General features: G+C 38.9%; 1 protein-coding gene, 6 non-coding genes and 1 pseudogene across 7 annotated transcripts; 4 read left to right on the top strand and 4 right to left on the bottom strand.

The window, feature by feature from the left end:
• Positions 1–15882: 15882 nt before the first annotated feature.
• On the top strand, positions 15883–119011 carry LOC141320326 (uncharacterized). Its single transcript, XM_073833300.1, has 6 exons — positions 15883–15967; positions 16545–16782; positions 16864–17088; positions 100452–101020; positions 118530–118587; positions 118939–119011. Exons 1-6 carry the CDS (start codon positions 15883–15885, stop codon positions 119009–119011), a joined length of 1248 nt encoding a protein of 415 aa, XP_073689401.1.
• Positions 34332–34472, bottom strand: LOC141284002 (U4 spliceosomal RNA). The gene has a single exon (XR_012338348.1). It is a non-coding gene; the product is annotated as a U4 spliceosomal RNA (small nuclear RNA).
• Positions 35532–35671, bottom strand: LOC141285967 (U4 spliceosomal RNA). The gene has a single exon (XR_012339095.1). It is a non-coding gene; the product is annotated as a U4 spliceosomal RNA (small nuclear RNA).
• LOC141348656 (small nucleolar RNA U3) lies at positions 41438–41615 on the bottom strand (annotated as a pseudogene).
• trnaw-cca (transfer RNA tryptophan (anticodon CCA)) lies at positions 42286–42357 on the top strand. Its single transcript has one exon. It is a non-coding gene; the product is annotated as a tRNA-Trp (tRNA).
• Positions 42875–42961, bottom strand: trnay-gua (transfer RNA tyrosine (anticodon GUA)). The gene is given in 2 exon segments: positions 42875–42910; positions 42925–42961. It is a non-coding gene; the product is annotated as a tRNA-Tyr (tRNA).
• On the top strand, positions 44143–44214 carry trnaw-cca (transfer RNA tryptophan (anticodon CCA)). The gene has a single exon. It is a non-coding gene; the product is annotated as a tRNA-Trp (tRNA).
• trnaw-cca (transfer RNA tryptophan (anticodon CCA)) lies at positions 45384–45455 on the top strand. Its single transcript has one exon. It is a non-coding gene; the product is annotated as a tRNA-Trp (tRNA).
• Positions 119012–137373: the final 18362 nt, after the last annotated feature.

Below are 137373 nucleotides of genomic sequence, written 5' to 3'. Positions count from 1 at the left end.
GTCCTGAGATTCCTGTCTGCCCGGTACTGGTCACGGAGCTCATGCATGGACTGTTCCCACCCACCCTCCCTGCTGCTCCAGTCCCGCCACCTCTGTCTCCTGACAGTCCCTCTGCTCACCCACATCCCACCTTCGGTGCTGAGGACTTGCCGTGGGACTGCCAGTCTCCATCGGTGTCCAGACTGAAGGATCCCTCACCATCACCTCCAGTCTCAGAGTCCTGGACTCCACCTCGGCCCTCCGACCCTGCAGCTCCACCCCGGCTCTGTACTCCCTCGTCTCCGTTGTCGGCCGTCGGCCCACCAGCTCCTCCGGGCTCCATCTTCTCTCCGGCTCCGCCCCGTTCAGTCGTCGCCCCACCTTCGCCTCTGGACTCTACTCCTCCGGCTGCGCCTCGTCACTCCGTCCTGCCGGCTCTGTGGACCTCCTCCCTCCCGTGGGCACAGCCTCGATCCTCTGTCACTCCGGCTCCGCTGCGTACCTCCGGACCTCCATCTCCGCCGGGGTCTCCAGAGCCTTGGGTTCCGCCTTGGTCCTCCGGATCCTCTGTGTCGCCCAGGACCATCGACTCTCCAGTTTCGCCTCGGGCTCCACCGGCTCCACCTCCGTCGGTCGGCCCCAGGCAGGAGCCAACCCTTCCTGCACCATGGCTTCTCCCTCCGTCGGCTCCACCTCAGTTCGTGGTTCCAGTACCCCTACATGGACCTGGCCCTCCATCCCTCCCCCTGTTCCGCCTCCGCTCCACCACCCTCCAGGTTGTATTATGTGGTTAGAGCGTCTGGAAGCCGCTCCTTGGGGAGGGGCTCTGTCATGTATCTGGTCTATCCTGTCTTCATGTACTCTTGCACCACAGTTCATGGACTTCATTCCCCACAAGCCACTGCTCTAATCACTGCATTCACCTGCTCTCACTTTACTGATTACTGCTCACAGCTGCACCTCATCACACTGTCTGCATTTAAGCCACTCACACACACAGCCACCTTGCGAAGTCTTACCGTTCCCTATGGTCGTAATTCCGAGCGTTTTCCCTTGTGTTGGTTTCTCTGTGTATGACTCTGGACTGTGTACCCCGTTGACGATTCCTGCTACCTGCCATTGCGACCATTGCCTGTGTATCGAACTGTTTCCTGGATTTCCTACGTTGTTCCTGTTTTACGGTGATTATTCCTGCCTGTTGACTATTCTCAATAAATGCTGCAAATGGATCCGCACGTCTCTGATCCTCCTTGTGACAGCAGGATATTGGAGAAAGTTGTTTTATTAACAATACATTTACACAAACCCACTGTTTGCTAGTGTATCAGATCTGAACAGTCTGATTATGTGTGGCAAGTTTGACATCAATTAACAAATATTTATATATAAAACCAACGTGATCTCATGATAATTCGTATTTATTTTACGTAAAATGTGGTTCTACAAAATGTACATTTACTTAGGTTTTTCCAGACACTAAAACGTACAATACTGACGTATTTACAGCATCTAAACGTACAAATACATACGTATTTTTAGCATTTTAATGTACAATACTAACATATTGACGACACCTAAAAACAAATCCTTATGAATACTGAAATCGCAGCACTAATTTAAGCATTATTGCTGTTTTTAGTTGTCTTACAAATTGCCTTGTGTATTCAACTGCATTATTAAATAATTTAATAGTTTACTTAATGAAATTATAACATTAACTTACATTTTCTAACATGCTGTGACTAACACTAGAACCATAAAATACACCGAACACACATCTTAATTACAAAATTAAACTATTTGATATGGGCGCTGTAATCCAGATTTTCAGAATTCATGCGATTGCGAGGACAAGACCCAAATTCAAGCCTTTATCTGACGATCTTGATCTTCATTTTCATCCAAAGCAGCGAGTCCAGCAGCAACAGCCATAAAACCGCGCTCAAATGCATTTTACAATTTCAAATACAGACGCACTAGGAAACTACAGGATTTACGGCAGGAAAAACGAACGCTCATTGGCTCTTGCCAGCATTCGCCACAGATTACGACATGCCGTGTTTCTGGTGAGATGTGTTTGAACGATGCGCGGGCGCCTAGACGGAGAGGATCAGGATAATAATCTGGGGCCTCATGTACAAAGACATGCCCTCCCTGCCTCCTCCCCCGTATAAATATGGTAATGACTCCACTTTGGCAAAACCAAACGAAAAAGCAAGCAAGAGAAACTTCACAGAATGTGAATTGAAGGTGCTCCTATCGGAGGTAGACCGGAGAAAAACTGTTATTTGCAAGTTTGTAAAAAAATAAATAGAAAAAAATAGAGTGGGAGAGTTTAGCTGACGCGGTTAACGCGGTGGGGTCTGAACATCACACTGTGAACGAATTAAAAAAGAAATGGTCCGATGTAAAGGTGCAGGTAAGAGGAGAACAGCGGTGACTTACATTTCAGCACATCAGTCAGAGTCATAGAGCGGAAGCAGATGAACGTCTTTGTCTTGTAACGGTAAAATTGTTGTTTGAATAAGTGCAATGTTGTCTTAAAGTAGGCCTATATAAAGGTTCATATAATGCATCGCCACACGGTGTGCTGTTGACATAATGTGATTTAGTTTGACACAAAGCAACCGAGTGATCCTTGTCAGCTAGGTAAAATATATTATAAGAAATGTCTATTTTGATTTTATGGCTATCTGCTGAATTTGCTGATGCTTGTAAATTACATGATGTAATTTATTAACATTTCATCATATTATATAGCCTATATAGCCATTGAGGGACATCCCAGTGGATCACAGTGTTGTTTTAATTAGTTTACATAAGATATATATATATATATATATATATATATTAGGGCTGTCAAAAATAACGCGTTAACGGCGTTAATTATTTTGTTGTTGTTAATTACGTCAAATTTTTTAACGCATTTAAGGCATGCGCAGTGTGACGAGTTATTTGTCAGGATTGGGGAGCTAGAGGCGAGATGGAGCAAGGTGAGCCTATGGACGGATTCAAATATAAAAAGAATGATGATGGTACAGTTAACAAGTACAAGCCTGGGCGACAGCCCCTCTGCAACTGGAGTGTTAGCCAAGCTTAGGCCCGGTTCTACTGGGGTAGACGGTGCTATATAGCCTACCCTCAAACGAAAGCAAAGCAATTGAAGATCTGACAAACAATCCAAAGTTGTTCATCTCCTGACTAAGTGTAGACGCGATGTAAATAAAATATTCATTGTGTAGTTTAGAAAGCTTTATTGATTATAACGGAACGTTGTGAGATCTCTATGAACTAGATTTGTGACGCTTTTAGTGATAATAAAGGGAGCGCGCTTTGCACTTTCCATGCCATAATCCATTCAGAATTTGTATGAAACTTTCGTTTTTCTTATGTTTTGGGAATTACATCTGTACATCGTACAATTACGTTCATTCTCGAAAGAGCGGTGACTGACACAGTGACAGAGTGGAGAGTGGAAGATACATAAAGCCGCTTTGCAGGTCATCGAGGCACAAGCTCAATCATTTGCATTTTTTCAGTGGAAGCAATTTCAAATTATCCGTAATTTTTGCTCACAAAGGAAAAAGTAATACACCAAAAAACGTTGCAGTGTTTTTATAAAATAAAGAAAACAAAAATGATGCGCTTTCTGTCGTCTCGTTCTTAAACAGGAGTGCTTAACAAAAATAAAGCTAAATGCATGCCTCACAGACATGATAAACATATCGATAGAAAGCTTTAAATTATTACTTAACGAAATAAAACAAATCGAAAACAAAAACTTGTTTAATATGTAATCCTTAACGATACATTTCTCTCTCAAGGCGCGTCCAAAAATTAGATTGCAGGATCTTTGCGACATTGACTCACGTTGACTCACATTGAATACACTTTATTAATAAATAATTCAGATATGTCCTTACTCTTTCCCCGACACATTTATTATTTATTTTTGCCGGTATTTTGTGGCAAGTTTCAGCCTACAGTGTGCGATTGAACGTGGATCTCTTCCAGCCATCCGAGCTGTTATCAAAAGTAAAAGCGAAAGTCTTGTGCTGTTTCCACCAGCGCAACATAATTGATGGATGTCTAGAATATAAAAAATAAGCAGTAGTCTAAAACAGGCTCGATGTGGGCCCTGACATAATATGAAAATATGAAAATTATGTATCTGTGTCCTGTTATTTATAATTTGGTATGCATTGCAGACAAAAAAAATGGTTAGGATTCAGGTGCGTTGCAAATAGTGATTAATCATGATTAATCCACTGAAAAGTCTGATTAATCTGATTAAAAATTGTAATCATTTGACAGCCCTAATATATATATATATATATATATATATATATATATATATATATATATATATATATATATACATAAGATATTAACATACCCTCTATATGCATATATTATCTGTATAAAAGTTATTAATACTAATTAAATATAATATAAGAATATTATTATGTTATTTTTTTGGTGGTGGTGGGGGGGGTGCCCTTTTTTCAGTTTCAGCACATGCCCTTCAAAAGGTCTGTGCACGGCCCTGCCCTTCGGATTCGGCCATTGACAATGTCCTCTAATAAGGCCAACACTGCCATTGCCATAGACTAAGGGTTTTATACATTTGCAAATTCTTTTATATGTTCTAAATCACATAATTGGTAGAAAAAATATTGTGTCAATTAACCCATTTTATCAATTATAAATTAATAGCAATGTTTTTCACATGTGTTGGTGCGATACTTTGTAGTGTGCAATTTTAACATAATTGCCTCTAGAAGTCGCCAACGGAAATAAAACAAACACACGCACAAGAAATACACGTACGCCAGACATGAAGTTGGCGCAGATCAACGCACATTCTCACGTTCATTTCATCGTTAGTAAATCCAAACGTAAGCGTGAAATCTGGCGTACGCAAAGTTTTTGTGCGTACGCAGCGTTGATACATGAGGCCCCTGGAGTTTACATATAAAACTTTGTGCATTCTAAAATTAATTTATTTGAAATCCTGAATGTCAAATTTGGTCAAAACAAGTTCAGTATCTTCCTCTAGGGTGCGGTAAACTGCACAATATTTGTCATGTTTTACAAGCTTTTCTCAAAGGTTTCATTTCAATGACTTTTGTTGTGCTATAGATCTGTAAATAAAACATATATCTAAATGTTCTTTTATGAACCAGTAATAAGACACACCCCTTAAATTTGAAATTTATGTTTTATACATTTCACAAGTGAAGCAATTAGATGAAATAATTGTGCTTTTTGCTCTGCGTTTTGCACTTGCAGATGGTCCCTATCCTGCACTATTACATTATAAGCTCTATCAGTTACAATTCCTTAAGGCCGATTAAAACAAATAAAACATACTGTGTGTTCTCTTCTACATTTGCAAACAGTTAGAACATAATGTTTCTTGTCATTGTGCTCAATCGTTAAAGAACTATTGAAGATTTCCGAGGCTGAATCTTTGACAAATGTCAAACGTCAAACATCGAACCAACTTTATATCAGTCACTTGCATTGATGCATGTGTGTACATGTGTCAAAAGCAAATGCTTCCAAGCTTATTTGAACTATGGCATGCATATGTGCAGCTTTTTTTTTTTACAGCTTTTTTTGTAATCTATACATAAAATGCATTCTACATGTTTCTGTTGCATTCATATTTGAATGCACACATTTATTTGTGTATCTTATGTGGATATGCAAATTATATTCTTGTATCTGTTATGTGCATATGTGAATTATTTTTGTGCATGTAATATCAGCATGCATTTCTGAATTGCAATGTGGATTTATAAATTTGTTTTGTTTTGCAGTCTGGACAGTGAGGAAGAGTGGCAGCCAGATTTGCCATGCACCAGCAGCAAGGAGGTTGTTTCCCCACCTCATACCTCCAAGTCCCCCACATCCTCTGTTGGTGATTCTGTGAGGCCACAAAGAGCTGGAACTGCCAGCAAGCAAACCAGAGGGAGGTCTCATGTACAGATCTGGCCATTTAAAATGCGCGCGGGAAATAAAGTGGTCTCGCGTGACGTCGGTGTATTCCAAGGGAACACGGAAAATACATTGACGTAGGAAAGACATGATCAGTAGGGGGCAGTCATGTAAAGCACTGAACTGAAGCGGCAGCAAACATCGCTCTAAGCTAAATTTGTAGCTTGTTTGTACGGTGACCTGGAGGGGACATCTTCTTCGGACATTATTCGTTTATATTCCTTAATTTTCCTATCATTTCGATCTCTTTTAACATTCAGAATCTAAATGATAAATGCTGACATGCCATTAAAGCTTTGATTAAGCTATATGGCTGGGATTTTTACTGGAATGCAGTTAATAGGTTGAATATAACATATATAATATTCATTTTATTTCGTCTAATTAATAGATAACCTATAGTGTTTCATTGACGAGTGAATCATTAGTTCCATTTGTAAATAGTTTATGGTCACACACGGGCATAAATATAATCAAAAAGTCAAAACTTTATTGGCATAATTGTCGTTTACAATATTTGCAAAATAAATGGCAAATAGCATATATACATAAAGTTATTTAGATTAAGCGATTCACAATAAATAAAACATTCAGAATGTTTTGTAAAGAGATCAAAATAAAGGTGAAAATAACGAATATAAACGAATAATACAAATATTATGGGAAAAAAGAAGGTCAGTTAATGGACAAGACTCTGGGATGCATAAAATGTTTCTTGTGAGGCTATTAAATTCTAAGTACTTTATGTAATGTTTATTCATGATAAACTTGTGAATGCTGTCTACATTGCGCACAGACATCATTAGCATGTACAGCATTGCCTATATAATTATTTAATATTGTATTAATTTCTACAGATATGATAATCATATCTATAGGAAGCTTTAAATTATTACTTAACGAAATAAAACAAATTGTAAACAAAAACTCGTTTATGTAATCCGTAAAGATAAATTTCTCTCTCAAGGCGCGTCCAAAAAGGTATTGTACTCGAGGAGCGGATATAATATTCTTGATACTTCAAAGTTCCATGTTCTGTTCTATAAATTCTGAGAATTAAAAAAATCAGGCTCTCATGAAATCTTTGAAATCAATCTTTGTATATATGGCTATAGTTTATTCAGTTATTCAGTATTGTTGTTTTCCCTGTTTTATTCGTTTAATATTCAGAAAACAAGTGCCATTTTTTTTTCACAACATTTTTTAAAAGAAAGAATTCAACCCCCCAAAATTTTGTTTGCCTATGTCACAATATGAGATACTGATACTGATTTTTGTTGCCAAATTGGTTTGGAAGCGTTGTTGAATAAACAAGTAAACTGAACTTTTTTGCCTGTATGACCACTATTTTATTGACCACTGAGAAAGCATTGATTTGGTATGATGATGGTTCATACCATGTAGAAAAATTACATTTTGAAAAATAGCTTAGATGTAGTAAACTACTTTTGCCGTGTTACTGTAGCTTAGCTTAGCTAAGGAATGGGGAAACCACTACAACACTGTTAGGGGCCGTTCACATGTCGCGCCTAAAAACGCGTGGAAAACGCTAGGCGCGCCGCTTTCTTCCTGATCAACAAAGCGCTCGGGCGCTTGCGCTCCGGAAGCGTCTGCCGTTTCTAAGCAACCATCAGCTGCGCTCTAGCTCCAAGCCTATGCGTCTCCATGCATTGTTTCTTCTATTAGCGTCAAAATAATGGGGGCTTGACAAATCATAAAGTTCAGGAAATCCCTGGACCACAATGATGAGCTGCTCCTCCATGTTTCTGCTGAGGTTTCAATGTAACGGAAAAACGTGAGGAAGCTGATTGGTTAGTTCATGTCACATGACCTGCGGTGCGCTTGCGACATTCTGAAAAGTTGAGATGTTTTTAAATCGATGCGGCGCGGAAAAGTTTTCAATTATTAACTCAATACATCCTTGGTAAATAAAAGTATTAATTTCTTTAAAAAAAAAAAAAAAAAATTACTGACCCCAAACTTTTGAATGGTAGTGTGTATATATATATATATATATATATATACACACACAGTTGCAATCAAAATTATTCAACCCCCTTGACCTGCAAGACATTTTGCTACAGAGAACAACATTTTGTGAAACAAATTAAACAAAGGCATCAGTATACTATCAAAGAAAGTTTACTTATAATAAAAAAATCAAATTGGCTCTAAACATTCATGTTCAAAATTATTCCTCCCCTGAAAAAGCTTTCAGATCACTGATAATCTTTGGTTTTTTTGCCACTGCTTGCATCAAATTCAACCATGTATTTTCAATGAGAATTACATCTGGAAACTGAACAGGCCACTTAAAACATTCTATGACTGATCCCTGAACCAAGCGTAAGTAGATTTGAATGTATAATTTGGGATGATTGTCCTGCAGGAAAGTCCATTGATTATAAGCTTCAGACATTGCACAAAAGGCATCACAATGTTTGCCAAAATGGTGTGATACTTTAATAAATCCATGATATCCTTTGTATGGTCATGTTTTCCACTTCCTGCTACAGTAGAACAACCCTCTATAACAGGACATGTTTGATGATGGAGATGGTGTTCTTCTGCTTATAAGATTTGTCAGACATACTTCTGATCCATACATCCAAAAAAGTTCCAGTTTGGTCACATCACTCCATAAAACATCCTTCCAGAACTCCACAGATCTTTAACTAAATGAATTTTAGCATGTTCAAGTCAGCCTTTTGTTCTTCGTGGTCAAGAATGGTATTAAGCAAGATTCCTCAACATGAAGACCATACTTGTCTAGTGTCCTTCTTATACACAGCATTGAAATATTTGTCCTCCTTTCGTCTGGTCATCTTGCAAGTCTTTGGCTGTACATTGCAAGTGATCTGATCAAACATTTTATGATATTGTGCTTTTTTGTTCAACACTCTCAAAGGTTTTCTGGTTCAACACACTTTAATCTAAGGAATACAACTGCCAGCTGTGTCTCTAGGAACTTGTAATGTCTTAGAAATCTTCATGTAGTTTTAAGATAACAAACTATTTCTTCTCTATTGATTTTATGTGAGCTCTCTGTTGACTTTACCATATTTGCTACTCACCTTCAGCACATGTATGGGCTTAAGGTATACTATGTGTAACACCCCAAGCTAATTCCATTTTTAATACGTTTGTAAAGGCTTAATTATGTTTTAAGACAATTTTGTTCCTGACAATAAAAATAACTGTCTTAAAAAAGCAATGTTGAAAAGGGGTTGAATAATTCTGACATAGCTGTGTTATTAAAAATCCTATAACTCAAAAACATTACATTATATATTGACATTATCACTTTTAATATGCCAGAAAACTGTTGTAGATGCAATTTAGTCCTGAATCTTCAGAAAGAGCAAAAATCATTTGTAAAGTACTGCAGTCTCTTGGGGGGGGAAATTATTTTGAGTGAAACTGTATAGGCTATATAATGTGTGTGTAGCTGTGGCCATCATTCGTGTGTGAATTGTCGTAATCATTATCTACACTTTCTTGCTAAATACTTTTCTTTTCCCACGTGAGTCAGTCATGTTCTTTAACCAATCAGATGTGACCTCGCCATTTCAACCAATCATAACACGCCAGGAGCGCAGCCTAAATCCTGTTTACATGAAATAAACCTGCTCCAGAGCAGGTTTAAGCTTGCGCACCTGTTGCTATGACAGCAAGTCAAGGATGAGCTTCGAAGAACCAAACAATCCAAGATCATGCCAAATCGTCAACAATTAAATCCAGCTAACTGAGTTTGTCAGGACAGATAAGGACCCAAGAGCAGATGAGGCAGAGAAACAAATTTATTAGCCGGTTCACTGGCAAAAGGCAAGAGCAAAAAATGACTAGTCCGAAGACAGAAAAAACTCAGTTCCAAAATGTCCAAAAAAACCCAAAACCACGTCCAGACAGAGCGCTCAGCCTCCGAGAGCGCCAGGCGAGAAGAAGGGCAACGAATCCGAATCAGCAGCCAGGAGAATAGTCGAACGGAGAAGGGTCGAGAGAGGTGCAGACAGAGATGATAACGGTAGCCAGAAACAGCGTCGAATTCCAGAGCACGGGTCAGATCCACTGAGACAATCCGAGAAGAACGAGCACTGAAGATAAAGCAAACGTTACACCAACTGGGCAGAGGAAAATCTAGATAAACTTGAGACAGACGAAGGTGAGCTCGCAAACTCTCAAAACACACTGACAACGAACAATAAAAACAGCCAGAAGAAATAGACAGCCTAATCAAAAAGGTAAGACGAAGCAGGTGCGCTAAACAAGCAGCGCGCTGATTGCAGACGGCAATCAGCTGGCGCCGAAACAAAAATGGGAAAGCTCCAAAAGAAAAGAGAGGGAGAGAGGGAAACCCAAACGAATAACAAAGGATAAAAATGAGACGAAACGAATAAAATGAGTAGACACAATAAAAATAGAAAAATCCCCCAGAAAACGGACAGATCATACCCGAGTCCTGACAGTACCCCCTCCCCCAGGAGCGCCCCCTGGCGCTCCAGAGGAGGAAGGGTCGCGTTGGAGGTACTCATTGATGAGCGATCGGTCCAGGATGTCCCGGGCCGGAACCCAACATCTCTCCTCCGGACCGTACCCTTCCCAGTCCACTAGGTACTGATGTCCCCGGCCACGACGTCTGGAGTCTAAGATTCTCCTGACCTTGAAGGCAGGAGAACCATCAACCATAATAGGAGGGGTGGGAACAACAGGGGGAGACACAATAGGGGAATGGGGAGAACGCAAGACAGGTTTAATTTTAGACACATGAAAGACAGGGTGCACACGACGAAGGGAACTGGGCAACCGAAGACGGACCGTCACCGGGTTGACAACCTTGGTAATTTGATAAGGGCCGACAAATTTGGGAGCCAACTTTCGAGATGGGGCCCGGAGTGGCAAATCTTTTGTGGAGAGCCAAACCCGCTGACCACAGACATAAGGGGGAGTCAACCTGCGGTGACGGTCCACGGCAGTTTTGGTACGTCCCCTCGTCCGGATAAGCGCCTCCCTGGCCCTCCTCCAGGTACGACGACATCGTTGAACAAAAGCCTGAACTGAGGGGACAGCTGCCTTGGCGCCCTGGGAAGGAAACAAAGGAGGTTGATAACCCAGACAGCACATGAACGGGGACATACCTGTCGACGACACCGGTAAGGAGTTGTGGGCTTATTCTGCCCAAGTCAGTTGCTGACTCCAGGATGAGGGGTTGTGGGACGCCAGGCAGCGAAGCATCCGTCCAAGATCCTGGTTGGCGCGCTCGGTCTGGCCGTTGGTCTGAGGATGAAAACCTGATGACAGACTAGCGGAGGCACCAATCTGCCGACAGAATTCTCTCCAGAAGTGGGAAACGAACTGGGGCCCCCTGTCAGAGACCACATCCTCCGGAAGCCCGTGGATCCGGAAGACATGGTCAATGACCACCCGGGCCGTTTCTTTAGCCGAGGGAAGCTTGGTGAGGGGAATGAAGTGAACCGCTTTGGAAAAGCGATCCACCACGGTGAGGACCACAGTATTACCACTGGATGGAGGGAGTCCGACAACGAAATCCAGGGCAATATGGGACCAGGGACGGGAAGGGACTGGGAGTGGCATTAACAGACCAGCGGAAGGAGAATTAGAGGATTTGTTTTGAGCACAGACCAAGCAAGCCCCCACGAACCGGCGAATGTCCTCCACCATGGCGGGCCACCAAAATCGCTGGCGAATGGCAGCCAACGACCTCCTCACGCCTGGATGGCACATGACTGTGGACGAGTGACCCCACTGGAGAACGGCGGCGCGGACCGACTCGGGCACGAAGAGCAGACCCGCTGGACATCCTGTGGGCACCCCGACTCCCCGCTGCGCCTCCTTGACACGCTCCTCGATCCCCCAGGTAAGCTCCCCCCCACCACACACCCTGAAGGAATTATGGTGTCGGTGGGGGGTTCGCCTGGAGGACCGAAAACCCGCGACAAGGCGTCTGGTTTGACGTTCTTAGAGCCTGGTCGGTAAGACAGGGTGAAGTCGAAGCGCCCAAAAAACAAAGCCCAGCGAGCCTGCCTCGCATTGAGCCGGCGGGCAGACCGGATATATTCGAGATTCTTATGGTCAGTCCACACCAGGAAAGGAAGGGCCGTTCCCTCTAGCCAGTGACGCCACTCCCCCAAAGCCAGTCGAACAGCCAACAACTCCCGGTCACCGATGTCGTAGTTTCGTTCTGCGGGAGACAAACGGTGTGAATAGAAAGCACAAGGATGTAATTTGTTATCTTGAGGGGATACCTGGGAGAGCACGGCCCCAACGCCCACCTCTGACGCATCGACCTCCACCACAAATTGACGAGAGGGGTCAGGAGTTACTAAAATGGGGGCTGAAGTGAACCTGTGTTTAAGTTCATCAAACGCCGCTTGGGCGGCGGCTGACCAACAAAATTTGATCTTGGTGGAGGTCAATGCCGTCAAAGTGGCCGACACCTGTCCGAAGTTCCTGATGAACCGCCGATAAAAATTGGCGAAACCCAGGAACCGTTGTAAGGCTTTTCGGGAGTCAGGTGTCGGCCAGTCGGAGACGGCTCTCACCTTAGCAGGGTCCATGCGAATCCCCTCCACCGAAATAATGTGTCCCAAGAACGAAACAGACTTAACGTGGAACTCGCACTTCTCCGCCTTGACAAACAGCTGATTCTCTAGCAGCCGTTGAAGCACTTGCCGAACATGCTGGACATGATCCTGACGAGAGGGAGAAAAAATTAAAATATCATCTAAGCAGACAAAAACAAACCTATCGATCATGTCCCTCAGCACGTCGTTGACAAGTGCTTGGAAGACCGCTGGGGCATTGGAAAGGCCAAAGGGGAGAACACGATATTCAAAATGCCCCCGGGGGGTGTTAAAAGCGGTCTTCCATTCGTCTCCTTCCCTTATCCGAACTAGATGGTAAGCGTTGCGAAGGTCCAACTTTGTGAAAAACTCTGCTCCCTGCAAGAGGTCGAAGGCCGAGGACATCAACGGCAGGGGGTACCGCTTCTTAACAGTGATGTCATTCAACCCTCGATAGTCAATACAGGGACGCAGAGAGCCATCTTTCTTTTTCACAAAGAAGAACCCCGCTCCAGCCGGAGAAGAGTAAGGACGAATAATACCGGCGGCCAGAGAATCATTTAAATACTTCTCCATAGCCTCCCGCTCAGGCGCGGAGAGGGAGTAAAGCCGACCGCGAGGCGGGGAAGTACCAGGAAGGAGGTCGATGGCACAGTCATACGGTCGATGGGGTGGGAGAGAGACGGCCCGGGACCTGCTAAACACCGCCCGCAGATCATGGTAACAGGAAGGAACTCGGGAGAGATCAGTCTCCTCCTGTAGGGACACAGAAACAGAAACAGGAGAGGGAGCAGCCACAAGACAGTGTGTATGACAATATAAACTCCAAGAATTAATTGAACTGTCTGCCCAGTTAATGAACGGCCCATGGCGAATAAGCCAGGGGTGACCCAGAACTATAGGGGCAGACGGGGACCTGCACACTAAAAACCTGAGCTCCTCCCGATGATTCCCCGAGGTAAGGAGACTCACCGAGTCCGTGATGTGTGAGAGCCTCATGAGAGGCCGACCGTCAAACCCATGAGCAACGATTGGTGAGGGAAGGGGTTGGAAGAGAATTCCCCGGACACGCGCCCACTCCTCATCTACGAAGTTGCCCTCTGCTCCCGAATCAATGAGAGCTGAAGCCTTAAAAGAAGAATGTTTAGTGATTATGGTCACAGGCAGCATGGTACGTGACACATGAGTGGAGGAAACGGCCGTACCACCCATATTAACCCTTTGTAGAGGACGAGACTGTTTAACAGGGCAGGACTGAACATGATGACCTTGAGCTCCGCAGTACAGGCAAAGACCCTCCAGCAGGCGGCGCTGTTTTTCCTTGGCTGTTAGGCGCAAACGGTCAACCTGCATGGGTTCGCATTCTTCTGAGCTTGGGGCAAGAGGAGTAGAAGCGAGAGGCTCGGTGCGCATCAGAGCACGACGGCGCAGCTCTCTCCTGGCATCCAATCGAAGGGCAAGGCTAATTAAATCGTCTAGACGATCCGGGACCTCGCGAGCGTACAGTTCATCTTTGAAGGTGTCGTTAAGTCCTTCAAAAAACGTGCAATCAGCGCCTCAGCATTCCAGCCACAAGTAGCGGCCAGGGTACGAAACTCCACTGAATAATCTGCCACAGATCGTCTGCCTTGTTGAATGGACGCCAACAGCCTGGATGCCTCCTTGCCAAAAACAGATTGATCAAAAGTCTTAATCATCTCCCCTTTAAAACTTTCAAAATCAAAACAGCACCTGTCCTGCGAGTCCCAAACAGCGGTGCCCCATTCGCGCGCTCTGCCAGAAAGCAAAGAAATGACGAACGCCACTCTTGAAGTCTCCGATGCGTAGGTTCGAGGCTGAAGAGAAAAAACAACCTCGCACTGAATGAGGAACGATTTACAACTTTTAGGCTCACCGGCATACGTGGGAGGATTATTCACTCGCGGCTCAGGTGACAGTGAAGGCGGGCAGACCGTCGAGGGCGCTGAGGCGAAACCAGTAAGCGCGAGTCGATCAAGGCGTTCCACCAACCCCACGAACTGAGCCGACAAGTTGTCCACTGAACGGCGAGTGGATGACAGTTCCTGTTCGTGACGGCCCAACATCGCTCCCTGAAGTTCCAGAGCAGACTGCAAAGACAATTCCTCCGCTGGGTCCATTGTTGGTCAGTGTGTGGTGTCAGGACAGATAAGGACCCACGAGCAGATGAGGCAGAGAAACAATTTTATTAGCCGGTTCACTGGCAAAAGGCAAGAGCAAAAAATGACTAGTCCGAAGACAGAAAAAACTCAGTTCCAAAATGTCCAAAAAAAACCAAAACCACGTCCAGACAGAGCGCTCAGCCTCCGAGAGCGCCAGGCGAGAAGAAGGGCAACGAATCCGAATCAGCAGGCAGGAGAATAGTCGAACGGAGAAGGGTCGAGAGAGGTGCAGACAGAGATGATAACGGTAGCCAGAAACAGCGTCGAATTCCAGAGCACGGGTCAGATCCACTGAGACAATCCGAGAAGAACGAGCACTGAAGATAAAGCAAACGTTACACCAACTGGGCAGAGGAAAATCTAGATAAACTTGAGACAGACGAAGGTGAGCTCGCAAACTCTCAAAACACACTGACAACGAACAATAAAAACAGCCAGAAGAAATAGACAGCCTAATCAAAAAGGTAAGACGAAGCAGGTGCGCTAAACAAGCAGCGCGCTGATTGCAGACGGCAATCAGCTGGCGCCGAAACAAAAATGGGAAAGCTCCAAAAGAAAAGAGAGGGAGAGAGGGAAACCCAAACGAATAATAAAGGATAAAAATGAGACGAAACGAATAAAATGAGTAGACACAATAAAAATAGAAAAATCCCCCAGAAAACGGACAGATCATACCCGAGTCCTGACAGAGTTAGCGACGTACGAAGAACGAGCCCCTGCTGCTCAAAACACTGTAAATACATCGAGAACAAACTCAAACATGAGAAATTACAACTTTGACAAACAATTGAAAATGTTTTTGTTGTAATGACAACCTTTAAATACAATAGCTATTTTTAAAAGTTTGTAATCGATTAAATGTAATATACGTATCATTAAATGTTAATCAAAACGGAATAGTAGGTTAAAAGGTTTGAGTGTTTGTTAAATCAAATCATTTAAATACATTAACTATTACTCTGATTCCCTTACTAGTGCACTAACTACTGAACTAGAGCTGATTGAGATGAACACAGAGATTTAATTTTGTTCTTTTTTTATATTTCTGTTAATTACTCTCATCTTAAACAGGGCGTTTCCAAAACAGAGAAAAACTCCTGGTGGAGCAACTGAGATCCATGTGACACACTATTATAAAGATGGCGTTTATTAAAGAGGAGAGTGAAGACATGAAGATTGAAGAAACATTCAGAGTCAAACATGAAGATACTGACGAACAAACAGGTTGGTTTTCATTCTCAAACCTGAACTATCCTATGCACTGTCCTGTACATTTGCTGAATTAATTTCCCTTTGGTGGGTGTTTTTCTTCTCTGTTGCCCTCCTGCAGCTTTTTGAAAGGATTTTAGCTTCATTTATTCTTATAGTTCTCTTAGTGCTCTGATTTAAAAACAGCATTTAAAGAATTGTGTCTATTTAAATGTTAATGTTCACTGCAAGGAATGAGTAACATGTTTATATGAAATGGATAAATAAAAGTGGTGTGCATATGGTCTTGCTCTGATGTAATGATGACGTATGCGAAATAAAGTCAGGCGACAGTTTACTGAATGTTAGTCGTCGAGAAGAGACTTAGTCAACTGAAATTTTATTATTTGGTCAGTCACAGAAAAAATGGTCTATGCCAATATTAACATAGAATATCTTTGTTTTCTGTTTTGTTCTGTGTCCTCCATGTGCCTTTTTTATACTGGACTTAATAAATTTCATATACTTTGTTTAACTCATTTAACTGCAATTTGATGTGTTTTGTGATTCGTGTGTTTAAACTGGGGTTAACTATTTGTCTTTTTCATCTTAGACCTGATGGCACTGAAAGAGGAAAGTGAAGTACTGAATGAAATGGAAGAGAAAGATCATGATTTCATAAATGGAGAAAAGTCTTTTAGTTGTTCACAGACTGAAACGACTTCCTCAAGAAAAATGACTCGAAAGACAGGAAGAAGTTCTTTCATCTGTCAACAGTGTGGAAAGCATTTTAGTCTTAGAGCAAGTCTTAAAAGACATGTTAGAATTCACACTGGAGAGAATCCCTACACATGCCTTGAGTGTGGACAGAGTTTCCATCAAAAACAACTCTTTGAAGACCATATGAGAATTCACACTAAGCAACCCTACACATGCCCTCAGTGCGGAAAGAGGTTTAATTATAAAGTACGCTTTGAAGAACACTTAAGACTTCACACTGGAGAGAAGCCTTTTACCTGCCAACAATGTGGAAGAAGTTTCAACCAAAAAGGAACCCTTAACAGACACATGAGCCTTCACTCTGGAGAGAAGTCATTTATATGTGGTCACTGTGGAAAGAGCTTCAGAAATAAAGCAGCACTTCAATACCACATGAGGTTTCACACATGAGAAAACTGTATTTTTATGTTATTAGTGTAAAAGGTGTAATTGTGTTAAAGTGTCCCTATTATGCCATTTGAAAGGTAGTTAATATTGTTGTATTAGTCTCTTAAAACAGGTTTACATGTATGCAAGTTCAAAAAACACTTTAGTTTTCTCCAAAATTAGATTTAATTTTACCCCGTTTCTAAATGATTTGTAAACGACTCGTTTGAAGCAGTTAGAAGAATCAGTCTCTCTAAACCCCTCCTTTCCGTGGGCCCTCACTGCTGTGGTCAGATGGTGCAATCCTTTTAGATTGGTCAACCGCTACAGCGCAAAAACGAAACGCCCATTGCCATAACTGAATGACAGCTGCAGAGACCTGTTAATGCATAGAAAAGATAGCCTCGATTTTACCCTATCAATTCGAGCCGGAGTCTGATGATGAAACGGTTGAAGTGGCACATAGACAAGAAACTGTTTCGCAAGCACGACTGGAGCAGGACGTGTGACGGGGATGAATGAGAGTGGAAGCAAATGCAGAGTGAACACAAATATTTATTGAAGACAAATATAGTGAACACAAACTCCGTGGTGATGATGGTGTCTCTCGGCTGGGTGGCGCAGAGGCTTGATGGCTGGTGATGACGTGGCGTGAATCTCCCGTGATGAATACAAATCCAGTGACGATCAACGGCGAAATAAACAATCCAACGGGAACAAGACCAAGACAAACCAACAAGACAGTCCAACAATCCGGATCAACTATCAGACAGGGAAGGAGAGAATGAGGTGAGTATATGTAGCTGAGGGTAATGCGTGACACCTGGAGCGGGGACTGATTAGCAGCTGAATCGAATGAGCATGACAAACCACATGAAGACACCAAATCACGAGACCTGAGAATGCAGCTGATCCATGCACCGTGACAGTACCCCCTCTCCTAGGAACGTCCCCTGACGTTCCCAGCCTCCTGTACCTGTTGATTGAATTCATCAATAAGTGAGTGATCCAGTATGTCTCTAGCAGGTACCCAACTTCTCTCCTCCGGACCGTAACCTTCCCAGTCCACCAAGTACTGGAATCCGCGTCCCCTCCGCCTAGAGTCCAGAATACGGTTGACCGAATAGGTTGGTTCCCCGTCTACGAGCCGCGGCGGTGGGGGAACCGGGGCAGGCGGATTTATGCGAGCAAAAAATACGGGTTTAATTTTAGATACATGGAACACGGGATGAATCCTCCTGTACGCTGGAGGGAGGTTGAGGCGGACTGCCACCGGACTAATGATTTTGGTGACAGAAAACGGGCCAATAAATTTGGGAGCAAGTTTATTCGAAACGGATCGGAGAGGAATGTTCTTGGTAGAAAGCCACACTTTGGAACCGACGACGTATACGGGAGGCCTCGACCGGTGGCGATCAGCTTTGGCCTTGGTGCGCGCTCCCACCTGGACCAGAGTCTCACGGGCTCTGGACCATGTGCGACGGCACCTCTGGACGAAGGCGTGAGCGGAGGAGACCGCGACTTCGGATTCCAGACTGGGAAAAATTGGTGGCTGGTACCCTACACTACATTCAAATGGTGAAAGGCCCGTGGCAGACACTGGTAAGGCATTGTGTGCGTACTCCACCATCGACAGCTGCTGACACCAGGAGGAAGGATTTCGAGCGACCATACATCGTAGTGTTCTCTCCAAATCTTGGTTGGCTCTCTCAGTTTGCCCATTGCTTTGAGGATGGAACCCCGAAGAGAGACTAACAGTGGCCCCCAGAAGTTTACAAAACTCTCGCCAAAATTTGGACACAAACTGGGGTCCTCTGTCAGAGACCACGTCTGTCGGGAGGCCATGTAACCGAAAGACGTGATCAATGACTGCTACCGCTGTCTCCTTGGCTGAAGGTAATTTGGGCAAGGGGATGAAATGAACCGCCTTCGAGAACCGGTCCACCACGGTCAAAACTACCGTGTTACCCTGAGAGGGTGGGAGGGCGGTAACAAAATCTAGCGCGATGTGGGACCAGGGTCTCGAAGGGATTGGCAGCGGTTGTAGGAGCCCATCTGGAGGTCTGTTAGAAGTCTTACCAGTGGCACAAACTGAGCAAGCCAAAACAAAATTGCGAACATCACGAGCCATGAGTGGCCACCAAAATCTTTGCTTGACCAAATGTAAGGTGCGACTTACCCCTGGATGACATGCTACATTGGAACAATGACCCCATTGGATAACTTCGGACCGAAGACTTTCTGGCACAAACAAACGGTTAGGTGGGCAACCGGCCGGAGGCGTTACCCCATGTAAGGCTGTCTTAACCTTCGATTCGACCTCCCAACTGAGAGTAGAAACAATAAGTGTCTCGGAAAAAATACTCTCGGGAGTGGACGGGCGATCGGAATGGTCAAAAATTCGAGATAAAGAATCGGGTTTGACATTTTTGGAACCCGGGCGGTACGAAAGAGTAAAATCAAAACGTCCGAAAAAAAGTGCCCACCTAGCCTGCCTAGAGTTTAGTCTTTTGGCAGTTCTGATGTATTCTAGGTTCTTATGATCGGTCCAAACCATAAAGGGTACCCCCGATCCCTCCAACCAATGACGCCATTCCTCCAATGCTAGCTTGACTGCCAACAGCTCTCTGTTACCAATATCGTAATTTGACTCTGCTGACGACAAACGATGAGAGAAAAACGCGCAGGGATGCATCTTGTCGTCCGAGGGTGAGCGCTGTGAAAGCACCGCACCTACCCCCACCTCTGACGCGTCGACCTCTACCACGAACTGACGTGACGGATCAGGGGTAACAAGAATGGGGGCCGAAACAAAGCGGCGTTTGAGGTTGGCAAACGCAGCTTCCGCTGCGTCTGACCACCTGAACGCCGTTCTGGGAGAGGTCAAAGCAGTCAGAGGCGCGGCTAGTTGGCTGTAATTGCGAATAAAACGCCGGTAAAAATTGGCGAACCCCAGAAACCTTTGTAGGACCTTACGGGAATCTGGACTTGGCCAATCTACCACAGCCTTGATCTTCTCGGGATCCATGCGCATACCCTCAGCCGACACGATGTACCCTAGAAAAGGAACAGACTGTGCATGAAAGTCGCATTTCTCCGCCTTGACAAAAAGCCCATTCTCTAGCAGCCTCTGAAGCACTCGTCTGACGTGTTGAACATGTTCCTGGAGAGAAGAAGAAAAAAATCAATATGTCGTCCAGGTAGACATATATGAACTGATCGACCATATCTCTCAACACATCATTAACGAGTGCCTGAAAGACACCTGGGGAGTTGGACAAGCCGAAGGGCATGACCAAGTACTCAAAGTGCCCCCTGGGGGTATTAAAGGCGGTCTTCCATTCATCTCCCCTCCTGATGCGAACCAAATGATAAGCGTTTCTTAAGTCCAATTTAGTGAAGATCGATGCTCCCTGCAACCTCTCGAAGGCTGAAGATATCAACGGCAAAGGATAAGTATTCTTTACCGTGATATTATTCAGCCCTCGGTAATCAATACAAGGTCGCAGAGATCCATCTTTCTTCCCCACAAAAAAGAACCCCGCCCCCGCTGGAGAAGAGGAGGGTCGAATGAACCCGGCTGCTAGAGAATCAGAAATGTATTTCTCCATAGCCTCTCTCTCAGGAATAGAAAGTGAGTATAACTTGCCCTTAGGCGGAGACGTACCTGGCAGTAATTCTATAGCACAGTCATAGGGACGATGAGGAGGGAGAGAAGCAGCCCAAGACTTACTGAACACTTCCTTCAGGTCGAGGTACTCCGCAGGCACGTTACACAGATCCGCCGTCTTCTCCTGCAACACAGACTCAGATACAGACGGACAGGCAGACACAAGACAAGACTCATGACATTTAATGCTCCACTCAGACACCGATTTCAGCTGCCAATCAATCCGGGGGTTGTGTTTGATGAGCCAGGGATGACCTAAGACAACGGGTGCGTGAGGTGAGTCCAGGATGTAGAAGGAGATGCTCTCACGGTGGTTACCTGATACCGTGAGAGTGATGGGTTCCGTGATGGTGGTGATGGTGGGAAGCGTCTGACCATTGAGTGCGTGGACTGCTATAGAACTGGTGAGGGGGAGGAGGGGAACATGATTCTGATGAGCAAATGAAAAGTCCATGAAATTACCTTCAGCCCCTGAATCCAGTAGTGCAGTGCAGTGCAGGTCCAGACGTTGCCATCTAAGCCTGACCGGGAGGAGTGTGGAGGTAGATCTGGACGAGGACTTGATAGCGGAGATCCCACCCGACAGTAGCCCCAGATGGTTCAGGATGGGCGGGCGGCATGGGTGGTGGGGTTGGAGTGGGAAGTTGCCAGTGTTGCGTCCGCTGGGCAAGCTCGGACACCTGCGCCACAAGAGCTCGGATCGCTGTACCAGTATCCGCCGAGCTCTTCTCCTGGGTTTCCAGCCGAGAGATGCAGGAACGCAAAGCTTCGTCGGCTGTGAGTGGGGTGGAGTCTGCTGCTTCCATGATGTGGTCTGATAGTTCTGTGACGGGGATGAATGAGAGTGGAAGCAAATGCAGAGTGAACACAAATATTTATTGAAGACAAATATAGTGAACACAAACTCCGTGGTGATGATGGTGTCTCTCGGCTGGGTGGCGCAGAGGCTTGATGGCTGGTGATGACGTGGCGTGAATCTCCCGTGATGAATACAAATCCAGTGACGATCAACGGCGAAATAAACAATCCAACGGGAACAAGACCAAGACAAACCAACAAGACAGTCCAACAATCCGGATCAACTATCAGACAGGGAAGGAGAGAATGAGGTGAGTATATGTAGCTGAGGGTAATGCGTGACACCTGGAGCGGGGACTGATTAGCAGCTGAATCGAATGAGCATGACAAACCACATGAAGACACCAAATCACGAGACCTGAGAATGCAGCTGATCCATGCACCGTGACAGGACGTTTCTCAGTGGGTGTCATATGTTACCTGTTAAAAGTGCTTGCTATTTGCTTTTGTAAGCGAACCGGGCACACCTCAATGTTGTGAACTTCAACACTGTACAATCCATAACACTGCGTTAAGCCATCGTTTAGCATTATCATTACTTAAACTAATAAGGCAGACAGACAGTCAAGCTGCATCAATCACAATTTTTAGACTAAATTGCACTCACAGCTGAACAACAGAACTACAGAAACGCAAGTTAGCCGGTTACCAAGATATGTGCAGGGTTGTTACACACCATAACGTACACAAAGACGTATTTTGAACGATCGCTAGAAAATACAATCATCAATTATTAATCATACTTACAGGTAGAAGTTCAGAGGAGCAAGCCGGTCCAAATAAACTGGGCACTGATCCATTTTTTAAAACCAAGCGTTTGGTGAATCCCGCGTTGATTGGAAGATTGGAAAAGCAGTCATCAGTAAAATGACGTGAACACAACACAAGATTGGAATTGTACTGCTGAGGTGTTGTTGAAAAAATTAAGGTTAACCACTCATTCTTTGTAGATCCATCTTTCGGAAGGGCATATAAAAGAAATTTACTCACAGCGCAGGATACAGCGTCTTCTTGACATGATGTAATCCATGTGAAAATTGTACTGTTTGTGAGCAAGTTGTTCGCGACATAGAACGTGGGCGGACATTTTGCAAATTTGTTAGTTCGTGACGTGTGGCCGTAACAGAAAAAGATTTCGAATTGCTGACGACTCGTTTAGGCGAATGTGAGCCGACTCTTTTTTTTGATAGACAAAAACTTCATTTATAGTGCACTGTCGGCATCAGAACTTTGCACATAGTTTATGTTCACATACAGCTACATGACACACTACATGAAATATCATATTTGAAAAGGCATAATAGGGGCACTTTAACATAAACAACATATGCCAAGAGTTTGTGGGGCCCAGTGATACCAGGAAAAACACAATTGGTACTTTTGTTTAGTGTCCATTCATTAATGTAAGTTTGCTTTAAATTGCATTTTTTTTTACATAGAGCAGTTACTGTAAATTGATTATTTAATAATTGATTTGTTACAAAACATTGCTTATTTTATATATCTTTTTCACAATAACATGTTGATGGCTTGACTATAAACAAACAATGCAATAAATAGTTTTGAAGAAAAGTCTGAGAACCTAATAAATACCTGAAAATAATGGCGCAATAATGGCGCAGTCTCCATGCTACCATAAAAATGATAGAAGCAAAGTTTTTCACTGTCGGGACATATCTTTATAAGTACAAATTGACTGTATTATTTGTGTCCCCTTCAAAAATTGCTCATGAGAAATTTTATATTTATTGTATAAAATAAATGTACAATAAATTTTACTGTTAAATGAAATTTACACCCATGGCAATAACATTCAGTATCTGTACATGGTGGTATAATTTGTACGTAAAAATAATTATGATGATTATTCTACTACTTGGCTCTGCAGTGAAATTAAGGTGGTGACAATATATGTGAAGTACTGGATATGTCTAATGACTCTGTCTCTTTTACTTTTTCGGGATGGACTATGAAGAAAATTAAGTTCTAGATGGCCTGCTTGATGTTGAGCTTGAGATTTTAAAAACTCTGCATAAAGGCTAGCTGAAAATATGGATAAATATGGCGAGCCATTGCAGTTAACCACATTATGGCTAATGTCCTACAGGTAGTGCAACAGATTGATGTGTTAGCGGAAGTCAAAGGGAAATTTGCTGATGTGTCAAAGTCAGTATTCATTGCTTCCTCTCTGCGAGATGCGTTGAGGTGTCGAATGTGCAAAAACATTCCCAATTCTGTGCTTATCACTGCATGCTGTGGGCAAGTGGCAGAGTGTGGCCCTTGTATCCATTTCTATCTAGAAGATAAAGACAGCTGCCTTTTTATGCAAAACTAATATGTTTGCAGGCAAACTGGTGTTTTTAAGAAGCTTTAGTGAGGTACTGGCAAAACTGACAAATGAAGCGACTTAAATGAGGTCTGGCTGACAGTGTTTGGCTCAAAAGTAAGAAATATTGTTTTACTTGACATTTTTACATGTATTGTAACACTTTGTTGTATTTTGTTAGAAGGGCAAAGTGTTTAGTGGTTAATATGACATCTGGGGCCCGTTTCAGAAAGGAGGTTAAGTAAAAACTCAGAGTATGTTAACCCTGAAATGAGAGAAACTCTGGGTTTTCTGTTCCAAAATGGCAGGTTTGTCAAACTTGAGAAAGCAGGGTAAATCAAGCCTGTTTCTGAAAGAGAGGTAAGTTTTACTCAGAGTCAGTTACCGTGGTGACTTACTCTGTAAACTTAACCTGGTCAGGAGCAGATTTTCTGACCGTGACTACTTTCTTGAAAAACTTCAAGTGGCCAGAACTCTGACCAGGGAGGTGAACGCAGTGTGGGTCAGTGTGTATACACTATAGTGACGATAAGGATTGAATACAACTTCATGTCTTAAATGCTCGAACTATCCCTTTAACTTTCGACACTTGAACGTAGTTGCTTCATCAACAATGCAATGTCACCATTGTCCTAACAAAATAGCTCAGAGGCACACGTTTGAGTTCACGCACATGCAAGATTAGCAACACATGCAATGTTCTATCTATCGGCTAGAACAGAAAACCGCTGACGTTAGGCATACTGAAATAGTCAAGCACTTCAAGAAATATAATTACTTTGACCCGCGATAGGCGATGCTGAACGGCTAACATTCCAATGCAGACCGGTAGCATGATCATGTTGTCAGACTGATAAAAAGCTATTTATGTAATACACCACACCATAAAAGTATAAATAAATGCTTAAGTTACCTGCTGAACAAAAAGTCAGCCATGTCAGCATCGGTTTTAAGTCCAAGGTTTCTCTGAAGCTTCCACCAATGGGCAATGGTGGACCCTATATTGATTCGGCTTTGAGTCCGGCGTTTTTCACATTTTTTTTTTTTTTAAATCTCTGCTCTTTCCTCAATTGACTTTCTCTTTCTTCCAACCTTGACGTTTGGGGCAAACAGGGGCCGCTTGCTGCTGTCTGTTTGTTGGTTTTTCTCCATTGCTGAGTTGATGCTGCCTAATTTCGCGCGAAATTTCATGTCGCAGGAGGGGGCGGGGTGGAGACGCGAGTGGAGCAGGGGATTGGACTCCTCCTCTTCCTGTTCTTCCACACTCTGGAGGGTGGTGATGGGGGAAGACAAGAATATACATTTATACTTGGATATACTTACATTCTATAGGTTACTGGACACAAAAATGTAAAGATGTGATTGTAAAGATTGTTTGATGTCTACAAACATAACATTACCTCTATAGGCCTCTCTGTATCAGCAGAAATGGTGTCATCATCCCCTACATCCTGAGAAGATGAGCATTTGGTTGAGCACACTTTATAATATTACTTAGCCTACTCAATACACCAGAAAGTAGGACACTTAGAACTGCCTGCGGTTTGGTTAAGACAGGAGGCTCCAAAAGGCAGATATTGCCATCAGAATCTATTGAGACCAATGCAAAAAACAAAGTAAATAAGTAAATTGTATACGTGTGTGTGTGTGTGTGTTGCCATGTTGAGAAGGTTGTACAGGATCACCCCTTCATTTTTGTGTATGTAATATATGCATTGTATTGGATCTACTGATTTTTATTTGACAAAAATAAAAAAAAATTCTCTGAATTACAGTTTTTCCCATTCATTCCCATGGGTGCCCATTTTTGTCCACGAATACGGGATTAAGGAGTTTTTTTTTTTCACCCACTTAACATTGTAGAATCGAGTCTTTTTTTTTTTTGCGTGTTCAGGTGGCAAACTTAGGAAAAGTAACTAAGTCTTGTACCACTCAGATCAAGGGAAGTATTTTTAAAAAATTAATTAAAATTATTTTGCCCACATTTGTCCAGCTTACGGTATTAGGGTTAAAGTCACAACAACTCAGAAGTACTTTAAATTGATCAGATCCAGAGTATCACCGAGAAGCAGCTGAACTTGTGTTGTAAGAAGAGCTCCCTCTGCATTATAACTTTACACAGAGCACATGGATCACAGTAATGAGACTAACATGTCTGCGATTCAAATCATATGAGTTGTGCATATAATATGGGATGTCCTGAATAAGAACTGATCATTGTTTTTTTTTCTACTTTTTAAAAATAGGGGTCTATATACCCCGTTAAAATGTAATCATGTCCTCTAAAGTCTAATAATGTCCCATTTCTCAGAAAAGAACCGTCAAGTACACCAATAAATAAAACGGATATTAAAGCAGAAATGCAAATAAATAAGTAAGTAAAAATTCACGAGCATTTTGTAGTATTATCTCTCAGTCTGGGCGTCTAAATGAAAAGCGCTCTGCAAGCGCGTTCTCTCTGTGTTGTTTCTGAAACTACCGTAATCACTGTAATATGCGCGCACACTTAAAATCAATCGCGGCTGGCTTGACCGTGTTTTTCTGAACTGCGGCTGGCTTTACCGCAGTGTGTATTTGCATGAGACGCTGCTTTAAAATTTTTTATAAAAAATACGGGACGCGAAATTTCATTCTCAAATACGGGACGATTCCGTATTTTAAGGGACGGGTGGCAACCCTACTGTCAACCCGTCCCATGGGTAGGGCTTAAAGCAGGCTTAGAGATTTCTTCTGTCAGTTTTGACCAGTGATGGGAATAACGGCGCTATAAATAAACGGCGTTACTAACGGCGATACTTTTTTCAGTAACGAGTAATCAGACGAATTACTGTTTCCCCCGTTACAACGCCGTTACCGTTACTGACAATAAAATGCGCGTTACTAGAACTGAGAACACTGAAGCGGTTTTCATGCGAGCAGCATCTCTCTCAGCCATAGGACCTCTCTTTCTCTGAGGTGTGTGTGTTTGTGTGTGTTCGGGGCGGGACACATAACCAGTGATGATGATTGGTGTGTCTGTAAACGTGGTGTAACTGAGAACGCGATGATTGGCTTAGATTGAGTAAATTTCCATTGTTTGCCAATCAGAGGCAAGGTAGTGCGGGTGAAGCAAACGCACACTGAAGCACGCGCACGGTCAGTCGCACACACCAACATCCAGGACTCACAACAATGGCAAGTCCAACAAGTTCAAAGGTAGTTTTTGCAAACTGGAAGTATAAGCACTCGCTGAGGTGAAAAGCAAAAATGTTTTTGTAACGTGCAACTTTTGCCCAGGAAAAAAAAGAGTCCCTCGCGTCGGTGACAAGTAATTCTAATCTACTGAAGCACCTCACATCGTCATATGCCGACACAAAATTAATTTAATAATAATAATAATTATTATTATTATTTGTTTGTTTTTGGTACATTTCTTCAGAAGCATAATTTATATTTAGACTTATTTGTTGACGAGTTGTGGTCTGTGCAATAAATATTTAAAGTTCTAAACCATCTATTGTGCTTTATTGTTCCTCTATAGTAATGATAATATTTATAATAATATGTTGAATTTAATAGTTGTCTCTCACGTTGTCCCACAACAACATTAGTGTAGATTAGTGTACAATGTTTTATATTTATTGTATAGTTATATTAAATTAGATTTTTTTAAAGTAACGCAATAGTTACTTTGCCTGGTAATTAGTTACTTTTATAATGATGTAACTCAGTTACTAACTCAGTTACTATTTGTGAGAAGTAACTAGTAACTATAACTAATTACTTTTTTAAAGGTATGTGCCCAACACTGGTTTTGACCCAATCTGTTTTTGGGAAGCGCAGTTTGACCCAGCAGTGCGGGCCAACAACATGTTCTGTTCCCCTTCAGTCGAATCACTTCGACGTTACATGGGAATTCGCTTAGAATCCAATCATATCTGAGCCTTATACAAAAGGCCAATGAAAATTGGCGAGTGGCATTTGCATGATGCGCCACGCCCCGTACATACGGGTATAAATAGCGACGTCATGCGCCAGTCAGACAGCTTCTTCGCTTCAGATCCGTCTGATGTTGAGCCTGCTATTTCTCTCTACGAGACTTCTACAGCAAAACAACAAAGAGTTCTTCCAAAAAAGAGTTCCTGCTCTCTCTCCTGACGTGCTGCCGAGACTAAAAGAGCTTTCTGTTTGGCAGCCGTCAGCGATCTCCTGCGGGCTGCCGTTTTCACGGCCATTACAGCCGCACTGCATTCCAGCGAGAAAGTCCCGTTGAGTGCACAGCCGCCCCGCGGCTTTTTCCCTGGGCAGACCGGGAGCTAAAAGAGCAATTTCTCGCGGCCGTAAGACGTTCTTTTCAGAATGGCTTTTCGGCCGTGCACTTCAGGATGCGGTAGTTTCCTCCCTCCTGCGGACGGACATGATCACTGCCTCACGTGTTTGGGGAGTGAGCACGCTGAGGCAGCGTTCATGGATGGTGAATGCATTCATTGCGAATGCATGACCATGAGCACGCTGAAGTCCCGGCGCTCGTTCGCGAGGCGGCTCCCCCCGTCTTCCTCTCGCGGTCCGTCGTTAAGCCGTCAATGCTTTTAGGCCACCGCGGCGAGACGCGGGGGGGACTTAACTGTCACCGTGCAGAACGCACCGCCGGCCCAGAAAGCCCTGCGGTCTTCTGTCACACAGCGTGGTCCCGTCGAGTTCCCGGAGCAGTACGCTTCCCCGCCCAGCGGGCTGAGCGTCTCCTTCGGTGCTCCTGCGGAGGATGAGATGTCGACCGCAGCATCAGAGGGAGAGTCGGTTGGCGAGGCGAACGCTTCGGCGGCGCGGCCCCCTCCAGAGGTGGCCGCTCCGTCTGAGGTGGACGTCGAGCTATCGACTATGCTCCTCCGGGCCGCCAGGGGGATCGGTTTGGAGGTGCCCAAGGCGCCCCCGGCCGATCCTTCTAGGCTGGATGATTGGTTCCTGGGGAGGGCCCCCGCGGCTCCACCTCGCCCCCCCTCGGTCCCATTCTTCCCGGAGGTGCACGAGGAGCTGACGAGATCCTGGCGGGCCCCCTTCTCATCACGGCCCCGCCCCAGCTCCTCTCCCCTCACCACCCTCGATGGCGGGGCGGCCAGGGGGTATGCAGCGATTCCCCGGGTCGAGCGCGCTGTGGCGGTGCACTTGTGCCCACGCGGCGCTGCCACCTGGAGGGATCGTCCGCATCTCCCGTCCAGGGCGTGCGAGCGCTCGTCCGCCCTTGCGGGCCGCGTTTACCACGCCGCTGGACAGGCCGCCACCGCCCTGCATGCTATGGCGATCCTCCAAATGTATCAGGCCCAGGCCCTGAAACAGCTGCACGAGGGTGGTCCCGACCAGGGGGTTATGGAAGAACTCCGCGCCGCCACCGACTTCGCCCTACGGGCAACGAAGGTCACGGCGCGTATCCTTGGTCAGGTGATGTCCACAGCCGTGGTCCAGGAGCGACACCTATGGCTCACTCTGGCCCAGATGGCAGACGTCGACAAGGCTCGCTTTCTTGACGCTCCTATCTCCCAGAGTGGCCTATTCGGCGACACTGTCGAGGACTTTGCCCAGCAGTTCTCGGCAGTCCAGAAGCAGAGGGAGGCCATTCAACACATCTTGCCCCGCCGCGAGTCTAAACCCATCCCGCCGCCGGTGGCTCAGCCTCCCCCCGCTCGTCGCCGAGGGCGCCCCCCCCGGCCCCCACCAAACCTGCTCCGTCGCCTGCTGAACCCAAGAAGGAGACGGCCCGACGTCGAGCCGGCCGCGGGGGCGCGGCGCCGCCCGCCTCTCAGGGACCTGCAAAGAACACCCGCAAAAGAGCCGCTCCCGCTGGAGGGCCGGGGGTTGTTGTGCACTTTAACGCTGCCCACAACTTCAATAAAAGAGCAATTTCCTTCACCTCCGGGGCCTCGGCCCCGTGTTCCCGTTCCGGGCGGCACCAGGATGCCCTCTCGGAGCCGGACTCGGAGCTGTCTTTCGCCAGCGCGGGAACCTGGGAGGAAGGTAGGCCCTGCTCAGAGCAGCTTGTCTCCCCTTCCTGTTCCCCCCCTAGGCTGCCCCACCACGGTCACGTCGGTCAACGTTCCCTTGACACCCCTGTCGAGGCGCTTGGGGGCCTGGCTTCAGCTCCCCAGCCCCTCGCGGTGGTTGATACGGACGGTACGTCTCGGCTATGCGATTCAGTTCGCCAAAGCTCCGCCCAGGTACAGAGGTGTCCTTCACACTCGTGTCCACTCAGACACCCACGCCGCTGTCCTGCGTGCAGAGGTCGCAGTCCTACTGGCGAAGGATGCGATCGAGCTTGTCCCTCCAGCCGAGATGAGGTCAGGGTTTTACAGTCCCTACTTCATCGTGCCCAAAAAGAGTGGTGGGTTAAGACCCATCCTGGATCTCAGAGTCCTGAATCGGTCCCTTCTCAGGCTGCCGTTCAAGATGCTCACGACGAAGCGCATGCTCACATGCATTCGTCCCCAGGATTGGTTTGCAGCCATCGACCTGAAGGACGCGTACTTCCATGTCTCGATTCTTCCTCGCCACAGGCCCTTTCTTCGGTTTGCGTTCGAGGGTCGAGCATACCAGTACAAAGTTCTCCCATTCGGCCTGTCCCTCTCTCCTCACGTTTTCACCAAGGTTGCGGAAGCGGCCCTGGCCCCTCTTTGGCTGTCAGGTTTCCGCATCCTCAACTATCTCGACGACTGGCTTCTGATAGCCCACTCTCGAGAGGTGCTATGCGACCAGAGGGACCTGGTGCTTCAGCACCTCAGCCGCCTGGGCCTTCAGGTCAACCGAGAAAAGAGCAAACTCTCCCCAGTGCAGAGGATCTCTTTTCTCGGTGTGGAGCTGGACTCGGTCTCCATGACAGCCCGTCTCACCAACGAGCGCGCTCAGTCGGTGCTGAGATGTCTAGATTTATTCAGGCACAAGACAGCGGTTCCTCTAAAAACTTTTCAGAGGCTCCTGGGGCATATGGCAGCTGCGGCCGCGGTAACGCCGCTGGGCTTGCTTCATATGAGACCGCTTCAGCACTGGCTACACGACCGAGTCCCGAGACGGGCATGGCACCGTGGCACACTCCGGATTGGCGTTTCCCCGCAGTGTCGCCGCCTATTCAGCCCGTGGTCAGACCCTGCCTTTCTCCAGGCCGGAGTACCCCTGGGGCAGGTGTCCAGGCACATCGTGGTTTACACGGATGCCTCCACCACGGGTTGGGGTGCTGTGTGCAACGGGCAAGCAGCTTCGGGCTCCTGGACAGGACCTCGACTGCAGTGGCACATCAATTGCCTCGAGTTGCTGGCTGTGCTTCTGGCCCTTCGTCGCTTCCGACCGACGTTGCGTCAGAAGCACGTACTTGTGCGTACCGACAGCACTGCGACTGTGGCTTATATCAACCGCCAGGGCGGCCTCCGCTCTCGTCGCATGTCACAACTCGCCCGCCGTCTGCTCCTCTGGAGTCAAACGTGGCTGAAATCGCTACGTGCCATTCACATTCCGGGGGAACTCAACCGTGCAGCCGATCAGCTCTCACGGCAGTCCACCCTCCCTGGAGAATGGCGACTCCACCCCGAGACAGTCCAGCTGATTTGGAGGCATTTCGGGGAGGCCCAGATAGATCTGTTTGCCTCCCCCGAATCCTCCCACTGCCAGCAGTTCTTCTCCCTCAATGAGGCATCCCTCAGCAGGGACGCTCTGGCCCACAGCTGGCCTCCGGGGCCCAAGTACGCCTTTCCCCCAGTGAGCCTCCTTGCACAGACCCTGTGCAAGATCAGGGAGGACGAGGAGCAGGTTCTCCTGGTCGCCCCATACTGGCCTGCCAGGACCTGGTTCCCAGAACTCAATTCCCTCGCGGCAGCCCCTCCCTGGAAAATCCCCTTGAGGAAGGACCTTCTTTCTCAGGGGATGGGCACTATCTGGCACCCACGTCCCGATCTATGGAACTTGCACGTCTGGCTCCTGGACGGGACGCTTCAGACCTCGCCGGCCTTCCACAGGCCGTGGTAGAAACCATCACTCAGTCTCGAGCCCCCTCTACAAGGCAGGCGTACGCACTGAGGTGGGGTCTATTCGTTGACTGGTGTTCCTCACGAGAACAGGACCCACAGAGATGCACGATTGCAGTAGTGCTTTCCTTCCTGCAAGAGAAGTTGGAGCGCAGGCTGTCCCCTTCGATTCTCAAAGTGTATGTTGCCGCTATTGCCGCACATCACGATGCAGTGGATGGATCATCCCTAGGGAAGCACCCTCTGGTCGTGAGATTCCTCAGAGGCGCTAGGAGGATCAATCCTCCCAGACCGCGCCTCGTTCCCTCTTGGGACCTCTCCGTCGCCTTCCAGGGCCTGCGGGGACCTCCCTTCGAGCCCCTCGCCTCAGTTGAGCTTAAGTTTCTGTCATTGAAGACAGCGCTCCTGACTGCGTTGGCCTCCATCAAGAGGGTGGGGGATCTGCAAGCTTCTCTGTCGACGAAGCGTGCCTGGAGTTCGGGCCCGGCGATTCTCACGTCATCCTGAGACCCCGGCCCGGCTATGTGCCCAAGGTTCCCACCACGCCTTTCCGCGATCAGGTGGTGAACCTGCAAGCTCTGCCCTTGGAGGAGGCAGACCCAGCTATAGCATCGTTGTGTCCAGTCCGTGCTCTGCGCACTTACGTAGACTGCACTCGGCACTTCAGACGCTCTGAGCAGCTCTTTGTCTGCTTCGGAGGTCAGCAGAAAGGGAATGCTGTCTCCAAACAGAGGTTGGCGCATTGGGTGGTAGAAGCCATCTCCCTGTCTTACTTGTATCAGGGAGAGCCTTGCCCCTTAGGCTTGCATGCCCACTCCACACGGAGTGTTGCATCTTCCTACGCGTTGGCACATGGCGCCTCATTAGCGGACATCTGCAGAGCTGCCGGCTGGGCGACACCTTTGCCAGGTTTTACAACCTTCGCTTAGAGGCCGTGTCCTCCCGAGTTCTGACAGGTGACCGGGAGGACGGCTAGTGTCGGCTTGCTGCGCCATTCCCACGTGGATCCGTGCGCTATCTCCCAGCTTGTTCCCTCCGGCGAACCTGGGTCCTCCATGCCCCACAGTCCGGGCTAGACGCAGAGTAGCTCTTGACTGTGCTCCTGCCGGGTCTCCTTCGCCCCGCAGGTTGTGGCTATTTTTCTCTATATTTTTCCAGGGGTCAACCAGAAGGCCTCTGTTTCCCTCGTATATCCCTAAAACCCCCTTATGGATATATTGAATTTCTTATTTTCACATGGACAGAATTCATGTCTCCGCCCCCCCAACCCCTGCTTCAGTTTCTGGCATCCCTGGGGACCCCCCTTCTCGGGCCCCAGGGCGTTGGGAAGGTTACGTTAACGTCCGCCTGTTGACACGTCCGCCTGCCGGCACGTGGTCGTTGCGTAACGCGGCGCAGGGACGTGGCTTGTTCCATAGGGTCAGTTCCCATGTAACGTCGAAGTGATTCGACTGAAGGGGAACGTCTAGGTTACGTAGGTAACCCTCGTTCCCTGAAGGAGGGAACGGAGACGTTACATCCCCTGCCACGTCCCTGTCGTCGCGCTGACGCCGGCTCAACCCGGCTCCTCAGCGAAGAACCTGTCTGACTGGCGCATGACGTCGCTATTTATACCCGTATGTACGGGGCGTGGCGCATCATGCAAATGCCACTCGCCAATTTTCATTGGCCTTTTGTATAAGGCTCAGATATGATTGGATTCTAAGCGAATTCCCATGTAACGTCTCCGTTCCCTCCTTCAGGGAACGAGGGTTACCTACGTAACCTAGACGTTTTGCCGCGTGAAGGCGGTTCAATGCTTTGGACAGCGTATGGTTGAGTTGTGATTTTCCACCAATTTGGGGCACCTTTCTTATGGAAATCAAGGATGATTTCATGGGAAATGGCAAACTGGTGTAGCGTTTGGCTAATAAGCTAAAGCTACTAAGGATGTACCGGTGCCCCGTCCTCCGAGCAGAATCCACATTCGGCCGTAATCGGAGGTTACTACTAACGTTCGATTGTGTCTCATAGGGAGTTTGGCGCAGGGCCTCAATGGAAAACAGGCCCTCGGCAGCTGAAACAAAAGACGAAGAATGCATCCACATGCACATGAATCAGGAGTGTTAAATAAAGAAACCCCGCAAGATGACGAGGTGGTCCAGTGGTTAAGGCGGTGGAAGGCTAATACATTGTGCTCGACACGCATTGGAAGCTTTAGCGCCACTGAGAGCCCACCGGACCAGACAGGACCAACCTGTTTACGATGGGTAACGGTGATCTGTAATTGCGCTGCAGTTTAACGATACCTGTCTTGAGAACATATTGACAAAACAACAAGCCTTCTGGCTCTGGCGCTCTATCATCAGTAGACAGCTTTTTGGCGAGGAAAAAAAACCCTAAACGAAACAAGGCTATATTTCTCAACAAAACTCTAAGCCTCCAGAGAGGCTAGCAAAAATTGCCAAAGCTAACTGTATTTCAAGTCATCCTGGCGGGGTATTGGGTAAAGTTTTCAACCAGCAATGATCGCGCCTCGGATAAACCTCATAGGCTACAATATTGCCTCTGCGAAAGAATGCCAGCAACGGTCGTGACCTTTTCGTGCACCTACGTGAATGTGAACCGACAAGGTGGCAGCAAGCTTTAAACATGACGCACAAACAGTCTCCTGGCACGGGTTGCTGCACCGTGTTTCCACGGAACAGATTAGAGGTGTGTAAAAGACGGCTCATTCACTATTCCCTCTGTGCTCAAAACAGCCTGCTGAAAGCACGGCAGCAGCAGCTGAAAAGGTCCGCAGCATGGCCTGTCTCGGTCAGCAAGGGGACGGGGTGGCCGAGTGGTTAAAGCGATGGACTGCTAATCCATTGTGCTCTGTGCAATGGTTGGAATCCCATTCTTGTCGTTCGGTTCCTTTAGCACTGGACCTTAATCCAGGTCCTGGGGACCCCATGCTAAACTTTTTGTGTGTCCTCCTTATCTAACACACTCAGTTCAGTTCTTAGAGTTCTCTACTAATGAACTGATGATCTGAATCAGGAGTGCTAAATAGAAAATGCCACGTAAAATGACAAGGTGGCCGAGTGGTTAAGGCGATGGACTGCTAATCCATTGTGCTCTGCACGCGTGGGTTAGAATCCCATCCTCGTCGTTCGGCTACTTTAGCAGTAGTCCTGGGGACCCCACTCTGCACTTTTTGAGTGTCCTCCTTATCTGACACACTCAGTTCAGTTCACTGAGTGCTCTACTAATGAGCTGATGGTCTGAATCGGGAGTGTTAAATAAAAGGACCACGGAAAGTGACGAGGTGGTCGAGTGGTTAAGGCGATGCAAGGCTAATCCGTTGTGCTCGGCACATCTTGGTTTGTGTGGGTTTGAATCCCATCCTCTTCATTTGATGATTTAGCACCATTGAGAGCCCACCGGAACAGACAGGCCCAACCTGTTTACGATGGGTAGCGGTGAGCTGTAATTGTGCTGTAGTTTAACGATACCTGCAGCGAAGTCTTGAGAACATATTGACAAAACAACAAATCTTCTGGCTCCGGCACGCTATGATCTGTAGACACCTCTTTGACGAGGACCAACAACCAGCCACTCCAACAAAACGAAGCAAAACTATCTTTTTCAAGAAGCGTCCAGAGAGACCGGCAAAAACTGTCGAAGCTGACTGTATTTCAAATCATCCCGATGGGATATCGGGGAAAGTTTTCAACCATCAATGATCACACCTCAGATAAACCACACAAGCTACAACATTGCCTCTGCGATAGAATACTGGTGACGGTCGTGACCTTTTCGTGCACCTACGTGGATGTGAACCGACAAGGTGGTAGCAAGCTGGATGAGCCCCAGAGACAGATCATCAGTGAAGACCTCTTCACCTAGACGGCCATCGACGCAAGACTGTGAAAACCAGATCCTCTCCAATCTGACACTGTGACAACATGGAACTTTTGCATCTACATTAATATTAGTCTGTTTGTTCTTATTCTGAGGTCACCGTAGCCGCCAGATCCATTCTGTATTCCGATCAGATGGTCACTGCAGTCCCCCGGATCCAGTCCGTACCAAGAGCAGATGGTGGATCAGCACCTTCAGCCGAATGTCAGCGGATACCATGTCAACTAGATGAGCCCCAGAGACAGATCATCAGTAAAGAATGAATCCACATGCCACAGCAAACTCGAGCTGGTGAAAATGTTCATCAAACACCCGCCGCTGACTTCTTTTAAAACAAGCCAGCTTATTGAAGGTGCACAGGATAAACGCCCTGAGAAAGCTGTGCCTCGCAACCCTAAGAACGGCATAGGCGTTAGTGGACACCTGACGTGCGTGCAAAACACCGGCATTTCACACGTCCCTGGGTGGGCTCGAACCACCAACCTTTCGGTTAACAGCCGAACGCGCTAAAGAAAGAGAGCCAACAGAGGCGCCCAACGTGGGGCTCGAACCCACGAACCTGAGATTAAGAGTCTCACGCTCTACCGTCTGAGCTAGTCGGGCTGGTTATAGTTTCTTTTACCGGGTCGGAGGCAGTTTTCATCGGCTCCCAAATGACACAGGTGAAACGGAGGCTCTCGCGTTGTGCGAGACTGTCGAGCCGTCCCGTGGGTAGGGCTTAGAGCACGCTTAGAGTTTTCTTCTGTCAGTTTTGACCCAATCTGTTTTTGGGAAACCCAGCAGTGCAGGCCAACAACATGTTCTGTCATGCCGCGTGAAGGCGGTTCAATGCATTGGATAGCGTATGGTTGAGATGTGATTTTCCACCAATTTGGGGAACCTTTCTTATGGTAATCAAGGATAAATCTATATAAGGATAAGGATAAATCTTCTATTTTTCGGTGGTCTTTTGAGAACACTAGATTTATATGTCAATTCCAACATAACACCGACTGTTACGCAATTAATTAATTAATAGTTAATAGTTACGCCTCCAACATTTGCATCGCCCAATCATCGGTAACGTCAGTACATCAGTAAAACAAGGCAAGCCACTGAAGGGACACGGTTAGCTTAATGCTAGCACTAGCCTGTTACATTGCAGTACAAAAGATATCACTTACCACATAAACAGAGAGATGACTGTGCTGATGATGGTGAATGATGGAGAAATAACTGCGCTGATGATGGCGAATGATTTACAGATCAAGAGTATCACCGAGATATCTAGATATCACTAGATATCACTAGATATCACTCTATAGAGACTGTGTCTGTTCCCCGAGCAAAAAAATACAAAAAACGCCTGAATCAAATCAAGACTAACAATTTAATTGATGTTCAACAAATAAAAAATATATATAATACAGAGAAACAATTGATAAAGCTTGGCTTATTGAATATCAGGTCCCTTTCTACGAAAGCACTTTTTGTAAATGATTTGATCACTGATCATAACCTAGATGTGCTCTGTTTGACAGAAACCTGGCTAAAACCAGACGATTACATTATTTTAAACGAGTCCACCCCCCAAGATTACTGTTATAAACATGAACCGCGTCTAAAAGGTAAAGGAGGAGGTGTTTCTACTATTTATAGCAGTATTCTCAATGTCTCTCAGAGAACGGGCTTCAATTATAACTCGTTTGAAGTTATGGTGCTTCATATAGCATTATCCAGAGAAACAAGTACTAATGATAAATCCCCTGTGACGTTTGTGCTAGCTACTGTATACAGGCCACCAGGGCACCATACAGACTTTATTAAAGAATTTGCTGATTTTCTATCCGAATTAGTGCTGGCCGCAGATAAAGTCTTAATAGTGGGTGATTTTAACATCCATGTTGATAATGAAAAAGATGCATTAGGAACAGCATTTATAGATATTTTGAACTCGATTGGGGTTAGACAACACGTGTCAGGTCCTACTCATTGCCGAAATCATACTCTAGATTTAATACTGTCACATGGAATTGATGTTAATGGCGTTGAAATTCTGCAGCAAAGCGATGATATCTCAGATCATTATCTAGTCTCTTGTATAATCCAGATAGCTAAAACTGTTAATTCAATTCCTTGCTACAAATACGGTAGAACCATCACTTCTACTACAAAAGACTGCTTTGTAAGTAATCTTCCTGACTTATCTGAATTCCTCAGCATATCCAATAGCTCAGAAAAACTTGATGATGTAATAGAAACTATGGACTCTCTCTTTTCTAGCACTTTAGATACAGTTGCTCCAGTGCGCCTAAAAAAGATTAAGAAAAACAGTGTAACACCGTGGTATAACGATCATACCCGCGCCCTAAAGAGAAAAGCACGAAAAATGGAACGCAGCTGGAGGAAAACAAAACTAGAGGTTTTTCGTACTGCTTGGCGTGAATGTAATTTATCTTATAGGAAAGCATTAAAAACTGCCAGATCGGATTACTTTTCATCTCTCTTAGAAGAAAACAAACATAACCCTAGGTATTTGTTCAATACTGTGGTTAAATTAACTAAAAATATAGCAGCAACAGGTTTAGACATTTCCCAAAAGCACAGCAGTAATGACTTTATGACGTACTTTACCTCCAAGATAGACACTATTAGAGATAAAATTGTAACCATACAGCCGCCCGCTACAGTATCGCATCAGATAGTGCGTTGTAGATCTCCTGAGGAACAATTCCATTCATTCTCTATTATAGGAGAGGAGGAATTGTATAAACTTGTTAAATCATCTAAACCCACAACATGTATGTTAGACCCTATTCCATCTAAGCTACTAAAGGAGGTACTTCCAGAAGTCGTAGATCCTCTTCTGAATATTATTAATTCGTCACTATCATTAGGATATGTCCCCAAAACCTTCAAAATAGCTGTTATTAAGCCACTCATTAAAAAACCACAACTTGACCCCTATGAATTAATTAACTACAGAACAATTTTGAATCTCCCTTTTCTGTCAAAGATACTAGAAAAGGTAGTATCCTCACAATTATGCTCCTTCTTAGAGAAAAATGGTATCTGCGAGGATTTCCAGTCAGGTTTTAGACCATATCATAGTACTGAGACTGCTCTAATTAGAGTAACAAATGACCTGCTATTGTCAAGCGATCGTGGTTGCATCTCTCTATTAGTGCTACTGGATCTTAGTGCTGCATTTGATACTATTGACCACAACATTCTTTTAAATAGACTTGAAAATTATGTAGGCATTAGTGGTAGTGCACTGGCATGGTTCAACTCGTACTTGTCTGACCGTCATCAGTTTGTGGCAATAAATGAAGAGGTATCATTTAGATCGCAAGAGCAGTATGGAGTACCTCAAGGCTCAGTGCTAGGGCCATTACTTTTTACGCTTTACATGTTACCCTTGGGAGATATCATCAGGAAACATGGTGTTAGCTTTCATTGTTACGCTGATGATACTCAGCTCTATATTTCTTCGCAGCCCGGCAAAACATATCCATTCGAAAAACTAACAGAATGCATAGCTGATATTAAAAACTGGATGGCGAATAACTTCTTACTGTTAAATTCTGAAAAAACAGAGGTATTAATTATTGGACCTAAAACCTCCACAAGTAATGACCTAAAACACAGTCTAATACTAGATGGCTGCTCTGTAAATTCGTCATCATCAGTTAGGAACCTAGGCGTCCTATTCGATAGCAATCTCTCCTTTGAAAGCCACATTTCTAGCATCTGCAAAACCGCATTTTTCCATCTTAAAAATATATCGAAATTACGACCTATGCTATCAATGTCAAATGCTGAAACATTAATTCATGCGTTCATGACCTCAAGGATAGATTATTGTAATGCTTTATTGGGTGGTTGTTCTGCACGCTTAATAAACAAACTCCAGCTGGTCCAAAATGCAGCAGCTAGAGTTCTTACTAGAACCAGAAAGTATGACCATATTAGCCCGGTTCTGTCAGCACTGCATTGGCTCCCTATTAAACATCGTATAGATTTTAAAATCTTGCTAATTACTTATAAAGCCCTCAATGGTTTAGCTCCTCAGTACTTGAACGAGCTCCTATCGTATTATAGTCCTTCACGTCCGCTGCGTTCTCAAAATTCTGGCAATTTGATAATACCTAGAATATCAAAATCAACTGCCGGCAGCAGATCATTTTCTTATCTAGCGCCTAAACTCTGGAACAATCTACCTAACACTGTTCGGGAGGCAGACACACTCTGTCAGTTTAAATCTAGATTAAAGACACATCTCTTTAACCTGGCTTACACATAAAATCATTAACACATTTCTATAATTCAAATCCGTTAAAGGATTGTTAGGCTGCATTAATTAGGTCAACCGGAACCGAAAACACCTCCCATAACACCTGATGCACTCGTTGCATCGTAAAAAGAATGGCATCTACGCTAATATTAGTCTGTTTCATTCTTATTCCGAGGTCACCGTAGCCACCAGACCCAGCCTGTATCCGGATCAGATGGTCACTCCAGTCCCCCGGATCCAGTCCGTACCCAGCTTAGATCGTGGATCACCACCTAGAGATGACTTCAATAGCTGTGGATGTCAACCAGATGAGCTCCAGAGACGGATCATCAATAAAGACCTCGCCAACCTTGACGGCCATCGGCGCTACACCACAGGATCCTGATGAGTTCTCTACAATCAGACATTGGTACAAACTGTTGTTTGGTCTGGCCAGAGGAGAACTGGTCCCCCGACTGAGCCTGGTTTCTCCCAAGGTTTTTTTCTCCATTTCTGTCACCTGTGGAGTTTTGGTTCCTTGCCGCTGTCGCCTCTGGCTTGCTTAGTTGGGGACATTTTCCAGCGATATCGTATACTATTTGAACTGAACTGACGATGATATCACTGAATTCATTGATGAACTGCCTTTAACTGAAAATTGATTGTTACAATAATGCGTTACTTACACACTATTGTGCTGTTTAAATACTGTGCAGTTGCTTTGACACAATCTGTATTGTAAAAGGCGCTATATAAATAAAGGTGACTTGACCGAGAAGCAGCTGAACTTGTGTGGTAAGAAGAGCTCCCTCTGCATTATAACTTTACACAGAGCACATGGATCACAGTAATGAGACTAAAATGTCTGCGATTCAAAACGGCAGATTCAACAAACCACATATTAAAAGCGGCTAGAGCTCCTAATTAAATATATATTTTTTATCAATGTGCCAGCTATAGAGATGAGCAGCTCTATGAAACAGCCAATCGGAGCAGAGCTCATTAATATTCATGAAGCTTCCAAAAAAGGCAATAACAGAGCATTTCATTCTAGGAACAAATCCTAGGGTTGCAAATGGTCCTGTAAAACCGTTTCTGGAGATTGTTTGCCCTTTCCTATGCCATATACCTTCTATGTAGACATCAAAAAACAAATTAAAATATTCTGTCAATGCATTTTATGGCAACTTTAAGTTGATAGAACCAGCTGACATCTTATCCTGACATTCTGAATCTCAAGGATGGTGACACCCACCAACAAAAATGTAAAATAAAATAAAAAGATTAAAAAAAGTAGTTTCATCAGATATACACCAATTATGAGCTAAACAGTCAATCGCAACTACTCACAAGGTTTTTGATCTGATATTTACAATTTTCAAAGACCACTCTGATCATACTCTCTTCTTCTATGCTGCATAAATGCCACACAGAACGTTCATCAATGGTGTGGACCATACGAAATAAACCATTACTCCACACCCGATTCACGCTGGAATCTGACGTGGAGATAAGTACTTGGCTGAATCCAGATCTCTTCTTGACATCCATAGTATAGTCTACAGCCCTTTACGTGACTGATTTGCAAATTGAATCAAAGCAATTAAGCAAGGAACGCGACAGAGTGCGCCTGACCCCGGATCGGGAGGTTGCGTGTTCCAATTATGTTGAGGTCAAGCGAACTGTTCTTGACTTTATGAGTGTAAAGGTTTGTGGTGTCTTGGGGTACAACGGTAGCTTGGCTAAATCCAGATCAGACGGTTGCATGTTCCAATCACATCAGTTGATCTCTTCTTGACATCCATAGTATAAAGTCTACAGCCCTTTACCGTGACTGATTTGCAAATTGAATCAAAGCAATTAAGCAAGGAACGCCGTCTTGTTTTCTCGACCTCGTGGCCGCGACAGAGTGCGCCTGACCCCGGATCGGGAGGTTGCGTGTTCCAATTATGTTGAGGTCAAGCGAACTGTTCTTGACTTTGTGAGTGTAAAGACTAGCGGATTTGCATAGTTTATCAAAGTGCTTTAGCATGAAACACTAAATAATTTTTCCGCTATCTTGTAGTGCAACGGTAGAGTGTCTGGCTCCAAATCACCTTGAGGTCAGACGATCTGTTTTTGATCTCCTGAGTATAAAGTCCAACATCAAGAGTGTTCCTTGAGCACCGTATATTTACTGAGTTGCATTCTGTGTCAAGGGCGTTAAGCAAAATACATCACCTCTGGGTTCAGGACCTCGTGGCGCAACGATAGCGCGTTTGACTCCAGATCAGAAGGTTGCGTGTTCAAATCACGTCGGGGTCACGTGATTTCTTGTTGACTTCTAATGTGAAAAGAAGTCCTGTCGTTGTGTGCTGCAGTGGTTTCCAATCCCACCGCTCTGTATGTCTCCCTTATTAAACACACCTGATTAAGATCATTAGCTAGTTAGGAGAGAGCTCCATGAGCTCATCTTGGTGTGTCAGAAAAAGGAGACAGACAAAAATGCAGGGCCGCGTCTTCCAGAGTCATCGTAAGCCTAAGTTGATTGCAACTCTATTGGTTTCAATGCGTCTACGTTGTATGAAGGATTGCAACGCTTTTGGGAAACACAGCCCAGAGCAGGGGGTCCCCAGGATCAGGATTGAAAATCACCAGTGTACTGTGATAGATTTGTATCTTGACCTGTTATTTTTATTAAGCCTGAGATCTCATGTAATAACCATTCCTGTCATTGTGTACTGTGACAGATCTGCCTCTTGACGTGTTGCTTTTGCATATCTTGCCCTGCAATCTCTGAAGAATTCGTGGAAACATCTACGTGCCGAATTCAAAAGCCAGCTCCTTCGAGCCGGAATCGAACCAGCGACCTAAGGATAGCCAATGTATCATCTACAGTCCTCCGCTCTACCAGCTGAGCTATCAAAGGCAGGGTGACAAAAGGTGGCTTAAGCAGGAAACACCAGATAGGTTTGTGGTGTCTTGGGGTACAGTGTTGCCAGATTGGAAATGTCCAAGTATCGTACCAGAAGCTCAAAATTATCGTATTTGGGAGAAAATTATCATATTTAAGTCAAACGTTCAAAATAAAGATCGGCTATTTATCTAGATGTTACAGCTATTCTCCTTTTCAGCACTCATTTTCTATACCTTATTGTAATGATAAAAACTAATTATCTTACCCGAGTCAAACGTTCAAAATACAGCTATTTATCTAGATGTTACAGCTATTTATCCTTTTCAGCACTCAATTTCTATACTTTATTTTTAAACTAACAACCTCAGTTTTGAAACAACTGACCTAAGTGCGACAGGAACGTTAACCTGTGCTCGTGAGAGAGAGCCATTCTCCATGATGATTGGTTGAGAAGACGTAAGATTGGATGCGTAACACCACGTTCACGTCTCCTCACAATCATGAAGGTAGACGTAGGATCCACACAACTACATCTTTGAGAATAGAAGCTCTATAATTACAACGACCATGGTGTCACAAAATTCAGAAATTATCGTACATTGTGGTATTATTGATCGTACATCGTACAGAGGTCAAAATTATGGTCCAAATACGATAATTATTGTACGTCTGGCAACACTGTTGGGGTACAACGGTAGCTTGGCTGAATCCAGATCAGACGGTTGCATGTTCCAATCACATCAGTTGATCTCTTCTTGACATCCATAGTATAAAGTCTACAGCCCTTTACCGTGACTGATTTGCAAATTGAATCCAAGCAATTAAGCAAGGAACGCCGACTTGTTTTCTCGACCTCGTGGCCGCGACAGAGTGCGCCTGACCCCGGATCGGGAGGTTGCGTGTTCCAATTATGTTGAGGTCAAGCGAACTGTTCTTGACTTTGTGAGTGTAAAGACTAGCGGATTTGCATAGTTTATCAAAGTGCTTTAGCATGAAACACTAAATAATTTTTCCGCTATCTTGTAGTGCAACGGTAGAGTGTCTGGCTCCAAATCACCTTGAGGTCAGACGATCTGTTTTTGATCTCCTGAGTATAAAGTCCAACATCAAGAGTGTTCCTTGAGCACCGTATATTTACTGAGTTGCATTCTGTGTCAAGGGGGTTAAGCAAAATACATCACCTCTGGGTTCAGGACCTCGTGGCGCAACGGTAGCGCGTCTGACTCCAGATCAGAAGGTTGCGTGTTCAAATCACGTCGGGGTCACGTGATTTCTTGTTGACTTCTAATGTGAAAAGAAGTCCTGTCGTTGTGTGCTGCAGTGGTTTCCAATCCCACCGCTCTGTATGTCTCCCTTACTAAACACACCTGATTAAGATCATTAGCTAGTTAGGAGAGAGCTCCATGAGCTCATCTGGGTGTGTCAGAAAAAGGAGACAGACAAAAATGCAGGGCCGCGTCTTCCAGAGTCATCGTAAGCCTAAGTTGATTGCAACTCTATTGGTTTCAATGCGTCTACGTTGTATGAAGGATTGCAACGCTTTTGGGAAACACAGCCCAGAGCAGGGGGTCCCCAGGATCAGGATTGAAAATCACCAGTGTACTGTGATAGATTTGTATCTTGACCTGTTATTTTTATTAAGCCTGAGATCTCATGTAATAACCATTCCTGTCTTTGTGTACTGTGACAGATCTGCCTCTTGACGTGTTACTTTTGCATATCTTGCCCTGCAATCTCTGAAGAAATCGTGGAAACATCTACGTGCCGAATTCAAAAGCCAGCTCCTTCGAGCCGGAATCGAACTAGCGACCTAAGGATAGCCAATGTATCATCTAGAGTCCTCCGCTCTACCAGCTGAGCTATCGAAGGCAGGATGACAAAAGGTGGCTTAAGCAGGAAACACCAGATAGGTTTGTGGTGTCTTGGGGTACAACGGTAGCGTGGCTGAATCCAGATCAGACGGTTGCATGTTCCAATCACATCAGTTGATCTCTTCTTGACATCCATAGTATAAAGTCTACAGCCCTTTACCGTGACTGATTTGCAAATTGAATCCAAGCAATTAAGCAAGGAACGCCGACTTGTTTTCTCGACCTCGTGGCCGCGACAGAGTGCGCCTGACCCCGGATCGGGAGGTTGCGTGTTCCAATTATGTTGAGGTCAAGCGAACTGTTCTTGACTTTGTGAGTGTAAAGACTAGCGGAATTGCATAGTTTATCAAAGTGCTTTAGCATGAAACACTAAATAATTTTTCCGCTATCTTGTAGTGCAACGGTAGAGTGTCTGGCTCCAAATCACCTTGAGGTCAGACGATCTGTTTTTGATCTCCTGAGTATAAAGTCCAACATCAAGAGTGTTCCTTGAGCACCGTATATTTACTGATTTGCATTCTGTGTCAAGGGGGTTAAGCAAAATACATCACCTCTGAGCTCAGGACTTCGTGGCGCAATGGTAGCGCGTCTGACTCCAGATCAGAAGGTTGCGTGTTCAAATCACGTCGGGGTCACGTGATTTCTTGTTGACTTCTAATGTGAAAAGAGGTCCTGTCGTTGTGTGCTGCAGTGGTTTCCAATCCCACCGCTCTGTATGTCTCCCTTATTAAACACACCTGATTCAGATCATTAGCTCGTTAGGAGAGAGCTCCATGAACTCATCTGGTTGTGTCAGAAAAAGGAGACAGACAAAATATGCAGGGCCGCGTTTTCCAGAGTTATCGTAACCCTAAGTTGATTGTAACTCTATTGGTTTCAATGCGTCTACGTTGTATTAAGGATTGCAATGCTTTTGGGAAACACAGCCCAGAGCAGGGGGTCACCTGCGGTGATGCACTTAAAAAAAAAAGCCCCTTAATTAATAGCGTTTTCATTGTGTTAGAATGACCATAAAACTGATATGACAGCTTGGATATGTTTTGTTTTTTAAAAATATTTATTCATTAGATTCATTTACATAATAATTGTCATGAAATACTTAAAAGTAAAGCACACAAATGTTCACTCTAAAAAAGTTAATGTCGGTCAAAATGTCTGGTATGATCAAGTTTACCAGACAAAATTTCATATAATTTTGGTGTTTATTATGCACTGTAACATGCATGCAAATTTTTGAGCTACATATATAGGCTAATAGGCTAGTTGACACTAGTTGATAAAATGTGTTGTTGTTATTATCATTATTATTATTTTGGTCAAACATTGGGAAATAAATTTGCGATATTATGTTTAATCGATAAGCAAGGAGGAGATATATTTTGCTGAGTATGCTATTGTCCTGGAATCATGGCTGGTTTTGTCCTGTCTAAAACCGCCAGTAGGTGGGAGCCCAACCCTGTCATAAATGAAAGATTAATTTAAAACACAGATTCATAAAATGTCGCCTTTTTTTTTTTTTTTTTTTTTACTGGATAAATTTTTGAGCCCTCGATTTTACCGGAAATACTATGTGTAGACTGCGTGCTGAGTTTTTAACTAAACCGTCCAGTCCAGTAGAAGGCGGAATATCGTCTTTTACGTTGAATACCCATTTACGAAATGGAAGCACTAGCCGTAGTCAATGCAGTGAGAAGAAAAGTTTTATCAATCAAACGCAATTTTCATCGTGGAAACTGTAATTCTTATCATTTGAGTGTGATTGACTCATTGCTTAACAATGTCCAAAGAATCGGTCAAGATAACCCAGAGAAAAACAGTGAACTCCTTGAAAGCCTAAGGATACTACAGACAGCCATGACTTCGAGGCATCAGCAAGCGCCTTCCACCGCTGCTCCGCTCATACGAACAGGTTTATTATTGATATACTATATAGTGCACAACTTGTTTTAAAGAATACGCATGGATTTCTAAAGTAATACTTTACTGTAGAACCTAGAAGATAAATTAATTTATGTATAATGGAGAGTAATACATCCAGTGGTCGAAATGGCTACAATTCCAGGGGCGTCGTAGTTGGGTGAAAAGGGGGACTAAATTACCAGGGCCCCAAGTGGGGGGAGGGCCCCTGAGGAGTGAAATTTTATTTTCCTTTAAATATAATTTTAAGATCACAATAAATGTTGTTAACTAATGTAAATCAGTGATGCGCGGGTCAATGTATAAACAACCCTAATCCGACCGACGTTTTCAACTAACGCAACTCGGACCGCAAAAAAAAAAAAAAAAAGAAAGAAAGAAAGAAACTATTGTACCCGACCCGCTTCCTGTCTAATATTTGTGACTGACACTAGCGATTATATGCGGCTATATGCGGTGGAGATGCGTTCACTGTCAAACATCATTTGGCATTAATTAGGTAATTTTGTCAAAATAAATGTTCTTGATTACAAGAAAAATACAGATTGTTCTTGTTGTGATTTATTTTGTCTTTCCTTTATGTCAGTGATTCTACGCGATTAAATATGATCAAGAATTATTTTATTTCGATCTACAGTGTAATAAGAGTTTAGAAAAAGATTAGCCTATAGCCATAAATAATATATATATATATAGGCCTATATATATATATAGACTACAAGCTTATTCCTTTTTTCTTAACTTTTAACTTCTTTTCAAAATTATCAAGAATATTAAATCAACTTAATAGGCTAGGTTAACGAATTTTCTTATACAAACATAATGAATGCAATTCAAAACAAAGTTTTTATAGATAAATTCAGGAATTATGAATATGACAAAATAATATTATTTTATATATATTAATTGTATAGCTATAATAGTTGTATCAAATGAATAAGGAAATTATAGTGCCTTGAATTTATTAAGTAATGTTTAATTTCGTTCGTTTCGCTCTCTGGAAATGTAAAGAAAAAATACAGTTTTTACTTGGAATTCGTTTTTAATCCCTGGTTTTAAACAAGCATATACATGAGATCATTTATATGTTATTGCTTGAATAAACGTTTAAAATAGTGCTAGAAATTTTATAATTAAGGAAATTAAACAGACCTAGGCATTTGAAAAGACATAGTGAAATGTGTCTAATAATTCCAAAAAGAAAGAGAAGCATTGGACGTAATCAAAATATTCGAGACATTTATTAGGAATACCATTTTCCAAAAGTCGTATTCAAATAAAATATATTCTAGATAAGCTTTACCGAATGATTGTTGTTAAAATGGGAAGAGACTTTTAATTAGCATAAAATGTGTTTCTGGATTAATTCACCAAACATATTGATATAAAAATCAAGATGTAAATAAACAGTTTTAGAACATTTAGCCTTATTTCTGAATATGTAGATCTAAACACAAAACATGTTACATATACAGGTCCTTATCCAAAAATTAGCATATTGTGATAAAGTTCATTATTTTCTGTAATGTAATAATAATTCATTACATTTATATAGCGCTTTTCTAGACACTCAAAGTGTACTGATAAACATTAGACTTTCATATATTTTAGATTCATTACACACAACTGAAGTAGTTCAAGCCTTTTATTGTTTTAATATTGATGATTTTGGGCATACAGCTCATAAAAACCCAAAATTCCTATCTCAAAAAATTAGCATATCATGAAAAGGTTCTCTAAACAAGCTATTAACCTAATCATCTGAATCAACTAATTAACTCTAAACACCTGCAAAAGATTCCTGAGGCTTTTAAAAACTCCCAGCCTGGTTCATTACTCAAAACCGCAATCATGGGTAAGACATCCGACCTGACTGCTGCCCAGAAGGCCATCATTGACACCCTCAAGCAAGAGGGTTAGACAGAGAAAGAAATTTCTGAACGAATAGGCTGTTCCCATAGTGCTGTATCAAGGCACCTCATTGGGAAGTCTGTGGGAAGGAAAAAGTGTGGCAGAAAACGCTGCACAACGAGAAGAGGTGACCGGACTCTGAGGAAGATTGTGGAGAAGGACCGATTCCAGACCTTGGGGGACCTGCGGAAGCAGTGGACTGAGTCTGGAGTAGAAACATCCAGAGCCACCGTGTACAGGCGTGTGCAGGAAATGGGCTACAGGTGCCGCATTCCCCAGGTCAAGCCACTTTTGAACCAGAAACAGCGGCAGAAGCGCCTGACCTGGGCTACAGAGAATCAGCACTGGACTGTTGCTCAAATTTTGCATGTCACTCGGAAATCAAGGTGCCAGAGTCTGGAGGAAGACTGGGGAGAGGGAAATGCCAAAATGCCTGAAGTCCAGTGTCAAGTACCCACAGTCAGTGATGGTCTGGGGTGCCATGTCAGCTGCTGGTGTTGGTCCATTGTGTTTTATCAAGGGCAGGGTTAATGCAGCTAGCTATCAGGAGATTTTGGAGCACTTCATGCTTCCATCTGCTGAAAAGCTTTATGGAGATGAAGATTTCATTTTTCAGCACGACCTGGCACCTGCTCACAGTGCCAAAACCACTGGTAAATGGTTTACTGACCATGGTATTACTGTGCTCAATTGGCCTGCCAACTCTCCTGACCTGAACCCTATAGAGAATCTGTGGGATATTGTGAAGAGAAAGTTGAGAGACGCAAGACCCAACACTCTGGATGAGCTTAAGGCCGCTATCGAAGCATCCTGGGCCTCCATAACACCTCAGCAGTGCCACAGGCTGATTGCCTCCATGCCACGCCGCATTGAAGCAGTCATTTCTGCAAAAGGATTCCCGACCAAGTATTGAGTGCATAACTGAACATAATTATTTGAAGGTTGACTTTTTTTGTATTAAAACACTTTTCTTTTATTGGTCGGATGAAATATGCAAATTTTTTGAGATAGGAATTTTGGGTTTTCATGAGCTGTATGCCCAAAATCATCAATATTAAAACAATAAAAGGCTTGAACTACTTCAGTTGTGTGTAATGAATCTAAAATATATGAAAGTCTAATGTTTATCAGTACATTACAGAAAATAATGAACTTTATCACAATATGCTAATTTTTGGAAAAGGACCTGTAGTTATATTTTAATAAAAATCAGTAATTTGCCATCTTTACGTGAAATATTTAGCATTTTTCCTGGTATCTTCAACTCAAGACGTGAAACAACACATCAGACAAACTTTATTTCAAGGTTAGTCTTTTTCTTTAAAAAAACAAAACAAAAAAACAATTACTTTAACACACACATTTAATAAATATATACAAACTATATATTGTCCAAATACTTTCAAACCTTTTAATTAAAAAAAATCTAGTACTTGTTTAATTCTCCATAAGCTGAGCAACAGCTGCGCTAAATTAAAGTGTTTGAATTTAGCTATTATATATAATATATAATATATTATTGATTTATTCATATAGTTTACAAGTGTTTTAATGCATTTTGTCTCTTTAAAGATGTTCCTCTGTTTCGAACAAAGTCCCTGATGTTCTGAGGCGTTCGACTATGCAAGATACGTCTCTCTGCTTTTTTGCAGGAATGACATTCCTTCAGTGTGACGAGATGGCCCTTCAGTATATGGGTTTTGAAGTGCCTGAATACTGCTTGCTCCTCCAGTTTGGTCCAAGGCCTTTTTACAAAGCCTGTCCTGATACACGCTGAAAAGAACCAAACAAAAACAAGATCAAATGTCGAAAAAAAGATATGAGAATATGAAAAATGTCATTATAGACTTCTTATCTGGATCTAGCCAATTATGGGTTTTGAAAAATAAACAAAATTGTTTAGTGTCATTTCAAACGGTTAAAACTTTCACTTTCACTACATACCAGAAGTGTCATCTTGCTCAGGCTCATCTTCACACGAGTCTTCACTGTCACTACTGTTGTTCATTTCTGCAAATTCTACATGAGGGAGACAAATGCCATAAAATATGAAATCAGAGGCTGAATTTTATTTTGGAAAATGGGTGAACTTACCCCCATTTTTTTTAGGGTATGTCTAAAAACTCCCAACTCATTTTCTTCTCCAACATCGCTGTTTCCCCCCATTTTTTTGTAAAGGGAGTTTGATCTTCTTTGCATGTTCACTTTGTAAACAATGGGTCTGTACTTTTGTAGCAGTGTAGGGTGATTTTGAAGTTGGAGGAGAAAATAAGATGGGAATTTTTCGACATCATGAGTGCACAGTGCACGGCAGAGATAGACAAGACGAACATTTGATGTTAAAAAGTACATAAATGTTAATTTTTTTAGGAAATGACAGATCCTTCTTTCTCAGCTGGGATTGTTTAGAGTCATTTGAAGCTGCATTTGAAATGCATTTTGGACACACACAGACACCATTGAAGACCACTATATGGAGATAATTCCTGAAATGTTTTCCTCAAAAAACATAATTTCTTCACGACTAAAGAAAGAAAGACATGAACATCTTGGATGACAACTGGGTGAGTAAATTATCTGTAAATATTTGTTCTGGAAGTGAACTACTCCTTTAAATATTATAAAAATGTAAATACCTTGGATTTCATCGAGAGATCATCCTTGAAGTTCTGTAATGTTGCCTCTTTCTAATGCTAGAAGCATTGTGGAAAGTTTTGCGGTTGGAAGGGTTGCAGCTGGCAGTCTATAAAACTTTCGATGAACTCTTATATCATGCCCCAAATAATCAGCAAGCTGGTCCATTTGATTATTTTTCAGATTTAGTATCTGTGATGTTGTCGCCACTTGTTTTCGTAGTTGAGTTGACCTCAGGTATTCGGGATGCCTGGCTCCAGATTCCTGTGCAAACTTTCGAATACAGTCATGACCTCTGAAAAATGACAGACTTTTTGGTACTGCAAACAAGAATCCATTGTCATCAAAGACCTTGCAATCTTTTCTCTTTTCTACAAGCAGCTGGAGTGCTTTTACAAGATCTGATGTCAACAAAACAGCAACTTTTCTGTCTTTTTTCCCCTTGAATTCAACCCTACTTAAGTAGGAACATAGTCGTTTTTCAAAGTTTGACAGTCCGAATTCAGGAAGAACTGGTGAGGCATCCCTTTCAAGAAAATGTTTCAACTGCATTTTGGAAACTTCTCCAGGCTGTCGTCGATTGAAAAGAATGACTCTAGTGAGAGTGACTCTGGCAAGGTCAGAATAGTTCTGAATTGTAGAAGATTTTTCTAGGTTTTTGTAGGCTGAATCCGAAGCACTTTCAAGATGTTTAATCAACTTTTGCATGTCTTTGGTCAGCGGCAGATTCACTTTCTTCTTGTATTTCTTTTCTTTTGCAGACATCCTTGCAGTGCAAGACACACACTCTGTCCACTTTGCCCGGTACAGTGTTTGGAATTGTTCTGTACAGTCGCTGAGCTCCTTATTTCCAGCAATGATTGCATTGCCCCGGATGATGGAGCTGACTTGCAGTAAGTGCCGTCCGATCTTTAATGCTAAACTTGGTGCTCTAAATGTCTTTTCATCCTTGCTAAATCCTGCTAGCTCTTTTGCAGCTTGAACAGCAGCCATAAAATTCTCTGGCTTTATGGCATCCTCCAAGGTGGTAATGGAAGTGTTCTTTTGAATGCTTATCAAAAATCTGCCAAGGTCACAAATGTTTTGGCGTATATATCCATGCCTTGATAAGTCACGTCCATGTTTATTGTAGAGAGATTGGGCAAACTGTAAAAGACATGGGTCATGTTGAACCACACTTACAATTTCATCATCTCTCATTCTTCTGATGAGTTTTAAGACGTCATCCGATACGGTACCTGAAAATGCAGCCTTGGCCACTGCAGCAAGACCCAGTACTCTCTTTGTGCACTGATCATTTTCGTGACGTTCTCTTTTGGCTGAGCATGTTTTCATGTGCCTCCAGAGTTCCTCACGAACAAACATCCCATGGCAATAAAGACAGTACTCATACTTGTTGGAGTCCTGTTTTACAGAAAAACGTTTTACTTTCAGGACACCCGTTCCTTTCTTCAGGACATCGTTGTTGTGCATGAAGTTGCCTTTGTTTCGCAATGCCTGGAGCAATTCCTTTCTTTTTCTGGAGTGAGCTGGGAAACTGAGTGCTTGTGCAATTTCCGCGTCTTCATTTTCATGCACTTTAAAATGGCGAGCTATTTTGTTTTGTGCTTTTCCACAAACAAAACAAAAATTTTGACCACCTTTGGATACAGTGGTTATGTCATGCGAAAACGAGACTGAATCACTTGGTGTATCCCTTGCTTCAGTAACACTATTGGGGCTTGAGTCGTTCGAAGAGGACAGATTCTGAATAAATGAATCTTCTGGTGTACCATTTAGGCTGGATGAATCCAGAGAGCTCTCTGTAATGTTGTCTGAGTTCAAGTCAGATCCTGATTCAGGCACAAACTCTTCACCTGACATCAATTCTTCTTTACTGCTTTCAGGTAAGTCCTGTAAAAAATAAATTGCAGGCAGCATTATTAGTTTAATCTTTTACTATTAGTGACGGACTGTGTACATGTGCGAGTACTTTTCAGAAATTTAGTTTAGAATTTTTTTAAATATTCCACAGGTAGGTGCCTAAATAATTTTACATTTTTCTCCTGAAAAAATATCCTGGATTCTACCAATCAAAATAATGACCGTTTATGCTGAAGTCTTGAAAGCACTAATCTGTCATGTCTGTCTAATCCAGGGGTGCTCAACCCTGTTCCTGGAGATCTACCTTCCTGCAGAGTTTAGTTCCAACCCTGATCAAACACACCAGTCTGTAATTATCAGATTCTCCTTCAGATCCTAATTATTTGGTTCAGGTGTGTTTGATCAGGGTTGGAGCTGAACTCTGCAGGAAAATCCTATTAGTTTTACTTATGAACATTTTAACATTTACTTCAGAGAAGTCATTAAATGTCCAGCTAATTAGACAAATAGTAAAAATAGCTCACTAAAAGTTAATTATGTTAATTTACGCATATTGTATGAACAAATGTCAAAGAGATATATTTTTTAAAAGCTACATTATGCGCAATTTAAAATTTAGAAATTTAAAAAATTTGAAAATTGGTTTTGTTTGAGTTTAATAAATCTGGGCCCGTATTCACAAAACATTTTATCTTAGAACTAAGAGTTCTCCTAAACAGCAGTGAAAGTTTTTAGCTAAGAGTTTTCTCTTAAACCCTATTTACAAAGCTACTGAGACAAACATTTACTAAGGAATAGAGAGAAATCTTAAGCTAAGAGTAAGTATCGGGATTGACCTCGTTACTATGAATGATGTCAGCATGCTTATTAACTATGCGCACAGTGATTGGCTGATAGGGGAGGGGTTTCTGTCAGAGATATATTCATAGAAACATTGTATTGTCATATTCAAATAAAAGTGAAAAAAAGGTAGCCATATTCAAATAAAGATTTTAAAATGCAGGTTAAGTTTCACTAATTAAACAAGTATATGTTCAGATAATTGTCAGCGTCTTACAATTAGAGGACATACATATAAACAACCTTTTAATAAACAGAGTAGAAAAATCATGGCTGATAATAATACATGCAAACGTAAAAGAAAACCAAACTGGATGCAAGAACAGCTTTTTGTCCAACTTGCTAATGAAAACAAGGATATAATCAAAGGAAAATTTGTAGTTGAGATAACCTCCTAAACCAAAAAAAAAAAAGATGCGTGGGAAAACAAATGTGTGCAAATAAATGCAGCATGTTTCTAAACATGTGGGCAACAGCCTTTCCAGCCCTGCTGGAAAAATAAAACAACAACAACAACAACAACAAAAAAAAAAAAACAAAAAAAAAAAAACAATAGAAACCATCACAGAATTTAAAGTGTTTTTACTGGGTGAAATAGGATTTGTACTGGTTTTAATTAGGGTTGGGTACCGAAACCCATGTGACTGGTATGTACCGGACCGAAACAGAACGCGAATTTCGGTGCCCCATTTCGATGCCACTTAAGTGCCTGAACTGTCGATTGAAATATTTGTTTTCTGGTGCTATGATACGAATGTAGAAGCATTAATTCATCTACATGCATGATCGCTAGTTAAATATAAATACTGCATTCATGGGGTGTCAGAATGATCGGAAAAAATATTTCCTGAATGAGAAAACTCACATGAATGTCGGAAAGCTTTGATGATACAAATCCAAGACATCTTTGTAGTTACTATCCAGTTTCACATTTCGAACTAAAAGCACAAATCACCAGGAAATGAAACCATCCAAGAAGCGTGTGAATGTAGCAACTATAGTTACACTTGCTCTGACTGCAGCAGGTGGTTTTGCTGTTAGCTTAGCTAGCTACATTAAACACCGTTAACTTACAGATCTGGCCATTAAAAATGCGTCTATTTTCACGCGGCAGCCTGCAATTCGGCACGCGTGGGCACGCGTCCTACCGCAGTGGCTTTTTTTGATTTTTTTACAACGTTGTTGCACTTCATATAATATCCACCAGGTGGCGCAAGGAACAACATTCTGTAGCCAAACACCATGGCCAGCTCTAGGGGGCGTTGGTCACAAATACCAGTACAATAGTTCAATGATTCCTCTTTCCTGAAATTATGGTTCAAACCAATAGCAAAAAGATAGCCTATTCATAAGCAGGTGCAGTTGTATTGTTATTTTGTTTTCTTTCTTTGTTTTCCTGACGAACATTTATTAGACTGCATCGGAAATAGAAATGTTAATTTCGGTTATTTTATTTTTCCAACCGACAACTGACGTAAACCGCTAAATTCGTTTTCAGGGATTAATTATACACAAGCAAGAAGCAGCATAAACATCAGAACCTCACGCGCAGAGCTTATGCACAGAGAAAAACCCAATAAACCTATATATAATAATAAATAAAATAGGCCCACATAAGAAATATATGTTTTAGTCACGTGACGCTTGGAGGCTAGATGGCTGCTTAAAGTGGAGCTCCGTGCCGCTTTAATACAATTATCCTGATAAGTTATTATTATACGGTCAACTCTAATAGTTATTTGCATCCTGATTGTTACCGATTCAGTAAAATGTCGAAGCAGTCGAAAAGCACGAATTTAGGAGATATTAAGAGGCATTTGAGATCGCAAGTTTGTGAGCTTCCTCCGGATGGCGAGACTGTCGCCCCGCAGCTGGGTTCAGAGAATGAAATGTCACAAGACATATCCAACATTTACACAATGTTGAAGAAAATCTCAGATGATATGGGAGGCATCGAGGATATTCGCCAAACTACAACGTCTGTGGAGAACAAATTATCCGCGTTGATTGCGCGAATCGATGATGTCGAAAAACGTGTGGAGTTTCTTGAGGAAACGGAGAAAGAGTGGCAAAGGAATCCGCCTGCAAGCAAATGTGAACTTGATCAGTTACAAGACAAAGTAGAGGATATGGAGAATCGAAATCGACGAAATAATCTCCGCTTTATAGGGGTTTCGGAGGGAAAGGAAGGCGGAAATATGATGAAGTACATGGGGGATCTGATCTCTTCAGTTTTTGACACATCGGGACGGCACACGGAAATAGAACGAGCTCACAGAGTTTTCGGCCCAAGACCCAATCCTGAGGACAGACCTAGACCTATACTGGTGAGATTTCTGAGATCAGGGGATCGTGATGCGGTTTTGCGTGCTGTGCGGGAGAAGGGGGAGATCCAGTACGAGGGGAATCGGATACTGATTTTCCCGGACTTTGCAAGAGCGACACAACTTAAGCGAGAGAAGTTCAGAGAATGCCGAAGAGCCCTTCATGCTCGAGGGGTGAAATTTGCGATGATGTATCCAGCGACCCTAAGGATCGAGACTAGCGAGGGATATAAACGCTTCGTTTGCCCAAAAGAAGCCTTGAAGTATATCACTGAAATGGGACAGTAACGGGACTGATCCTTAATGTGATATCAGATGTTATATAGTAGTCTTGATTTCATTAATATGTTTTGAACCTTTATAAAGGGTATTTTGTTCTGAGGTCATACATTTGGACCGGAGATTGATCATTTTGCGGCGATGGTGGGAAACTGGTGGGCCTTTCACCTGCACGCGAGTCATGGACCGTCAAGTTTTTGTTGTTGAAAGGGCATTTCTTTATAATGACTTGACAATTTTGCGCTCTGTTCTTGTTCAAGCGCAGTTCATTTCGTTAAAATTGGGGTTGGGATGTCAGTCGCAAGTTTGTGCATGTACGATTATAATTGCTACTTTTTATATATATTATTTGAAAGCTAGTAGTGCATCTATCTAGAGTACTGCGTCTCACCACATGGAATGTAAAGGGGTTAGGACATCCAATTAAAAGAAAGAAGGTTATGTCAAAACTAAGGGTGGAGAAATATGATGTAGTGTTTCTTCAAGAAACTCATCTCTTACAGAAGGAAGCAGAGAAGTTACTGGGGGGTTGGGTCGGGAAGGTATTTTATAATGAGGGTACAAGTAATAGTAGGGGGGTGATTACATTGGTTAATAAGCAGTTACAATTTAAATGTATAAAGCAAATTAAAGACAAAGAAGGGAGAATTCTTATTATACTGGCAGAGGTGCATGGGCAGAACATATTATTTGCCAATGTTTATGCACCAAATATCGATGATTATACTTTTTTCGTTAATTTAGAGGGCATGTTACTTGCAAATGGGCAGTGTGACATTATTTTAGGTGGGGATTTGAATCTGGTGCTTGATCCAGTGCTTGATCGGAGCCATTTATCAAAGAGTAAAATGCCCAAGGCTTATGTGAAATTACAAAATATCTGTAAAACCTTTGGGTTAGTAGATATTTGGAGGATTCTGAATCCAGATGGAAGAGAGTATACATTCTATTCTGCTCCACATAAGCTATATTCTAGAATTGATTATTTTTTGGTAACAAAGTCTCTCGTTTCTTGTTCTACTTGTTCTATTGGCACCATTATAATATCAGATCATGCTTGGGTTAGTATGGAAATTAGCCCACGTCAGGTTAGTCAACGCTGTTACAGATGGAGATTTAATTCTTCACTTTTGCAAAAACCAGAGTTTAAGGAGGCATTAAAACTCAAATCAAAATTTACGAAGAGACAAATTTGGCAACTGCGCCCTCTGCAGGAATTGCTTGGGAGGCTTTGAAGGCAGTGTTAAGGGGATTTATTATTCAGTATGCTTCTTACTCTAAAAAATGTAATAATAGAGACCTGGCTAATTTGGAAAGGAAAATTAAAGAGAGTGAATTGGAGATGATGAAAAAAACCACACCTGAAGGCCTGAGATATTTAACTCAGTTAAAATATAAGTACAATGATATATTATCAAAGAAGGTGGAGTTTGGGTTATTTAGGGCAAGACAGAAATATTTTGAATCTGGTGACAAAGCAGGCAAGTTTCTTGCAAATTATTTATTTATTTAAATATTCTTTTTATTATGGTTTTTGCAAACACAAAAAACAAACAGTAACAGACAAACAGACCCTTCACATAACAAACATCTGTGCAATGTGTAAAATGAAGCACAAAAATAAGACAAAAAGGAGAATGACGGTATACAAGACTAACATATCCAACAAAGAGTAATTACAATAATTGTGAATATTATAAATAAATAAAAAATATTGCTACCAATCTAAAATAATTGTGTACATCACTAATCCTTGTAGCTCAACAGAAAAGAAAAAACGGATTCCCACATTTTGTCAAATTTTTCAGAGTTCCCAGAGATGGTGTATCTGATTCTTTCCAGGTGCAAAGTAGAAGTAAGTCCAGTTAACCAGTCAGAAAAGAGAGGCCTTACATTTTTCTTCCACAAAAGCAGAACAACTTTCTTAGCTACAACCATGCCATATTGGACAGGTAACCGTACCTTCGGATTAAGAGATTCAAGCAAATCTGACCAACCAAAAATTGCTATCATTGGGTCGGGGAGTAGAACACAGTTATAGACCTTGGCAAAGAACTCGAATATTTCAAGCCAAAAATTCTGAATTTCTACACAAAACCAGAAAAGATGTGCCAGAGTACCCTCTGCAACTTTACATTTATCACATATGGGGGAGACGGAAGAATAGAATTTGCTAAGCTTAGTTTTAGAATAGTGAAGTCTGTGTAGTACCTTGTATTGAATAAGTTGATGTCTTGAATTTATAGAACATGAATAAACAGATAAGAGGCATTTATCCCAATCATTTTCAGTAACCTGAATGCCTAGGTCTTCTTCCCAAGCAGCTTTCAAATGAAGGGAAGAAAAGTTTGTTTCATCTTTAAAAGCATTAACAAATAAAGAGATTAGACCCCTAGCATCAGGAGAATTTGAAAACAAATCAAACATTTTGCATTCTAAGGAGAAAACCTCAAAATTTGAGATATTTATACGAACATAATGCCTGACCTGAAGATATCTGAAAAAATGAGAAGAAGGAAGGTTGAATCTCTCGCTGAGCTGGGAAAAGGAGGCAAAAGACTTATCAATGTATAGATTTTTAACACTGAGAATTCCTTTGCTTTGCCATTCCTTAAAAACTTTATCTGTAAGAGAGGGTTTAAATGCATGATTGTAACAAATAGGAGTAAGTGGGGAAGTATTTGGTAACTTGTATACCCTTCTAATTTGGTACCATGTTTTGATAGAGTTGTTCAGAATTAAATTATATTTTGGAACCTCTTTATTAGGCAGAGGGGCTGCAAAAAGCAAAGCAGAAAGGGAAGAGTGAAAGGCACTTTGTTCTATCGCTAACCAAGAGGGAGTGTCTGCTTGAACCATGCCAGGAAAAGAATCTCGCCAATACATTAAAACTCTGCAATTTGCCGCCCAGTAATAATGACGAAAATCAGGCAAACCTAGACCCCCCAAATTCTTAGGTTTATGCAAATGAGTCTTGGATATACGAGCACTTTTATAACCCCAAATGAAAGGCATAATAATGGATTCAAGCGATTTAAAGAATGATTTAGGTAGAAAAACAGGTACATTTTGAAAAAGATATAAGAATCTCGGAAGGCTAACCATTTTAACTGCATTGATGCGGCCAATCATTGATATTGGGAGTGATCTCCATCTTTCTATGTCCTGCTTCAAGTTATCGAGTAACGTGAGAAAATTCAATTTAACTAAATCCTTTGGATTCTTAGGGACAACCACACCGAGATATTTAATCATATCCAAAGCCAATTTAAATGGCATACTCTGCATAAAATCTGGATCTATATTGTTGCTGATGGGCATGAATTCGCTTTTTTGCCAATTAACAGAATAACCTGAAAAGTTGCTAAATGTGTTTAATAAATCCAGCAGCAGGGGAACAGAGTGCTCTGGATCTGAGAGGTATAAAAGAACGTCATCAGCATAAAGAGATATTATATGATCTACCTGACCTATCTTTAAAGACGGGATCTGCGGATGGTGTCTAATAGCAATTGCCAAAGGTTCTATGGCAATAGCAAACAACAGGGGTGAAAGTGGACACCCCTGTCGTGTGCCCCTATGCAACTCAAATTGTGGTGATCTATCAAGATTAGTTAAAACAGATGCACACGGATGATGATACAACATACTGACCCAGGAAGAAAACCGATCTCCTAAATTAAATTCTTTAATAGTAGTTAAGATATAATTCCATTCCACTTGATCAAAAGCTTTTTCCGCATCTAATGCTATAATTGCCAATTTAGAGTGAGATTTTTGTTTCGAATAGATAATATTTAGAAGACGTCTAACATTGAAAAAGGAGAATCTATTAGGGACAAAGCCAACCTGATCGGGGTGAATAATAGTTGAAATGCATTTGTTTAATCTAGTTGCCAAAATTTTGGTGAACACTTTTAAATCAGTATTAAGAAGAGCAATTGGGCGAAAAGAGGACACGTTCGTCTCATCCTTGCCTCTCTTAAGAAGTAAAGAAATATTGGCGAAGTAGAGAGAAGGAGGAAATTTCTGCTCACAAAACGAATGATTGAACATCCGTAACATAAGAGGTGCAATCTTACCAGCATATTTCTTATAGAATTCGATACAAAAGCCGTCAGGGCCAGGAGCCTTCCCATTAGGAAACGCATTAAATGCATCCAGTATCTCTTGAATAGTAATGTCGGCATTTAACATTTCCTGGTCAGCATCGCTTAATTTTGGAAGGGGGAGAGAATGAAGAAAGTCTGCAATAGCCTCCAAAGATACAGAAGTCTTGGATTTGTACAAATCTGCATAAAATTCCATAAAGCGTTTATTAATTTCCTTTGGATTAGTCAAAATTTTACCATCTTTATCAGCAATATGATGAATTGATCTGCTAGCATACGAACCCCTTAATTGCTGAGCTAATAGTTTATCTGGTTTATCCCCAATCTCGAAATGTCTCTGTTTAATTTTTAACAACATCTTATTCACCTGATCCGAAGTAATCTTATTGTATTCATACCTAAGTGACATAATATCATTTAAGACAGAGGAGTCTGCGGTATCCCTATATAATTTTTCCAACTGGGTAAGATGTGCATCTATCTCCGCTAAGCGTTTTTGTCTGATTTTCTTTGCAGCTGACTCATAGGAAATTATATGTCCCCTCATTACTACTTTAAAAGTTTCCCATAACACAGAGTCAGAAACATCAGCTTTATCATTGGTCTCAATAAACTCTGTCAAAGAATCTGAAATATGCTGGCAGAATTTTGCATCGGAAAGGAGGTAAGTATTAAATCTCCAATTATAACTTGGCTTTGCCCAACCAAAATCAAAAGATACTGTAACAGCAGAATGATCAGAGATCAGTATGTTGTAATATTTAGATGTAGAGACATTAGGTAGTAATTTAGAATCTATAAAAAAATAATCTATTCTTGAATACGATTTGTGGACATGAGAAAAGAAAGAGTACTCCTTGTCAACAGGATGGTGTAACCTCCAGATATCCACAATATTCAATGACTCTGTGAGATGTTTAATAACCGATGTACAGTTAAGAGAAGAATCTGAGCGAACAGGAAATTTATCCAAAGCCGGATCCAATATGCAGTTAAAGTCGCCACCAACCATAAAGTGAGTATCTGTAAAAGAAGGTAATAAACTAAATACCTTACGAAAAAAAGACGGATCGTCATAATTAGGGGCATAGATATTTAAAAAAGTAAAATGTTTGGAAGCAATTAACCCAGTGACAAGAACATAACGACCGTTAGGGTCTGTTAATGTAGAAATATGTTTAAACGGGACTGATTTACGAAACAAAATTGCAACACCTCTGGCCCTACACGAAAACGTGGATTGAAAGACCTGAGAAATCCAGTTACATTTCAAGCGTTTCTGATCACCATGTTTAATGTGGGTCTCTTGTAAAAAAATTATGTCAGCTGAAATGGAGTGCAAATATGAAAACACTTTAGCTCGCTTCACCTGACTATTCAGGCCGCGAACATTCCAGCTGGCTAAAGTAATACCGCCTCCTTGTGAGGAAGCTATACTATGTGCCATTTTACAACAAACACAAATTCAACTACAATAACATAATGGCACAGATAAAAAGAAGGGTAAACAAAAAGCAACAACAGTAAACACAAACTACGTCCCCCCACCCCATCCCAGCCGCTTTCCCAAACCAAGCGGTATAAAACCCCCATTTATACCGTGGAGCCAAAAAGTGAGATAAAGAGCAGCATAAAAACAATAAACGAAGCAACCAAAAAAAAGAGGAAAATACCTAAGGCTGAAATGCACCTCAAATCCCTTTAAACATTAATTATAACGGAAAAAAAAAAACACAAGTTGGTCAAAAGAGTAAATGAATATATACAATAAATGCTCTGTCACACATTATGCTCATAACTAGATACAGATGAAAAATTAACAAGCATGTAGATCAAACTGATCAACATCAACTGTGAGAAAACATTCAGATAGGTCCCGCAGGTGGTAAAGAACAGAACACTTAAAAGTCATGACATCTTGCCCAACCTTTTACCTGCGAACACACCGTAGTTATGCAGACTAAGAAGAGTTGTCCTCAACTGTGATAGAGTCAACAAAAGCTTGTGCCTTCTCAGCGGAATCAAAAACATGTTTAGATGAGTTGTGAGTCACGAGAAGACGGGCAGGGAAGAGCAACCCGTAACGAACGTTAGCCTCCTTGAGCCTTTTCCTTACGCCGTTGAAAGCTTGGCGCTGCTTCAGAACCTCGGAGGTGAAGTCGGGAAAGATGAGAATGCGCGCTCCGTTATACATCAGGGGAGAAGACAGCCGCGCAAGACGTAGAATCTTCTCTTTGTCCGGATAGTGATGCAGCTTGGCCACCATCGTCCGAGGACGGGATCGTGCGTTACCAACCGGACCCGTGCGATGGGCTCGGTCAATCTTCAGAGGTTTCGAAAAGTTACTGGCGCCAAGGAGTTGCACAAGGAAGTCAGCAACAAACTGAGTCGGGCGGCCCTCCTCCAGTTTTTCAGGAAGACCAATTATCTTAATATTTTGCCGCCGCGAGCGCCCTTCAAGATCATCTAATTTAGATGTCAGTGATTTGCATGTATCGAACCAGTCACGACAATGTGCCTCAAGTTCAGAAATGCGGCCCTCATAATCTGCACTAGCCTTTTCCAGTTCCGTAACTCGTGAAGTAACTTCCGACAGTGTCGCCAACGTCTGAGACAACGTAGATTCCAAAGAATCGAATTTTTCATTCATGGAGCCGTTCATTGATTTGATAGCTTCCATAACGTCAGCGAGATTAACAGGGTCTGTAGAGTTAGCAACGGCCTGTGCGTCGTCTGACTGACCGACGCCTTGTTCACCTGCATCCTCTGCTGATTTGTCTCCTTTCTTTGCTTTGGACTTAGTCATGCCGTTTGCGATGGTAATGAGCAAACTTTAACAGTGAAATTATTGGTAAAAATGAAGAATTATCAAGGGAAATGAGGAGCACGAAAAAACACGTCTACTCCATATGGAACTCACTAGCGCCCCCCGTTTCTTGCAAATTATATTAAACAAAGAGAAATGTCGTCTCTAATTCCCTCTATTAAGTCAGCTGAAGGAATAATTGTAACCAAGTTAGAGGACATAAATGAAGTTTTTAGGAAATTTTATATAGATTTATACACATCTACTTGTGATGCAGGGGATAATGATATAAGGGATTTTTTGGACTCATTAAATTTACCCAAGCTGACAGAAGAACAGAAAAGTGGACTTGACTCCCCCATTACAATTGAAGAAATTTTAGAAGTAATCAGGTCCTTACCCTCTTCTAAGTCTCCGGGGCCAGATGGATTTACTGCAGAGTTTTTTAAATGCTATGCAGTTGAGGTATCTCCACTGCTGCTAAATTTATATAATGAGGCAATGGAGAAAGAAGAACTACCATCTACATTGACGCAGGCATTAATTACTCTTATACTTAAAAAAGACAAGGACCCAGCTGATTGTAAGAGTTATCGCCCAATCTCTTTAATGCCGGTAGATGTTAAAATACTTTCTAAAATTTTGGCAAACAGGCTGGTCAAGGTTGTTACTAGTTTAGTGCACGGGGATCAGGTGGGCTTCATACATGGTAGAAATGGGGCAGATAATATCCGGAGACTTATTAATATTATGTGGTCAATGGCTGATTCCGATGGTCCAGTGGCAGCAATCTCACTGGATGCGGAAAAAGCTTTTGACTGTGTTGAATGGGAGTATTTGTTTGAGACATTAAAAGTTTTTGGGTTTGGGAATGTTTTTCTAAAATGGATACGATTACTGTATACGCGACCCCAAGCTGCAGTACAGACTAATGGACAAATTTCTTCTTATTTTACGCTAGCAAGAGGGACCCGTCAAGGATCTCCATTATCTCCGTTGCTGTTTTGCTTGGCTTTAGAACCTCTGGCAGCAGCTATAAGAGCAAGTACAAGCTTTCCTGGGGTTTCTGTGGAGGGAACAGTTCACAAATTGATGTTGTATGCAGATGACATATTATTGTTTGTCTCAGAGCCTCAAAATTCAGTGCCATGTTTGTTGGAGATTATTAATTCATTTTCTAAGCTTTCTGGTTACAAAGTTAACTGGTCAAAGTCTGAAGCTCTTCCTTTGACAGCTTATTGCCCTGTGTCATTTTTCCAGCCCGCTCCCTTTCAGTGGCCCAAACAAGGTATGAGATACCTTGGTATTCTCTTCCCTCATAAACTTAAAGATTTAGTAAGAGTGAATTTAGAACCATTACTACAAAAAATTTCAAATGATGTAGGGAGGTGGTCATCACTAAATTTGTCTCTTTGGGGTAAGGTGAATGTTCTTAAAATGAACTGCCTTCCGAGAATTAATTATTTACTTCAGTCAATCCCAGTAGAGATTCCTATGCAATATTTTAAACAGTTTGAAAAGTTAACTAAGTCATTTCTTTGGAATAATAAGCGTCCACGGTTGCCTATGAGTAAGTTGCAACAGCCGGTTGACAAAGGAGGACTGGGACTTCCTAAACTTTTATTTTATTATTACGCCTTCAGCCTGAGACATTTAGCTCATTGGTCCCTCCCTCCAGAGAGGGCCCCACCTTGGTTTAATGTTGAACAAGCTATCCTACCTCCCCTTCCACCCCTACAATGCTTGTCCGTCAAGCTACCCAAAAAAGTGCAATCTCACCCAATAATATCACATCTCCAATCAATTTGGAAAAGAATAGCAAAAATATTTAAGTTTAACCCCTTCTTGAACACAGCTTCAAGTATTTGGTTGAATCCCAAATTGTGTATCGGAAAGTCAACTTTTTTTTGGAAAGAATGGATAGAGAAGGGTATTTTGAAGTTAGGGGATGTTTATGAGAATGACATTTTAAAATCATTTAGCCAATTAATTCAAACTTTTGGCCTTAATAAAAGACAATTTTGGAGATATTTACAGTTTAGACATCTATTATGTGGGACTTTTAGGACTGGTAGTCAAGCTCCAGAAAAAGATAATATCTTGTCTATAATTCTAACAGCATATGGTAGAGGACATGAGGTTTCAATATATTACAGATGGTTAATGGACAAGGCAGGTTGTAATTTCCATTCTGCGCTTAAAGTGGTCTGGAGTAAGGACTTAAATTGTACATTTAGTGATGAACATTGGATTAAAATCTGTCAAAATTGTAAAGTAATGTCAAGAAATCTTGGAGTACGACTTATACAGTTCAAAATATTAAATCGTTTTTATTGGACCCCGAGCAGGCTTTTCAGACTTGGTTTAAAGGACTCTGCTGAATGCTGGAGATGTGAGAGTGAAGAGGGAGACCTGGTGCATGCTCTGTGGTCCTGTGTTAAAATACAGGAATTTTGGATTAAGGTTCATAATTATATTCAAAAGGTATCAGGATGCTGCTTTTCATTTTGTCCAAGTATTTACATTTTAGGAGACCCACTTTTATTAAGTGCTGATGTTGAGATGATAGAGTGGATTCAAATAAGTATTATGATAGGGAGACAAATTATTATGAGGGGTTGGCGGTCAGCAGGTTCACCATCTTTTCAAGAATGGGTTGCAGAATTGGGTAAGGTGGCAGCATATGAAAAAATGTCATATAGATTACTTGAGAAAATAGAAGTTTACGAGAGAAGGTGGGGTAGATATTTGGCATTTCTTGAGGAACTCTAAAGTCCTTGTGGTGAGACACATTGAAAGAATGTAAATTATTTAACTTGTTATATTTTTTGTTTTCTTTTCCTTTTTTTCCATTTTAAGATGATTGTATTATTTTTTGTGTCTAGTAGATATATGATAGCAATTTACAAATAATTGTACCTGACACGTTGTTTGGGTGGGCTAGGGGGAGGGGTTTATAAAACATTTAATTATCTGTAAATTGAATATATTGTTTGTCCATTGAAGAAAATAAAAAGTATGAATCATAAAAAAGAAATATATGTTTTTCTTTTCTGAATGAATAATAATTTAACAAATTAATAAGTAGCAAGCCTGTATGCAGAATTTTAGGCAATTTTTTTGATGCGCCCTTAAACCAGCATCTTGTTTCCATTATTTTTATTTTTTTTTACAAATAGCCTACACATCTGTTTTTTTTTAATTGTGATCGTACAAAAATAACAGAAATATGTAAAATAGCATAGTTTTGAGCAATGCCGTACTCTTGAACGAGTATTGTAAGCTGTATCCACTTTATTAAGGGGAAAAAAAAACAAGTGATCCTGACGGCGCCGCAGGCAGTTAAATAACTCGACAACTTTCACCTTCAGAATAAAATACATTATATATTTCAGCGTTTTAAAGCAACATAAAATTAAGATATGCATGTTTAAGAGGTAGTTCGTCTTTTTCTTTTTCTAAGATACACAATTTTAGATACACTGACAATTAATTTGAGTAGAGACAAATAGAAATGGGAAGGATAAATATAAACTACAGTATTTTTGCGATTTTGGTGCTTAGAAATGTATTCTAAAAGCGGGCAGCGGGCGAATAATATAGTTAATATAGCGCGGAGCGGGTGGATGCGGAATAAAACCTTGTGGAAGCGGGACTGGAAAAGCACTTTGTTATATCCTATAGAGTATAGACTATTTAGATACTTCATCATCAAGCTAAAATTTATTCATAAGCAGGAGCAGTTTTATTATTATTTTCTTTTATTTTTTTCCTGATGAACTTTTATTAGACTGCATTGAAAATAGAAATGTTAATTTCTTTTTTTCTTTTTTTTTCCAAACGACAACCGACGCGTTTAGTTATTATTAACGACAAGATTGTGTTAAATTACATTTAAATTTAAATTGAAACGTGGCTGTGACACATTAATAACAGCTAAATTCGTTTTGAGGGTTTAATTGTACACAAGCAAAAAGCAGCAGAAACATCAGAACATCACGCACCAACCCGGTATCACGTCAAAGCGTGTAATAGACACGTTGGTCCATTCGAGGAAACGTGTGAGTGTCACGTTTTGCCTCCTCTAAACGTGAAAATAACACGCATGTACAAAATGGAGTGATCAATGGAGCACCACCAGGGGCGGTAATTTTCCCCCAATGTCAACAACTCCACGCGGATTAAAGACAAGCGAAATGCGTTAAAAAATTGATTTAGATCGCTTCAAGAAGACGCATAAAGGTAAGGTTTCCGTATCGTATAATCATCGATTTATGAGTGAAATGTTCATTTTGATATTTGTCTGTCGTGGGAAAGGGATCATGTAAAAAGTCCACACTGTTAGCCTACCATGTTATTTTACCATAGTAACTGACCCTCGACCATATAATGTGTAGTCAATTTTTATTGTAGTAAGAAAGTATTGATTGCTATTTGTATAACCACAGTTTTATTACAAATGCCATGGTTAAACTATGGTTCGTGTAGCAAAATTAATTTGTTGTTACCATGGTTTTACTACAGTAACCATGTTTTTTTATTTTGGTTTAATTTGTAGTATTACCATGGTTACCCACATGTAAAAAAAAAACATAATACTGTAATACAATATAATACATGGTTCAAAAACTGTAGTATTTACTACAAATTACTATAGTATTTTTTTATGTGAGTAATTTTTGTAAGGGATGCTCAGTAACCACAATATATACCATGCTTCTCACATTTTAAATGTAGTTTTATTGTCGTATTTCTAGTTAAAGCACATAACCACAACATTTAGTATGGGTTTACCTCAGTAAGCGTAGTTTTACTGTGGTATTTGTAGTTAAAACAATTTAACAACAACAATTACTATGTTTTTACCACAGTAACTGTGTTTTATTGTATACTATTTGTAAAGCACAGTAACCACAATGCTTGCTACACTTTTAATACCTTTTTGTGAAGTGATTGTAATTCCATTTTTTTTTCTGTCTTTCAGTTACATCAGATCACATACTCCACAACAACCAAAACAATAATCCAAAAGCTCTCTTACGAACCCATCTCTTGTAAAAGTCCTGTTTCTCTCTCTCTCTCTCTCTCTCTCTCTCTCTCCCACGATTCATTTACACATAGTTTTGCGCTCTCTCTATTTGTGGTTCATCATAACCTATTTTTAAAACTCAAAATTAAATTCTGACCAATTCTGAACTTGAACTTGAAACTTGAAGCTCCCAATGCTGATCTTGAAGAAGCTGCCAAGGAGGCTGAACAAGTCCTTCAAAGGTTCAACCCTTCACAGGTAATGTTGAACACATTTAGTTATAACCAGTTTGCTTTAATGAATGCATCCTTATTTTATGTGTTGTTAATATTTTTCCTTAGAGTCCTTCCTCTCAAATATTTTTGTCACAGATCATTTTTAACACACTGTCTTAGCATGTATATATTTCTCTTTGTTTCAGCTGAAAAGGAAGTCCAAAGGAAAGCCTGTCATGGGATTTGAATTCGACCATCTTGTGCATTTATGGAGAAGACCAAAAGCGGCAAACACTTCCAATGGTACGTCTGTGTTGGTCTAATCACCTTGACCAAACTTTATTGCATTTACATTTTGCACAGCATGTGATATTTTTTAAACTTTGGTTTACATACACCACGGCCCTATCAGGAAGAACCCCCAGAAAAGTCTCTTGTCAAAGTAGTAATAATTCATACAATTTACCAAGTCAGCAAATTCATATGATATTGTACAAGCATATTCATACAAAATTCTATGACTTTTACTCCTACTGCTGATATTGGCCATTGCCTCAACTCTCATTGTAAGTAGTCAGAGTGTTTGTATCATAAAGTTGAATTTAAGTCCATTGTATTCTTTATTAACCTTTACAAATTGGCGCAGCATCTTCCCGTTCCACCAGTATGTGATATCTGTCTACATGTCAGTCTGGCTTTCTTTCCATGATAATTTTCTATTGAACACATCTAAGAAGCAAGAGTCTGGAAATGCTAGTTCAACTTGTCACGTGACAAATCAGATCTGCAATTAATTTGGCCAAATCAGATCACTTAAAGCTGTTCGCACCAAGAGAAAGAACTGTAATGAGAACTAATTTAGCTATTTATTTTTCACACCAACAGACAGTAACATTCTGTTGACTGTTATACATGCTGCAGTTATGTTGTTGTCTACCATTTGTTGTTGTCAATGTTTTTATTGTTCATCATGTGATAGAGAGTTCTCTTTCTTCTCCTGTCTTGCAGAATTTTACACAGATTACTTTGTCCTTCTCCATCAGCTCTCCACAACCCTTCCACATCGTTCTCTCTCCTGTGGCACATCTGCTGTCAGTCCTTTACTGCCAACTTCCACTCTCAGCATTTCTCTTTTGCTATTTAACCATTTTAATTGGTCTCGCATTAAGTCACAATAGAAGTAAACAATGATTGCAAGAGATATATTTTCAAAGGTAATAAAATATTGAAATATAGTTCTTAATCATTTTTGCCTATTTGTTTGTTAAAGGGAAGAAAATATATGTTTAACTGGAGCCTCGAAACTCCCAGTTTGTAAAATATTATTTGGCATCTTATAACTTTTTCTGTAAAAATGTATTTTGTTTTATTTTTGAATATTATACAATGTTTTTAAGGGTTTTTCTATTGCATATTTGTTAGTTAAATATTTGTTTCTGTGTACCCATTAATTGCTCTATTAATTAGTCATTGTTTTAAGTTGTTGTTTCACTTTAATTGATTGCCTCTATGCAGATACATTTTTATAATCAACTGCTCTTTTGTTTTCATTTTTTTCATATATTTGTCTTGGAAAAGTTTGATATATCAATAAACATTGGCAAATCACCTCAAAATATGTGATTCATAATGTTATATATATATATATATATATATATATATATATATATATATATATATATACTATAGTTCAACTGGCAGAGCTAAAATGGCAAGATTGTTGGGTCCTTTTACAGAAAACAGAAGGGATTAATTTTTTACTTTTAATACACTATAAAAATGTTAGAGAGGCAAGCATGTTTGAATATTTATTAGAGGTGTTTTTTTTTATTTATTTTTTTACTTTTATCAGTTATTCTTAACAGTAAGCAAATTTTGGGTTTAAATCGTTTACATTAATATTATTGTAAACAATCTATACAATGGAAAATATTATGCCCTTGTTGAAAGAAAAAAAATCACTGTAATCAACAAATTTGTTGCTGCATCAGGTTAACCCCACGATTCAGTCTGTTGTTGCAGTTTTATATTAAGTGGGGACAAATAAACTGATTATCTGTCCATTCACCAAAAGAACGTAAGTGTGACGCCTCTGTTCAACTGGGCTGCCATTGGCTTTGAAGTTCTCTTGGCACTCACAGAACTCGCTGTGATTGGACTATCTTTTAACCCAAATTAAAAAATGGTCAATGTTGCAAAGTACATTTTGCAATTATCATTATTACTTCAGTAATACCTTCAGTTAACAATGCAGTGTTGCTATGTCGTAAGAAATGTCCTCTTTACCGAGATCCTAACCCTAACCCTAAGCATAACTTAATTAAACTACAAAAAACAGCGCCATGTTTTTTTGCGTTCAATCAATAGAATGGCAGATGCTTATGGGTAATGTAGTTTAAAATGTTTAATAATGAAATTGGGGAAAATACAATCTTTTTTTAATAAATGGATATTTAAACATGTTCATTGTGAAAACATCTATAACATATTTGAGAGGTAGGCTGAAATTTTGTATTTTACTAAGATCACTTATTTAAACATCTTTATAACATATTTCCATATATGCTTTAAAACTGTGTTTAACATTATTTAGTAAACATGGCATAAGTAGTTGTCCTGCCAGTTTTCTCTTTGACACTATAATTAGATTTTAATTTACAACCATTTGAAATGTTAATTTTCTTTGCTTTTCCAGGGGCCTCCAGTGGACCCCTAGGTATAGAAGGGCAGTAAAATATACACAGATGATCTATTGTTATCATGGAATACAAACTGTGCTATCACTTTTTTTGTCACATTGATTTTCTTTTTAACAACTTTAACAACAAGTCATAGTTATCTTTATAAGAGTAAGAATATACCCCATAAAAAAATCTGGGTACACCAGTACCCATTTATGTCATTAGATCAAGGATAAGAATACAGTGTTGACAGTGAACAAAGACACCAATTTAAACAACCAATGTGTCATTCAGTAAGACAAGGTACAGACAGTGTGTGGTTTATGGTGCAAAAGCCATAACATTTATGCAGTTCAAAGAATTTTAATATAAAAGATCTTATTTGTAATTGGTAAATATCTGTGTCAAATATGTTTTGTCTTTGTTCTCCTCAAGTGTTGGACATCAGTAATGTGCATGATCATCTTGCTTATAATACAGTACAGGATTCATGTTGATCTTTCCCTGGTATCATCCTCAGTTGAACATGATGTGCCTGTAGCAATATAGTGCAATATAGTCCATGCAGTCTGTTCTAATTCATCTTTCAGCCTTTGTTCGTGTCTTAATTAAAACACTACAAAATTACCAAATTTACCAAACACCGTAATACAGAATATTCACCAAACTTTATCCAACACCATGTACAATACTTTATCGGAGGATACAACATAGAGACAGCTAAAGTATCATATTAAGACAAATGATATTCAAAAGAAATCCAAATGTGTTACATTAAAACCATATTATTTTAATCAGATGAAGTCACCCAAATGCATGTATGGTGAAATGTCCTGAGCATCATAAAATCACATTTAGTTTCTTGCTCATCATCAGACAAACAACTGACGAACAAAAGACGTGACCAATTTAAACCAAGTTACTTTATTGTCACAATACCATGAACTTAAGTGTACAGGTGGCAAAATTATTTTGTGCAAACTCCGCAGCATGACAGTATGGATGACAAGTATTGAATATACACACACACACACACACACACACACACACACACACATAAAATGGACTCAATACAGGTAGAGAACAATATATGGTAAATATTTTACTATACTGAGAGAACAAAATGAGAACAATAATAAGGAATTAAATAATAATACAATAATAAGGAATTAATAAAAGTGAATTAAAATAATAATTAAAAACATAATCACAACAATAGTACAAGGAATGTAATTTTAAAAATGATTTTAAAATGGTTTTAAAATTATTTAAACATTTAAGAATAAAAATGATTATACATAGCATACAGTGTAATGTTCTGACATAGCACAGTGCTCATTCAGTAAATGCACAGCTAAGCAGATGTGTTCTGAGTCTAGATTTAAATTTATAGACTTACACCCAAATACAATAGTGAGTGAGTAGATGAGTCCAGTCATCGTAACTGATAGACTGCAGTACATATGAAGTTGTTGTGATGTGTTACTAGTGCAAGTTCAGTTCAGTCTGATTGCCTTTGGAAAGAACTTGTCTGGCAGTTTGCTGGTGAAGGTTCTGCGACAACATCTGCCTGATGTTAATGGTGAGAGCAGTCCATGGCCTGGGTGGCTGGTGTCTCTGATGTTCCTCCTCACACACCACCTGGTGTAGATGTCCTAAAGGGACGAAACAAGTATTTAGATTTTAAATCAATACACAATATATTGTTTTTTTTATTCATAATTGTTGCACTGGACTTACCATTAATTCCTTTTGGAGGTTGTTGGAGGTATGGGCCAAAAGAATCCCTCCACAACTATCTTGCAGTTGAGTTGTGAAGTTTACTTTTATGGACCGTAACATCTGAAATTTCACAGTACAGTTGTTCATGAATACAGTCTTCACAGCAGATAACTGGTAGGCTCAGGCTGCAATGCTGCACTTGGTGGCCATTACATTGATATCTTCATCAACTGACTTCATCCTCCTTCAAACAAAAAGACAAAATAATAAGTCAACAATAATTCTAGAGAAAGAGTGTTGGTAAATAGGTGCAGGTGTTAGTACTCACCATATTTGGTCATTTCCTGGCCAGATTCCAAAGATGATGGCACAGTTGATTGGTTCATTCTAGGAGCTATAAAAAAGACGGATATGTGAAAAATGATAACTGCTGTTTTTTGAGATCAACATCAAATGCTTTACCACATATAACTGCATTGCTTGAATACAGACATACCAATGGCAAAGTGCAACTTTTCAGCTCTCTGTCTTTTCTGTTTGAGCACAAGAAGACCATGTTCATTCCCCACTCAAGGCCACTTCACACCAAGAAGGAGTCCACACCACAGCTATTTAACATTAAATGACACAGAGAAACAATATTGTTGGAATCTCTTTCAGACAAAAAAAATCCAGATGATGAACAATAAAAACATTGACATCCAATAAAGTTTAAAGAGCTTGAGCATTTTAATGGCAGATAACATAACCACAACATGCGCTTATAATAAACAGAATGTTACTGTCTGTTGGTGTGAAAAATAAACAGCTAAAATAATTCTCATTACAGTTCTTTCTCTTGGTGCGAACAGCTTTAAGTGATCTGATTTGGCCAAATTAATTGCAGATCTGATTTGTCACGTGACAAGTTGAACTAGCATTTCCAGACTCTTGCTTCTTAGATGTGTTCAATAGAAAATTATCATGGAAAGAAAGCCAGACTGACATGTAGACAGATATCACATACTGGTGGAACGGGAAGATGCTGCGCCAATTTGTAAAGGTTAATAAAGAATACAATGGACTTAAATTCAACTTTATGATACAAACACTCTGACTACTTACAATGAGAGTTGAGGCAATGGCCAATATCAGCAGTAGGAGTAAAAGTCATAGAATTTTGTATGAATATGCTTGTACAATATCATATGAATTTGCTGACTTGGTAAATTGTATGAATTATTACTACTTTGACAAGAGACTTTTCTGGGGGTTCTTCCTGATAGGGCCGTGGTGTATGTAAACCAAAGTTTAAAAAATATCACATGCTGTGCAAAATGTAAATGCAATAAAGTTTGGTCAAGGTGATTAGACCAACACAGACGTACCATTGGAAGTGTTTGCCTTAGCAGCTTTTGGTCTTCTCCATAAATGCACAAGATGGTCGAATTCAAATCCCATGACAGGCTTTCCTTTGGACTTCCTTTTCAGCTGAAACAAAGAGAAATATATACATGCTAAGACAGTGTGTTAAAAATGATCTGTGACAAAAATATTTGAGAGGAAGGACTCTAAGGAAAAATATTAACAACACATAAAATAAGGATGCATTCATTAAAGCAAACTGGTTATAACTAAATGTGTTCAACATTACCTGTGAAGGGTTGAACCTTTGAAGGACTTGTTCAGCCTCCTTGGCAGCTTCTTCAAGATCAGCATTGGGAGCTTCAAGTTTCAAGTTCAAGTTCAGAATTGGTCAGAATTTAATTTTGAGTTTTAAAAATAGGTTATGATGAACCACAAATAGAGAGAGCGCAAAACTATGTGTAAATGAATCGTGGGAGAGAGAGAGAGAGAGAGAGAGAGAGAGAGAGAAACAGGACTTTTACAAGAGATGGCTTCGTAAGAGAGCTTTTGGATTATTGTTTTGGTTGTTGTGGAGTATGTGATCTGATGTAACTGAAAGACAGAAAAAAAAATGGAATTACAATCACTTCACAAAAAGGTATTAAAAGTGTAGCAAGCATTGTGGTTACTGTGCTTTACAAATAGTATACAATAAAACACAGTTACTGTGGTAAAAACATAGTAATTGTTGTTGTTAAATTGTTTTAACTACAAATACCACAGTAAAACTACGCTTACTGAGGTAAACCCATACTAAATGTTGTGGTTATGTGCTTTAACTAGAAATACGACAATAAAACTACATTTAAAATGTGAGAAGCATGGTATATATTGTGGTTACTGAGCATCCCTTACAAAAATTACTCACATAAAAAAATACTATAGTAATTTGTAGTAAATACTACAGTTTTTGAACCATGTATTATATTGTATTACAGTATTATGTTTTTTTTTACATGTGGGTAACCATGGTAATACTTGTTGTGAAATGTGTTCGAATGTTGTATTGCAAGTGTGTCTTCCCCATGTTGTTGAAAGTGGTTTGTGAAGAGGGGACACCACGCATTTGTTGTGTACGTTTTGTTGAAAGTGGTTTATAAAGAGGAGACACCACGCGTTTGTTGTATACGTTTTGTTGAGGGTGGTTTGTAAAGAGGAGACACCACGCATTTGTTGTGTGCGTTTTATTGAAAGTGGTTTGTAGAAGGGACACCACACATTTATTGTATTCTTTTATTGAAAGTGGGTCATTAAAACAACGCCATATTAGTTGTATTGCATGCATTTATTGAAAGTATGTATCGCATGTATTGGTGGGAGCACAGTTGGGAAATCAACTTTGTATTGGGTGGAAGTTTGGATGGAGAGAGGAGTTTGGATGTTGCCGTCGGATGTTTTGTTGTAGACGAGGAGGAGAAGACAGCAGCGTAGGAAAGTCCGGAGAAGAAGAATGCGAAAAGAGAAGAGTTTATATAGACAAATGCTTAGGGAATTTCCAGAGCTTAGGTTGTCTCCCGACTTCGGAATGCACCTGCTGTCTATAAAAGACTGAAGTACGAAGAGGACATCAGATGCTGGATCTGCAACAGCTTCTCCGGTGCCAGACGACCTGCCAGCCTTCGAACTACTAGCAATTTATTTTTTCTGTATTTCTTTATTTTATATATTAGTATTTGTATGTAACCTATATAACCTTTAGACAATAAACTTATACTTTATTATAACCAAGAAGCCTGCCTGCCAAAAGACTCTGATTGATAGACTTGAACAGACCACGGAGGAGTCTTCTGAAGCCTGTTGTGTGAGTATGAAAATTACTTATATGATAGGGCAGATTCGACTATCTTTACCTAACCTGAGAATAAACAAAATAAGGTAGAAGGTGTAGGAAATTGAGCACCGCAAAACATGGCGCCCAACGTGTTGGGGGGGCATATTGACCATTGATTTCTGGCCAGGATCAATGATCACTTGCTCAACTCAGCTAATACGATTTAGGCACGAAAATATAGAGTTTAATAGGTAGAGAAAACCTATAGGAAACTCGAAAACTAAAAATAATTCAAACGAATTATTTATACGACCCATAAAGGGTTGTGTGCGCGCACAAAACTAAAAATCTCTGAAGGGAAAGCGCTTCCTGAGATTAGCTAAGTTTTTGTGAAACTTAGAAGGGGCTGTAAAACTGTCAAGTGGGGGACGCTCCACTAAATGATGGTGAGGCCCCGAAACATACAAGTATGTAAGACGAAAGATTCTTAAATATGCGTATGTTAGAGTAGTGCCGTGAAAAGAGAAAGTCGGTTTAAAAAAGAAAAACCGATTTGAGATAATTTGGTGACCATCCAGAGACATTAAAAACTGTAAAGTTTTAGAGAAATTAGATAGAGATCCTCAGTTTTAATTATATTGAATTTTTGTTCAAGAGGAACTAACAGTAAATAATAGAGTACTTAATACAGTGCTAAGAAAGAAAGTAAAAATGGAAAGTAGTAAAAAAGAGGATAAGGAAATAATTAGTTTAGGAACTGAAGGAGAAAATCGTTTAGAAAAACAAGAAGTTGAAAATAGTAACAGAGAGAGCTTAATAATACCAGAGCCAGGATCGGTAAGTAGGCTAAATAAACAGGGATTAAAAATCGGCAAAATTGAAATTATAATGTATGATGGATTAATAGAAGAAACTAGAGGAGGAATTGTGGTTATAGAAAAAGAATCCATACAAATAAATGCCGTTTCCAAACTGCTAGAAGACCAGGCATTAAAGGAGATAGAAAGTACTCAAAAAAAGTTAGGTATGCAGAGTCCAGGCTCTGTTAGAATTACGACCGGATCGCCTCACTGGAATTTTGTAGCTTATGCTGCTATGACAGACTGTGCGGCTAAATTGTGTACAATAAAACGCTCAGAATTAGAGGCTGAAACAATAATGTCATCTCTGATTGAGATAGCGATCAGCAGAGGTGTTAAAATAATGCATTCAACCTTAATAGGTACTAGAGAGTTTGGACATTCCGTAATAGCAGTAATTAAAGGTATGCTGACAGGAATAATAAATAATTCAGAAAAAGAATTTTTGAAAATAAACTTATTAATGACTAACAAAGATAGAGAAAAATTTAAACAACTCTATAACGAAAGGGAAAGAGAAATGCAAGTGGCTGAGAACATAGTCTCTGATACAGAGAGAGTAGAAGTTCAACAAGATCAATCCGAAATAGAAAATACCGAGGAAGAACCAACTAGTGGAGATTCTTATTCACCTACATTAACTACAGAAAGTCAGGGTAGTGAAGTAGAATTGGAAACACGAAGAGAGACGAGATTACGGAATAAAAAAGGGGGAATATTGCAATTGAAAAAAGTAACTAAACAAATTCAAAATGAGTGGCCAGAGGTAGAGATTAAAGGGACTAAATATAAAAATCCTACCAGTAAAAGAAGAAGTAGGGAATTAATAAGAAAATGGGATCAGAGAATAATTCCTGAAAATAATCTAACTTATGGGCAAATGAGAACAGCAAGTCAGTCACCCCCTGCCGCTCACATCGCAAAGCATGAAGGATGGTCAAAAACAGGGAAACAAATTGTACTTCAAGAAGGGTATGAATTTAATAGAAAAATAGTTAGAGAAATGGAAAAAGTGATAAAAACTTTAAAAACAGAAGTAAAACAATTACGGAGAGAATTGGACACTGTGAGGGGTCAGCAAATCATAGCAAGATTAGGATCAGAAACATCGGATAGTTGGGAAAGCGAAGATGCAGACCAAGCACAGAGAAAAGAGAGAGGTCCTTTTTCGCCTGGAATGTGGGAAACTCCTGCGAAACGGTTAGAATTTACAACTCCGACACAGAGCAGAGAAGGACAAAATGATATACAGGCAAAGTTATTAGAACTGCAGTTAACGGAGGCAGTTAGAAAGCAAATAGGATCTAAAAAGGCAGGAGAAGATCATAATGCTTATACAGATCGTATTATAAAAGCAGCAGAAAATGCAAATTTAGGTTGTGGAGCTATAACCCGCTTAGTTCATACATGTACTGGTCATGCAATTTCAGCCACAGCTATAGAGAGGGTGAGAAATTTAACTGGGATAGAAGACAAATATTCGCAATGGAAAGAAATGTTAATAAACGCTTCCAAAGATCAGGTTCCATTGTTAAGTGTATGGTTATCTATAGAAGAAGAAATACCAATGACCGATAAAGTAAGGTTACTAAGAGATGTAGGACGAAATATCCCAGGTGGATATAAGTTAATAGCTATTTTAAATACTGTAACAAAGAAACAAATAGAAGAGAGACTGGCCGAATATGATTTAACTGCGCAGCATGTCCGAGTAGTGAGGAAAAAAGAACCTCAAAATGTGCGTATGCAGAAACAACAGAAAGTTAATTATCAGAAAGCACAAAATACTAAATTAGGTGAGAGAAAAACATATAATACTCGTTTTCAAACTAAACAGAGAGAGGAGAATAAGAGTATAGTACCTAGAACGGAAAGTCAGAGCATAAAAGTCTGGAAGAAAAATAACTCAAAAATAGAGAAAAAAGACTTAGGAAGTAATACAGGGAAATTAGGTTATATTTCGGCTGAAAAATGGGGAAAAATGACTCCGGAGGAGAAAAGTCAAGTGATTCAAAAACGCAAAACAGTACAATCGAATATTAAAAAAGTTGGACGGATAAAAGTAGTAGCTAAAAAATCGATGCAATCAAATACAGCTAACGAAACAGGAGTGATAGAGGGAAAGCAAGAAATATCACAATGAAAATCACTTGGCCTGTTGAAGCGGAACATTTGTGACCAAAGAGTGATAGAAAAAGATGAAAATTTATTTATCGATTTAGAAGGAATAGAATATTTCGTAGACACCGGAGCAGATGTGACCACTACAACAGAGCCAATACAATTCACCGATAATATTTTAGTTCAAACTTATAACGGAAAAATAGAAAAGGAACAAATGGGAAAGAAATTTGGAATTAAAATGGTAAAAGGAACAGAAAACTTATTGGCTGCAAAAGATCTAAAAAGGGTCTTGAGATTAAAAGAAGTAAATATTGAGAATGAATTAAATAGAATACGGAATAAAATGATAGGATCAGAAAAAGCAAAAGAGGAGTTAATACAGTTATTTAGAGAAGCTCCATATGGAAAATATAAAAATGATTGTGGAAAAGTAAGTGATGAATACGCTCATGAAATAATAGGTGGAATACATAAGCCTCAACGGCAATATCCAATAAATAAAATGGCGAAAGAAGAATTGAATCAAACCATAGAAGAACTAGTAGAACAAGGTGTACTTGAAGAAGTCAAGTCTGCTATCACAAATAGTCCTATACAATTGATCCCGAAACCAGATCAATCGTTCCGACTAGTTACGAACTATAAAGCATTAAATAGAGTAACGAAACCTGATAGACGGTATTTAATTAACGCAAGAGATACAGTTGAAAGGTTAAAAGATGGAAAATTTTTAACTAAGTTAGACTTAGCAAACGGATATTGGTCTATTCCTTTGACCGAGAATAGTCAGGAGAAAACTGCGTTCACTGTAAATAATAAACATTATGTTTATAAACGGTTACCACAAGGCTATATTAATAGCGCTCAAGTATTTCAGAGCTGTTTAATGGAGATATTAAAACAATTGCCTGTAGAAATCTATATTGACGATATTTTAATTGTTAGTGATGATGAAGAAGAACATATAGAGACTGTAAAGAACGTAGTAAATCGTTTAGCTGAAGCAGGATTGAAACTAAATATCAAAAAATGTGAAGTAATGACGAACATGGTTGAATTTTTAGGATTTTGGATATCAGCCGGTAATAGAGGAATTACACAATCAATGAGGGAACGAATTACTAATTTAAAAACCCCAGATAGTGTTAAAAGTGTACAACAAATGATGGGACTCATGAATTATGTAAGAGATGTAATTCCTAAATTTAGCCAAAAAGCCAAACCAATATATGCGACAATAAAAGGTAATAAATTATGTTGGACTGAGGAAGCAGAAAGAGCGCTACAAACATTAAAGACCGCAATTTTAAATTCAGGCCAGTTGGAAGGAAGAGATGATGAGAAAGCTTTAGAAGTAGATTTAGATTGTGATTCAACTGGTTATCAATTGATAATAAGAAATGAAAAAAGTAATGTACCAATTCGTATAATATCAGGAAACTGGGAAAACCCAGAAAAAAAGTTCTTATCGATAGAGAAAAAACTTGCTGCTATTAGTAAACGTTATGCAGAACTACAAGGCCTTGCGAGAGGACAGAAAATAATAATTAATACAGATGAAATAATAATGGGACATTTAACTAGAAATAAAATAAAAGATGCAAAAGCTCAAAATGTAAGATGGCAGAGATGGGAGAATATACTGTTAGATCCTAACATACAGATAATAAATAAGGAGCGGAAGAAATGCCAAAAAGGGAAGATAAATTTATTTAAAGGAATAACAGTGTATACTGATGGGTCCAAAACTCTTGCGGATGATAACTTAGCACATTGGGCATATATTATCCAAGTAAAGAAAGGAGAGATAATAAAAAATAAAGGTTGTGTTCCAGGGACAGCGCAATACGCAGAAGTGATGGCTGTGTTGAAAGCTTGTGAGAAGTTAAAAGAAATAAAAGCTAAGCAAGTTATCCTTATAACAGATAGCAAGTATGTTGAAACAAGTATAAATGAAAACTTAACTATTTGGAGACAAAATGGTTATACAAAATACAGTGGAAAGTCGGTTGAACATAGTGAACTATGGGAAAAAATTTATGATCTAATAAGAGACTTAGAGCTAATAGTCATTCATCAAGCTGGGCATTCCACAGATAACACAGAAGCAGCTCAAGGCAATAGAGAAGTGGATAAGTTAGCGAGACAGAGGAGGATAATTGTAATCAAAGAAAACGAAAATAATATTATTCAAAAAATACATGATTGTATGAAACATCCTAGTGTAAATTTAATGGGTAAAGTTCTATCTGATAATCATATAAATATCGGCAATTGGAGGAAAAAATACAGACAAATAAGACTAGAGTGTGAGAATTGCATGAGAAAGGGATATAACAAAACTATAAGAAATGATTATGGAACAATTACACCAGAAAGAGTTAACCAAGAATGGTCATTAGATATAGCCGGACCGTTAAATCCCAAATCAAGGTCGGGAAATAAATACATATTAGTAGTAGTAGATGGATTTTCAGGGAAAATCTGGGCGAAGCCCTTAAAAGAAACTACTGCAAAAACTATTATAAAATATTTGGAAGAATTAATGGCTTGTTGGGGAAGACCTCAATCCTGTAGATGTGATAATGCCACTTATTTTGTTGGAGGAGAATTGGAAAATTGGCTTTCACAAAAACATATAGTTTTATATAAAGCTTTACGTTACGCCGCAGAATCAAATGGATTTGCTGAGAGAGCGGTGGGAATTTTAAAAAGCTTTTTTAGATCCAATTATAATAATGTAAGATGGGATGAACATATGGAAGAGGCTTTATACTATAGTAATTTAGCAAAGGAAGAGAGGGACATAAAAGAAAAGAAAAACGAAAGTAATGATAAATGTCAAATTGGAGATCATGTCTGGATTAGGTTGGATAATAAAAAATCGACCAAACCGTTTAAAAATTTAATCACTAAAAAAGATAAGGTAGTAAAAATAGTGGATAATCATACTGTAGAATTGGCAGAAAATGGACTTTGGAGTAAAAGAAATTTGATTTTAGTCAAATGAGTCCTTAATGCAGAATGCAAGAATAGAGAAAAAGAATTAACTTTATTTCTAGGCTAAGAAATAGATGTAATAAAAAGCATAAAAAGACGGAAAAGATTCATTGCATAAGAAAGAGCGAAGTAGATAAAAGTGAAAAATAGAAATAATAAAAGCATGTCTCTGGATGGGCCGACATCAATAAGAAAAATATTTAAGAAAAGACTAACAATTAGGAATTTAATTTAAAAACTAACTAAAAGTCTATTTGGCAGAGCAAGAATAAAAGGCAGTAAGTAAAAACAAAGTGTTTGTTAACGATGGTATGGTTGTCTGGCACCGTAAGTATACAATTCATCAAATGAATAATGTATTGAACATAACCCACAAAGAAGGGGATAATAAAATGTTTGGTGTGTTAATAGAACTTTTAGAAGGGGAATAAAGCCCTGTTGAAGAGAGAAAAGTCTTTTAACACACAAAACAACTTCAAGAGGTGAACCGTTAGGTACAAGAGTTGTCAGAGCTAGAAGGGAGGAACCGTATGAGTAATGACTAAGAAAGAATTTAGAAAGGCTCCATTTTCTGCTGTATTTTACAGGATAATGGAGAATGAAACAAAATGGACATTCAAAGCAAGATGTACCAGAATTACGCAAGGATGGAAGAAGGTCTGTTTAGACAAACCCATCTTTATACTAACAATAACAATAATAACCATATTTATAATAGGATTTTGGAGCTTGAAGGAAAGTAATAAGAATATGATTGTAATAGATCAAGATGTGGGGGAAAAAGGTATAACCTATCCCGATTACATAGACCCTGACTATGAGGTTGATACAACATTTGTGATAAACAAAGAAATCGACATTGAAAGTATAGGAAAAGAAGGTGCTAAAATAGAGCATGATAAAATGTTATCAATAGATAAGAAGCAGCAAGAAAAGATAGATGCTAGGCAAATTACAAAAGAATGTAAAAATCAGTTTACAAAAGACAAATATACACTATATGAAACCCTAGAGAAACTAAGAAATCCTTTTCCTATTCTGAAATGGTATAGCGAGTCTACTAGAGAAGCTGAGGTAGCTTTCGGACAGAATGAGTATTCAAAAGAGAAGAGGACTTTTTATCAGATCAGTATTGTAACAGACAAATACTGGGAGAAATGCCCTGATGACAATTTAGATGAATGCGCTAAAACTAGATATAATTGGGAATTACATGTAAAGTGGCGAATTAAAGTACTGAACATGTTAAGTGAAAGAGTCACAAATCAAACCTGCACGAATGCAGAAAGTTATTGGATCGGCTGTACTTGTGACGGACGATGGATATGTGATGCGCGATATATTAACAGAGTAGAGATAATGTCAAATAATAGAGGAAATCATTGGATAATATTCTTAGACAAAGATGGAGTTAAAAGTCAAGGAGTACCAATTTCAACAATATTAAAGAAACCTCTTCTGTGGGAAAATCTGATAACAGAGAATAACACGGTTACTGATCAAATGATAATACAGTTTAGGCTATTTGATTTGTTGCAAGATATAGCAACAAACGAGTATGAAAGAATAGTCCCAGTTAAAGTTGAAGGTCCACAAAAGGGATCTATAGTAGGACACTATGGAGTTAGAGTACATTATGATAACAAGCGATTAGGAAAGTATTATCCAATACCTATAGTTCGCATGAGATATAAGAACGATAAACAACTAATTACATGGGCAATTCCTGATGAGATTCCAGAATATTATAGCAAAGAAGATGTACCAAAACCGACGTATAAACTAACGAGGAATTATAGAGGTAATCTAGATGATAACAAGGAATTGTTCAACTTAAAAATATTTTGGATGGTAAGGTATTTGGAAGATATAAAAGAACCAATAGTCATGCGCTGGGCTTACTTAAATCAAACAATAGATAGTAATATCGGAAGGAATGATATAAATCAAGGAATTTGTAGAGTACTAACTAGATCCATTAAAACTAACAGGCATATATATGCAGATCTATCAGCACAATATAATATACAAGAAAACGGAAGATGTATGCCTCCATTGCCACTGTATTTCATGGTGGCTAAAAAACACTATTTTGAGGAAAGAAGCTATTTAGAAAAATCAACGGGTATAGAAACCCCATTCAATAGAGGATGGTCTTTGTTAAATAATGAAGCAAGGAAAAATATATTATTGCTGGGAGGAATGTCTAGAAAAACGTACAGAACCTTGAAATGGATCATAAATAATTTCCGTGCTATATTAATCACGATAACCGGACTAGTACTTTTAATTATCTTGGAGCAAACTGGCCTAGGGAAGTTCCTAAGATTTATGTGTTTTAGGACCTATAGGTTGGTGAAGGGATGTAAGAAGTGTAAAAAACGAAATTCTGACATTAATTTACATCCAACTCGTCATACACCTGAGAAAGTGGGTGTTGTAAAACCTAGATCTTATAAGATCTCATACGTTTAGTAACATAAAGACAAACCATTTCAAGACTTACGGACATACCAGAACTTAACTGACCAGGACGAATAAACATGGCTCAAAGCAGAATGATACCTGCACAACTCAATAGAGAAAGAAGTGATCCTTTCGACTTATTGGTAATTATATACTTATTTATTTAAGAATTAAAATTATTATTCATTTATAATAATTGTGTAGTCTAATAAAAGAGATAAGAAAAACTAGAGATAAACGTATTTGGAATTATTATGTATTTTATAGGAACTTAGAAGAACCGAAAGTGGTCAACTGTTGTCACGACACCGCAACTACTGGATTGCTGTTAGAGAGGATGAATGCATGTATTGCCATCAGATGCTGTTTTTTCAAAAAGCTCAACTTGTCATGGGAGATCTGTGTAAACACTGCTTTGAAAGACTTAGACTGATAATCTGGTTTAATGATGATGATGGAACCACTGAATATTGTGTGAGATCATACGAGTTAATAATAGCTCTAAGTGTGGATGTAGTTGAACACTGTAGGAGTAAACTGAAAGTACTCTGCCCAGAGGTCAGAGATTTATACAAAGACTTGAGTGCTCACAAGAGGTGGCTAACTGATGATTTTCTTATAGTGCATGAGTTACATGGCAAGTACACTAACGATGTTATCAGAGTGGTAAAGTTTGATGAGGTGTTTTATTTTATAGATGAGAACATTGAGGGAAACGATGGAGGTGAAAGAGCATCTACCCAAAACTTATTCGTCTTGCCAGAGCTTCAAAATGACGCAGTCGGCCACTGGGAAGGTATTTTTACCTAAGTCCAGAATTCCATTGGTTGGCATTTGTAGAACATGTCTGATTAATGGAAGGAGCCGCACGTTTATTTGTGAAGACTCTAAGGGACAATTGATTGGAGCATGTTATCATGAAATTACTGATGGAAAATTGATGAGACAAAAATTTGGGCAATATTTGACAATTATAAAGCAAGACATCAAAATTTGGCCACCTGGTGATATTGTGAGTGGAAAAATTATAGAAAGTAAAATTATGAAGCCTAAAAATAAACGCCCTTGTGTAGACCAATATATGAATGTTTTCCAAATGAATGTTGTTAATGAATCGGGACAAGTGTATACTAAACTGAGCAAATACGACAAAAATAACCAAAATTATGTCCCGTACATGAGTTTCAAACTAAGAGAGTAAGTGAAAGACAAACTTGCAAGTCCGGGGTGTTGTGAAATGTGTTCGAATGTTGTATTGCAAGTGTGTCTTCCCCATGTTGTTGAAAGTGGTTTGTGAAGAGGGGACACCACGCATTTGTTGTGTACGTTTTGTTGAAAGTGGTTTATAAAGAGGAGACACCACGCGTTTGTTGTATACGTTTTGTTGAGGGTGGTTTGTAAAGAGGAGACACCACGCATTTGTTGTGTGCGTTTTATTGAAAGTGGTTTGTAGAAGGGACACCACACATTTATTGTATTCTTTTATTGAAAGTGGGTCATTAAAACAACGCCATATTAGTTGTATTGCATGCATTTATTGAAAGTATGTATCGCATGTATTGGTGGGAGCACAGTTGGGAAATCAACTTTGTATTGGGTGGAAGTTTGGATGGAGAGAGGAGTTTGGATGTTGCCGTCGGATGTTTTGTTGTAGACGAGGAGGAGAAGACAGCAGCGTAGGAAAGTCCGGAGAAGAAGAATGCGAAAAGAGAAGAGTTTATATAGACAAATGCTTAGGGAATTTCCAGAGCTTAGGTTGTCTCCCGACTTCGGAATGCACCTGCTGTCTATAAAAGACTGAAGTACGAAGAGGACATCAGATGCTGGATCTGCAACAGCTTCTCCGGTGCCAGACGACCTGCCAGCCTTCGAACTACTAGCAATTTATTTTTTCTGTATTTCTTTATTTTATATATTAGTATTTGTATGTAACCTATATAACCTTTAGACAATAAACTTATACTTTATTATAACCAAGAAGCCTGCCTGCCAAAAGACTCTGATTGATAGACTTGAACAGACCACGGAGGAGTCTTCTGAAGCCTGTTGTGTGAGTATGAAAATTACTTATATGATAGGGCAGATTCGACTATCTTTACCTAACCTGAGAATAAACAAAATAAGGTAGAAGGTGTAGGAAATTGAGCACCGCAAAACATACTACAAATTAAACCAAAATAAAAAAACATGGTTACTGTAGTAAAACCATGGTAACAACAAATTAATTTTGCTACACGAACCATAGTTTAACCATGGCATTTGTAATAAAACTGTGGTTATACAAATAGCAATCAATACTTTCTTACTACAATAAAACATGGTCATTTTCGTAAGGGATTGACTACACATTATATGGTGGAGGGTCAGTTACTATGGTAAAATAACATGGTAGGCTAACAGTGTGGACTTTTTACATGATCCCTTTCCCACGACAGACAAATATCAAAATAAACATTTCACTCATAAATTGATGATTATACGATACGGAAACCTTACCTTTATGCGTCTTCTTGAAGCGATCTAAATCCATTTTTAACGCATTATTTCGCTTGTCTTTAATCCGCGTGGAGTTGTTGACATTGGGGGAAAATTACCGCCCCTGGTGGTGCTCCATTGATCACTCCATTTTGTACATGCGTGTTATTTTCACGTTTAGAGGAGGCAAAACGTGACACTCACACGTTTCCTCGAATGGACCAACGTGTCTATTACACGCTTTGACGTGATACCGGGTTGGGCAGTTAAATAACTGGACCACTTTCACCTTCAGAATAAAATACATTATATATTTCAGCGTTTTAAAGCAACATCAAATTAAGATATGCATGTTTAAGAGGTAGTTCGTCTTTTTCTTTTTCTAAGATACACAATTGTAGATACACTGACAATTAATTTGAGTAGAGACAAATAGAAATGGAGAGGATAAATATAAACTACAGTTTTTATAGAGTTAAAAATTAATTAATTAATTTATTATTATTATTATTATGATTTTGATTTGTTTTTGCGATTTTGGTGCTTAGAAATTTATTCTAAGCGGGCAGCGGGCGAATAATAGCCTAGGGGAGAGTGGGGACAGTTGCAACGTGTGGCAGTTGCAACATTGCTTATTTCTTCAAGCAGGAATAAGATACAGAGATTATATTCATACTGGACACACTTTATTGGCCCCTCATACTTCCTGGAAGAAATCAGCCACATGTGATCAGTCCTTCTACCCAAAATCATTTTCTTGGTTAAAAAGTAATTTTTTTAAAGATTAGATTTTTGGTCATAGTGTCTAAGTTGTTTGTGTGACGAATTGTAAAAACATAACATTTTGTTCTGTGCGTTCTTAACTTCTAATAGGCATAGCTACCGTGTGCCAATGATATGTTGTCAAGCTAATATACCAATTTTTATCATGGCTATCACTGTAGGGACAGTTGCAACACACTGTTGAAACTGTCCCAAAATGCTGTCCCTTACCACAATATTGATTTAAAAGCTTGCCATAAAATTACATAATTGTAATTTTATAATGATAATACTAATGAACTTTTTTGAACTTTCTTTGTTTCTTTACAGCCAATTTACCTTATTAAAGACTCTGACTGTGCACAAATAAAATAAAGAAATTGCTAAATTATATTTAGGAAGGATTTAATTATATTTTATTGAATGTTGCAACTGTCCCCTATTGTGGGGACGGTTGCAACATTTCACTTGGTCTATTTAAGTGTACATTGTACGTATATTATCATATGTACACATGTTTTAGCAATATGGGCGAGTAGCTGACAGATGTGGCTTTATTGTATTACAATTTCGGCTTTCTAATACAAACAGTTTCTGAGAAACTAAAGGAAATGCAAAAAGTGTTGCAACCGCCCCCACTCTCCCCCTATAGTTAATATAGCGGGAGCGGGTGGATGCGGAATAAAACCTCGTGGAATCGGGACTGGAAAAGCACTTTATTGTTATATCCTATAGACTATACTTCATCATCAATCATGGGCGTCGGAAGCAAAATTAATGTGGGTGGGTCCTCCCCCAGAAAATAAATACTTTAGTATATGCCATTTTCTGAAGTCTGGTGCCTTTTATTTAATGTTTTTACACAATGCAAATAGGCCATATTTACAAATATTACAAAAGACGGCTGTTGTGCAACATTTTCAGTGGCGCAAGTGATAATACGAGTAACATATCGTCTTTGACGCGGGAGACCCGAGTTCGCGTCCGCCTTTTGGTGAAATCATTTTCGAAATCGTCTCCCTTTTCACTTATATCACATCGGAAAGGCATTTGTTTATTTGTAAATTAATGAAATAATTGAAAAGTTTAAATAAAGTATCAACTAGGGTTAGGTCACCTAACTTAAGTGTATCTGAGCACTATACTGTACTTTTAGGAGTGTTAATAATTAATTTTATTATTATTATTATTATTATTATTGTCTTTAGATTTGTTCTTACATTTTTGATGCTGTACATTAAGATGGCGCACTGCCCATGCAGTTTTTTTTTCTTCTTAAAAACTAATTGAAGTGAAAGGGAAGAAACCCATGTAGATTTGGCCTAATGTCCATGTAAATACTATAGCCTAGTATTATATCCTAATATAGAAAATAATTTAGACAAATAAACAGAAGGCTCACTTTTCAAAACAATAAAGCTTATATGACTGACAACGAATACAATTGTTAAGTATCAAAAGTGCTCCAGTGAGTTATGCAAATTTTTTCCACCTTTTTTCTTTTCCTTTTTTTTTAAAGTGGAAAAGTAATTCTTCTATTTCGGAGAAGTTCGTTAAGTCTGTCTCTTAACAGCTTCCAGTCACGAACTGCGGGTTGAATCTCCGACCAACGATCAGTACAAGTTTTTTTTATTTTTTTTATTCCTCTTTAAACTGCTCAGATTTACATCATTTTAGCCTGGAACTAGGCTTAAGTCTGTTCTGGGAAACCAAAGGGAAGTGTTTTTTTTTTTTCAGTTTTCTGAAAAGTAGCCGTTAATGAGGCATCAGCGTTAAGCGGCATGCAGTATAAAGAGCGAAATGTTTATGAATGGCAGAGTGGGGGTGGGGTGGGGTGTTGAATGCTGTCTGTTGCCTTGTTGTAATCAACATTTGGAGACTATTTTGGGGGTGCTGGGGGCGGATTCCGACTGCATTCAGTTTCATTTCGAATTCAGCATTCAAATGCATGCCAGGGAGAAGGGGAAAGCTTTCCTCACTCGCTCCACTTTTTTCAAAACATTAGTGTCCACGGCCCTGACACCAGTGATGCGCGGGTCAGTGGATAAACAACCCGAACCCGACCGACGTTTTCAACTAACCCGCCCGCAACTCGGACCGCCGAATACAAAAATAAAATATTGTAATCGACCCGCCTCCTGACCCGTATGTTTAATATTATAATATTATATGCTGTGGAGATGCGGTCTGAAATATCCTGACATCTGAAATCCATTGGTGTACAAGCTACTTTAAAATAAAATAATGTGTTCTGTTGCAAAGTCGTTGCCGTATTGTTGTGTAGGAAGTTCAGATGTTATTATTTTAAGAAATGTATATTTATATGTTTTAGGATTCTCCCTATTTTTGTTTTAGACATCCATCAATTACGGTGAATAAAAAAATGCCGCGCTGGTGGAAACAAGACTTTCGCTTCTACGTTTGAGACCGGTGTTCGGACGTTTTTCTAAAAAAAAAAAAAAAAAAACTGTCATTAAACAGAAGCTGAACATAATACAAAACTGTAAAGTAATTGCTGAATAAAGAAAACATGAAGGATGCCACTTAATATTTGGCTTTTACGTGAACTTTAAAGCTTATCCCTCATTCCATTTGTTTTCTTTGTTTTGTAATTTTATATTATTTTCGTGAAATGTATTTTTGCTCAACATGCATTTCTCGTGGCCACGAGTTTAATGAATAAACAAACCTGCGTGACATTAGTAACCCAGAATTATTTGAGATATTTTATTTTGAGTTAAGAAATTATTATATTAATTGTTATAGAAATTAATACAATATTAAATAATTATATAGGCGATGCTGTATATGCTAATGCTGTCTGTGCGCAACGTAGACAGCTTTCACAAGTGTTTACATGTATTACATGTAGGCCTACTTCAAATTAAATAGCCCTGCAAGAAACATTTCATGCATCCCACAATCTTGTCCATTGACTGACCTTCTTTTTTTCCGTAATATTTGTATTATTCGTTTATGTTCGTTATTTTTTCCTTCATTTTGATCTCGTTACATAACATTCTGAATGTAAATGATACTGTAAAGGTTCTATGACTGCGGTTTTTACTGGAATGCAGTTTAAAGCTTAAATTTAACATATATTGTATTTTATTTAGTCTAATTAATAGACAAATAATTGAAGAGTGAATCATTCACGTAGTTTCATTTGGAAATAATTTATCGTCACACAGTAAAATAGGCCTACATTCCTTCTATTCACTAATAGTCTTTTTTTTCGTATTTGTCTTAATATTATTATCATTATCATTATTATTACTATTACTAATATTATTATTAGCCTATTTTTATTGTATATATTTTTATTTTCGTTTATATTTATTTTCTAGGATCCCTCACAATACACCGCCGTCACGCGTGACCACTTTACTTCCCGCACGAATTTTAAATGGCCAGATCTGTACACATGCAAAAAGTGTGAGAGTGCCCAAAAGGCCAGTGTGAAGTGTGTGTAACACGTAGAATTTTATGACAGAAAATTATGTCATTAGAATGTTCTATGTTCATGGAAATTATTAAAAATGATTGTTCAAATATCAAAACGTGCTACCCCTGATATGTTAATGATCCTATGACAGAATACACTGCTCCTGACATCTTAAAGATATTACAGAACATATCAACATGCTCCTCATATTTATACAGTGCATATTCAAGGAGTAATGGTGTAAAACAAGGTGAGTTTGCACTGGGAGCTTTATTTGATGGCGTGCACGTACCTCTGCGTGAGCGGTGAGCGGGAAGGGGGAGACGGGGTGGTATTTCCCTCGCAGAGATCACGGACGAGGGCACCAAGATCGGACCGAAAGGGCACTTTAGCTCGAACTCCCCCGATATGTGCTACGGTAGCATTTTTTGACATTACATCACCAGTAAATACTAAACTGCAACAAATATATTGTCCTGTCCTCATTTACCCCTAAAGCAAAAGAAAAATAAGTTTCCTGACAGTGTTTCAATGATTTTTCAAAAGAGGAATAAATACACAAAAAATATAACAAGACACTGATTACAGTAGTCCAAATAGTGATAGATCAAATTTGCCATCACACCCTCTTTGTAACAGTTACACAGCAGCATTAACTAGTTTAATGTGAATTTAATGGTAAGGTACAAATAATTTAGTGTTTTAAATGTGCATAAAATTTTTTAAATATTCCCAGATTTATGATGTTAATAACTTTAGACAAGCATCATTATTTCTTGAGTACAAAATTATATTCTATATACAACATTTCTATTATGTGTTTGTGATTCTAGAGAGCAGTGCACGAATGGACTTTTATTTTGGTCTGGTGATGTGACGTCATAAAGCTGCGCGCGCTCCTCATCTGTTGTGGTTCATCTGAAGAAAGGTTTGTGGTTTTAAAGTTTTTAAATCAATGCAAACTATTACATCAATTAAAGAATTTGCAAGCTGTGTAAAATATTTTTTTTTTTTTTTTTTTTTTTTTTTTTTATTGTTGGTTCAATGCCACAAGAACAAGAGGTATTACATACATCAAATTAACATTAGCTGCCAGAGAAAAAGAAGAAACAAAAAAAGAAAGAAAAAAAGAAAAAAAAGAAAGAAGTAACATTACATAAACTTCAATGATTTTAGAGCATTACATGTTTTCAGTGCTTTTTTGTTTTTTGTTTGTTCCAAGAGATTTACATACAATTTAAAGTCGTTAATAAAATGAGAAAAATTTGGTTTACACTGAGCCCACTTTTTCTTATGTATATGGAATTTTCCTAATAAAATAAACAAATGTATAATATGTTGTTCTTTACAATTCAATCTTTCATTTTCTGTATAAAAAAGCACATCAAATACACAAATTTCTATCATACATTCCATTTTTCTGTTAATATAGAATTCCATATCTTTCCAAAATAATCTTGAATAAATACAATGAAAAAAAAGATGCAAAATTGTTTCTTTTTCTTGACCGCAAAATTCACAGTTATATGAAATATTAAGCTTAAATCTTTCCAAAACATGCTTGGCAGGATAAATTCTATGAAGTATTTTGTAAGACACTTCCTTAATTTTGTTATTTATACAAAACTTATTTGACAGATTCCATGCTTTAACCCAAGAAATATTACCAAATAAAGAAGACCAGAAAAATCTTGCTGCAGGTAAAGATACAGACCGAAGAGAATTCCTTATAATCTTATTACTATACTGTTGTTTTAACACATCAACATTTCCAATAAAAATGTTTTCACAAGGATTAACCAAGCTGATTCCTTCTAAATTATAGTTTTTTAAAAGTACTGTCACACTCTTTGGAATTGCGTCAATAACAATAGCAAATTCTCTTGGTCTAATTGGTAATTGAAATTTTTGAAGAAATTCAGAATATGACAACAAGTATCCATGAGAATTAAATAACTGACTTACTAAAAGAATACCTTCATTGAACCAAGTATGATAGAATAAAGATTTGTTTTTAAATAATATATCTTTGTTATTCCATATAAAATAGTTGTGGGGTGAAAAATTGTGCTTATACACCAAATTCCATGCTAGCAGGGCTTGTCTGTGAAAACCAGCCAATTTAACAGGAATTTTGTCAACAGAAAAATTACATTTTAACAAAAAATCTATGCCTCCCAAAGTGTTAAATATATAATTAGGAAATACATTCCAAGGACTTTCTCTATTCTTCAAAAACTCTATTAACCATTTAATTTTAAAAGTGTCATTAAGAGTATTATAATCCAAGACCTCCAGTCCCCCTTGCTCTTTAGGATTACAAATTACCTCCTTTTTTAAATAATGTGGTTTTTTCCTCCAAATAAAGTTATAAAGAATTTGATCTAAATCTTTGATAATCTTAGGAGGTACGTCTAATGACAATGATGTATACACTGATCTAGATATACCTTCGGCCTTGGACAATAATACCCTACCAAATATTGAGAGGTCCCGCATTAACCACAAATTAAATTTCTTTTTAGTTTTCTCAATAATTGGCTCAAAATTGAACTGACTTCTTTGTTTTTCATTTTTACAAATGATTACACCCAAATATGTTAGTTTATGTTTAACTGGAATATTCTCTAATTCTGTAAAGGAACAATCTTTAAGGGGAAATAATACAGATTTATCTAAGTTCATTTTAAGGCCTGATACAACAGTGAATTCCTCAATATATCGAATTATTTTCGGTATTTCAAATTTGTTTTTCAAAAACACTGTAGTGTCATCCGCAAATTGACTAAGTTTAAATTGTACACCTAAAGCTGTGATACCATTAAATTGATTTCTTTTTAAATGTGATGCTAAGACTTGAGTGACTAACAAAAATAAAAAAGGAGAGAGAGGGCATCCTTGCCTAATGCCACGATGAATATCAAATCTTTGTGAAGTACCATGGGCAAGTTTGACAGAACTATTACACCCACTATACAATGTTTTAACTGCTTTCAAAAACATATCTCCAAAACCAAACAATTTAATAACTTTAAAAATAAAACTATGAATCACCGTATCAAAGGCTTTATAGAAATCAATAAATAAAATAAAACTATCATCCTCAATAAAATGATTATAATCAATCATATCTAAGACTAGTCTAATGTTATTCCTGATATGACGACCTTTCATAAACCCAGACTGTTCTACATCAATTATTTTGTCTAAACCTTGCTTCAGTCTTCTAGCAAATATCATTGCAAACAATTTACTGTCATTATTTAGCAAACTAATAGGCCTCCAATTTTCAATGAATAATCTGTCTTTATTAGGTTTAGGAATCAGTGTTATAACTCCTTGTTTTAGTGAAACGGGCAATTCACCATTTTGTATAGCTTCTACAAACACTAATAATAAAAAGGGTGAAAGTTCTTTGGAAAAAGTCTTATAAAAATCACCGGTTAGCCCATCATTGCCTGGAGATTTGTTATTCTTTAATAAGTTAATACACTCTCTCAACTCTTCACTGTCTATTTCTTTATCACAAACATTCTGAAAGTTCTGATCAATTTTTTTGGTATCACTCACCAGGCTATTTAAAAAAATATCACTGTCAGAAGAAGCTGATATGGAAGAATACAAATTACCAAAAAACTGAGCAACATATTTTGAAATAACTGAGGAGTTATCTACTAACTTGTTGTTAATCATTAATTTCGAGATTGAGGCAAAATCACTGTTTCTTTTTTCAAGGCCAAAAAAATATTTTGTATTTTTTTCCCCTTTTTCTAACCATTTAAGTCTAGTTCTAATAAATGCTCCTCTTGCTTTGTCCTCATAGATCTTATCTAATTCAATTTGCAATAAATCTAATTTTTGTAACTCACAATCAGTCAAAACTTCCTTTTGCTTTTTACACAAATTTAAAATATCATTAATAATTGATTTTTCTTTCAATTTTTTAGTTTTTGTTTCTAATTTTCCATGATTAATACATGTCGTTCTAATATCAAACTTCATTAATTCCCAATACTTTCCATATGATTTTTCTAAATCTGCAATTTTTCTATATTTTTCAATAATTCCTTTAATGTTTTCCTTTAAACCTTCATTTTCAAGCAATTTGTTGTTTAATTTCCAATAACCGTTATGTTTTTTGACTGATTTATCTTGTACCACATTAATTTTTATAAATATTCCTTTATGATCTGTCATTATGCAAGGTTCTATCAATACAGAAGTCACATTATTAGTCAAATCATTAGACACTAACCAATAGTCAATACGAGAATGAAGAGATGAGTCCTTATTACTCCATGTATATTCTTTCCTATCTGGATTTTTACAACGCCACACATCAGTAAGACCCAATCTTAAACATACATTATTCAATACACTAGAAGGGCTCGGTCTAATTTTAGGAGGCCATCTATCAATAGTTTCATTAAACACAGTATTGAAATCTCCTCCCCAAATAACTTTGGCTGAAGGATATTGGGAAATGAAATGCTGAATCCTGGATTCAATATTTGAAAAAAGTATATCATTGTTCAATTTGTTATTGGTGGCATAACAATTTACTAGTACAAATTGTTCGTTATCCTTATTTAACACAAGTAATATCCATCTACCGCAATCATCTTTTTCGTAGTTTAATATTTGCCCTGTAAATTTATCTTGCAAAATAGCGACCCCCGCTGAGCGATTGCTGCCGAATGATAACCAAATCTCTTTTCCCCATTGATTTTTCCAAAACACAGCATCTGAACAACATGCGTGCGTTTCCTGAATTAAACAAAAATCTACATTTTTCTCTTTGCAATACAAAAATAACGCTTTTCTCTTTAAGATATCCCGAATACCTCTGGCATTGATAGAAAATAAAGAAAGAGACATAAATGTTCAAACGATTACTTAAAGAACCACAAGAGTAAATAGAAGTCTAAACTTCAAACATCCACATAATGGGATTCTCACAAATGATACCAAAGAATTTTCACAGTTGCAAACATTAGGAGAAAAAAACTTAAAGTGCATCCAGTTAACAATCAGATTTAGAACTCAAAAGCATACATTTCTTCTTTTTTTTTCTTCCTTTACAAAACAAAGAGCAACCTATCATGCCCAATACCGCCAATTTCAAACTGCAACAAGACGGTCAAGTCTATGTAGTTCCGTTGCAATCTTCAGGACGAATCTCTCTACCATCGACGAAAGCCCTTGCTCCGCTGAAATATGCGTTTTTTCCTTCTTTCCTTGCTCTCTCCACATTCGGCCAAAGACGATTCCGTGCTTCTCTGTCGAAAGCAGTCAAGTCCTCCTTGAACCGCATCCCCTTGGTAGCCAGATATTCGTTGTTTTTTGAGTTTTTCCAGATTAAATCTCTGGCGGTACGGGAAATGAACCTCATGATCACCGGTCTTGGTTTCACTCTTCTGCCATCGTCCGAAGTATTCAGTCGGCCCAGACGGTGTGCCACATCCAGACTATCTGCTACCATCCTTTTGTCTGTGTCCGAAACCACCGCTTTGCATACTTCCGTGGCTCTCATTTTCACGTTTTCATTAGTTTGCTCGGACAGCCCATACAAACGCAGGCACCATCTGCGGCTGTAACGTTCCTGATCATGAATTTTAGTGTTCATTTCCTTGACCTTTTTTTCCATGAGAGCATTTGCATTTTTCAGCATTTCGTTTTCTTTCTGCAGAACCATTACATCATCATGCACTGAGGTAAGAGATTTGCCCAAAGCTTCAATATTGGAAGAATTTTCTTTAACCATTTTTTCAAGCTGGTCAGATCGCTCGTTGATTTTCTCAGAGAGAATTCGGATGATATTCTCCTGCACTTCACTCAGCGAAAGTTCACTTTGTTTGGCAGAGGAGTCAACGACACTTTTTTTCTTTTTTGGAGGATGATTTTTGCTTGGTGTGTTTGGACAAGAATCACAACTGCCTCCGTTTTTTACTTTACATGCATACGAGTGTGTATCGTTAAAACTTCTCTTCTCTTTTAAAGTGTCAACCTCCATCTCTGCGCCAAGATCCTCAGCCATTTTTCTGAATTGTGCAATGAAACTGATGGTAGTTCAATATTACTTTGTTGCGCTACTCCAACGTCAATATTTACTCAAAATCAGCAACTATAAGCAACCTAACGATAGTAATTAGCAACTTTATAGAATTTGTATGTTCATTTGTGAGAAATACCCGATTTGTTTCTCAGCTTACAGAACCACGTCTGTCCTCGGCGCCATCTTGGAGCTCCCCCCAAGCTGTGTAAAATAAATGCATCATTATTAAATAGAACGTTGTAATGCTTTATTTAGTGTTACTTGAAAATTAGCCTTTAGTAACAGAGAATGTGCGTCTCATTTCTCTCTCTCTATCATGAATCAATCGCGTTATGATAAGAAGTGATGAGGGGAACTGAGAATCCGAATCATTTGAATCAAATCATTTATGAAATGATTCAGTGATTCGATTCAGCGGCACGCGGATTACAAACGACAACAACAAACACAAACGAGTGAATCACAACCGAGAATGATTTCATTAAAGTGTAATATATTAGATATGATGTACAAATAATTGAATACCAGTTATTAATTAAAAATAGCCTGCCTAAATATGGACCTTCTGGGTAATTTGTATGTTTTATAAATTTTATATAGAAGTCCGTTAACTGTCTGACTCTTACTAGTGCACTGACTACTGAACTAGCAGCTGATTGAGACGGACCCAGAGATTTAGTTTGCATTGATTTTTCTTTCTATTAATTATTCTCATCTTAAACAGGACAAAGTTTTCAAACGCACAGAAAAAACTCCTGGAGAATCAACAGATATCCATGTCACACATTATTAGGAAGATGGCATTTATTAAAGAGGAGAGTGAAGACATGAAGATTGAAGCCTCATTGAAACATGTAGATACTGCGGAACAAACAGAGGAGAGTGAAGACATGAAGATTGAAGAAGTATTTGGAGTCAAACAAGAAGATGCTGAGGAACAAACAGGTTGGGTTTTTTTCTTAAAGCTGAACTCATTACAAAAATGAATATAAAGAATATTTATTAATAATGTCACACAGGTGTAGAAATGTTTTAAGTGCTACTGAGAAAATCCTGCTTTCACACTGGCCATTTGTTATCATGACATCAGGCATTTAAATTGTAGCGTTAATCTGGAATAACACTCATAAAAGACTATACAAATGTAGCAAACCTTTTCATACAGTTCTTTGCATACAATTCTTCTAAGATCATTTCATTTACCTTTTTTTGTAGACCAAGACAATGTAGGATATACAGAAAAACAGTACAACATTAAAGAAAACAGTGCTGTAAATATAAAGCAAGTCTGACAATAAAACAAACACAAAAAATAAGCCAAAACAAAAACATTAACATTTAAGTTAAATTCTGATGTAAATATGGGAGGTTAAAGATACACCTTTTTTATAAAGTTAAAAAATAAGGAGGACCATTAGGAAAAGAAGAATAAGATGTATAAATAAATCACTGGTTAAAGAGAGGAAATGAAGAAAATAATTAAATATCAATATAATCAAGTAAATAAATAGATGAAAACAGTGCGTTCAGGAGGCATAGGTCAAACTTACACCAAGGTACTTTATTTTAACATGAGAACGGCAAAAACCAGTGGTTCTCAAACTGGGGTATGGGAGGGGATGGAGGGGTACGAAAAACAAAAGGCTGAGCTTTGGCATTTATTCAATTCTACCCCAAATTAAGGTTAAGGTGATGAGTAGGCATAAATCAGGTTGTTCTGTTTCCCATGCATTGATTTATTTGTGGCGACTCAAATATCATATATCATGACTACAATATCAAAACTGACCACAACAAATAGATTTTCCAAAAGGTTTTTTACAGTGTAAAAAACAAACTTTTTTACAGATTTTTTTGTGAAAAAAGTATACACAGTAGAGATCTGAAATTTTGCATATGATCTATTGGGTATATTACCCATCACATGGATTTTTTTCAGACAAATCTGAGGAGGTCAGGTGGGGAACTTTTCCAGAATTTGATGATTCCAGTTGGAATGACCCATTTGAGACACCCTTAATAAGTAAAGGTTTCTCAAATGACATGCAACACCTCTTACAGTTGCTTAATACAGCAGTCCTCGTGCCCCAAGGCTCTGCATATTTTGTGTGTACCTCTTATCACATATTACATTTGTTCCATATGAACGTAAGTGCCCTGCAAAGTGGACTTCATAGGATATTCTGCGATGATTCCAGTTCGAAGCAACCAAATACGTTTCATTTAAAGGTCATTAAAGCGTGCAAGACATAAATTTAAATTGTATTTATTTATACAGGTCCTTTTCCAAAAATTTGGATATTGTGATAAAGTTCATTATTTTCTGTAATGTACTGATAAACATTAGACTTTCATATATTTTAGATTAATTACACACAAGTTAGGAATTTTGGGTTTTCATGAGCTGTATGCCCAAAATCATCAATATTAAAACAATAAAAGGCTTGAACTACTTCAGTTAATGTGTAATGAATCTAAAATATAGGAAAGACTAATGTTTATCAGTACATTATAGAAAATAATGAACTTTATCACAATATGCTAATTTTTGGAAAAGGAGCCGTAGATGTCACACTTCACACTTCTCTACTAAGATTTGTCTGTGTTTGAAGACGCTGGCTTAGTTGATATAGGATGTAGTTGTGTGTTAGTTTTGACACTTTCACATCTTTGAATGTTTTGATGTCTGTTGTTTTGTGTCATTAAACTGGGGTTAACTTTTACTTGTCTTTTTTCATCTTAGATCTGATGGCCCTGAAAGAGGAGAGTGACGTACTGAATGAAATGGAAGAGAAAAATCATGATTTCATAAATGGAGAAAAATCTTTTAGTCGTTCACAGACTGAAACGACTTCCTCAAGAAAAAAGACTAGAAAGACAGGAAGAAGTTATTTCACCTGCCAACAGTGTGGAAAATCTTTCAATCAAAGAGATAGTATTAAAAGACACATGAGAGTTCACACAGGAGAGAAACCTTACACCTGCCAACAGTGTGGAAAGAGTTTCACTCAACCTGGAAACCTTGGAGTCCACATGAGTGTTCACACGGGAGAGAAGCCTTATTTCTGCGAACAGTGTGGAAAGAGTTTTACTCTAAAAGGAAGCCTTACCAGACACATGAAAATTCACAAACAGCCTTATGTGTGTGATCAGTGTGGAAAGAGTTTTGATCAACATGAAAACCTTGAAGTCCATAAGAGAGCTCATAAAGTAAGTCCTTACACATGCTCTGAGTGTGGAAAGAGTTTTAGTCAAAAACGGTGCTTTGAAGACCACATGAGAATTCACTCCGGAGAGCAACCCTACACATGCCCTCACTGCGGAAAGAGGTTTATTTATAAAATAAACCTTCATGACCACATTAGAATTCACACAGGAGAGAAGCCTTTCACCTGCCAGCAATGTGGAAAGAGTTTTACTCAATCTGGAAAGCTTGGAGTACACATGAGAGTTCACACTGGAGAGAAACCTTACACCTGCCAGCAATGTGGAAGAAGTTTCAGCCAAAAAGGAAACCTTAACAGCCACCTGAGAGTTCACTCTGGGGAAAAGTCAGCTACATGTGATCACTCCCTTGCAAAAACTAACAATGTTTTTTTCGTTGTAACCATGGTTTAACTATGGTTTTAGTAATAAAACCATATTAACTACAAAATAAATCATGGTTCTGCCACAGTAACCACAGTAAAACTATAGTTTTGTGGTAAAACCATAGTAACTACAAAAGAAATGAAGCTAGCGCAAGTTCTGCCAGGAAGACTCAATTGTTCGCGTCACTAATTACCTCCTCATCTATCCAATCATATCATTTACTGTAGCTTAAAAAGGGTAGCGCTTACACATGTCTGAGTTCGCAGATGCTGTCGCTCCAGTACCTCCATCCTCCCCGCCTCCACCAAGATGGGATCCTTCCTCCAACGACTCTACTCCACCAAGCTGGGTCCTCCCTCTACCAACCACATCACCATCAGTCAAACTATCCCCTCCATCCCGAAGACTTCAGATCGTTCTTTTCCTCCATTCACCCACCATCACCAGATGGCCCCTTTCCTGACTCCGGGGGGTGAGCGGCGCCCCCGCCTTCGTCTTCAGGCGGGACTCACAGATTCCGTACCCTCTGAATGCAAGTTAAGAACGGGGCCTACGCCAAATAACCTGATTGCTTGCTGAGCTCCTAAATAAATGCTATTGTCACAGTATAAATTCTCCCGAGTCTTTCTGGTTGAACTATGGTTTTACTACAGTATTGACAGTGAAACCATAGCAATGATTGAATGACCCATCTATAGCATAACTTTTAAAATTAAATATTGATGTAATATGTGTGCTTATACTTACCTGGAAGAAACAATTAAGCATGATTTTGTAAACCAAAAATTTAAAAAGAATACATATAAGAATGGCCTTAGCTGCTCTTCCTCTTTCACATCTGAATTGTTTTGCTTCCTGGGGATTGAGTTGGTCTGGCAGGCCCATATCCTAACATACATACATAAACAGTGTTCAATACATTACGATACCAAAAGCACATAACACACTCAACACTTCTTGAAACATTTTCTAGTGAAGACCTTATTCCTCTTCATATGGAGCCAAATAAACCGAAATGTCATGTCATCTGTCCATTGAATAATAATAATAATAATAATAAAAAACCCATCATGCTATATTTATCATAAAGAACAGGCTTTTTTTTAACCACTATGCTTTTTTTTAGTTCTGTATTTTTATGATGTTTTTGCAACCTGGTCATTTGGCAATACATATTCATAATTTACCTAAGCAATAACAATATGTATACAGTTGTAAGTTCACATGAAGTACTATTTGGGACAGGACCCACGTCTCCTATAGATCACAGCATCTCCCAGAACCTCAGCAGACAACATCAAAGCAACAATGCACATTTACCACATCTGCCTACGACAGCACAAATTACCCAATGCCGCTGTGTGCTTTCCAAGTACACTGTCACATGCAACACCTACAACAAATCCTCCTGAATCACCATGTACAACTATGGCAATATTACTGTTAAAAACAAAAATGACTTCAATATGTATTAGACACTCTATATACTCCATCAATGTATTGGTTTTAGCACTACTACCTGTCAACATCACTATTCACAATAGCAATGTAACACTCATCAACTCATGTTCAAACTCAGTCCCTTTCAAGTGGGTCCCCAGGAGCAGGGTTGAAGATCTCTGTGCTAGATTTTTTTTTGCCAACTACACAATCTACGTCCATCACTTCATCCACATCAGCCCCTCAAACATCTACACTAGCGCTCACTGAATCTCAAACATCAAGCTCAATCATATCACCAACTAAATCCCAACCATCAACACAAACACGCACCCCACCTAGACAATAAAATATATTCACAGATGTCTTCAGGGAGGTGATGACTACCCCTTCACATTGTTGAGCATTTATGTCTGATTTTATTTGGCAAAATCAAAAAAAATAAAAATGCACCTGTGTGTGTGTGTACCTGGTATTCATCACGTTATGCGGACCAAATGTCCCCACGAGGATAGTAATACCAGTAGATTTCAGGACATTTCTCAGGTCCCCATGAGGAAACAGGCTTATAAATCATGCACGATGAGTTATTTGAGGAAGTAAAAGTGTGTACAATCTCCTGTGAGGGCTAGGTTTAGGTGTAGGGTAGGTGTAGAGCCATAGAAAGTACGGTTTGTACAGTATACAAACCATTACGCCTATGTAACATGTAAACCCAACGTGTGTGTGTGTGTGTGTGTGTAGTCACTGACCTAGAACATGCATCGGATGGTAAATATCATACAAAGAAACACACATACACATGCATAAACACAGGTTCTACAGATTATTTTTGTCTCTCACAAAAGTCAATAAGCATGCCAGCTTTCTTTTTTTCTTCAATGGTGCTTTGCAGTGGATCCTGTCTGCATAATTCTCTTCACCGCTCTGTAAAATCAGACAGTCTCTGTCCTCTTTGGAAGGTGGCACGCAAATTTTTGTTGGCCTCGCTGTCACATGCTTCGAGCTCTGCAATTGCAGCAGTATCCACAACTGTCTTCCTATCCACGCCACATTTGAAGTACGCCTGTGTTTTTGTTGCTCCACCTTTCAAACAGCCCAAGACCTTCTTGTATCTCTTAATGGCTTGCTCTGGAAGAAAGACTGACAAAGAACAGAGAATAAACCATAAGTGTGTTATGCTAATGGGATGCCTGTTTATAAATGAACGTAAGTCGAAAATCTGCTACAAGGAATTACAGCCAATAGGTCTTTGCCGAATTTGGTGGTTTAACTAGGAGGAGTTTATCTTAGAAAATGAGTATGCAAATTCCTTGAATTGTCACGTAAACAAGCAATTCACAAAGAATGAATAATGAAATCATATGAAACTACAATATAGGCCTATGCTTAATAGCTTAAGCTTTGTCACAGATCAAGCATATTTCAATTTGTCCTTGTTCATTTCGTTCATTAGAGTAAGCGACCCAAGCTCACCGAATAACTACAGAGGAACAAATGAGTGACGCAATATGAATATTCTAGTATTACTGTTAACTAACAATAAACTTTGATTAATGAATTAGGAAGTAATAACAGCACACAGTTGAAAGTGGTAGTTCACTATTAGCTAATCATTAGCTTGTCAAAAGTTGTAAAGTATTATTATTATTTATTTGTTTTTTTAGGGACATTTGGTCCTCACTATGTAGGTTAAAGCACGCGCACACAAACACACAAATAAAATAAATAAAAAGTTCATCATGCTTCATGCTCCAAAGGCCAGATTTAACAATTATATGTATTTACTATACTATAGTATTTGCAGAATTTTCAAGTTTACAGAAAATTTTTGCACCCTACATATTTCTGACCCATCGCTGTTTGGCAACTTTTACAGCTTTTTTAATTTAATGCTTTTGTCCACACTGTTTACAAGTTTTCAAGCCACAGAAATGTGAACATTGCATTTTGAACTGCATTTTTTGAATGTGGACCCAGGCAACCTGTGATAAACAAAAAAACTTATTTTTACATGAGCATACATGTAGCAAGTCATTCACTGCATTGTTATATTGTTACAAGCTACAGTCAAATGTTTTTGCACACACTCTGTAGAGCAAGATGTGACATCAGCATAAATTTGGTTCCCTTTCAGTCTGTCTCTCTGAGTCACATCAGAGACCGATGAATTGTGATCTCGCCAGCCAGGGTTTGGTGCCTTGCACAAGGGTCTCCCCTCAGTTGTGGTATTGAGGGTGGAGAGACTGCTGGTTATTCACTCCTCCCACCTACAATCCCTGTTGGATCTGAGACACGAACCCGCAACCTTCGGGTTACAAGTCCGACTGTCTAACAATTAGGCCACGGCTCCCCCAGACCAACATACTTCGAGTGTAAACTAAACGAGCCAATGCACATTGGCATGCGATAATTGCATCCAGCTGCCCCTGATCACAGCATCAGTATAAATAGGCAGCAGGTGCAGCGCTTAGTTAGCTTTTTGATAAGCAGATCGTTTATCTTCAAGCAAAATACTGAATGTTTCCCTGATGTTTCCCTGTCGAGTGGGAGAGCACACATTAGGCTACACTACCCTCCTTTTGTGTTGCTGCGGCCATCTCTATCTAAAAGGGTTTCACAAGTGGATGTCTTTTTAAAGAAGCAGCATTCAAACATTCATTTTCACCTGTGCGTTTCTGGATGCAGTCGTTACCTGGCGCCGGGTGATGGTCACAATTTCTGCCTCACATGTCTGGGCACTAAGCACGCTGAGACGGCCTTCATGGACGAGTCATGTTCTCATTGAGGGAGGATGACCGTCTCAGAGTTGCGGACCAGACTCCGTTTCCTGCAAAGGGGCAGGTTGCCAGTTCCCCTGCCCAGATCTACCGGCTGACTGGTCTCATGGTGATGTTGAGGAGTTCCCTGGGGGGCAAACCCTTGGGGATTCCTCCTTCCACTAACAGTTTGCAGCCAGCGGAGCTGCCAGATGAATGGGTTGGACCTAACTCTTGGCCAGGTTGAGGATGAATAATCCTCTCAGCATCAAGCCTAGAAAGAAAGGGTCTGATGTGAGCAATGTTACGAAGATGGGAAAAAGCAATTTTAGTTATGCTTTTATAATGAGAATTAAAAGTCAGCCGAGCATTAAAAATCATGCCTAAATTATGCACCTGGACAGAAGGGGATGTTTGGTTGATTTATCAGGAAACAGGCGGAGTCAAGAAGAAATCATATTTTCTCATGACATGAGATCTGCAGTTTAGTTTAAATATAAATTATTGTGCACACATAGCACTCCCAGCTGTCATTAAAACATAGCATGCCACAGGAAAAGTCTAAATTCATATCATTTGTGTTCAACTTGTACGTAATGACTATATGTAATTTCAGTGCTTACCTCCATTAATGAGATTTTAGTATTTATTGTAAATGTGTATATTGAAATGAAAACAAAACGAGTTTACTTTCTACTTTTCACTCCAGGAAAAATAGTTAATACGCATGGTCTAGAATTGTCTGAACGGTGTGCACATATTTACGGCAAGACTATTTTTTATAAATCCTGATATGTGCATCGAAAATTTTGTGCGTCATTTCTATACCCATTTTGTGTTATCTATCCATCAGCATGTCACTGAAGTTGTTACAGCAACAAATGTTTTTATTTTAATAATTAACTTTCTTATTGAAGTTATCATTTACTGATTAAAAGCTACAGGTGATAGTGTTTTTTCACTGACAGATGTGCTAACATAAACATGCATGTTTGTTAAGAAACTTTTCTTAACAAACATGCATCTTAACAAACATTTGAGTCTAATTTGTGTTTTGAACTTAAGTATATTTAACATAAAAAATACACATAGCAGTGTCACATTAATTCATTAATTTCCCTATAGAACTCTACTTTTGTCAATTACTTTATTATTATGGAAATTATTAATTTAGTATATTCATTTCATTTTGTTGTATTTTTAAATCTTATATTCTTGTAGTATGCGTTCATTTAGCGTTGGTTTGGGTATGTTATCATGTCTGGGTGCGGCCCCTTTAAGAGAGCGTCATTTTCGGGTTTGTCTCGTCTCTCCTTCAGTTCGTGTGAAGCACGGTTGAGGAAAGACGAGCTGTGCGAATGCTCCGGTTAAAACATCTGTTCTGCTTCAAATAACATGTAGTTTGTGCAGAAAATGATATTTAAGTTTGAGCTGAACATGAGCGGAGGTAGTGTGTGTGTATGTTTATTATTATTATATTAGGTGTGTATGTTTTCATCGAGTGTGTACAAGCTTTTGTGGCTAATACAATTCGTTTGATTGTATTTTATTTATTTTTTGAGGGGGAAGGCCCTTCTCTGATGCATTTATTTTTTATTTATGCTCGTAGGTTCTTTTATTCACGTTTTTGTTAATGTTTTGAACCTATTAAAAATGTTTTATTTCGGAGGAATACGTCATTATTTGATTGTAAAAGAAATATGAAATTTGTGAGGTGTTTAAGTTCGTGGGAAGCGGGTCTGTGCTATCACTGATTGAAACTTTTGTTCATTGTAAGAAAACATTTATTTTGTGTTAAACACAGTCAAATATTAATGGAGATCCTATGAGTGTGTATATTTTAAGTATGTGTGTGTGCAAATTTTTGGCTAAAAGAATCTCTTTCACAGTTTTGTTTTTTAATTTCGAGAAACAAGGGAACATTTTTATTTTCTTTATGTATTTTTTTATGCTTCACGTTTTTGTTAATATTGTTTTGAATTTATGACAAATGTTTTATTTGGGGAAAAAAGTTAATGATTTGTTGATCATGTGAATATGAAAATGTTTTTGAGTTAAAGTTTTTAATTGTCACACAACACAGAGCAGAAGGCTCTAAATTTTGTCAATATTAAAGTGAATGAAATTTTCTGTGGGCAGTATTTAACCTAATGAAAAATGTTGGATTATGCAACAGACATTACTTAATTTTGTGTATTTATGCAGTTAATAAACTAAACCGCCCTGGGCAATGAATAAAAACAAAAACAAAGATAAAGACAAGGCCTATATGTATTTAAAGCCTTAACCTGTAAGACCTTTGTTTCAGTTTGGAACACAAATTAAGATATTGTTGATGATTTCTGAGCCTTCACAGATCGCAAGGTTTCACCACATTCAAGGTCCGAAAAGGTATCAAGAAAATGGACAAAATAGTTCACATGATATCAGTGGTTCAAATGAAGTTTATCATGAATTAATATTTTATAAAGTAGGCCACATCAAATAAAATAGGCCTACAAGAAACATTTTTATGAGGGATATGCGATAGGAGCTCGCTCAAGTACTAAGGAGCTAAACCATTGAGGGCTTCATAAGTAATTAGTAAGATTTTAAAATCTATATGATGCTTTATAGGGAGCCAATGCAGTGCTGACAGAACTGGGCTAATATGGTCATACTTTCTGGTTCTAGTATGAACTCTAGCTACTGCATTTTGGACCAGCTGGAGTTTGTTTACTAAGTGTGCAGAACAACCACCCAATAATCTATCCTAAAATCCTAAAAAAATCCTAAAAAGTCTAGTGTGCAGCCAGTTTATGCAGACCCTCCAGGAGCTGAGTTTGACATCCCTTCTTCACAGAATCCCTTGGTGTCCTGTGCACTGTGGAACAGAGAAATGCATTGTTTTGTTTAGGAACTGATACTGTAATAAATTGATCCTCTCTACATTTGTGATAGACAGAAATACTTACTACTTTTGGCTGCATTTTTGTGTGATGGACATCATGGTACAAGCAGGTCAGAAGACATCTGTATGAAACATGAAAAGATACATTTAAAAAATTTTGACCACAATTCCTACAAAATCGATGTTGATGCTATGATTTATGTTTTTTGTGTTTGTGTTCCTAATTCGTGACAACTGAGCTGCTGTCTGTGGCCAGTTGTCACACCGGCCACCATCCTAGGGGTCCTCGCAAGGTGGAAAACCAATTCATGTTAATGCTATGATTTCTGTTTATGCTGTTACAATGTCAGTTATATATGCATTTAATTAATCATTTTATAAATCTTAAACTCAAACGTATTTTATATTAAAACTGTACAGTGTAACCTAATTTTTTAAAACCTTTTCTTGTCTTCATTAGCTGGTCAGTTTACTGTATCAAACTGTGTTGTTAAAAACAGCATTTTATCATTTAAACTTAAAGGTTGTATCAGCGATTCTAGCCTGAAACATAAAGTGTCACTTTCAGCTGACCTTTCTTCACGATCCGCTGGCTGCCTGCCTGCCCCATAAATTGTCTGTGAAAAAAACGCGTCTCTTTGGTCACAGTACTTGACTCAGATATGAGTCAAGTACACAGCTCTTGCCTGTGTACTTTTTAGAAAGCAAAGTCAAGTATGCATTGATAATCTAAAACAAAACACATTGATTTACTGTAAAAACAGTTGTGTACATTTATTTATGCCTAGAAAACAAATGATTAAACCATAATATTTTAGAAGAGCAATTACACACAATATTTGCAGATTTATTGATGGTTACATCGTCTACCTGACTTTCAAGCATTTCACCAGGTCTGATGCGTTCAACATCCCATGTAAAGACTTTATATGGGCCAATTTTATTGCATAATATGCCGCCTTTTTTCTTGGCCCATATTTCTTCTAGCACTGTATGTGAGTAAGAGAGAGATGCTCAGTTGCATTTCCTTTGCATTTATATAAAGATGTACATGTATGTCGACAGAAGCATACATACAGAGTGAATAGTTTGTCTGGGGCTGGGTGGTAGCAGGTATTTGGGGATTTTCAGGGAAGTGGACTAAATGGTCTTTGTTAATTTTGGGGAAATTATGTCCTTTAAGTCAACTGATGTACCCTCCACATTTATCACAGTGTATGGGCCAATGTAGTCTGGGTCCAGTTTGCCTCCCTTTCTCTGCCTGCTTCATATATTCTGCCGCAGTACCCTGTCTCCAACTTGGATGTCAACAGACAATCCCTCTTCCAATTTTCTCTTCTTTGTTTTGTTCTGGACATTACTAATATTGTCTTGTAAGTTTGGTAAATCCGGTCTCGCCTTTTAACGCAGTCTGCAATAAACTCCTCTGCTATGTTATCCTCGATTGTCTCATTGATCTGTGCAAGAAAATTGTTTTTATTTGGATTACAGAAGAAAATGGAATATTTTAATATATATATATATATATATATATATACTAACCTCATATTTCTTAGGTACTTCACATGGATACCTTGCTTTGCGACTAAACATTAAAAAGTATAGCGAGTACTGTCTTTTTTGTACGGAGGCCAAACATTGTGGCCTCCAAGTAATCTGCACATTTGTGTGGCTCCTTTCCTTTCCTGCCAGCTTGCTCAGTGACCTTTGAATAAGAGAAGAGTCAGTAATAGCAAAACAATATATATATATATATATATATATATATATATATATATATATATATATATATATATGCAATAGCCGATATTTTTATTGTTCTTTAATTAGAATTTGTCAGTGTCATACCTCTGAATTGTCCCATTAAGTCGTTCAACCAACCCATTGGTCTGTGGATGGTAGGGAGCACATAAACTTCTTTTCATGCCAGGTACTTCACAGACACCCATATTGATCTGTTTAGATGTATCTTTTTTCAATTCCTAAAAATAATACGAGCAAGCAAATCAGGTTTAACCATTACCTTGTTCACAAATTCTTTGCCTTGGTCTGTTAATATGCTTTTGGGGGCACCAAATTTGTAGAACAGATTAATAATACAGCCTGTGACCTCCTCTGCGCTTTTAGTTTTAAGTGGGAAAGCCACACAACCCCTTTGTGAAGTAATCAACAACTACACAGATGTACTGGTAACCATCCTTGGTTTGTGTGAGCTTTCCCACTAAATCTATTCCAACAATTTCCCACTGCTCAACAACCTGAGGAAAAAAAAAATACATATTTAATGTAGTTGCTATTATAAGCACAAAATAATTAATCTCATTTACAGAAACTTACTTCAATAGGTATATAATCAGCCTCTTTCTTAATTTGAGCTTTCTTTGACTGGCAGGCAGCACAGTGCTTGACCTAAACAGAGTCATTTACTATTGTATACTGTATGTACATGAAAAAGTTAATTTCTACTTACCCAATTTCTAATATCCACAGATATGGAAGGGCAGTAAATCGATTACTAATGGCATCCTTTGTTTTGACAATACCACATGGGCACCAATTGGACTGGTGTGGAATTCTCTGAAAACCTGTTTGGCCTCCTTTCTGTAGCACACCACCTTGGCTAACCCACCCTCTCCCAGTCTTCTTATATAATACAAAACGTCTCTAGGTCACGTATGTAACCTTGGTTCCCTGAGAATAGGGAACGAGACACTGCGTCCTCTTAGAGGTTCGCTATGGGGGAATGCCGCAGCGTGACTCGTGTCTGAAGAATACATAGAAAAACTACATGAAATGGCCGGCGACAGCGTCCGCAGCGCGACCGTCGCTGCCGCTGCGTCACTACCGGGCGACCATCACATAAAAGGGGCGCCATTGCAACACACCACATCTTCAATGTCTGAAGCTATTTTTGTCCGAAGCATGGCGAAGAAGTCGAGAGGACGCAGTGTCTCGTTCCCTATTCTCAGGGCACCAAGGTTACATACGTAACCTAGAGACGTTCCCTTTTCGAAGGGAACTCTCACTGCGTCCTCTTAGAGGTTCACTATGGGGAACAATATACCCACGCTGCCATGCTGAGGGGAGTGCATGCTATGACCGCGAGCACTAAGCAACAATTCTTGAGAATTGACCCTACTAGGACGTGGTGACGGCTGTCAAAACGTTGTCCCCCACGGCCAGAGGCCTGAACTGTTACCCACTTAACTGGACTGGGTTAGAACCCAGGGCACAGCTCTAAGGCTTGGAATTAGAGTGAATATGCATAACGACGTATTTTTACAGCATTGTTTTTTATTTTATACTTTTTGCCCTATGTGAGGTCTTTTTTGTACTGTAAATTGTTTGAAGATACATTTTTTTTCTCATTTTTAAATATCATGTTATTTTTTCCACTTGTTTGCACACATTAAATACTCACCTAAATTGATATTTTAATATATTTAATGTTTTGATGATTTTGTAATGACAAACCCAACTCCCCCAGGCATTTTAAGCGTAAGGATTAAATAAAATATATAATATAAAATTACTGAACATGAAAATAAATAAATAAAAATTACAAAATAAACATTTTATTAATAAGTACGTTTTACTTCAGTTTCATTTTTTATTATACTGAAGTATTTAGAGTAATTACTGAAGCAATATTTTAATTAGGATAATATTTTACTGACTTTTACTCAAGTAGTTAATTTGTGTATTTCGTCCACCACTGCTGCACTTACAAACACTACTTTATTAGGCTTTACATGGAGGGAAAACAAAAGCAAATGCCATTGAACAATTTCTGTCTGTTCCCCCTTATGCATTCAGAGAATTTATTCATTTATAGATTCTTTCATATAATTTCTCTCTGTGTTCTGCCTTCCCTCATGTTTTTGCACAAAAACAAAACCTACGCCTGTGTTAAAGTTACTTGCTTAATGGGGGTATTTGTCTTCATGAGCTGGAGATACGACAATGTTTCCATGTTGTGAAGCAGTTATTTTCCATTAGGGTCAATATTGTACATTAATTAGGTAAAAGAGAATTAAATAAAATTAATGACTATATTGAATGAAAAATATATATTCATGTTGACTACTGTAAAGCTACATTAATTTATTATGGGGTCTCCTGTAAATCAGAATCTTTTCTTTAGTGATGTTTAACTGAGGAGCCCTGTTCATGTACATATATTACTAGAGCTATTCTGACATACAAAGGCAAAATAATGTAACTTTTGAAAATTTGTTATTAGGACCTGGATAAGTATCTCAAGTCAGTTTTGTTGTTGTTTTTTTGAGAAAATAATGGGTTGCCTTGACAGTAACCTTAAAAAGCCCAAGAGAAACAATGGCAGAACACCATATAACACACCGCTATTTGACTTTGTTTTAAAAGCTCAAACTGAGTTACGGTATTCTGCCTTTGTTTAGCCGTGTGTCAATATGAAGTTATTGTGCCGGGCTGGGATTATCCGGTATTCTGTAGTAAACCGTATACAGTCCAGTTCTTGCTTGTAACAAACCATTAACCATGACTTTTTCCACAATAAACTCCTAATGTGCTGCTTGTTAATAGTAAGGTAGTTGTTATGTAGGTATTTGGTAGGATTATGGGTGTAGAATATGGTCATACAGAATAAATGCTTACAAAGAAACAGCCAATATGTTAATAATAGGCCTAATGATAAGCAACTAGTTAATAATTAGAATTGGTCCCTATACTAAATTGTTACCTCTTTGTTTTGTTGTCCATTAAATTTTGCTGTATTTGAACTATGGTGTAACCTGTGCACTTAGACAAACTGATTTGACCCCAATCTACCAAACTGCTCCATATAACAAAGCACTGGGGGATTACCTTCATCTCATAGCCAATCAAATTAGGTTTTCAGACTGTCTATGTACCCTTATCTGATTGGTTAATTTAACACGCTGCGCGCCAGAAGACATCTTTATCTTTATTTGGCTCAGCATCGTCCTCACCGCTGCAATGGTACTCTTAATTCACACATACACATATATAATTATATACATTTATAAGTGGACTGCCATCTGCGCATACAGAATTTCAAGTTAGTGTTAAAAAAGAAAAAATTTAATACATTGATTGGTTTGCAGTTTTCATTTCAATACTAAATATATCATAAAACCTGCTTAAACCATTGAGCTAATGCTAAACTAAATACTTAAAACATTTTATACACAATCTTTAAGAATAAAAAACTCAGTGTGTATTCATTTTCAGCCCCATTTCTGATATTCTCTGGCGTATGGTCCTTGTGTTCACTCCCAGCAATTTTGCAACAAAGGGTACTAGAGACATGTATCAGTTCCTCAATACGAACCTCTGATATTACAATTCTGGGCCACTCAAGGTTGCCAGATTCAAAGTCCAGAGTGTCGTGTGAACACTGCTGATTTTGGTTGCTCTCACCAATCACTTGTCAATCTCTTAGAGTCCATCCAAAGCAGCACGTGGAAAAAAAATCCTCCTGGCTTGAGAGTGCACTTAAAAAAATCTCCTAGGATGGGGCAAACTCCAAAAAAATCTAAATCAACTGGTGGTTGATTAAGCAAATGAGGCAGCCGTGCATGAAGCTGACCCAATATACACAACACAAGATGATGAAAGAGAACTTTGAGTTATGAAATTAGTCAAATAAATGAATAAATGAAATATTGCATTCAAAAACAAGTGCCATGTGAGGACAAAAAGGACTTGTTTGAAAAGAGGTTTTCTACTCTCTTGAGTTCCTCCAATATAACCATGTTTGAGGACTTAGAGAGTGGGGTTGATCTGGAAGTAGTAAACAATCTATGCTCAAATCCTTTTCAGAAGTGAGTTTATCATAATCATTCACATGCTTTACACTTTCAGTCAATCCTTCAATTTGTCTCACATGTGAGGACTAGTTTTCAGTCAACACACTTAGCTGACATTTAGTTCTAACAAGCTAAAACAGTGTAATTATTCTCAACTCAAACTTAAAATCATTACATAATCATTCATGTATATTTGTATCAGTAATGCATAAAAGTAAGTAGGGTTTTGAAATAAAGTTTGTGAGAGACAGAAAAGTTGCAACTACCTATCGACCATTTTGGTGATTTTGATAGAAAAAAGCTATTGTTTTTTTGGTTGGTCAGACCACAAGGTGGTACTGTAGCCTTTGCTAACAAAGAAAGGTCTAATAAATAAATGTCAACATAATGCATAAACAAATACAAAGTTGTAAATGTTAAATAAACTTGGAAAGAAACACTTGTGGACAAAGATGTAGTCATAAATACATGAATGAATAAATGAAAGAATGAATTAATACATAAGTAAATAAAACTATAAATATTACAATTTGTAAATATTTGTAAAGTTTCTTTATATACATTTCAATATGTATTTCACCAAAAATAAAACTCTGAATACTACTGTCATGATTTATTATTCGCATGTGTTTCCTTTTGTAAATACCTATGCACTTTTTGGATTGTAGAAACAGAAGCGCGTCAACGAGACTTTTATTTTGATCTGGTGTATGACGCCATAAGGCTGAGCCGTGCTCCTGCATCAGTAGGCTCGTTTGAGATGCGCCTAGCCTCGCCTGAAATGTAGGCGAGAGTAGGCGGCTGCAGTGAGGGGAGGAGTGAAATAAGCTCAGTCAAGATGGACAGTTCTGAGCTTTGGAAGCGGAACAGATACCTACGAGATCAAAGGCGGATATCGCGTTATTCACACTCACCTGCTGTGTTGCTGACAAACATGATATAATTTAAGTTCTATTGCTTTTATATGGAAATAAATACGATGAACAAAACACTCAAAGTGCCTGCTTTTTAATTCAATACGAAAGGCGTATTTATCATCCGTTTTTACTTTAGTACAAACGTGTATTTTATATTTTTATAGTAATATGACAACAATCACAAATCACACACAGTGATCGCACTGTCGTAGTGTTTGGGAATATTTTCATGCAGAATTTAAACACATAACCAAATGATATTAGATTAAAAAATAAAACATTTTAGAAAAGAACGCAACATCACAGTTGTTTAAACCAATGAGCATTAAGATGTGTCCTCAGCCAGTCGTTTCCCATCGTGCTTTTGGTCAGCGCAGTCGGAGAAAAGCTACTGCGCCCGACTGCTCAATCCGACACAGCCGCCTCGCCATCGCGAGAGTTTTTTGGCACACGTCAGCACGATGTCAGAGCAAGTCGGACGTAACTCGGACACTTTTCTAACCGGCATGCATCTTGCGTTGATCACCGGTGATCGATTCTGAGCAGATTTTGCTCATCTCAAACGAGCCTAGTGTTTCAGCTGAAGAAAGGTTTGTTGTCTTTACCGTTTAAACTTTAAAGTGTTTAAATTCATACCGAGCGTTCAGTCTATTTTATATGGCTTACAAGTGATGTAAATGTAATAATTATTAAATGCAACATGGTAATAGTTTATCTAATGATGAACGTTATTTTGAGTGAGTAAAGCACTTCCACACAGCGTCTGATTTCTCTCTGTTAGTGATTCAGATCAGAAACATGAATTACAAACTCTGAGTCAATTGAGTCAGTTGATTCACAAAATGATTCACTGTTTCGAATCTCCGCTCGCTGAGAGACCTGCTGCTCAAAACAGTGTCAATACGAGAACCAACTCAAATATGAGTAATGACAACTTTTACAAACAACTGCAAATGTTTTGTTGTTTTTGTAATGACAACCTTAAAATACAACAGCATTTTGAACGATTAACGTAATATACTATAATAATTAATGTAATATACTAAATGTAATATACCAATCATTAAATACCTGACTGAATAGTAAGTTAAAGTTTTGGGTGTTTGTTTAATCAGATCATTTAGGTCCATTAACTATTACTCTGACTCCCTTACCAGCAGTACCGCCGCTCCCTATACGCAGAGTACGCAGTCTGCGTAGGGCACCAAGTCCCAGGGGGGCACCATCCCAGCTGCTCAAAAAAATTGTTTTTATATATTATAATAATAAATTAATATTAATAATATACATATACAAATAAACAAAAATATAAACGTATATATTGCATTTGAGTAGGCTAGTAAGCACACGTGATGACGCGCAGCATTTGCGCCGCGAGGCGCCCTCACCTCTGTTTACGGCTGTCTATTTGGCCAAGATGATGATAATAATTGATGAACAATATGCCTGGTCCTGGAAAGAGACATCAACAGTCCGGCGCCGAGAAACGAAAAAAAAAAAAAGCCGTGCATCACTTTCAGGTACGTTCATAATCCTGTGAAACTTTATTTTATTCTGTCGACGTTAATGTGTTTTAATGTCGGTAATAATTTCACGACTAACGTGTCTTTCGTAATATGAATGCAAGCAGATCTAAGTAAACAAAATTACTTAATGCATTATATTAAAACACAGAGGCAATTATGATTATTGATTAATAATGACCATATGGTGTCATTAAATAACAGTGTTAAAATACATAATCTAATACAATATTAACAGTTTACATTACAATTTTAATAGAAATGCCTGAAAAGGACACAAGGCCTGGTAAATGCAGTTGTTACACTTACATGATGATCGAATTCCTTGTTTAATATTGACCAAACATTTAATTAAAATATCCATAATCTTTCCTATCATTTCCTCAACAAAAACATGTGGACATCATAACCCTTGTTTGCTTTATTGTCAAAACTGCCACATGTACAGTGCATACAAGAGTTTTGAAGTTTCATTTCTCTCACACCCTTGGTGCAAACAGGTAAAAAACACAGAATAAAAATATATTTAAAAAAATACAGACAAATACAAATTATATATTCTATAAAACACCATTTACAAGCATGGATATGATAGAAAGATAGATAAAAAGGCAGATAACCATGTATAATCATAGTAAAACTACTTAATTTCCTTTTGTATGATTCTGAGACTATTAAATCAATCAGACAACTGTATTAATAAAATCATAACTATTGGAGGTAACTCTTTGTTGTTGGTATTCTATTTTGGCCCCTATAGTAGGTTTTTTTTTTTATTACTTTATTTTTACTTTCGTAATATTTGGGGGAGGGGGCACAAAAGTAAACTTATGCTTAGGGCACCCATTTGGCCAGCAGCGGCCCTGCTTACCAGTGCACTGACTACTGAACTAGAGCTGATTGAGATTTTTTTTTCTTCTGATAATTATTGTCATCTTAAACAGGAAAAAGTTTCCAAACACAGAAAAAAACTCCTGCTGAATCAACAGATATCCATGTGACACACTATTATAAAGATGGTGTTTATTAAAGAGGAGAGTGAAGACATGAAGATTGAATTAACATACAAAGTCAAACATGAAGATACTGAGGAACAAACAGGTTGGTTTTCATTCTCAAAGATGAACTATCCTATGAACTGTCCTCTACATCTTCTCAATTCATTTGCCTTTAGCAGGTGTTTTTCATTTTTTTAATTCTCTAAAAGGCTATTTTTTACTATCATAGTGCTTTGATTTAAAAACAGAATTTAAAGAACTGTGTCTTATTTAACATGAATGTTAATGTTCACTGCTAGGATTGAGTAACATTTTTCGTATGAAATACAGTCAGGGGTTAAATTGGGATTTGTTATGTGTGGGGGCTCTATGGTGGCAGGCTATATATATATATATATATATATATATATATATATATATATATATATATATAAAATATGATTTATTCTGAAGCAATATTTCATAAGCTGTGACATAAATCTGCATATTTTTTATGTTTAATTCAATTTGTTTTACATTTATATTTCCCCCTAACTTCATTAATACTTCAAATGTAAGAATTTTAAATGAAACATGATCTATAAATTCTATTACATAATATGAAACTTGACCTGACACTAAAAGTGGAGAGTGAAGTACTGAATGAAATGGAGTATGAATATTACGATTTCATAAATGTAGAAAAATCTTTTAGTTGTTCACAGATTAAAAAGACTTCCTCAATAAAAAGCACTTAAAAGACAGGAGAAAAGCCATACACATGCCAACAGTGTGGAAAGAGTTTCACTCAACCTGGACACCTTGGAGCCCACATGAGAGTTCACACTGGAGAGAAACCTTATGCCTGCCAACAGTGTGGAAATAGTTTCAACCGGAAAGGAAGCCTTAATTTCCACATGACAATTCACACTAGAAAGAGCCTTTTCACCTGCCAACAGACACATGAGAATTCACAATGGAGATCAGTCTTACCAAGTGATTAGTGTGGAAAGAGTTTTGATCAACATGAAAACCTTGAAGTCCATATGAGAGCTCATACAGAGAAACCCTATACATGCTCTGAGTGTGGAAAGAGTTTCTGTCAAAAACAACACTTTGAAGGCCACATGAAAATACACTCTGGAGAGCAGCCCTACACATGCCCTCAGTGCGGAAAGAGGTTTAATTATAAACAACACTTTGACGAACACATAAGAATTCACACAGGAGAGAAGCCTTTCACCTGCCAGCAATGTGGAAGAAGTTTCAACCGAAAAAGAAACCTTAACCGCCACACGAGAGTTCACTCTGGAGAGAAGTCTTTTGTATGTGGTCACTGTGGAAAAAGTTGCACTTCAATACAACATGAGGTTTCACACATGAGAGAACTGTATTTTTAAGTTATCAGTGTACTATCAGTACTTACACATGACTTGAGAGTGTTTTGTTTTCTCACCTGAGCTCTTTCTTCCTGTCAGTTTGTCTGTCATGTTTGTTTTAAGCCCAAGCCATGTCATCTCTGTTGCTGTAGGTACACTTGTTTTCATAATGGAATCCTCAATGGAAAGCAACATGAGTCATTTTTCATCAGTAAAGTTCTATAAAGTACCACCAACACCAGATCAACTCATTCTCGGTGTAGGGAGCATTGTGATGCTGCACCAGAGCTATATGACAGAAGGACTGAATTACCTCTGCTCTTCAATTTATATCAGAACTGAAGCTGGTAAAGCGGTTTTTGAATTAGTTTATTCATTATCTGCTGACATCTTGATAGATTTAATAGTCTTTTATTTGTAGTCTATTTCAGTGTTAGTCAACATTAAGTAGGGCAGCTTAGATAAAATGTTCACTTTATCAAGCTATTCTAAGAAGGATGGGGCTTGGTTTCAACCAGACTCCGAGACAAAGGCAGTTTTATCATTTCTATATAAACTGAGCAGCATGTCAAAACACACCACAAGCACTCATGGTCGTTAATTTTAATGATCTATCGTCGATACATCCTGTATTATTTTTATCTATCAAGAAAGGTCCATGAGCTGGGACTTGAACTTGGGACACCCAGATCACAATGGTGCCATATGTTGGTGCACTGCCCACAAGGCTATTGGCACCGACATGAGAGCCTTTTGATTATCATGTACATTGTTTGTTTGTTTTTAGTAGATACTTATTTTAAACAAAATATAAAAATGGTTTAAGGGGAACCCACATACAGTATATTTTATGTCACATAAAACATGTGATCTCACCTCTCAATATTCATATCTAATTGTGTTGCACTGATTAAATTTGTCTACTGCTTGGTGCAAATCAGTATATTAATGTCATTAAACTCAATCCAGTGTATATGATTTACAACTGAATTGCTCTGCAGTGCATTAAGAAAAAACACTGCCTGTATCCAAGCTGTTCCTGCAAGTTTAACAACAAAATAAATGTTTTCCCTGATTATTTTACCAACTTGGCCTAGCTTAGTCCATTTTAACAACTTGGCTTATCTTAGTGCAGCATTACGGTAAAACTAGAACAAGTGTACCAAACATGAACAATATCTTCCACCTAACAGCTTAACTTGAACATAAAAACTAAACAAAATATATTGTCGCTACCTGTATTTTTCGGGTGTTGTATTACCACTGTATTTGGCATTTATTTTGAGTAATATTTTATTATAGTTTTGTTATTATATAAGCAATTTTAAGTAAGCCATGTTTTTTTTTATATAAAAAGTATAAAACTTCTTTAAAAATATATAATATAATTCTATATCATATTTAAATACTGCCGATCAGTAATATTGCCAGTTATGTATAAAACCTCACAAATGTTTACAATATTTAAACATCCCTAAATACAGGATTTTGTCAGTAATAAGACCTAAGCCGATGCAAAGGCCACTCACGTCAGCTTTCAGACACAACTATGACAGTATAAACCTACGCATTCAGTTTAACTGGCAGGCGATTAGGAAAACCCAATACAAACCAGTCATGGTAAAGCATGTGCTCCAGGGGAATCCTGCACTCTGGACGACGCTGCAGACAAGCCCACAAAAAAAATTATGCATTCTGTAGGGGGAAAAAGGAGAGAAATTAGATTACTACCTTAACCAACATTCTATCTTTAACTTTTTACACAACTTAATTCATGCTATATAATTACTCAAATAATATAAATCTCGCCTTTCGACACAGCAAATACAGACTGGTTGTTGCCCAAGCAGTATAAGTCTTTGTCTGTTGGAAAACGCCCATGCAGCATTGTGAACAGGAGCACCCCAAGTGAATACACTGTTGCAGGCTATGCATGGTATCTGCCTCTGTCAAAAAGTCTGGAGCGAGGTACGGTTTGGTGCTTGGGGGAAAGAAATTATGTTAGACATTTACAACACCACGCATGTTACAGGATACATGCATATACAGGATGTGCCTGAGTGAGCTAATCAATTTGATAGCAAAGCGATGCATGATATTTACCACAGAGGACAGTGTAGCCTGAATCGCTGAGGGCTCCACATCCGAAGTCAATTAATTTGATTTTCAATGTTGTCGGGTTCATGAGCACGTTTTGCAGCTTGATGTCACGATGGAAAACACCGCGATAACAACAAAAGTTTGCTGTGTAAATGGCTTGCCACATTATGTACTGTGTGATCTGCTCGTTGATCGCACCTCCGCTGCATTGGAGAAATGTTTGCAAATCCATGCTTGGCACGGGACGCTCTATGACCATGAGGTAATAGTCTGGGTCATCCTGCCAGTCCAACAATTCAATGATATGAGGACAGTTGGGTTCCCTATTGACTTTAACTGCCAACGCAATCTCTAAGGGAAGAGGTTTCAGATGAAAATTAGTTTGAGGTGTTTTGCCACACTGTTGTGTATGATTTACATCAATATCAGATGTTATTATGTAATATCATAAGAGGGTAACAGTGAATGATGCAGAGAGTAAAGCATACTTAAAGAGATGATATATGTTGTATCTTTTCTCTTTGAAACATATTTCACCGCCACCTGATTAATAAAACAAAGAATACACAATTAGCAATGGACAGAGGTGATTTCATTAAAATCATGAATCTGAAGAGAAGTAAATCAACAAGCAGTAACGTAAAACCTAGTAAAGCGTGTTTGTTCATTCTGACTGTTTTAAAAGTTTTACATTTCTATCTAGTGAACATAAGATACATTAAAATGGCTTACAGTAAGTAAAAAGTAAGCCTTTCGGCTTTGGGACTCACTTCAAAGGCAATGTCCCTCTCAACTTTGGGACGCACCGCAGACTAAACGTCCCTTTTGGCTTTGGGACGCACTACAAAGGCAATGTCCCTCTCAACTTTGGGACGCACTGCAGACTAAACGTCCCTTTCGGCTTTGGGATGCACTACAAAGGCAATGTCCCTCTCGACTTTGGGACGCACCGCAGACTAAATGTCCCTTTCGGCTTTGGGAAGCACCACAGAGGCAATTTCCCTCTCAGCTTTGGGACGCACTGCACAGCCAATGTCCCTCTCTGCTTTGGGTCTCACAGCAGAGTTAATTTCCTGATATACTCTAAGACTCACTGCAAAGGTAATGCCCTCATCTGTAATGTGACCCACTGCACAGTCAATGGCATTGTGTGCTGTGGAGTTCACTGCAGAGTGAAGGCTGTCATCTGCAGACAAAGCATCGTCATTTGCAGGAGACTCAGTGGTTTCATCTGCAGGCAAACACATTAGAGACTCAGCATTGTAATTTGTAGGCAAACGCAATGGAGACTCAGTGGTTTCATCTGCAAGTAAATGCACTGAAGGCTCAGCAGGGTCATCTACAGACAAACACACCGAAGAGTCAGAGCTGCCATCTACGGATAAATGCACTGGTGTGACAAGGACTGCAGGTTGAAGGTCTTCTTGTTCAGGCTGATTATCAGCAACAGGGATGACTTCCCTAACATCTGAAATGCAAAAAAACATATATTATAAAACTCATATTGAAGAGTTTCTTCATTTAGGGGCACTTTTAAGGGGAGAGCAGCGTAAGTTGAGCCAGTTTTTACTTGTGCTGGGTTTAAAGGTTGTATCAGCGATTTCTAGCCTAAAACATAAAGTATCAAATTCAGCTGACCTTTCTTCACGATCCGCTCACTGCCTGCCCCATAAATTGTCTGTGAAAAAACCGCGTCTCTCTGGTCAGCCTAGGGTTCGAGATATGCCATAAAAAACAATCGGCGCTATCAACTATTCCACAGATAAACATACAGTGTTCCAACCAATCAGCGTCAGGGGTTTGGTGTTGTGGACTTTCCTATTGGTTCTGGGACGTGAGGGAGGCGGAGCGAAAGTCCACAACACCAAACCCCTGACGCTGATTGGTTGGAACACTGTTTGTTTATGTGTGGAAAGGTTGGTAGTGCCCATTTGTTTTTTTTGCATATCTCGGACCCTAGGCTGACCAGAGAGACGCGTTTTTTTCACAGACAATTAATGGGGCAGGCAGCGAGCGGATCGTGATGAAAGGTCAGCTGAATTTGACACTTCATGTTTCAGGCTAGAAATCGCTGATACAACCTTTAAAGTGAGCACATGATAATAATGAAAAAAAAAGTGGTTTCTTGGCACAACTTGCACCCACTGAGGGGTAAATTGAGCCTAGGGAGAGGGTAAGTTGTGCCACATGGAGTCAAACTGTGCTACTGATTATGCTGAAGTAAAACTAAACATTTTCACCTCATGCTATATCAAAAGAAGAGAAATTCAATAAAAAATACTACTTAAGATCCATTTCCCCATGACCCTAATAACATCATATAGGTTTGGATAATAGATTGGATGGATGACTTATTTATTTGAAAAATTTATTTGTTTTAGATCTTAAAATTCTCAAATATTGACTGGTTTGGCAATGAGACATAAGAAAGCTATCCTTATATCAAAATCTGAGGGGGCAACATTTTTCTGCACAATTTTTTTTATCCTAGCCAGATATTGTCCTAACAAATCATACATCAATGGAAAGCTTATTTCAAATAAAACAAAAATACTTGTTTTGTGGTCCATGGTCACATATATACAAAACTGCTTAAGAACAATTAAGAACATGTTCACTATTGGTTAGCCAGGAAAGTTTTCTTTACGTAAATAGAACGTTCCCTTTAGGTTAGGGGAACGTCCTGGGAACCTTCTAGGAACATTCCGGGAACGTTCCCAGAATGTTCCCATTAGGTTAGGGTAACGTTCCAGGAACCTACTGGGAACGTTCCCACAAAGTTCTGGGAATGTTCCCAGAAGGTTCCCGGAACGTTCCCCTAACCTAAAGGGAACGTTCTATTTACTTTGTTTATTAATCAACAGAGAACGTTCTTGGGAATGTTCTGGGAACGTTCCCAGAACATTCTCCTAACCTCTACATCATGATGCCATTACATAAATAATCAGCCAAAAAATCACTTTTACTATGTTGTTTATAGATCTTATAAACCATGAATTTAATATTATTAAAAGTAAATATAATTTGCATTTAAAGAAACAATCTCCGAAACAGGACACAAACATATATTTACTAGGGCTGTCCCCGAATAGTCGAAGATTCGATGCATCGATATGCGGAGCCTGATTCGACCACCGATCTCACAGTCTAATCTTCGCGGGTGAAACGAGCATCATACCATTTTGGCAATATGGGGGTGCTCAATGTCTAATTGCACACAGAACTACTGGTTTTGTATGGTTATATTAAGTTATATACAGCCTTTGATTATGATAATGCAGTAAAAACAAAAGTGAAAAGAAAGAAGCGTTCAATAAATATTTTTAACGTGTTTGTGAATAAATCTAACCACCCCTGTGACAGATTTAATTTTCACTTGCCCTGATCCATGATGAGATGCGGACCATCTTGACGGCAGGGATTAGGCGGCGATCACACCGAATGCGTTTTTGCAATTGGAGGCGTCTCTTTTGAATGGTTTTCTGTTGGCAGTGAGCGTTCTGCGCTCTGTTTATGCGCCCCCCGCGCCCCGCGTTTTTGCAGGAGCGCTCTGAGCGCCTGAAGTTGAAAAAAAAAAATCAACTGAGCGGAAAAACGCCCAACGTCATTCGCGTTCTTTTCCATTGTCCAATCGAATGAATGGAGAGGCGGGACTTCTGTTGTGATGGCGAAAGTTTACCATTGCTTAAAAAGTCCGGAGACTGCAAGAAATGGAGGAGAAACCTTTGGTGTCTATCGTGGGTAACCAGGAGCTGTATTATTTAGGGTTTCTGCTAATATGACAGTTTACTTAACAGCAAAAAACTAAGATTTTAGAGCGTTCGCACCATAATCCTTTGATTTGACTGACAGGACAGCTGTTTCGGTCGTTGCTTAGCAAAAAAGGCAGTGCTATGCGCCTCGCGTTTTTAGAACTAAAAGACGCGTTCTGTGTTTTTATTTAAACCTAAATAAGTTCGTCTGTCAGTTGGCAGGCAGTTTTGGTCGCTTTATTAAAAGTTGTTGCTGTGTGCAGTGTGTAAAATAAAATAAAAACTGTTTTACCCTCCTGCTGACTATAGTGTCGTGCCCCTCCCAACCCATTCACACACACACATAGGCCTAGATGATTCGACTATCGGTCAACTATAGAAAGATTCGAAAATTCTGATTCGACTATGAAAATTCATAGTCGGGGACAGCCCTAATATTTACATATATTTATATTATATTATAACTTTTAAATTATAACAAAATTGATGTCAATAAATATGTATGAAACTGTGGAAACTTTTCCTCTGTAAGGAAACTTCACCATCATCTGCAAACCAAAAGTAGTGCTAAAGTCCAACTAAAGATATAGCAGAGATCATACAGTCTTTATTAATAGTGGTATTAAAACACATTAGGCATAATATTAAGAAATGTGCAATGTGCAATAACAAAATTCTCAAAATGAAGATATATATAAGTAAGTGATATGTCAATAAATATGTTAATGGATTTGAATTTTAGTTAGGTTTATTTTTTTTTATTTTTTTTTTTTTTAGGGGCTAAGCCATAAAAAAAATTTGCTCCACATATTGTTTTATATCTACTACAAGTTGATCCCTAATCCCCCAATTATTCAAGATGCCAGAGTTTAGTCTGCAGAGTGTTTTTTTGTTTGTTGGTGTATTCTCTAAATATATATAAAGTTATATTAAAGTTATATTTTCCAAAATGTAAGTAATCAATTCTTGAATAGGATGTATGCGGTTATGAATATTATGTATAGTCTCTTTGTCCTGGATGGAAGTCTCTCCATACATCTATCAGACCTATTTCTTTTAACATTGTATTTATTTGTTTTTTTAATGGACTCGCTAGTTGAGTGTAGGGGTTCAAAAAATCTAATTTAGGGTCTAACAAAACATTAAAATCCCCCCCGCAAATAAAGATGCCTTGCAATTCAGATGCTATTAGATCTATCAAAATCTTAAAAAAGGAGCATTTACTGCCTGGAGGGGCATAGACATTAAGAATACAGTCAGAACACTGTCACATTAAACTGATTTGAAACTCTTGATTGCAGCATACTTTTAATTATCAATAAAAAAGTTTCGATGACTGTCTTATTAGGTATCCTCCACTCTATTCTGTGCTGTGCAGACCAAAAGTCACAGTTGTAATGTTTAGGTGCAGAAAATTTTAATGTCAACCATATATTAAAATGCAAAAAGAAAAACAGAAATATGTAAAAAATTGCTAATAAAGTATGAGTTTGAGCTCATAAAGCAGTGCTAAAGGTCACCAATTGTACACCTTTCTAGAGGTTTAATTCTACATGTTGATGTACTTATGTACATACATGTTTATTCATAAAATATATATGTATGTATATGTGACACAGACACATTTGGTTCACTGCTTGAAGACACAAGTGTTACAGCTGAAAATATGTATGAAGTGTCTAAAGTGTATGAACATGTAAAGAATCATACCCCTTGGTCTTACGTATACAGCCAGATCATGAATTTCTGTGTTCTTTATGGAAGCAGGGCAAACTGTGGGGAGGTTTAAAGGGATAATATGTTTGTGCTGATTTGTGCTGCTGCCATTCTGTGGATTCTTATCCTTTCCACAAATTCCCTCTCAGACATGGAATGTGGGACAATCAGTAGATTTTGTGTTGTCCCATCTATACAGGAGGGGAAAAGACATGAGATCATGAGAAAGAACAGTTTGCTTGAAAGCACAGAAACATCCTATCTGAACATGGTCTAATAACTGACTTGAATCAAGTCTCTTTGTTGTTAAAAGGGCTGTGTGCTCCTCTAAGACTCCTGTTAATGTAAACTGAATTATCTGATGGAATATGTGAAGTAATTAGATGTAAATGTATGTATGAAAATATGTATGTAACTAGGTCATAATAGTGGACAAACTATCTGAGGGCAATGTTTATGCAGAGGTTAGCAGTTGAAATCCTAACAACACCACAACTGAGCACAATACTCAGCAGTGCCCATTATGCCTAGTGCATAAACCAATCTCAGAATCAGTAAAAACCCACAATATCCCCACAAATATACCCTTACACCATGGCATTTTATTGTGTCATTCACATGAGGAATCAGACCAATTCTAATCCTAGCCATGCAGACTCTCTGTCGGTCTTTGCTTTGTGTTACTGCTACGTGTGTGGATTATTTGTATGTTCCTGATCAGTCTGCTCCTTGGATTTTATATAAAGACTTTGTTTGTTTGTCATATCGTGTTCTCACCTCCAGCATTCACCGGTAACAGTTAATGACCGACCTAAAACAGTTTTCACAGTGTTTTCCCCTGCTTTTATTTTCCGTTTTTTTCCCCAGTGTTTTTGTTTGTTTGTTTGTTTGTCATGCCCTTGGATATCGATGTCACTTGAAAAACTAAAACTTACATTTAAAAAACAAACAAAAAAACTCCAAACATTTCTCTAAATTATTCTGATAGAAAGTTTATGTTTTTTTAATTTAGTTTTTTTCATCAAATACAAATCTGGTCTGTTTTAATGGCTGTAACAATATAAGCTGTTTGGCGGAAAAAAAGACGGGCTTCGGGTCGGACTCGGACCAAAAATTTTAATAAGCTGTTGGACAAGGGCAGGGCTACAGCCTGTGCGTCTCGGGCAAGGGCCGGGCCAGGGCTTAGATTTAAGGTCCGTGCAGGGCTCTATTCATGGTTGTTTATTATTTAATTCAGGCAAAGTTAAGTTTTTCTTGTGACAGGATTTGACGGATTATCTTGCGTGACTTTGTAAGTTTGTCTTTATTTCTTAGAGCCAAGCTGCATAAACTACATATCAGTCATTTATGTAACACATCTAATTTGTGCATTAATAGCTGTTATGTTAAATAAAGTAATGCTGTAATGCCGATCATGCGGTCATAATTCTCAAAACACCCACAAGATGGCGGCGTTTATTGGTGGCAACGATTTTACAAAACCGATAACTGATTAAGGTAAAATGCTTAAATATCTGGAAAAATATCGGTAAATCGATATATTGGTCGATCTCTAATTAAAATATTTTTTAAAATGTATTCATTCATTCTTTGATTATTTACTTTCTCCTTTCTTTCTTTCATTCATTCAGTCAGTCATGTATTTATGACAATGTTTATGTCCACAATTGTTTCTTTTAATGTTCATTTAACATTTACTTAATTTTGTAGTTATTGATATCATTTTAACATTTATTTGTTTCCAGATTTATTTATTTAGACCTTTCTTTGTCAGCAAGGGAGAAGCTCTGAGGTCACAGTAGCAACTTGTTGTGACCAACCAAAAAACAATAGCTTTTTGTATCAAAAGTAGGGATGGGAATCGAAAACCGGTTCTTGTTGAGAACCGGTTCTCAGTGTTTCAATTCCATCGAATCGTTTGCAAAATTTGCAAACAATTCCCTTAACGATTCCAGTGGGCACGAATGACGTCATCACGCGCATTGCATAAACCAGCAAAAACCAGAATAAACCAGCTAAGGACCAGCATAAACCAGCAAAGGACCAGCATAAACCAACTAAAACCAGCTTCCCAGCATCAAAACTACCTAACCAGCATATGCTGTTTTTTTACCAACACAGCCTTATCACTGAAATAACCATTTTCACAGTTGTTACAAATATTATTTGTTCTAGCAATTACAATTATTTTATTCTCATGTCAGTTAACACTTCTGTTATAAGCAAATATTTCCTGTTTTATAATCAGCATAAGTAATTGATAAGTACCTACATATTACTGCACTCACCAAATGAGAAACATTTGTTTGTGCATAAACATGTTAGGAGTACTTAGAGACTCCAAACTTTGAAGAAGCACCTGATAACGTAAGTCCATCCATTTTAGTAGGAAGATGTCAATAATCATCCCTGATTAACATTGGAAAGGCTAAATACACTTAGTGAAAACATTTTCAGCTAAGCCTGTGTGAGACTAACATCTAGTGGATGCTTTATAATCTTTACCTTTAGACCTGTTTACACACGTCTCCTCAAACCCAGAACCAGGAAATAGTGAAAGAGAAACTGAAGTGTAGCACTGTAAAAAAAAATATCGTAAAAAAACGGTCAAATGACTGGCAGCTACGGCTGCCAAACAAAAACCGTATAATTACAGCAAAATGTTTTATTTTAAATAAAGTTCAAAAACAATATTTTTACAGAAATTTGTATTAACCGATTTAGAGAAAAACACAGTTATTTTATCGTATTTTTACTTGTTTAAATTAAGATATTTTACTGTAATTTTGCGGTTTTTGTTTGGCAGCCGAAGCTGACAGTCATTTAACCGTTTTTTTTTTACAGTTTAAAACGGTTATTTTATGAATTTTTCAATGTTTTAATTAAAATATTTTACTGTAATTTTACAGTTTTCGTTTGGCAGCCATAGCTGCCAGTCATTTGACTGTTTTTTTACAGTTTAAAACAGTTATTTTATGAATTTTTCAATGTTTTAATTAAAATATTTTACTGTAATTTTACAGTTTTCGTTTGGCAGCTGTAGCTGCCAATCATTTGACTGTTTTTTTACAGTTTAAAACGGTTATTTTATGAATTTTTCACTGTTTTAATTAAAATATTTTACTGTAATTTTACAGTTTTTGTTTGGCAGCTGTAGCTGGCAATCATTTGACTGTTTTTTTTACAGTTTAAAACGGTTATTTTATGAATTTTTCACTGTTTTAATTAAAATATTTTACTGTAATTTTACAGTTTTTGTTTGGCAGCCATAGCTGCCAATCATTTGACTATTTTTTTACAGTTTAAAACTGTTATTTTACAGATTTTCCCCTGGATTATTATGATCAAACACATTCAATAAAGTAACAAACTAAGAGTTTTATAAATAAACTCTGTTATTTTACAGATTTTTCCTGGATTATTATGAGCAAACACATTCAATAAAGTAACAAACTAAGAGTTTTATAAATAAACTCTGTTATTTTACAGATTTTTCCTGGATTATTATGATCAAACACATTCAATAAAGTAACAAACTAAGAGTTTTATAAAGAAACTGTTATTTTACAGCCTTTTCCTAGATTATTACAATCCAACACAAGCAATAAAGTGACAGCACTAAAAGTTTAACAGAAAACAATGGTATTTAACAGATTTTCCCTAAATTATTACGATCAAACACCTTCAATAAAATTTCAAGACATGCTCAAGGTTGTAATTTAACATTTTTATTCTGGAAGACAAAAATCCCCCCCCCCCCCCCAAAAAAAAAAAAAAAACATACAACGGAATAAAATCATCTCACACCTTTAATTTACAGCATTAGCTAAAACATGTAAAAGTATAAGGTAAATGGAATGATTCAGTTACAAATCTTAAATTAAATAGAACATTTGAAGTACTACAGTAATTAACAGCAGAGTTTCATTAAATTCTCAAACTTACTGAAAACTGATAAACCTGCAATATTTTCACTGTTTCACACCACTATTGAAAAAATTAATTAAAAATTATGATTTTATCTTTGGAATGGTCAGCAAAAAAATAAATAATAAAAAATAATATTCTCTTGACCCCTGGACACTCCATATAGTTCTGATAATAAACATTACAAGTGAATACATAAGTAAAATCAAAACATACATCAAACGGTCCATGATTCCATACCAGAAATGACAGATATACAGCACATTTATTTCAATCCTCCAAACTGCCAGTAATCAGCTTGATCCTTTGTGCATCTGGGAAGAAAAAAAGAAAAGTAAGATTTGGAAAAGTTTTCAAAAAGGACCATTTTAATTTCTTAACCTTTTCTTTAGACATGCTTAAATTTTATTCAAACTGTCTTTTTGTCTTCTGTTTTGTCTGGAATCTAAAACCAGTTAAAGGGTTACTCCACCCCAAAATGAAAATGTTGTCATTAATCACTTACCCTCATCTCGTTCCAAATCCATTAAAGCTTAGTTCATCTTCAGAACACAAATTAAGATATTTTTGATGCATTCTGATAGCTCTCTTGCCCTCCCAAAGACAGCAATATAATTAACACGATCAACGTCCAGAAACGTAGCAAGGAGATCGATAAAATAATCCTGCGTTCTTAAAGGAACACTCCACTTTTTTTTGGAAATACCGTTTTGGAAATCCATTCAGCTGTTTTCCTGTTCTGGCGATATCACTTTTAGCATAGATCATTGAATCCTAGACCAATAGCATTGCGTTAAAAAATTACCAACGAGTTTCGATATTTGTCCTATTTAAAACTTGACTCTTCTGTAGTTATATCGTGTACTAAGACCGGCAGAAAATGTAAATCTGCAATTACGAACTAATCTTATCAGCCTAGAAAATCGCAGCTTTACATTTTCCGCCGGTATTAGGAGAATGAGCCTATTTCCAAAAAAAGTGTAGTATTCCTTTAAGAGCCGTGTTTAGAGCATGTCACAGTGTGAGAGGCGAATCATCAAAATACTGAGAATAATTATTTATAACAAATTATTCAGAATTCTGAATGCATTTTAAGATAACTTTTTCCATCAACTGGTCACAATGCACAACACCGCTGTTTGGGGGCAGCCGTGGCCTAATGGTTAGAGAGTTGGACTTGTAACCCAAAGGTTGCAGGTTCGAGTCTCAGGTCCGGCAGGAAATGTAAATCTGCAATTACGAACTAATCTTATCAGCCTAGAAAATCGCAGCTTTACATTTTCCGCCGGTATTAGGAGAATGAGCCTATTTCCAAAAAAAGTGTAGTATTCCTTTAAGAGCCGTGTTTAGAGCATGTCACAGTGTGAGAGGCGAATCATCAAAATACTGAGAATAATTATTTATAACAAATTATTCAGAATTCTGAATGCATTTTAAGATAACTTTTTCCATCAACTGGTCACAATGCACAACACCGCTGTTTGGGGGCAGCCGTGGCCTAATGGTTAGAGAGTTGGACTTGTAACCCAAAGGTTGCAGGTTCGAGTCTCAGGTCCGGCAGGGATTGTAGGTGGGGGGAGTGAATGTGCAGCACTCTCTCCACCCTCAATACGGCTGAGGTGAGTCCCTTGAGCAAGGCACCGATCCCCCAACTGCTCCCCGGGCGCCGCAGCAATGGCTGCCCACTGCTCCGGGTGTGTGTTCACGGTGTGTGTGTGTTCACTACTGTGTGTGTGCACTTGGATGGGTTAAATGCAGAGCACAAATTCCTTGTATGGGTCACCATACTTGGCCTCACTTCACCCCCTTTCCTTCCTTTCCTTAAAAAAAAGACGTTTGGGCCCTCTGATGTAAACAAGCACGGATGAGAAGCACATGTGGAGCATGTGAGAGATGTGAATGTGAGTTCAGAGTATGTTTTAACAAAGATTAATAATGTATGTAGTAAATGTAGCTATTGTTAATATGAATGCATTAACTAAGAGATCTTACTGTAAAATGATACCTATTGATCTTTATAATTCTTTTGCACTTTAATCTGTGTAATTTTTTTAATTTTATAATTTTTTTGTGTATTGCTTTATTGTATTTAAATGTTCAGTTATTTTTGTTGTAAGAAAATAGATATTAAACCTGTTATACTTTATTATGACACCACTTTTTTGCAAATAAATTTCAGTTTCATGATAATACTGTATACCGTGATAAAGGCATTATCAAACATGAAAATTGAAACCGGCATATCCCTATGCATATTGCATAATTTAACTTTTTTTATTTAAAGAAACTAAATCAATGTATGTCAATGAAAAAAGCAATAAAAGTATTTCAGGAAGAGTGTTTTCAGCTCGATTTTTTTTTTCTACATTGAAATATGGCATTAAGTTGCATCAAACAATGGTATAAAGCTATTTAAAACATTAATCAATGTAAACTGTGATAATCGTAATTACAATTTTAAGGAAATAATCGACAATTATTATTTTTTGTCATAATCGTGCAGCCCTAGTTGAACCCCTGATGTCACACCTCCGTGAAGTTGGCCCCCCACCCAACGCAAAACGTCGCAAAAATATATCAATCGTTTGTGCTTCGTTTGTGCTGGTTTGTGCTGTAAAGATTTTCGTTTGTGCTGCTTTGGTTTGTTAGATATAAAATATTTATTTAAAGGTCATTCTCAGGTCACTCAGCCCCCCCACATGCTCTAAATTCACCCCAAATAGTCTCGTTCGTTTGTGCTTCGTTTGTGCTGGTTTGTGCCGGTAAAAGTTTCGTTTGTGCTGCTTCAGTTTTTAAAATATTAGACTTTACATTATAGGCGATGACGTCACCAGCCCCCCACACGCTCCAAACTGACTCAAAATAGGCTCAATCGTTAGTGCTTCGTTTGTGCTGATTTGTGCTGTAAAGATTTTCGTTTGTGCTGCTTCAGTTTTTAAAATATTAGACATTGAATTTTAGGGTCGATGACGTCACCAGCCCCCCACACGCTCCAAATTCTCCCAAAATACTCCTGTTTGTTTGTGCTCCATTTGTGCTGGTTTGTGCCGTAAAACAATCGTTTGTGCTGCTTTGTTTTTTTCGATATTAAAATAATATTTAAAGGTCATTCTCAGGTCACTCAGCCCCCCCCACATGCTCTAAATTCACCCCAAATAATCTCGTTCGTTTGTGCTTCGTTTGTGCTGGTTTGTGCCGGTAAAAGTTTCGTTTGTGCTGCTTCAGTTTTTAAAATATTAGACTTTACATTATAGGCGATGACGTCACCAGCCCCCCACACGCTCCAAACTGACTCAAAATAGGCTCAATCGTTAATGCTTCGTTTGTGCTGATTTTTATTTTGCTTTTATTTAGCATTTTATTTTGGGTTCCTCATTTATTCAATTTCAACCAAATTGTTGCATTCTACTGATGTTTTAATAGAACAACAACTCTTTATCAATATTTTTTTGTAGTTGTAGTGATGTTTATTAAAAGGATCTCAATATTCATCTGCTGTCGGACTCTTTTTTTCTGTTACTTTCTCTCACTTAAAATGGTTTTGTGTGCGAGCGCCATCAAGTTGTAGCTTTATGTAACTTCAGTGCTTTTGTTGTCACCTGATTGATCTTATTTACAAGGAGTATCATCTGATACACTACACTCCCACCACGACTTGACACTTCTGTTCAAGATGCTCTTGTGGAAATTGAGTTAGAGGAAAAATTGAGACAGTTACAAACTCAAATTTCTGGCCAATGTAAGTACAATGTTTTAACAGTGTCAGTTCACAATATTATTAGTTACCCTTATGATACTTAACCATGCTGTTACTACAAATAAAATCATGGTTACTACAGTTAAACCATGGTAATCATACCCATGATTTTACTACACTAACCATGGTTTAACCATGGTATTTGTAGTAAAACTTTTTTAGAAATGGTAAAGACTATGCCAAATTAACAAAAAGAAGAAGAAAATCTTTGTTACAATGGTACAGCATTCATTTAAGCTAAGATTGTCAATGTTTATTGAACAGAAAACTCATTGCTAGTACTTATATCACTCGTACCATACCATATATTACCATATTTTTAGTAATATAAGATATAAAGTACATATAGGTTTATACTATACATGCCATTTTTGTAGTCAGGATTATTTGAGTAATTATATTTTGCTTATGCCAGATGCCCAAGAAACCAGCAGTCGACAGGGATTCCATTTTCACAGTCCTGTGTTCATCAAAAGAGGCCATAGTCAAAAATGGCAAGATAGCTACTCCTAATCAGAGCATCTGGACAGAGCTTAGCAAGCAGTTAGAGAACAAGATCACCGCAAAGGCTCTATACACTTTTGTTAAATTAAACAGACACAACATCTGGACTGCTTTAGGGTTTAATCAAGATGAAAGTGATAATGAAACAAGTGGCAGTAGTGATGACAGTGATTTTGAGCCAGGGTCCCTTTCCCCCAGACCAAAAGATTGCTGGACTTTTGATCTTGAAATTCCATTTCAGAAATGGATTGAATTTATGCCTGAAACAGTTCAGTACAAAAACAAGTTCTCTAAAACACAAAAAAGGGAATACAATATCTTGAAGCCTGGCATCTGGACGCATGTGATAAATCATCACATTTGGCAAGAAGTGAAAAGCACCTGCACATTTGCCTTTAAAAGAGCCAAGGTCTATCCATCAGCCACAGAGAACTACATCGAAATCAGAGGCAAGTGTAAGGACTGTCATGCCCACATTCACATAAAATGTGACAGAGAGCCTGAATTGAACAGTCCAATGGTGCTAAAGTGTTTAATTAAAAACACAGATGACTCCCTGCACACTGGCTGTTCCAAGCGTCCGATGTCTGGTAACTTGCGTGTGCAGATATCCAAAGAACTGTGTGAGGGTAGAATGGAACCCCATGTATGGAGGGCATCTGAGGAAACAAAGCTGATGGATTTTGGAGATCCAGAGCCAAGCCATCTGCCTAATTTAGCCACTCTGCGCAAAGCAAAGCAAGAGAGAAATGCCTTAGAACTAGGTGACAAGGATCCTGTTTTGTCACTGCAGATGTTAAAACACAGCACACCTCACAGTGGCAGCATTAAAGACATTGGATTGGACAAGTTTTTCTGTCACTATTGGAGTCAAACACAAATGTATATGTACAAGTCATTATCAAAGACATCTACTAACCCCACTGTGAGTTTTGACGCAACTGGCTCAGTAGTGAGGAAACTACAGAGACCAAACGGCATGTCTGGCCATGTCTTCTTATATCAGGGCGTTCTGGCAGGTGATGAGAGCTCAAGCGTCCCAGTCGTGCAAATGCTGTCAGAGAGACATGATGTTAATGCAATAACACATTGGCTGACAGAATGGATACGTGCAGGTGCACCAACTCCAAAAGAGGTTGTAAGTGACTTTTCACTGGCTTTGCTCGGAGCTTTGGTCAAGGCTTTTACTCCTCATCGTGATCTAAAGACCTACATCAATGCATGTTGTGGCGTCTTTCTTGGCAATCAGTCTGCTCAAGTGCCACCTTGTTTTGTCCGGGTTGATGTTGCACACTGCATCAAGATGATCTGCCAGTGGGACTGCTTGTGTCATGACTCTGGGCTGTGGGTTTTTCCTCCTCCACCGGAGGTCGCTGTTCTATTCCCTCCACACTCCATGCCTCATCTCACACACCTGTCACTCTGATTACACAGCTGTTCCCCATCACACACAGACTATATTAGTCTTCACTCACCCACCACTCGTTGAGTTTGCATTGTTTGGATTGTTTTGAGTTCAGTCTGTGTTTGAATCTGTCTTGCTTTTGTTTTAAGTTCCAGTAGTGTTGTGCCGTGTTGGCCCTTTGGTTTTGTTTGTTTTATTATTATTTATAATAAATTCACTCTTCCCTGCATCTGGACCCAGATCTCCTTCTACACACGTGACATAAACTTTTCTTCCTCAGTGCTACGTCTAAAAGCCCCAAACCTCCCTTCTCAGCCACCCCTATAAGGGTATCATATGATATTCTCGGTGGCTTCTTTTCCCATAAAAAATCCATAAAACTTTTCTTTAGCCTTTTCTCAACCCAAAGTGGCATGCATGCAACATGTAAAATGTACCATAGCTTCGACACCATTAAAACATTTAATACTAGAACCTTCCCTTTCAAGCACAAGTTTCTCAGTTTCCATAAATTCAACCTTCTTTCAATGGCTCCTAAAATCTCTTCCCACATAATGTCATTCGTTTCCCTGTCATCGTGCCCCATTAAAACTCCTAAAATTTTCACTTCTCTAACTTCTTGAAAAGTAAAAACATCTTTTAAAATAGTAGCTTCACCAAATCTCATGTACACAGTTTTATCCTGATTCACTTTCCCTCCTGATCTACTGCAGTATTCCTGAACCACTTCCATTGCCACTTTGACGCTCTTTAGATCTCTTATTATTAAAGTTGTGTCATCTGCATACTGAAAGATACTATTCTCCTGCCCTCTGCCATCAATTTCTATTCCTCTTACATCCTTATTTTTCATTATAGCAAGACCCAAGGGCTCTGCCACCAGAGAGTATAATAGGGCTGAAAGGGGGCACCCTTGTCTGACAGACCTTGTAAGTTTAAAACTCTGAGTTAAAAAGCCGTTACACTTGATTCTAGTCACCACACCTTTATATAAAATTCTTATCCACTTTATAAAATTCTCTCCAAAACCAAATATCTTTAAAATCTCAAATAAAAACTGATGCTCCACCCTGTCGAAAGCTTTTTCAAAATCAAGACTTATCACATACCCTTTCATATTTTTCTCTTTTATGTAACTTATTATATCTTTAATACTGAATGAATCTTGTGGCTCTTTGGCTTAATGCTCATCTAAATATAATAGGGAAAAAATAGTTAGTAATGTGCATTTTGCAGGTATTGGACAACTACACAAATGTTTTTAATTTTTTTATAATGATACAACAATATATATTCAAGCTGACTAAATAATGGCACCCATTACAACAATTAAACATTATTTTATTGCTAATAAAGCAAAACAAGGTTACACATTTAATTAAAGATGTTACATTACAATTATACATATAAGTATTTGAATATGAAA

Source organism: Garra rufa, chromosome 1, assembly GCF_049309525.1.
Source record: "Garra rufa chromosome 1, GarRuf1.0, whole genome shotgun sequence".
Classification (NCBI taxonomy): Eukaryota; Metazoa; Chordata; class Actinopteri; order Cypriniformes; family Cyprinidae; genus Garra; species Garra rufa.
This window is presented reverse-complemented; position numbering and strand designations above follow the sequence as displayed.

Bases quoted from the DNA above. Each gene is read 5' to 3' on its own strand.
- LOC141320326 (XM_073833300.1), top strand. From the start codon at position 15,883: ATGGCGTTTATTAAAGAGGAGAGTGAAGACATGAAGATTGAAGAAACA. The intron at 15,968-16,544 runs GTTGGTTTTCAT...TTTTCATCTTAG, and splicing joins AGATACTGACGAACAAACAG to ACCTGATGGCACTGAAAGAG. The intron at 17,089-100,451 runs GTTTCACACATG...AAGACACATGAG, and splicing joins GCACTTCAATACCACATGAG to AGTTCACACAGGAGAGAAAC.